General features: G+C 41.0%; 7 protein-coding genes across 21 annotated transcripts; 2 read left to right on the forward strand and 5 right to left on the reverse strand.

The window, feature by feature from the left end:
* Positions 1-683: 683 nt before the first annotated feature.
* On the forward strand, positions 684-23,671 carry LOC108148736 (ABC transporter G family member 20). 10 transcript variants are annotated; one of them, XM_017275922.2, is made up of 11 exons: positions 8,422-8,922; positions 12,213-12,436; positions 16,414-16,626; positions 18,797-19,313; positions 19,819-19,967; positions 20,160-20,301; positions 20,365-20,652; positions 21,028-21,476; positions 21,542-21,602; positions 22,313-22,644; positions 22,705-23,671. In XM_017275922.2, exons 2-11 carry the CDS (start codon positions 12,423-12,425, stop codon positions 22,877-22,879), a joined length of 2,340 nt encoding a protein of 779 aa, XP_017131411.1. In that variant the 5' UTR covers positions 8,422-8,922; positions 12,213-12,422; the 3' UTR covers positions 22,880-23,671. The 10 variants fall into 10 exon arrangements, with proteins under 10 accessions (XP_017131406.1, XP_017131407.1, XP_017131409.1 ...); XM_017275923.2 differs by having other exon boundaries at positions 20,365-20,646; XM_017275924.2 differs by having other exon boundaries at positions 20,196-20,301; positions 20,365-20,646.
* Positions 23,672-23,917: 246 nt separating this feature from the next.
* Positions 23,918-67,754, forward strand: LOC108148728. Its single transcript, XM_017275906.2, is given in 30 exon segments — positions 23,918-24,082; positions 24,344-24,601; positions 24,657-24,873; positions 24,935-25,064; positions 28,850-29,530; positions 29,981-30,580; positions 35,126-35,425; positions 35,485-36,416; positions 38,081-38,833; positions 39,851-40,471; positions 40,579-40,762; positions 43,332-43,573; positions 43,966-44,490; positions 44,964-45,121; positions 45,471-46,110; positions 48,518-49,255; positions 50,106-50,273; positions 50,366-50,626; positions 50,628-50,659; positions 51,219-51,303; positions 51,401-52,291; positions 52,376-52,569; positions 54,778-55,026; positions 56,355-56,721; positions 57,000-57,137; positions 57,771-58,033; positions 59,158-59,332; positions 60,323-60,542; positions 64,931-65,199; positions 66,602-67,754. Coding segments are annotated over 30 exon segments (10,803 nt in total). The 5' UTR covers positions 23,918-24,008; the 3' UTR covers positions 67,040-67,754.
* A 3,892-nt stretch (positions 67,755-71,646) lies between these two features.
* Positions 71,647-80,181, reverse strand: LOC108148930 (allatostatin-A receptor). Of its 2 annotated transcripts, none has more exons than XM_017276246.2 (4): positions 78,946-80,181; positions 75,983-76,261; positions 75,106-75,264; positions 71,647-72,016 (listed from the first exon to the last, which is right to left on the reverse strand). In XM_017276246.2, exons 1-4 carry the CDS (start codon positions 79,498-79,500, stop codon positions 71,921-71,923), a joined length of 1,089 nt encoding a protein of 362 aa, XP_017131735.1. In that variant the 5' UTR covers positions 79,501-80,181; the 3' UTR covers positions 71,647-71,920. The 2 variants fall into 2 exon arrangements, with proteins under 2 accessions (XP_017131735.1, XP_017131736.1); XM_017276247.2 differs by lacking the exon at positions 71,647-72,016 and adding an exon at positions 73,212-73,301.
* A 3,898-nt stretch (positions 80,182-84,079) lies between these two features.
* Positions 84,080-88,683, reverse strand: LOC108148976 (putative polypeptide N-acetylgalactosaminyltransferase 13). Of its 5 annotated transcripts, none has more exons than XM_017276318.2 (8): positions 88,445-88,682; positions 88,222-88,379; positions 87,447-87,622; positions 86,919-87,382; positions 86,686-86,840; positions 86,341-86,520; positions 84,409-85,876; positions 84,080-84,340 (listed from the first exon to the last, which is right to left on the reverse strand). In XM_017276318.2, the coding sequence occupies exons 1-7, from the start codon at positions 88,574-88,576 to the stop codon at positions 85,480-85,482; spliced, it is 1,662 nt and encodes a 553-aa protein (XP_017131807.1). In that variant the 5' UTR covers positions 88,577-88,682; the 3' UTR covers positions 84,080-84,340; positions 84,409-85,479. The 5 variants fall into 5 exon arrangements, with proteins under 5 accessions (XP_017131807.1, XP_017131804.1, XP_017131805.1 ...); XM_017276315.2 differs by having other exon boundaries at positions 84,080-84,326; positions 84,385-85,876; XM_017276316.2 differs by having other exon boundaries at positions 84,385-85,876.
* A 3,932-nt stretch (positions 88,684-92,615) lies between these two features.
* Positions 92,616-93,221, reverse strand: LOC108148457. The gene has a single exon (XM_017275490.1). It carries the CDS (start codon positions 93,219-93,221, stop codon positions 92,616-92,618), a length of 606 nt encoding a protein of 201 aa, XP_017130979.1.
* Positions 93,222-94,106: 885 nt separating this feature from the next.
* Positions 94,107-95,128, reverse strand: LOC108148555 (seminase-like). The gene has a single exon (XM_017275605.2). It carries the CDS (start codon positions 95,120-95,122, stop codon positions 94,193-94,195), a length of 930 nt encoding a protein of 309 aa, XP_017131094.1. The 5' UTR covers positions 95,123-95,128; the 3' UTR covers positions 94,107-94,192.
* A 613-nt stretch (positions 95,129-95,741) lies between these two features.
* Positions 95,742-96,896, reverse strand: LOC108148535. Its single transcript, XM_017275575.2, has one exon. The coding sequence runs from the start codon at positions 96,893-96,895 to the stop codon at positions 95,819-95,821; it is 1,077 nt and encodes a 358-aa protein (XP_017131064.1). The 5' UTR covers position 96,896; the 3' UTR covers positions 95,742-95,818.
* Positions 96,897-113,332: the final 16,436 nt, after the last annotated feature.

Raw genomic sequence — 113,332 nt, forward strand, 5'->3', positions numbered from 1 at the left:
GTGAAGATATGAATAACTGTATATTTATATATTTATTCATTATTAATTTGACTCTGTGCTGACTCTGTTATTTTTGGTAATGCAACATATTATATATAGAGTAAATATATGCTTTATTGCTCCCCCAGATAATTGAGGTGTTATGGAAAATACCATTACGCTTAATTCTCTTAGAAATAAGAAGAAAAGGTAGTCGAATATATAAACATATTTATTGCATTTTTTAACTGTCTCTCTTAATCTGTTATTTTTGGTAAGACAAACGAAATAATATATATATATTTATATATATAAATATATATACATACATACATATATTTATATATATAAATATATATACAATACACCGGTTATATATCTGATTACTCCCGCAGCTCATTTATCTCATTAACTGTCGGATGAGTTACCAGATTTACATTCCCTCAACAAGTTCGTTGGCTTGGAGTGTTCGATTTTTCGATTTTTGCTGCCCCATGTGCATGACTATAACCATGCATGTTTATCTATATGGAAGAAACTATATCAGCGCCGAATAAAATACAATCTCTCTCGCTCGATCGTACCCTCTCAGTGGCTTTTTGTTTTCAACTCTCGATAGCTCTCTCGTTTTGCAGCTTTGTGTCGCATTTCGGCAGCTCTTGCGCCTTATGCGCGCGTCTTGGGGTTTCAGTTTCGTTCACGACTTCGACGCGTTAGGCAGCAGCAAAAATAGCAGCAGCTACAAGTAAAGCTACAGCTATAGCCATAACAAAAAGAAAAAAAAAACGATATCACTTTGTGCTCTTTTATTACGTGTACCTTATAAAAAAGAGTTTAGTTATAAATCAAATTACGTGCTTGTGGCCTGTTGTTGTCATCGCGTCGTCGCATTTGTTGCTCGCGTCCACGATTTAGCCCAAAAACTCGAAAACAGATGTTTAAAAGACAAAGCTAGAAAGCAAAGCCTAATATGAAGTCTTAGTTCGTTGCCTAAGTCTTTTGTTTTGTGCGAAGGTGCACGCGAATTTTTAGTGTGAGAAAAACCGAACGGTGTGTGTGTGCAGAAACAAATTGAAATAAGCAAGACTATTTACTGGCAGCTGCGGCAGGGAAACCAGTTGTGCAACTGCTATTCGCATAATCCATTGAACCATTGACCAGTAGTGCATCCCTCTGAAGAAAAACTGAGAAACTGAGAAAATGGCGCCGAAGAAAGAGTCAACCTTGAGCCAACAGCAACCGCAGCAACCCATAATGGACCTCGAAAGGATAAAGCGTCACTTCAGCTGGTCGGACTCCGGTGCCATGTGAGTCACAGCCATTACATCTGCCTGAACAGTCCGCATTAATGGTCCATAAAGTAGTCGTTAAGACGAGAGAAGCCGAAACGGAACTTGATCCGAACTTGCCAGCAACTAAACACCTGAAGTTCGTAGCCGAAGTCTTTTTATTGTGTTCTCATACTTCAGTTTTTCCCTAGGCAATCACAAGGCCGCTGCTCAAGAACATTGTGTCTTCGATTCGATTGAATAGAGCTGCGTTTTAAAAGTCAAAAGCTTTGATTAACTTATTGCATAACACTCGCACGTGTTGTCTGTTGTTTATTTTTGGGAGAAGCCTATTTATCAATAAGATTCGCCGATCAATGAATATTTGAATAATCGCATTCATTATTGTTTTAGCTGTGAAGTATTTATTTGAAATTCAAACGTAAATGACACTTTGATAGGGAGTCTTAAACATACTATAGTACAATATATAAAGTTCAGTGCATTGGCCAAGGCTTACAAGATGGTGGTGGCTGGGTGAAATGCTAATTTAGACAACTCATTGTGGGCTCTGATCATTATCGTTAAGCCGGGAATTCGTAAGCTTGTCGCCGTGCAAATTCAAATTCAAATTCCCAATTTTGCAGCTCGTAATAGTCTGCACAAATTCCACGTCATGCTTATTAAGCGCTGGGCTTTAATTGCATTTATTCACATGCTAAGCAACTTCACAAAGTGGCGAGTGAAATTTGCAATTATATAAATACGTAGTAAGGTAACAAATTCATAACAAGTTATGACACATGCGCAGCCATTGGGCCACTGAACGCTAGTCGAAGGCTTAAAAATAGAACCCAGGGTCGACGCTGTGTGTAGGGCGATTAAAAAGAAGAGTCTACGACTGTTTAGCCTCAGTCGGCAACGGCTGGCTGGCTTTCAGCACTTGGCATTTAATTTCACTAATTGCAAATTTCAATAATTTCCCTAACCAATCCGAACAATAATAATAAATGGCAAGCAAATGAGTTTTCGTACAAATTAACGTCTATCAACCGCCGCAAACGGCGTCGATTTTTAGCGATTTTTGCAGCTAAGTGGATTGTGGCACATCCGGCAATCGGTCGATTTCGGACGATGTGTGAAAATTATTTTGCCATAATTCAATACAATTGTTGGCACAAGGGAGGCGTGTATGCTTTGCTTGTATCGGCTTTATGTAAATACAAATTGGTCATTCATTTATGCTAAGTTTCTTCTTTCGTTTGGTTTTTAAATGACATAATAAATTGGCAACACATGCGATGCTAAACAGGGGCGTAGCTTTAAAACCTGATCTTCAATAGTCCAACAACGTTATCAGAATTTTATTAACTTGAGGCAGGCCCTTTAAACTTTAGGATTATTTAATATTTAAAAACAAACAACATGCAGCTCACACGAGTTTTAAAAAAATATTTTTACTTATATTTAAGAAATAAAATGTTCTTAAGCTCACAACTTTAAACATTGTTTTCAGAATTTCATTGACTTAGGAGAGACTCCTTAATTAAAAATAACTTAATAACTGAGCTTTACATTTACTAATATTTTTATATCTTAAGGACCCCTTTTTTTTGGCGACGTCTCTGTATCATTTTATATGTCAAACATAATCATATTATTTGCATCCAAATGCGGCTTTAGGTCGGGTCTATAACCGACGTATCGATGGGCCAAATGAGTTTGTTTGTTGCTTTTAACGGTGTTTCTCTTTTGATGGCCTTCATTATACAATATCCACCACTCAATCAGCTACGTCACTTCCGCATGAACTAGTTCAGTTGTGAGTGGCATCGAAATATTGGGAAATCACGACGGCTTCGTTTTTTTTTGTCAACATGTTTTAGTCATACCTGTCGCTCCTGGCGTGCCGTTAATTGTTGTTATTGATGATTAAGGTGATGATTTGCAACCCAAGCACGCCCCCACAGAGACCATACCGTTTAAAACAGTTTAAGCACGCTCAAAACTTAAAATTCTAATTGCTAGATATAATGGGAATTCCGAAAGCCATAATCCATAATTGGGACCTGTCAGTCAAGCTGCGCAATTGTTTAATAGGATCATAAAAATGATTTTAAATGTATAGCTCCTTGAAAAAGGCTTGAGGAATATTGATTTTACTTTCCCCTAACTTAATCTTACGTAAACAATTTTTTAAATTATATTGATTTAAATTTTAACAAATATTTAAAAATTTCAAGTAAAATGTTTTAATTTTTTAAAAAATAAGCCCTAAACTTTGTTGCTTAGTGTTAAAAGCTTGTTTTTAAGCTTGCATGTATTTCATAGCTATCAGGTTGGCATTGCCTTACTATAAACTTGGCTTAGCTTTTAAAAGTCCGCTCGCTTTCAAGCTTTTATTAAATTTATCATATAGCTAGATGATTTGAAACTTAAGCTCAAGACACACAAGCTTTTAAATAGTTTTTAAAATTATCAACGCTCTTTATAAAATGACATTAGAGGAAGCTCGGCTCAATAGCCATTTGATTACCCAGACAGATGAATTTAACTACAGAGTCTGAGAATTTATAAGCTCGTTGATCTACAGTAATAGCCTGCAAAGGTCGTAAACACAATTTGTAATTATGGTTTGGCCCCAAACTATCTTTGATAGAACATTTGTAGATATTGTTGCTATGTTCTATAGAAATATTTTTTCACACTCTAAGTTGAACTTTAAGTTTGGCCATTAAGGTAGATTATGCTTAATTTCTTTTCCACTCTGTGTGGAGACAGTCGTTTGCCCTAAAAGGCCACATATTCTTAAAGGAAATCGCCAAGTCACCTTAATAAAAATAAAAAGAATAAAGCACACGCCTGTCATAAGAACTGGCAATTGAAGATTTATTTCCGCAATGTGCAAGTGTCACTGGCTTTTGCTTTCCTGAGTAACCTACCACCTTCTAAGAACTCACTCTTGAATTAAAATATGTGAGCTAAATTTTAATGAATATCTGCCGTATCACGTAGGCTTAAAGTAATTGTCCTGATTAAAGTCTGTCACATAAATATTCCACGATTCTTAGGGTTTTTGTGTTTTCTTCGAAACAATGACGTTGCCTTTGCCGTATGTGTTGTTTGAACTTTTGTTTTGCCTTTAACTTTTTTTGGGTACTTTCACCCCTGTTTTTGCCGCACTGCAAGAAGCCATATGCATTGTCTTAGAGCAACTATTTCAGCGTATTTGCCCATAGCATTAACAGCAATTTGGCTAGCCTGCTAATTGGCTCAAAATGTGGTCGAACAGACAAAAATATTGCACAATGCGGCCAATCAACTTGGCAAAAATCTCACTCAAATGCTGTGCATTGTGTGCCAAAAAGTTTTCCTCCGATAATTATAGACATATAGTATATATCTAAAACGTTGAGCCCAATATCCCACAACGCTCGACCAGCTTTCGGTTTCCATTTGATTTGGTTTTTTGTGGCTTGTTTCTTTTGCTCATTGGCCAGTTTACAAAAGACCTTGACACATTTGGGGCGTGTGTTTTTTGATGGCTTTGGCCAAAATCTTCACAAATTATTCAACTCAAAGACGATTCCGAGCTTAATATTAACCTGGTCAGCTTCATTTGCGACTGGTAGTGGACCAAACAATTACAGCAAAGGCAAAGAAAAACCAATTGTGCGTTTGCGTTTGCTATTTCGCAGATCTTTGTTTATGGGGCGGCCACAGCCTCTAATTGTAATTAATTAAACTGTTGCATTAGCAACTCTTTTGCATGTGGCGGCCGCTCGAAAATAAAGCAAAGTAGTCAAAATGCTTAACTCCGAGTTGCAGAAATTGCATAATGTTTGGCAAGTCGCGAAAGAAACCACTTTTGAGTACCAAAAAGCTTTGCAGCAGCTGGAGCTTTCCACTTCTTTGCTTCGAGTTGCAGTGAGCAAAACTAGGGGACAGTTTAACAAGTTTTAAGCCATAATTACCTCAAAAAAATTAAGTGAAGAAGGTTGCTAGAATTAATTCGAATTTTAAAAGTGTGGAATGTGGTTTGTGATTCAAATGTTGTTTGTGGATAAAATGCGGAAAAAAGGCTAAAACATATAAATAATTATAGCTCAATTTTAAATTAGATAATTGCTTGTCTGGCTTATTATACTCACCTTCAGTTGAGTTTTCTGCAGTTTTGTAACCAAACAATTCTGTTGCTTTAAAACCTCTTACTAGAACTTAATTAATCTCTATTAATTAATTATTAACAAATTTTTTTTTGAGAAAAATATTTAGTAATATTATAAAATTAAATATTTTTAACTAGCAAAAAAACTTTGATTTTAGACTTTGCTTATATTTATCTTCTAAAATTTCATAACAACTTTTTTAAAGTCTGAGTCATTGACTTGGACAAAATTAGTATAAAAGTGTCTACATATTATATGTCTAAATATTATACTATGTATTAAGGAATGTTATTTAAGAAAATATTTTTGGTGAAAATTCTTTAAGAACTTCTTTGTTTTATTTTTCCTGTGAATCCTGTGAAAAAAGGGATTAGGACACAGCGCAAATGAGACAGCAAAAAACGAGTTTTGAACGAAAGGGAAATTGTAACTTTATCGTAAAGTGCAATCCGTTTTATGAGCTTGAAATTGCCGCCGTGTCGTCTCGTGGCTGGATGCAATTAATTTAAAGCCAGGCCTGAGCTTCTGCTGTCTGTCTGAAATTCCAGACACTTTGCACCGGCAAAGCCTCTTTCCCAGCAAACTTCCTACTCATCGCAACGGCGACCTTGTGCCCATTTTCACAGCAGCATAAAAACACAGAGAGATACACTCAGCGATACACACAGAGGGAAAGAAGTCGAAACTAAGACAAAATGAAATGGTATGTCAACATGGGGAACCAAGTCTGGGAATGGAGGGCTATAAATGCGATGGAGTAAACAATACGAAAATGTAGATTTGAAATGTGCACATCGCCAGACAAAAGGCTGAAATTGTAAGTGAAGCTGTCGAGAGTAAAATTGATGCCATGGCAAAACCCCGAAAAAGTTTGTCAACCAATTTCTTTAATATTTCTATGACCATTTTCGCAGTTACCAATTGTTGTTGTTCTCGTTTTTCCAAGCCCGAAGTCAACAAACTTGTCCAAGGTGTTGTTGTTGCTGTTGCGGTTGCTGCCACAGCATGACTGTGCAGAAAAAATCAAAAAACAAAGACAAAGTTAGAAAATTGCAAGCTTAGTTTTTGGTTTTGCGTATTCGAAAGCAAACTGTGTTCGCTTGGACTTATATTTGTGTGGGCGGTAACCATTAGTTGAAACTAAAACAACAGTTACGAAATTTGCAGCTGGTAAAAGCTAAGAGATTGAAGGCTGTTTACATGGCTTCAACTGCACAAATTAGTACACCATGACCTGACTTATTGTAAATTAGCTGGAAACCAGACGATGATGATGAGCTGAGGCTGAGTGAATCATAAACGTTATAAGACCGATTGCCACATATCCAAGTTAATGATGAACGAGGAGTTTTCAGGGCTCATTAGCACGTTGCCTGTCGTCTTCCAAAAAACCATGTCAAGTGCGACAGCAACGCACTTCGTTTATTTATTTCTTGATATTCCACATATATATATATATATACTGTATGTGTACCTGCCTGAAATTGCTTGTTTTTCAACTACAATTATGCCCATTGCACCGACAACGAGGATGTTTACAGGCCCATCAGTCAGCCGCGAAATCGGTTTTATGCGATTCATTAAATCCCACTGACATGCCACGCCGGTCAATTCGGCGTATGAGTAATCTGTAATCTGTTAAGGAAAAAAAATCCACACCGCTTATTAAATAACGATTTGGAAGCTAGATAAATCTAATGTTTTAGGTCTCGGGAATGGGAATGCATGACAGGCAGATATATTATAATGTATAGCAGTCGACCTTGCCAGTTAATTGTCGTTTAATAGCAAAAGAAATAATGTATCCAACGCTGTCCATTGACCATTGACCACCTGCTTAAGATGTTCGAGCGCGATTTGTTACAACACCCGCTTTTGATGGCACTTTTGGCCAGAAACACCCACAACGCGCTAAGTTGGCTGGGCATTTTCAATGTCAGCATTGCGCAAAAACTGGACTGTTTGGTCTGTTTTCGATTTTTTTCTATCTTGTTTCGTTTTTCCCTAACTCGGCAAACGCCCTTAGTCAAGCCCTTAACGCCGGCTTGTTAATTTTTTTCGAATTTTTTCTAAGATGACATTGAAATTGTGCAATAGGCAAGCAACACAAAATTATTAATATAGACATGTTTATTGATTTTGCTAGCTGGCCTGTCCATCACTTCATCGCACCCAAAAGCATTCTTTGGCATAGTAATTATAGTAATTAAGGCATCTAATTTTGCCTTGGGCAGCTGCAAAAAAAATTAGTATCCAAAAAAAATCGACATTATCAATATGATATGCACAGAAACAAAAACATTGAAAACTACTAAATTATTAATAAATTGGTATTAATCCTTTATTATTCTTTAAAAAAACTTCAAAATTTTTGTTTCTGTAACCCAATATATAATATTAAAGTGATATTCAAATTCATAAAAACGATTATAAATTTGTATCTATTTTACTTTTTCTGTGTGTTTCTCCTTTGACCATTTAATCTATTAGCAGCGAACTTTGAACTGCCTTAGATTGGCATTTACTTATGTAAAGAAAGGCAATCTTAATTAAAAGTGTATGGGAATTTTAATCGAATTACAATGGCAATAACGGCCAAATGAAGCCATTAACCGATCTAAAAGAGAGCGGTCGGTTGGGCTTTTGCAATTCTCGGACGAGAAAGAAGTTAAAGCCAAGGTCGATGGTGGATTGCAATTGCATAAGCGTATGCCAACGTCACAACGGCTACGTAAAAAAACCCAAAAAACCGGGGCCCTTTTTTTTCGAAGAGACTTTTCCCCGTTTGCCGCGAAGGTGAACCGCCGCCAGGAGCGAAGTCGAAGCCAACAAACCTTGCCACTCGTTCACTTGTTTATTTATTTGCCAGACGCATCGCGCTCATTCGATATTGTACAGTGGTTGGTTCACTCAAAAGTGAGTGGCTTTTTGAGTGGCTGTTTTTGAGGCACAGGTGCTTCGGCGCTTTGCTGTGGCTTCGCCGCTGCTTAGCTTTTCAGTTCAGTTTCGCAGGTCCAACGTCTAGACGCGTTTAAAGTCGCGCTTAAAACGCACGTGCAAAAGTGCAGTATCAGACCGCTCGTTTACCGCCTACCGCTCACTGTACCGCTCTGTACCGCTCTCTCATTCTCTCTCTCTGCCTCCGTCTCTGTTTCTTCCGTTGACAAAGTGTAAAGTGCAAAGACAGCAGCAGCAGCAGCAGCGTTAACGCAGCGCCAGCGTCTCAGCATCAAGTCAGTTGAGTTTAGAGCTCAGGCCGCCTTTTGGCCAACGACTCGAAGTCAGTCTGTTTCGAACCTTTCAGCGCAACGCAAGTGCTCCGGTTTATACGCTCGCTCCGATCGTAGCTTTTTCGTGTGAGCCGCCGATCGCGAACGCGTTCGTGCCCTAAGTCTTTCGTTTGGCGAGAAGTGGATTATTACAAAAGCACCAGCACCAGCGAAAACGAAACGACTGAAAATTGTGTGCAAATACAAATAGATTTTGGCCCAACTAGAACGCGCATTGTAAGTGTAAATTTGCTCATCAAACACAGAAATGGGAGTTTTTGGAATTTGCCGAGCTTGAATGGCTTTGTGCCGCCGACACACACACATACGTTTCAGGAAATCGCCCAAAAGGCAGGCATACACCATGATATTTAAGCAAACAACAGCTTATTCTTGGCAAAAACAAATGGCTGCCAGTCGCTTTGTCGTCAATTACTTTGTTCGCGAACTTCCATCATCATCATCATCATCGAGATCCACATCATCAATAACAAAGTGTACCTCGCGTTTCCTTCCCCTTAACAAAAAAAAAAAAAGGTTCCAACGCGTGTGCTCCGCGCTTGGCATACAAATAATAATGGGCGTTATCGTGTACCCAAAACGTTGTTAGAATATGCTGATATATCTGATAATACCTGGGCAACTCCATCATTTTTTCCTCTGTAATGTAATGTGAATTGCATCTAAAAATGTTGTGCAAATGTGGCCATAATTTCAGTCATTAACTGCATTTTACATCATGGATACTATCGCCATAGCACTTTGCTTAATATTCGCTTTATTGATCTGTAGCCCTTGGAATAATACCTGTTTTATGGAATTTTTTGTATTCTAGGCGCTGACTTCCAGCACTTTCCTTGCGTACTTAAAAAAAAAGCTCTTTGCGACCTAAGACCCCCATGAATAATTTGTTTTTGCTGAAAGCCCAGTGTTTGTCTGAGATCAGCAAAAAAAGTACCGAGTTTTTAGAAAACGCCCACCACCCATGGGAAGAGGTCAACAACAATTGGAGAGCAGTTAGCCAGCCAGCCAGTTTTTGTGTGCTCACCTCAATTTGCACTGGACATTGCATTGCAATTCGAGCAAAGTTCAGCGCAATTAGGTGCTGTGACTTTTTGCATTTTGCAGTTTCATTGCACAAGTTGAAAATCGTCATAATAATAACAATTATATCTTACAACAAACTGCATTCATCGTCGTTTTTGTAGAGACCTTCGGCGAGGGCCCTGAAATTAGTTGTCAAGGTTTTGAGCGCCTGCATTTCCGAACTGTGCAGCATTTTAAGTTTAAGTTTAAACTTGAACTGGTATTTTCGACTTGGGGTTTTTTTCTTTGGGGTCTCTTATTCTCTGTTTATCACGTCGCGGCTATGCTTCGAGCAGAGTTCAAGGTGCCCGCCATACAAATCCACTCGGCAACAGAGACTGAGAGCTATAGGCATTATTAAGCCATAAAACGGTGCGACATTTAATTAATACCAAGGTAGCAGCCGCTATTATAGTAAGTTGAAGCCTTATATAAATAGCCGGCAGAAGTCGAGAATACTCGCTTCGATCCGATCCGATCCGATCCGATCCGACCCGATATGATTATCGGGATTGTTACACTAATTGCAAACAATTTGCATTGCTCTAATCGATTTCAAATGAACGGATGATGATTGCTCCAGGCTGCATAAGCAATGAAATTATACTTTAACTGGACTTAATGCTATGCTCTGGCGCTGGTCACTTAATACCCGATCAACAGGCCCTAATTGCTTAATAAAGTCAGGCTAACAATCTGGCTGAGATTTAATCAGACAGTTCGTCATATTGATTTTTTAATTGGCCTTCTTTTTTTAAGGGTGTATACCTTTAAGGAGCACATTTGTAATTCAAACTCGAGTGGACATTATAAATTCAGAATTTGTAAGGCATTCCAGTTGTTGCTGCTCTCATGACCCCAACTGAACTCGCCATCGATTGTGCAACTGTGAGACAACTCACAACTCACAACAATTGAGAAAATTAAATATTAATTGAGGCAATCGGACATTCTCTTTCGGGTTTTCGCAGGAATCGGACTCCAGACTGGTTTTTGTAGAGCAATAACATTAACAACAACTGCCGATCGATACACGCCACTTGTGAATTGATTAGTTTTGGTTGGCTTTTAGCTTTTGCAGACTATCTGGATTATCTAACGCTGGCTAGTGGGTGACTAGTGCTCGAGACTATTTATTTTTGGGCAGGGGCGCACAGAAAAGTCTAAAGACCTGTTGCAGAACCAGTTGCGAACTACCAGCGAACGACCAGCAAACGACCAACCGACTGGTTTGCCATTTGCAGAAATGGCCGAAGAAGTTGCAGTCACGAAACTGTGTCGCACACCGTTGCACTGAAAGTTAACTCACAGACAAACGTGCCTGAAATTATGTCATCGGAAAAGCCAGTCGAAGAAAATGAAAACTGAAATGGCCACAAGAGATGGAAAGTGTTGCTCAGTGCTCGGTGGATTTTCCTCTTTTCCCAAGGCAGTTCTAATTAGTTTAGAGGCCGTCTTTTACCCACTTGCCTAATGCCACACACGTAGCCATTAAAACGCAAATGGTTTTTCCTGTCTGCAGCTGGAGATTGCCCAATTGATATTTAAATTGTATATGCATAAATTCATCCAAGCATTGTCTGCAGCTGGTTAAATGGTTGTTAAATGCTTTCATGCTCAAGTGGCCAGCCGATTGGGCAATGACTTAAATGCCTTGCCAATACTCTACACTACAATGACTCATGTGTGGCCAGTTTTTTTTTTAGCACATTCGCTGACGCAGTTGCTAGCGCTTAGATAAAACTTTCCGCTGCACCGGAAATTCACCGATAGCCATTGCATGATAGCAACTATATTATTGACCTTGTGGCATCGCAACGCACTCGGCATGCAAACTAGGCATCATCTGTTGTTAAGAACTCGCTTGTTTGTTGTTTTTCACAAAGCTCATAGCTTCAGTGCCCAAGTGGCTCCGAAAACAACTGAATTCCAATGCCAAATGCGTACATTGCTTTCGGAGCTCAATTGTTATTATTATTATTACTACTACTTCAATTGTTAAGCGGCTTTTGGACCGTTCGCATATCGAATTGCCGCTGCGTCCAAGAAATATTCACAGTTGATCGTATATGATGCATGATTCAGCACTAAGTGATTATACTGCGATCACAACAACAGAAGCAAACACCGCAAGGTGTTGATTGATTGTGTAATACTTCAAACGGGGAATTCGATTCACCTATTAGTGGATACTTTCCTAGTGATCTAGAGGTTTTTTTCTCGCCACAAAAATTCTAAGCTTCTTATGGAGCACAAAATCATTGATAAATATCCCGCAATGACTAGCCAAAATTCCTGCCAGTGCGATGTACAACGTGACGTATGCGCAATACTGCGCGCCAGGTGAAAGAGATACAAAGCAAATATAAGCTCGGCAAACTCCAGTGCATAAATCAAACAACAATTTACGCTCAAACATGATTATTATTTATACATTTCAGCAATGTGTGCCTGAAACACATCAAACACAGCCTCAGCATTGCAAAAGATTGGTCCGGCAGCGAAGTAAAAGTAAACGCTTAACAAAGTAACTAGCATTTAGACAAAGGCAAATAAAAAACAAGAAATAGGCAAAGCAAAGCAAAGCAAACAAAACAACACCCACCAGCGGCGCAAATCCAGTAAATCCAAATCCAAATACAACAAATAAAATGCTGATATCAACGTAAGTAAATTCGTAGGTAAACGTGCAGAGATTACGGCTATAAATTGCAATCAAGGTGCGAAACAAACGCAATAGTTTCGGTTTCTTTTTTTGACCCACTGATGTTGACCCACTTGGTGGCAAGTCAATCATTGGCTGGGATTCGGTTTTTGTCTTCCAGTTTCCTGCTGTCAACGCCCGATCTCGACTTCAACACTTGTCGACCCTCTATTGTTGCATAAGCTTTGTGCTGCCTTTGATTTGACTTTTCCAGCGCTTCACCCTTTTGGCCATAGTTTGTGTTTCTTTTGCTGCTGTTTTTTTTTTTTGGTTGCTTTTGCATATTTGCCAGCCTGGCTGGGCCGAAAAATGCGACCGCATTTCTCAGCGGGGCGAACAAGTTTGGTAATTATGTCAAATACCAAAAGGCTCATTATGCAATTATCGCCAGCGATCGTCTTCTTCTGGCCATAAATCCACCTGATCCGCACTCGATCCGCACTGAAGATGAAACATGGTCTGGGTTTAGCCCACTCACTGCCCTGTAAGTCATGGAAGTTTGCTGATTTATTTGGCAAATGACAAGTCTGTCATTTCAATGGCTTCCTCGTTGGCTTCAAGAATAGAAGCACTTAATTATATGCGCGAGCGAAAAGAAAAACGAAGCGGACTGAGTACAACAAAAGGCAATTACACGACATTTGCATCTTCCGCGTGTGTGGCAGTATGACTTGACTTGTATGGAAATGGTTAAGAGGTGTTTTGCCTGTCAATAATACGCGGTCTGGAATGGAATTCCCCCCAAAGTCTGGAGGCAAGAACCGATTGGGGATCGGTGTGTTTAGCATTCAGCTCGCTGCCTTCATCGATGCGTGACAGACTCCAGCAGAACGGAGCCAGGAACAATTTGAATTGAGTCTCCCTTTGCTGATTACTGGCGATTAGGCGACTCGATCATCAATGAAATCGCAGCACGATAGGCAGCCTCTTTAGCTGTTTTATAAAGGCAATCAGTTACAAAAATAGGCTGCATATCAATTTAAACCTTTTTATTATGTCATTTGCTAACAAAAGAAATGCTTCTAGTCTCTTTTTGTGCAATGAGTTTTTTGATATATATTATTATATGACAGGAAAAAATATTGTGATATATATATTATTATATTTAACTGTTATCGATCAAAATTACATGAACGAATTACATGAAATCGATTATAAAATAATTTTCAAAATTATATTATATTGGTCATCAGCTTGTATCTCTTGTAATGAGCAAATGTTCATCTTTCGATAACCTTACTGTAGTTTCGGTGGAAGTCTCTCTGCACTTTGCCTCTCCGTACTCGCTTTTATTTTAGACTATTCGCCACGATAATTACACATTCTAAAGTTCGCATTTAACACGGTGAGCAAAGGGCGGAAAGAAAATGTGTCAGTTATGACAGAGAGTAGTTCAGTTAAGCTTATTGATGGTTTCTGGTTAAAGGGAAATGACGAGTGTTGTGAAGTGTTTTTTCCGCCCATAACTCAGTGTGTGTGTGTGTGTGTGTGTGTGTGTGTTAACAAACCCTGTCCCATTCTCACGCTATGTCATCCAACGAGGTGCGCCTCTGGAGAAACCAACCGAAAAAATGCCCCAAAAAACAAAAAAATGTGAGCCCGTGCTGGGCAAATCGCGCTGCATGAATAAATAGCGCTCTAATAGTTAATTAAATTATCAATAAGCATGCACACAAACACAATCACAAGCACCATCGACGGGCCCAAATTTCCAAGCCATAAATGTCAAGCACAAAAGAGTGGCGGAGAAGAGGGAAAATGTCGGTTTGTTGTCATTATAAAAAACTACCTGGCCTGACCTTGTCCATTGTTGACTGGCTCACACAGAGACGCACCGATTTACGCAACTAGCTGGCGTTGGTTTTGGCTTTTGGCTGTGACTAACTCCCTCCACTGTACGCAAATACGCAAATCGAAAGACTCAGGCAACGAACTTGAAACTTGATGCACATTTCGTCAACCAAGTTGGTCAGCTGAAAATTGTAAAATTGCAGCATGGCATATATATTTCTGAGTTTCGTATTCAGAATTCGTGCGGCCCAGCCCAAATTTGTGTCAGCGCGCATTATGCTAATATTCGATAGGCCGTCACATAATAAAGCCACTTAATTTTCCCTGCAAATACAAATACCCTGTTTGCTCGCCACTCGACCATTGGGCAAGCATCTTATAATAAATGCAAATATTTGCGGCCGGTCGCATATTTATCTTAACGAGAAGTAACGCAATCGATTAGCAAAAACACTGAGACGGTCAAAAAACGTAGCCAAATCGTTTTTGAAAGCGCGAGTTTGGTAAAGAAAACAACAACGATTTAGCGATCGAATGCGTTCAATCAGTGACCTTGAACTAGTTTCCCCCCGCCAGCATGTTATTTATATTTTTTTTTGGTCTGTTTGTCTCGCTTCTCTCGTTTTCTGGCTATATGACTTGCTCGTTTTAAGCCAGCGCTAATGATATGAAAACCCCGAAAATAAAAAGCTGGCAGTCAAAATATACATATAGACGTTAAAAAGGTGCGAATGTGATTAATTGCAGGCAATTATGAACTTTCTTTCGACTAACAGGGCAGCTAACCTTGACCCAAAATTGAAGAAGCTTTCGGTGGCTATTTACACGTTTGCAATGCGTGCCAAAACCGCATGGGAAATTGCATAATGGGCCCTGCCAATGCAAATGCAAATGCAAACTGCACACTGCAAATTGCTTGCATATTTGCTCAACGGCTGACCAACTTGGTTGTGGTGGATGGATGGACGGATGGATGGCTGGATGGCTGTTAAGCAATCGGTTAAAAGCTGGTCCAAAACCAGACTTGGCCAACGACTTTACTTCGCCATTCAACTCCAGCTGGACTCCAACTTCGACCAAAAAAGCGCGTTGCTCAAGCGACGAGTGCTCCAAGTGCCTAACTATAAATATTGAAATGAAAAGTGTTGCCAAGCTTGTCCATTGTGTGCCCGCTGTTTCGCTCTGTTTTATGATTTTTGTTGTTTTTCTTATTTTTTGCAATGTGTGCCGCTGACATAGTTTTTGATGCCGAGCCATTGAAGCATACCCCACAAACACACATCAAATGCAAATCCGCTAGTCGTTCGTTATGCAAATTGCTGCATGCTATATGCGACAGCAGGAAGCTGCCAATAGCGGGCAAATTAAAATACGCTAAAGTATTCTATTAAACGCGCTTATCCGAGCAAGTTTTGACCTGTAATCATAGCATATATTCATCATTTGGGTATCGTTAACGATTTTTACAATGAATGCCTTTGAATATCCGGATTTTGAGGAATTACCCCAGAAACGGGGCTTACAAAAAAGAATCAAAACAATTGCCAAGGCATTCAAAAATGTAAATATAAATAGTAGCAGCCGGCATTCATTCATCAGGATTTTTAATTGAAATGCGAGCTCATTGCTTACTTTTAGACATCTTTACTCCGGCTGGTAATTAATTCATTATAATAATTTGAATATTGCTAATTTTAGATAAGACGGTTTAGTGATCTCCATTTTTTTCGATCTCAATAACAGCCTGCATTTAAAATGTAAATTTTTATCTGTTTTATTCATTTAAATTGCTCGTTCATTGTTAACTTTTTTGATGCCTTATGTTTTTTTATGGATTAGACTCAATAAATACTCGTTATATATTTTTTAGCAATATCTGCCTATATTATTAGAGCGCTTAGATGTTTTATATAATTTTTCACAAATTTGTATGGCATATTTAGCAGAAGTGGCTTGTGTGTCGAGTTACAATTCTTTGATAAACAAATATTTTATATCAATTGACACAGAAATACATAAACAAATTGATATGTTTTGATTTTCTAAGGAGGCAGCAATATTAACTATAATGTTCAACCCTCAAATGTTCGGGGTGACAATTTGAAACAAAGCCCTAAACTAACTTATATTTCTTGATCTCCTTGCAGCATTTCCACAGACTCCGCGATGGCGGCCACAAACAACGATGGTGGCACACAGACACAGTCGAATGCCGTGGCGACTTGGGGAGCTCCGGCAAATGGACCCCGGAACACACAGGCCGCCGTATCCGTGCGGCATGCCTTCAAGGCCTACGGCAAGAAGAAGAACGCCAACCAGGTGCTGAATAACCTGAACATGACTGTGCCCAAGGGAACAATGTGAGTAGTGAATGTGGGGATCGTATCAGTCAATAAAAGTGAAATGTTGACAGCTCAATTTAGCGAGTTCATAAAATAGAAACGGCGAAAGTAATTAGCACCTAATGTTGGCTGAACTCGAAGTTGAAATCGAAATTAGCACCGAATGGGCAATGCTAAGCGATTTCCTTGTGACGGCGATTTGATTGCAACGATCTACGATCTGCGATCTCGTCTATATCAGAGGTCACTTGGTAACGCTTGCGTCTAATTGCGGCTATTATATACGGCACGGAAAACCTGTTTAGTCGTTCGACTATCTTGCAATTGAAACGGCATTTTTGCATGATAATTTGAAACGGCTAACGAGGGTCGCTATTAAAGTTCCTCGAATCTCGCGGAGATGGCCCCCCAGAAGTGATCCCAATTAGGCCGCTACCCCAACTGACGTCAAAATCCACACGTCGTGGCAATTAATCCAAAAAGAAACCATTCGTATGCCAGGCACTTACGTTATTTGTTAAATTCTCGAACGACAGACAGCCAATATGCCTAGTTATATTGATCGATTATCGTCTCGATTGGAGTCTCGAAAAATTGCAAATGGCTGGAGAACGATATTTATGTTTGCTTCCGAAGACCCCAACTCACGGCACATGTGCTTAATTGCGATGGCGAACCCCAAATAGACCCCTTATGGGGTTCACGAATTTTGGCAAACATTTAGGGGCCATAAAAATAAATGTTTTTTTCTTCGCCGTCTTTGGCATTGATATGGCACGAGCAGCGCTTTATTATTAAATTTTGTTTGTTTCTACTTTTTTTGCGGCATTCTGAGTGATTTATTAAGCTGCCGAATTAATGCTGTGTCGTAACGGAATTTTATTTTATTCTCTGCCGAGTGTGCAGCAGTCTTGACCCAGTTCAGCTTTTTGACCTAGGTTAGGTCGCTGAGTTAGTCATTTAGCGGTGGCAAGTCAACGAACTGCTTTTTCGGCGCATTTACGATTATGTCAATTAAAGTTGGAGCCAACTGCCAGACAGACACTCCTCCCCAGGGGTCTTATTATCCGATTTTGTATCGCTTACTTCGTTAAATGGCGCAGCGTGCTAATTATAATTATAGATTCAATAACAGGCCAAAACGTGCGACCTACGTGCTGCAATATTTTTTGTCAAAGGCCGAAGACCAAACGCAAAACAGACAACAAACTAACAAAGCGATAATCACAATAATCACAACCGCTACCAAGTTCATCATGATGATGGTGATAATGATAGGAGACGACGACTATCCCCTCAACAAAAAAAAAAAAAAATTAAAGAGGCGGAGTCGTTTTTGATAGCTCCGGGCATTTCTTACATTTCAAGGTAAACATTTCGAAATAATTCAACTTGAACTGCTGGAATTAACATTGACATCGCCGTCGACATGCCACACTCGAATATAGTACTATATACGGAGTCGAGTTTATCGTGGCGACAGTTTTCGTGCTGAATCGGCACAAAAGTTAGCCCCTCTTTCAGCTTACTTTTTATGAAACTTCTTTGTCTCACTGTCATGGCTGGCTTTATAACCTTTGACAACCCGTCAATAAGCTACATTTGTATTTATACAAAAGGAATGCAGAATCGTAATACCTATTTGCTTACTCAGTAAACTATCATTTTTATGCGTTTCCTGCTTGCCATTACCGTAATTTAAAAAGTAATTTAAAAATTTTTAATGGCAATACAAATATTAAGTTCTAGAACTTAAACTTTGTGATTGATGATCGAAATTTCACTGTGCCATTATTTATTAAACTTAATTAGGGTTCCTAATTCGACATTTTATTGGAAAAAGTAAATTAAGGTAAAGCTTGATTTCGGAAATGCCAAGATTACACTGGCTTACAAAAGTAAATCAAAAGAAATGACACCCTAAGTCGACTTTTTATTAGCTGTTTTCATTTCTATTTTTTTATTTATCTCTAGTTCTGCTTAACCAATTTCGGGTTTAAATAGCTTCGTTTTACTAGAAATAGAATATTCTTCAATTTTCCTATACACATTACACGAACTATTTTGTTAATTTAGATGTTAAAAATTTTTGGCATTAAAAAATCCTTACTAAGAGAGTTTATATACCGTGCGTAAAATAATTGTTTAAATTTTACATTTAATTCAATTCTATCATTTTTTTTTACAGCTATGGTCTTCTGGGAGCCTCCGGATGTGGCAAGACCACACTGCTGTCCTGCATTGTGGGTCGCCGCTACATGGACGCCGGTGAGATCTTCGTGCTGGGCGGCAAACCCGGCACTCGGGGATCGGGTGTTCCGGGAAAACGTGTGGGCTACATGCCCCAGGAGATCGCCCTGTACGGCGAGTTCTCCATCCAGGAGACCATGATGTATTTTGGCTGGATCTTCGGCATGGAGACCAAGGAGATCTTGGAGCGTCTACAGTTCCTGCTGAACTTCCTCGATCTGCCGTCGGAGAAGCGTCTGGTCAAGAATTTGAGTGGTGGTCAGCAGCGTCGTGTGAGTTTCGCCGTGGCCCTGATGCACGATCCCGAGCTCCTGATTCTGGATGAGCCCACCGTGGGCGTGGACCCACTGCTGCGACAGAGCATCTGGAATCACCTGGTGCACATCACCAAGGCGGGCCAGAAGACGGTCATCATCACAACTCATTATATTGAGGAGGCGCGACAGGCGCATACGGTAGGGAACTGGAGAGAAATAATTTACTTCTTACATTACTGGTTAAAGAAACAAAGTATTTATTACAATATATTATTTAAATATTTGCCGGTTTGATTTTAACTCATTGCTGTTTTTAGTTGTTTTAAATATTTAAATATTTAAATATTTTTAGTTATATTTTTTGATTGAGTAGTTTAAATAACTGAAAATTTAATTGAAATTAAACCATAATAGGTTTAAATTTAACACCAGATAGCAGTACTTTTGTGCAGGCCCAAATGCATATGATTATAATCCAATATGCTTTTCTTAGCATAATTACCCACAACAGCTCATAGCTTTTTCTTTTTATGTTCTCTATTAACTCAAAAATTTGAATATTTAATAGACATTGACTTTAATATTATATATTTATATATAATTAATTTAACTATGAAGTATGAAATGTTCTACAAAATAGCCAGATTTGAATTTGTACTATTCCAGTTTTTATCAGTGTATTAATATCTAATTTCGTTTATAGATCGGTCTAATGCGATCGGGTCACCTGCTGGCCGAGGAGTCGCCCAGCGTCCTGCTCTCCCTGTACAAGTGCATCAGTCTGGAGGAGGTGTTCCTCAAGCTATCCCGCATCCAGAGCCAAAAGGGCGATGTGACCCATGTGAACTTCAGGTAAGGATTCGCAGGGATTTGACATGCACTCAACGTGGCTAACCCGTCCACACCACTCAAATGTAATCTAATCACCGCTCTGAACTCTAAACGCTCCACTCTGAACTCTTTTCCATCCGACACTCGCATGCTCGCAATCTGTGTTCCACACCCCCCATCTGTTTGTGATTGGTTTGATTTTGGGGGAAGTAGTAACAACATCTCGTTGCACGCCATGGCCTTCGGCAGCAAGATGGACAAGCCGAGCTCCAGTCAGGAGGGCGGCGTGGTGGGCCTCAACTTCCACCAGAGCAAGGAGGTGCTGATCAACGACAGCAATGGATCGATTTACACGGTTTGTTTGGGGAATTCCCTTTGTGCGCGATTTCCCGGCTCATTTAGTGTGCTTTTCCAACAGCTCAACCAGGAACCATATAGTCCACCGCCGTCGAGGCGCAACAACAATCCCAATGACGAGGAGAGCTGCCAGGACTGCTATGCCAACCTGTGCAAGATCACCTCCAAGGGCAAGATCCGCGCCCTGCTCACCAAGAACATGCTGCGCATGTGGCGCAACGTGGGCGTGATGCTGTTCATCTTCGCCCTGCCCGTCATGCAGGTGATCCTCTTCTGCCTGGCCATCGGACGCGATCCCCAGGGCCTCAACCTGGCCATAGTCAACGGGGAGATGAACGACACGGTAAGGGTAAGACACACACTTATACAATACTCTCTTCAGGCACCCCTTCAAAATTATTTGGCAGAAACTTCTTTAACATTTGATTCAAAAGCAATTTCAAACAGATCTGATATTAGTGGGAACTGATTTGAATTGTTTTTTTTTTACTTTTTATTTTTTGTTTTAAAAATATATTTAAGTCATCAATAAAAGGCATTTAGAACATTATAATATTTTAATTAATTAACTTAACATTTTAATTAATTAACTAAAACCCAAAATAAGATAAACTTCAAAACAAAACAAAAGCGGACTTCACACTTAATTATTACAAATCTTAAATTAAATTCAGGCCTGATTAATCCAACAATGTCTAACTAATTAATCTGCGATTGTTCTTAGGACAACTGTTACTGGGAGGACGGCTGCCACTTTAAGAACCTGGGATGTCGCTACCTGAGTCACCTGAACACGAGTGTGGTCAAAACGTATTATGAGGACCTAGAAGATGCCAAAGAAGCCGTGCGAAAGGGGACAGCTTGGGGAGCCGTCTACATAAGCGAAAACTTCACGGACGCCTTCATTGCCCGAGCAAATCTGGGACGTGACTCCGATGACGAGACAATCGACTCCTCCGAGGTGAAGGTCTGGCTGGACATGTCCAACCAGCAGATCGGCGTCATGCTCAACCGAGACATCCAGCTGGCCTTCAGGGACTTTGCCATGGGGCTGTTGGGCCAGTGCGGCAGCAATCCGAAATTGGGCGACGTGCCCATTCAGTTCAGGGACCCCATCTACGGCACCATGAATCCATCGTTCACCGATTTCGTGGCACCTGGCGTGATCTTGACGTAGGTTTCATACAGCCATTTGTTTTATGGGTGTGTCATTAATGTTTTATTGTTATATTTAATAGCATTGTATTCTTCTTGGCTGTCGCTTTAACGTCATCGGCTCTGATCATTGAGCGCACTGAGGTAAGTCAAGGAATTCTTACTTCATTGCCACATATCAGCAGTAATGAAAAAATAATACCAAACTTTTTTTTGGTATTTTATATTTAAATATACAAACAAATTTCTAAACAAAGTCAGAGATTTAGGACCATTGCCAGAACAAAAAGGAATGCAAAATAGTAACACAAGTAAACAAAATAGCTTGAAAACAGTCCGATTCGAGCTAGAAATTTCGAGGTCGAGATTGACAAGGGTTATCAGGCCCAGATCGAGCGGGAAGTGCAGGAGGCCAAGTCGATCGCGCTGCCCGACGACGACGAAGATCTATAAACCTAATTATAGTAAACTGAGAAAGTTGTCCGCCTTTACACAAGAATTTAAGAACAGGAGCAACAACCACTACTGAATAGGAAAATCAGCAAAAACCTGCCATCCGTTATCCTCTTTGTACCATCCATCGGATTCCCAGCAAAAGCTGCAAGACCTTCTACCGTCAATCTTTGATAAGTCGGTTATACACGATACAGATACTGAAATCTCCTTATTGGTAGAGAAAGGAAAAACATACTCAAAAACCAGGTTAAATTATAAATCGAAAAAAGACCATGTCAGATATATTTTGTTATTGCTAAATAAAACAGTTGTGAAAAAATACCAAAATTATTGTAAAACACAGACAAAAAAATTTTTTTAATTAAAATTAACTTCATATGTACTTCATTCCTTTGCAGGGCCTTTTGGATCGCTCCTGGGTGGCAGGTGTCTCTCCTTTCGAGATCCTGTTTTCCCACGTGATCACCCAGTTTGTGGTGATGTGCGGACAGACTACCCTGGTGTTGATCTTCATGCTGGTGGTGTTCGGAGTTACCAATAATGGCGACCTCTTCTGGGTGATTGTGTTGACCCTGCTGCAGGGCATGTGTGGCATGTGCTTTGGTTTCCTCATCTCCTCGGTCTGCGAGCTGGAGAGGAATGCCATCCAGCTGGCGCTGGGCTCCTTCTATCCCACCCTGCTGCTGTCCGGCGTGATCTGGCCCATTGAGGGCATGCCCGTGGTGCTGAGGTGAGTTCGCGAGGCGATTTCCTGTGTTAAGTAAAAATTTAATGTTTAAATCTTCCCCAGATACATATCCTTGTGCCTGCCATTAACACTGGCCACCTCTTCGCTGCGCTCCATCCTTACACGTGGCTGGGCGATACTGGAGTCGGATGTGTACATCGGCTATGTGAGCACATTGTCCTGGATCGTGGGCTTCCTGGTGCTGACGCTCCTCGTGCTGCGGGCCAAACGCGGCTAGGAACTCCAGATGTCACCGTATTTTTAGATGCCTACTTTAGATCACGATTAGTCGTCCTCGTCGTCCTAGTTAGTTTACCCCCTATACTTCGGCTCTACTTCTTATCTGCTTACAAGTTTCACTTCCCACGTATCTGCCCAAAATGTCATAAATTATTTAAGCACATTTCTACTCGGCACCACTCGTTTCCCTAGGCTAAGTTTTGCACATTTCGTAGTTTAAAGCGTAAGGTTTAGGTACCTAAATGAATTGTTGTAAATATTTTGTGTCACGAATTCAGTAATCCGTTGCTAGATGTCCATTATTTGCAACCCTCTGTACTAGAACTTTTCTCGATTCCGAAACAACGGGCAATTTATTACACACACATAACTAATTTTATATATTTTTCAATGGACTGTGATTGTTTTTTCTACATAATTCACGCGAATACACGTAGGGCAAGCATAAAAAATAACAAAAGAAAAAGAAAACAATGAAAAGCGAACAAAAACAATGGTGGGTTTTGTCAATAACATTAAGTAGCTTAAAGCATTTTTTGTATGGGTTTAAGTTTTTTAAGGTAAAACATAATTAAATACAATAATGTGCACTACCCTAAAGAGTACGTAAAGAAATCTATTTCAGGAAATATTATGCGCTGAGCATAAGTATTTCACAACGAACAAAACATAAGACAATGAACAACGAACAAGTGAAAAAACGTTCTTATTTAAGTAAAAGTAAATCATTAACTATGTGAACGCAGTTATGTATAAATAATAATAAAAATAAAACGTCAATAAACAAAAACTACTGGTTTTGATATAGTTAATTTAAAATGCTTTTTAAAAATGTCTTTTATCGATAGCTTTGGCGCCACCATATAACTTCACTGTTATTTAACATGCCCAGAACAGAGCGATAAGACTTAAGCTTAGTCATTGTCACTCTACTGCATTGTTATCGATAGTCGTATCGCTTGTTGCCCGATAGTCCGAAACTGCATCGCCTCATATCGACTGTGTCGGTATTTTATGGTATTTTTTAAAGTCCAAATCAGCTGGTTGAAATCATAACAAAAGAGCGATGTTTTTTTGTGGTGTTATTATTTGTAAATAGCGTTTATTAATGTTATTTGGGCAGTGAAATGGACAAATCCAGGTCCAGCGTGTACGATAAGTTCGCTGGTTTCGTGGAGCAGCTGCGGAACACAGAATGCAGGTGCGTTTTCACCATTATATGTTTGTTTTTAATTGCAGCGTATTGAATGGTTTGGGAAGGGGACCGGCAACAGTTTGTTGCTCGTTATGGAACAATATGGATCAGATTGCAAATGCAACTCGATTTCTTAAGGGTTTAATGCCCACCAAATGGTCCAGTTTACTGATTACTCAGTTCACAAATTCTTTGCGAACAAGTGCATCCGCTATGACGTCATGCCACATACCTGTGTACAAAACTAATTACCTGAAATTCCCACAGTCAAAAGCAGAAGATAGCCTGCTTCCAGCAGATTGCCGAGTGCATCATGTCACCATTGCTGGCGGGGCACATCAATTATGCAGCACACTGCGGCACGGCCATGAATGTCCTGCTGCTCTTCTGCGAGGATGTGGACTCCGTGGTGCGGATGAGTGCCGAGGAGAACCTGAACAAGATCCTGCGGGCACTGGAGAAAACTAGGGTCAGTCGCATTCTCATGGATCTGTATGGCGAGATCAAGAGGAATGGTAATCAGAGGTAAGTTATGGCAACCGCCAAGAAATCACATACACTAATGAGGTGTCTTTTTCAGATCTTTAAGGATTTGCCTCAACCTGTTCTCCTACTATGCCCCCCAAATAAAGGAGAAGCACATCAAGTGGTATGCCATGCGATTGCTCCAATGCATGACCACCATTTCGCAGCGCAAGGAGACACTGCTCCAGGAGACACTCTGCGATTTCATCAAGCACTTTGGCCGCTATATACAGCAGGGTCTCAGCGATAGCGAAATTTGCAAGCTATTGGAGGTGATACAACTGTTCAGCGGTTTTTGTATCTATTTACTTAACTCCTTGCTGGAATTTACAGACTTTTCTGGACAATATTGGCTCCGATTGTGCCGTGAAGCGTCGCTGCTCTGCCCAAAATTGCATCAGTCTGATTGAGCATGCACGCAATAGAAGCCTTATGGCCAAACATGCAGTCAACAAAGTGATGGGTAAGTGCTGACACGAAACGGAAATTAAGATCCTGATGGGAATGCATTAAATAGTCTTCTTATTGCTAGTATTTCTGGCATTTTTAATTGCTAAACCTTCTGAGGGATATTAAGAAATAGACAGGAGCCGTACGTGATCAGTAACCTTAACAAATAGTATCATTGCTTGATGACTACATACATATTGTTTCATTAACTAAGTGGCTTTATTGTTGACATTGTTAATCCGCTGAACTCTTTATTTGAGTTTTTTATAATTAGTTCAATCAAAATAAAAAGTATACTTAAAATAAAACAGTAAAAAAACAGTGTTTATGAAAAAAATGTATGTTGTTTAACACGATGCATATTTTGAATACTAATCCACAACAATAAAGCTTCTAAGGGGTATCAAGTAGCAGATAGGATTAGTACCTAGTCAGTACCCTTAACATATGTTATTTTTAGTTAGTTTTTATTTAATATTAAGATTTACATTTTACATGCCATATTTTATAGTTTTGGTGGTTTTATTATTCTTGTTTATAAACGACATTTCTTCATTTCTTCATTTTAATTGGTGTAAAATAAATCTTTAAATTGGAAATGCCCAAAGACACAGTTATTATAAAAACAATGGTATTATTGAAAAGCCCAGCCTAAGACCGTTTAATTTGAAAACAAAACAGCTCTCACAAAAGCCCCTATTGTACCTTTAGATTTGGATGAACTAATCCACAATTCGGTGTTATTGCTGTTAGTTATTTAACGCATTTACGCTTTGAACACGCCCAACAAAACGCTCTTTATATTTTCATCAATAATGAAAGTGGTGTTTAAAAAGCGTGTAACGGCCAAATGCTAAGCCCCACATAGATCTGCATATATATTGTTGGGCATACTCGTGCTATTGGTAAAAAAAAGTTTTAATATTCTAAAAAGCCGCAAAATCCATGAAAAATACCTTACCAAAAATATAAAGCCATCGAATGTGGAAAAACGTGGGCGGGAAAAAAAAAAGGGTATTGGATTTTATTCAAACTCGCATTGCGAATGCAATCACAGCCATGGGTTTGTTTGTGGTCTGTGTGCAGCACAATAAAAGTAACTAGACAGTTGATATAAATTATATTTCTACATTGCAGTTGGTTACCGTTCGCAATCGATGGACGAGCCATCGAATATATACTTTTTTTTTGTAGATTTGTTTTGATTTTAGACAACGATAGCGGGAAGTTTTTATTTAAGCATTTGCTGACTGGCAGACTGCAGCAATAACTACTGCAGCGGCAAAAACAAAAGTCATGGCAACGAGAGCCACGTGAAAATGCTTAAAAATTGCAAACACAAATCATTTTTTATTGAATTTTCATGAAAATATTATTGGCAAACGAATCGACGAAGAGGTAAATGCACCTTAGTTACCGTTTCCAATGCTTTTTTATGAGCCAAATTGCAAATGCATAAAATTGACGTCCAAAAAAGTTATAAATAAGCTTTAGAGCAGATCTCTTTGTATTGCTTTTCCAACCTTTAAAGTGAGAGGTCTGGCTGGATAAAACTAATTAATTTACTTGGATTACTTTTCATTTTAAATTCTAATCTCACCTAAGTTCATATAAATTATGCTTTAACTTTGCTTAACCTTTGCTCTTTTAGCTTATTACCCTTTAAATTATCCTTTTAGCTAAGTTTGATTTTGTATGAAAATGCATAAAATTGACGTCCAAAAAACTATAAACACACAAATATTGACGTACAAAAAAGGTATAAATAAACTTTAGAGCAGATCTCTTTGTATTGCATTTGCAAACAAATAAAGTGAGAGGTCTGGCTGGCAAAACTAATTCATTTACAGGGATTACTTTTCATATATGGCAGTCTAAAAGCTAACCACACCTAAATTCATATAAATTAAGCTTCGACTTGGCTTTACCTTTGCTCTTTTCTTGTCCAAATGTTTACCTTCAAATCAACTCCTTCAGCTCCTGTTCCTGGCCATGCTGCTCCTTCCCCAGCTCCCGAATGGTCTTCCAGTCTTCTAGTCCTGTGTCAACGTTATGCCACTTCTCGGCAAAGGCACAATGCCAGGCCACTCTTCAGCGCATCCTTATACAGTCTGGCGCCTCTTTTTATGGGCACCCATCATAGTGGCAGTACTTGGACTGCCTGGCATCCCCTGGCATCCTGGCATGCCCCAACAAACAGACACAAAGTACAGAGAACCGGGTTCCTAGACCTCCTAGTCCTAGTCCGCCCCCGCCGTCTCCGTTTGTTTGTCTCCGCCCGTAGACGAAATGAAATTTATGCACTTGGACACTTCCATGCAATAATTCATGCGAAATTGAATCAGATATTCATTCCTGTGCAGCTTTAAAGCGGATAATCAACGTTGTAAACAAAATGCCAGCCGAACGAACGAGGGCAGCAAAGCCAACAGCTGCAAAAGGGGAGTATGCTAAATTTATGTTGCCTGCCCACCAGTCGGTGATGCCAAGCTAAGCAAAAAGTGCAAATTATTTTTCATGTCAACTATGGCAGCAGCATAAATAGCCAAATGACCAATTCATTCTCTGAAATCGCTGCACAGCAGCCCTTTATAAAAATGTACTTTATGTTTGCATATTGTCCAACTGGTTGAGGATGTCAAAGTAATCAGAGTTGCATCACCTTCCTATTTACCATAAATCATTTGCATTTTGAAAATCGTTGATTGCGGTTTTAAAAAACTGAAAATATAGTTAACAAAAAGGCAAGCTTCAGGGGAATAACTAAGGAGCTTTTTTAATGAAAACTTAAAGCCAGTCTTAGGATAGTTTCGTAGCCTATTTTAAACTATAATTAATCCCATATTTACTGCTCTCCTGTTTTAATTATTTTCATTTAAATATTTAATAACTGCTTTTTAAACATTAAAAATTTAATTCTTATAAAATGCCCAAATTAAAGGCAGTCAACTAATGAAAACTTAAAGCCAGTCGAAGGCTACAAAACTATATTTTGATCTCTTAAAAGTTAAGATCTGGGTTTTTCTTTGGGACACTATCTCCAATAAGTAGACCCCATACTAAACACCTTTCGGAAGGCCTATTAATTGCAGTCTTTAAACGTGCTCAGCATGTCGCCCTCACGACCATTTCGGGCTCGCCAATTTTGCAGAAAGTTTGTGCGGCTTCTGCCGCAATTAATTGATACACATGGAAACAGGCCGCAAGTTGTGCTCGGCAAAGTCACTTGGCTGCCATGAGGGCCATGTAAAAAGTTTCTCCGGCGAGAAGTGTTTTCAATTTTGCGCCCCAAAGGAAGAAAATGAAAACTAATTGAGTAACAAACTTCCAACATGGCGTTTTGTGATTGGTGGCGTATACGTAATGAAACGACAAATAAGCGGAGACAACAAGAGCAAGAACTGCGGGAGGTCTCAGTGGGTGGTCGGTGGTGGGTGGATATGAGTGAGCAGGAGTCTATAAATATCAGATGGAAAGTTTTCAACGAGATAAATTTAATTGGAGGCAATTTGTTGCAAAACATATGAGGGAAAAGTTGCCAAGAACACGAAAAGAAGTAAGAACTGCAATTGGCCGGCCAAACGCAGAAGTGGTTAAAGGTATTTTGCTATATTATATAAGTATCGGTATCTGTATCTGTAGCCTTGCTTATTGAGCAAATTGGAATTGCCAGCGCACCCTGCGCAAAAAGTTTTGAAGAGCGTTTTTAATTTGTATCAACAGGAGCAGCAGCAGCAGCAGCAGCCATAAGTTTCTCTCCATTAACTAACTTATCCCCTTATCCACTTTCCTTTGCAGAACTCCTGCTGGCGGATCAGCAAACCAGCAGCGTGCTGGGTGCCCTGGGGCTACTGCGTCTCCTGTTGCCGCAACTCATACGCGGCTGCTACTCCGGAGATGGCCACGAGGATTCCGATTCCCTGGCCGGGCAGCACCAGCACCACAAGAAGCAGCAGCAGAAGCAGAAACAGACAACGACCTCCGACTGTCGGCAAATTATTGAAATTTATGATTATTGTTTGCACCTGCTGAGCACGCAGCACACCACGAATCACGCCATCATAAATGCCACCCTGGAGGTCATCAACGGCATACTCCAGTCGCTGGATGCCCATGCCAATGCCCATGGCCATGCTTATGGCCCAACCGCAACCGATGGCCAATGTCTGAGTCTGGGCCAAAGTTTGCGCCAACTGTTGTGCAATCAACAACTGCAACACAATGAGTATTTGCGGCGAAGGAAATCATTAAAGAATCAAATATTCCAATTGAAAAATTACGAAGTGGCGACAAGTCAACAGCAACTGGATGCGGACGAGTACGAGGATGAGGATGAGCTGCCGGATGGGGCCGCTGCAATGCAAATGAAAAAGAATTCAAATGCAAAACTGCAGCAGGCGAAGTGTCAACAGCAACTGGGAATTAATGCCGGGGAAGATGCCACTGCGACCGAGGCAGCAAGTTCCGTCGCTGATGAAGGTATGGCAAATAAGGCAGAAATGCAAGTCGAAGAGATGACTTGTGTGTTTGTGTGTGTGTGTGTCGGCGGGCAGTCATGTGGAAATGTGGCATGCTGACAGAGAATCAGGGGATCACAAGAGGAGCAACAACCAGCAGACAGACCAGACCAAACCAGACCAACCAACCAGCCGAAATCAAGAAAATTGAGCAATTGCACAGGCTGATGGAGATGGAGATGAAGATGAAGACACCCATGCCAACGCCCATCCTCACGCTCACGCCCACACACAATGCACATATGAAAATTATTAGTGCATGCTTTTAGGCGGCACATGCAGCAACGAGGTCAGGCCAAATTTGCATTTGCATTTGCATTTGCCGCCAGCGGAATCCTGCACAAATATTTACACAAATTGTAAGGCTAACCCACACACCACTCACCACACACAACCTTTTTGTATTTTCCAGGGGGAGAGACGGTGAAGCACATTAGGAATGCCGCACGCAGCATCAGCGAATGCGTTGCCTCGGATGAGGACAGAGGGCAAGGACAACCCGATGACATAGAGATGGAGGTGGAGGTGGAGGTGGAGGACGAGGATGACGACATGGAGCTGCTCAGTGCCGAGTGTGATGACTTCACAACCCTGTCACAACTAAATGAACAACAACAGGCGCTGTCAGCGGCATTGCAATTGCCCGCAACAACAGTGGCAGCAACAACAACAGCAGCAGCAACCACATCATCGCAGGACGATAAACTGATTGATGTTGATGCCAATGCTGGTGCTGATGTCGGGGGGCTGGAGCTGCCTAAACCGCAGCATCAGTCATCTCTGCAGAATCTGCTCGCCGGCAGCGATGACAAATCCCAGCATTTGAGTGACATCGACAATGAATCTTTCAACAGCATCGATTTCGAAGCCGAAATCACAATTGCCGGCAGCAAAGAGCAACAGCAGCAGCATCAACAGCAACAACATCCTCTGGCAAATGATTCGACGGAATCCGGTGATGCAACAGCAATTGGCACATTCTTTAACAATCTGCTGTCGCATTCCAATGCAGGTGAGCCAGCCATAACTATACATATAAGCCAAACAAATATTTCATTAGCAAAGTTCAAAGTCAGCGAAGCAAGTTCAAAACTATTTCCATTCGCTGTTATTGCATTTCACGGTCTACCGCAGTCGCCACCAAATTCTATCTTCCCGCCCTTTTGATTTTTGTTTTTTGATGCTTTTTTGTTTTTGCTTGTGCGCCAAACAATTCCGCATTTATTTGCAATATTCGGGTGGTATTCGATGGCATTATTTGCATAATTGCGGCAGAACTGCAGACGTGACTTGCTGGCAAGTGCAATTCTCTATTGCCAATTGCACTTGCGATTTAATGAAGCGTAATTGTTGCCACTGCAACTCTCTACGGTCGTCAATTGGAATTAGGCAATTCGTGCACAAGGTTCGCCATCTCAGTAGAAAGGATATTATTAGTCTGCGAACATGGAACTGCACAAGAGAAACATTTAGTGTTAGATGTTCATCAACTTGCATTTGTTACTTTAAAAAGTTCTTAAGATGTGCCTTTGTAAATAATTGAATAACAAATATATACAGTTCCAGTAAAAATAAGGCATTGAACCAGTCTTATTTTAATTTACTATAATGGCTTCCTTACCTATAAACATAAATCAATCTATTTTCTACTTATTTTATAATCGGATTTTTATATTTCTTTCGTACATTTTTAGTACTAGCTTCTCTTTCTAAAAGCTAAGAAACAACCTTTATTTTAACTGCAGCATGGTTATCATGTGAGATTGGTTGGCTATATTTTGAATGAGATAAGATTTTCTTTTCGATTTTTTTCTCTGTGTATCTTTGATTTATCACGTTGTTAGCTTTTGGTTTGTGAGTCGAAATGGTTGCGAAAGCTTGAGCAAACAATGCACTCCCTTCGATTTTAATGCTGTTTACTGCCGTTTCATTTCACATTGATTGCATTGTCCTTGATATAATTTATTTTAATATTTAAATCGCTTGCTGCTCGACTTGCTGAAGTTACGGGTAAAAGCCAAGTGCATATATGGTTGCATAGTAGTGTGCCACACACTTTTCCTTTTCCCCTGACCTATAAACGAGAAAGAAGGAAGAGTGGCAGACTTGATGCCACAGACAGACCCATGTCCTGTCGTTAGTTAGTGCGCGAGGGTGGGGGCTAGTAATAAACAAAGGAAATGTACTGCACTGAGCCGGAACTACTAATTAAGCGAATGAGTTGTGGGCGGGGCTCGGGTGCAGGGAGTAGAGTATGGCACAAAGACAAGTGCTAGAGGAGTTTGTGAGGGGAGGGGGCTATATAAAAAAAACCCACATCTACTTGACGTAAATGTTGGGCTTAAATCCGGCATTTCTTGTGTGCGAGGGATGCGGATTAAGCTTGAAACATGGCAATGCATTTGCTGTGCAATGGCGATGGCGATGGCGATGGGTAGGGAACCCAAAAGTCCGCCCACCACCGCGGCAACCTCATTGCTGGTTTTCTTGTGCCGCCACTGCCACTTGGCCAAAGCATCACACTGCAAGTTGGCAACAAAGTGGTTAAGACAAATGGGTTACGTGATAAAATGCGGTTACTCAAATTGCATGTATGCAAGCTTACATGTTGTGTCACAGTATACATACGTGTCTGTGTGTGTGTTGTTGGCGGGGGTGTGTGTGTGTGTGTGTTGTGTGTTCTGTGTGTACGGGTTTATTTAGCATTGCCAGGAACAGTCAGCCAAAACGAGAGGAGCCAGCCATCAGTTGCTGCACTTTGCCTGGCCCGCGTTTAGCTCTTTTTTTTCGTCCTTTTCCCTGCTCCTGTTGTTGTTGTTATCCTTTCTGGGCCGTGTTAGTTGTTTTTGCCATTGTGCACTTATGCGCTATCAGCCTTTTTGCGCTGCTTTGCTCGTCCGTCCGCGGCAGTTATTGCCGCTTGTTTGTTTCTTTATTTTTTTTGAATATATGTACATATATGTTGGGCTATATATGTGCCTCAACCACTGCCGCAGCCGCCCGACTTTATCTGCATTAAAGCCCGACGATTAGTGTACTCTAGCAAGGACTCTCGGGACATAGCCTTGAGATACGATCATTCCGAAGAAATAACTCTCTTTCAGGTTAAAATATTAAACAAAAAAACTGTTTAGATTTCCATTGGGTATCGCAAAATAAACAATAACAAATAAAGTAATTTTAACAGAATATATATTTTTATTAAACATATAAAAATTCTTAATTTATGCATTTCTTTGGTTTTGATTATGCATATAAAAAACCTTATTTAAATACAATAGTTTTTCTTTAAAATTTATATATTTATTAAATCATTTATTTTTATTGCCCATTTATATTTCAATTTTGGAAATATAGAATAGAGTTTTTAAGATATCAAAATAATCTACTATAATAATCGATATACTTAAGATCTGATCACTTCCAAGAAATCTCTCACTTTCAGTTTAAAACATCAATTGCTTCGCAAAATATACAGAACAAAGTATTTTCGGCTCTCATTATATTTATAAAATTTTACTTAACATATTTATCATATTTAACAGTATAAAACAGTAAATTTACAGAATATATATTTTTTAATTCATTAATAACAATTTAGTCATTTATTGTTATTGCACGTTGTATAATTTTTTAAGAAATCAAATTAATCTCAATCGCTACAACCTAAGATAGTGAATCCATACTTTCATTTTGTTTAGGTCAAGCATCTTACCATATTTTCATAAACAAATTTTTTGCGACTTTCCTTTATTTATTTTTTTTTCCCCCTTCGCAACATCCACATATGCAAGTTGAGCCGTAAAAAACATTTGCATGGGTGCTGGTAAGCGGAGAGGTTTTCCCGTCTGTGTTTCTGGCATAAAGTAGCAGCCATAAGACTTTTCCCCTTCCCGAATCGGTTTTCCCGACCAGACCGCGTATCCTACGCGGGTTTCATTGTCGTCTAGTTTGGGGTTTTGTTCCTTTCTTTGCTTATGCGCTTCAAAGTTTTATTTGCCCATTTTTGTGTGCTGCATTTTTTGCTGTTTTTACTTGCAACGTGATTTTACAATAAAAAAGAAAACACTCGACAGAAGTTGCGGAGCTGCTGCTGTTGCTGCCGTTTTCACTTTTATGGAGGCGAAACTATTAATGCATAAAATGGCAGGCAAACCCCCGGCAAAAAACCCCAAACATAATTACTGGCGAGTGTATGAGCATGAAAGTTGCATAAAACTGCATGTGCAGCGCTCTCTGATTTCAGGGTACTTTTATGAGCGTTGAGTTTTCCCTAATTTGATGAAATGCAAATGTAATTCAAATTATAAATTTGGTAAATCTGTATCTGACATATGGGATTACCACAGGTTAATTACAAGATGAGCTGATGAAAATCGACTCCCTCAAAAAGTTTTTGATTGTAAACTTCATTTTGCCAAAAACTGAGAGCAGAGCTGATTAGTAAATCGAATCTAAATAAAATGTGTTAAATTACTAAAAGTGAAAGCGAAGATCACTAAATTCTGTTCTATATGCATTAGTTAAAAATGCATTAATTAAAGCATGGCATAAATTGTGAAAATATCATAAATAAGTTTAGGAAAGAAATAATTAGTAAATCGAAGTATTTCATACTTAATTTAAATATTTTTCGCATTGATTTTATATGGCTATAATCATTTTTTTTAAAGATTCATTAGTCTATTTTTGAAATTGATTTCAATATATTTTTTATATATATTTAAAAATCTAATGTTTTCCATATTAATTTAAATATTTTATTATTAAAACGTGCCTTTAATATGCATGAAATTTCATATTATAATTATATATTAACGTAATTTGTAAGTAATTTTTTCCTATAAATTTATGTTGCAACCATATATTAGGTAATTGTTCCCGAAATTGAGGAATCATTTTTTCTGGATGTAGTTGAAGGATGCTCTACTAAAAACACTGATCAGACTTCCTCCACAGTTTATCTCCCTCGAACAATACATGCGAGCACTTTGAGCATAAAGTGCTCTACTCCTTCCGTTGGCCGCAGTCGCAATCGTGGTTGTTCTAATTTTTACAGCGCTTGCATGCGGCCGGAACATCCATTAGGACAATAACAAAAAAACAACAAGAAACAACATAAAGCAACAACAGGAAAGCCACAACAAGTGCATCTAAAAGATGCAGCCATTTTTAACCCACTTAAGTGGTCAGTGGGGGTACTCGAACACTATACTCGTACTTTCCATGAAATTGAAGTTTTCAATTAATTTTCAATACAAGATGGAGAGCCGGAAAGTTTTCCCCGCGGCGGCAAGCTAATAGAACAGCTAAGGAAAATAGTTTCAGCGGTTTTACTAGCACACATGCCGCCCATTTGCCATTTCCCATTTGCCATTTCCCACATCCTTAGCTTACAAAGTTTTGCCAAAGATAGACGAATGTGCCCGGTAATTGGCCGTCTGGAGTGGCCGCAAATTAGCCAACGCCATCGCTGGCATTAGTGTCAAAGCAAGTTATCTCTGCTAGACCTAACTCCTGGCCTTACTTTTACTTGATCTTGTACTTCTACTTCCAGCCTCGGAGTCGGTCAGTAAGCTCTTTCGTCAATCAAGCGGCTCTAAGTCGGCAACGGCTCCTCCCTCTGCGGACAAATCGGATGCCATTTCGACGGCCTCGCTCACACTCTCGCTGAGCTCCTTGGCCAGCAGCAGCAACCTGGAGCGCCAGCCCTCGATTGCGGAGACGCCCACGCCCGTGGAGGATTCCTTATCGATGAGCGCCTCGCACACCGCCTCCACTGCTCTCATGGTGGATACTCCAGCAGTGGCAGCTTCTAAGCTGCCCGAAACACCGCAACTGCGAGGCACGCCCAATGGTAAGTCTGCTGGCCATCGCACCTAGGACTAGCACTAATTAGAAGCTTTGTCTCCGCAGCTAATCCCTTTCTAGTGGAGAACTCGCCGCTTCGGCAGACAGTCGTCGGTCGTGCCCTGATCACCGTGAAAATTGGCAGCATCCTGGAGCAATCGCTGGTGTACTATACGGCCCGAGTGGTGGCAGCCCGTTTCCTGCTCAGTGGCCAGGCGGCGGGATTACAGCCGGATAGCTACAGTAGGGTCTCCATCAAGAGTCTTTCGTTGGCCGTGATTGCTCAGTGTGTGCGATTGGCGCCCAGGGTTCTCCAACTCAGCCTGGAGATCACCGATCAGGAGCTGCGGCTGCTGGAGGAGGCCAGCTCACAGGCTGTGAGTAATGACAGCACTCAGGTGTCGAGTCCGCAGAGCAGTGATAACTCACAAGTGGGTGGGGAGAAGCCCTCGCTCGCGGATAGTGCCCTGATTCAGACCGAACTGGAGGACAACCTGCTGCTGCTGGACATCAAGGACGATCACTTTGGCCCTAGTACTTGCCCGGCTTACCTGCAGCAGGCCACGCCCACGTTGAGTCGCAGTGCAGATGCTTCGGTTTTGCTACTGGAAGGAGGTGCCTCATCGCAGTCCACCAAGAAATCAGCAAATGAAGAAAAGCTCTCCAAGTCCGAGATTATTGGCAGCTCATTCCGACCCACAGTGGCACCTGAGGATGTGCCGCCTTTGAGTTTGCCGCCACGTCCACCTAAGCGCACAAAATCCACGCGTAGTCGTGCGGGCTTCACTGGATTATCTTCCTTCTCGGAAAATCCTCCTTCGAACCAAGCATGCCAGGCCCTTTCCGATGTCCTGCTTTTCCATGATCATTGTGATCCTATCCTAAGAGGTGGCGTCCAGCAGGTTGTGGGTTACTATCTGCAATCTAGCGGAGCTGGACTGTTTCTGGAACTGCAACGTAATCTTGGCCTGCAACACTTGCTGGCCATTTTGCTGAAGGTAAGCTAGGTCGATAAGCTCGAACACGATATTTGCACAAAGCGTTTTGATAGCCAAAGGCACTCCGTAGTAGAATGTTTCTTTAATGGGTACCACCCATCTGCCGGAGTTCGGTTAATGGTAAGCCACATTACATGTATGCTAACCCGCTTTGTATATCTGGCGCTATATCTTTGTCATAGAACGCCCACTTGCTCTGTCCCCCACTTTAGCCCTGTTACTCCATTTTCTTCCCTGCGTTTGCATAACGCATACGCCACGTAGTACGAAAGAATATTTGCTTTACCCTTTGAGGGGTATGGACACTTACCCTGGGGGTTTGGTTTCGGTTTGGAATTATAAATAAGAAAGTCTCTGTTAAGAGAGCAGTAAATTAGGTTTAAATACTTATTTAACAAATTTATTTTTATTTCAAACTTACAAGTGGGGGTCAAGAACTAAAAAATTCTAAGAGCATTCCAAGTTCGCTTTCTAGATTATCATATGCCAGTAGCGTAGTTTATCCTCGTTTTTACCCTCAGCGCAAACATTCTATATCTATAAATATGTGCCCCCACCTTTTCGCTGTACTTTTTTCTATGTTAAACCATCAAGCTAACATATTTTAACACATGCGGGCAAACACACACACGGACATGGACACGTGTCCATATCAATGGTGCTGCTGCCTTTTGAATATTTTCCCAGCTCCAGCTCCACTTGCAGTTGCAGTTGCAGTCGAAGCTTAGCCGGCGGCATTTTCTGTGTGGTTGGTTGGCTGGTTGGTTGTTTTTCATTTGAAAATAAGAAAGAAAGAGGGAGGGCGAAATTCTTATCGCCTTTGCAATGTGCAAGTGCAAATGCCCCTAAAGGGAGCATCTTACTTTCTTCTTTCTCCATCCGCCATGTCCTGCGATGCCTTCCTGTATGCAGAATGTGCACATAAGTTGCACATTGATTTCTGTCTGGGGATTGGCCGTGGCAGTAAGTTGGGCCACCGAAACCAGCGGGCTGGCTTCTTATTGAATTCAATAATTTAGTGGCTAGCACCGAACATTTAAATTGCTGCTGGCTCTAACTCTGGCTGCCCTCCCCAAAAGTGCAATTTGATTATGCAATGTTGTTGCAGCGAGATGCAAAAGAAGGGGGTCAAAGGGATGGGAAATGGGACGCAGGACGTGCTAGCTGAAAATCACATTAGATGCCTGCTACATAATGGCTGCAAATCCGTCTCAATGGCACTTGCCAGCATACCAAAATTGGAGTCAAAACGAGATAGGGAATGGGAATGGGAACGGGAACGGGAAGATCTTCCCGCTGGAGCCAAAGGCAAAGCAACTTTGATAACAATAGCCCTTTGGCCGGGTCTTCAGATGTAGGAAAAGCTTGTTAGAGATTCGTTAAAAATGCACACACTCTCAGATGGATGCCAGGATGGACAGATAGATGGAGTGAAGTGGAGTAGGGGGACGAGAGCTGGCCACTGTGTGTGATTGTGGAAAAGTTTTTGCTTGTGCAAACAATAAAACACAAATTCGCTTAGCCAACGTCTCGTTTTGGCCATCTTATGCCTGTTCTTGAGACCCAGATCCCCAGATCCCCAGACCGTCCCTGTTCTGTATAAAGTATAAAGTATAAAGAAATTTAGCCGAAAAACTTTTTCTACTCTTCTCCACTTATTGCAGGGCTTTGAGGATGAGATCCACACAGTGGTTATACAAGCGTTGAATGCATTCGATAAGATATTTCCGCATGTGGTGTCCAAATATTTGACAGAGCCGCCATGTCATTATCATGCTCATCAGCAGCAGGAGCGGCAGCAGGGAAAGCAGGAAAAGCTGGAAAAGGAGCAACAGCAGGACGAAGACCAAAACCAGGACCTGCAACGACATTCAAGTGGACAACAAAAGCGTTCGGATCAGGCGCAAACATTTGGCCAACAAACTTTTGCAAAGGACCAGGATAATGCCTTTAGCAGTCGACGGCAGCAACAAAGAGCTCCTAACGATGATGCCGGGACATGTGCCAACTCCTTACTGGTCACCACTGATAATGATGAGCTACTGGCTGCTCTTTTGAATGATTTCCAATGCCAATCGACTGGGTTGCAGCAGCAGCAGCAACAGAAGCAACAGCGGCAAAAGAATAATGGCCAGTTGGGCAGTAATGAGACCGATTTCGAACCCTTCTGCGTATTTGCCATCTCACCCAAATTGCTCTTGAGCAAACTCCGGCTCTGCCATCACAATAAATATTGGCTGGTCCAGAATAAATACGCCGAAGTTATTTCGAATTTAAATTACGTGCTGCTGCGGTCGTACTACGCAAATTTTCCTTGCCGCTTGGACAACAAAAACAGTGGCGAAAGGGCGCAGGATGCTTGCGGTTCTGGACGGGATGCGGATGGGGAGAACGAGGACATTGTCTGCACTTATGAGGTAAGCAGCTAAATCGTCTTATTACAGCCGGGCCCGCTGGCAGTCCAGCTTGTTTATTGTACAGATTATTTTACGAGTGTGTTTTCGCCCAAGTTGCCGAGCGCAGCCATTCGCAATTCGAGCTCCTCTGACAACTCTTATTGAACATTTGTGCACTCAAGTGTGTGGCTGGCTGCTGGCTTCTGGCTGATGGCTGCTGGGCTGGGCTGAGCTCTTTGTGCATTCTGCAGGAGACTGTCGAGCGCATCCTGCCGAATGTTGGATGCCCCATGCCCCATGCCCCATGCCACTGACAACAAGACGAACTGAATGACAGGCAGCTCGCTCGCTGAGCTTCGGGATGCTTTCCCGTGGCCCTCGCACATACATTTGTTTATTTATTATTTTGACAAAGCTTAGCAATTTACTAAATGGCACAGCGAGAGGCAGGCAAAACGTACATCAGCTCGAGAGTCTGCAAACAATTGAGGCAAAATACGATTGACGGATCAAACCGAATACGAAGAAAATGTAATAGCATGAAAAGAGCTAAACTGCTACGCCTTCTACCATTTCTCTCAAAAATTTAGTATTCCAATCGCAGTTGCAATTATGGTTGACTGTGTTTTCACAAAGTTCAAAACTTAAGATTCTGCGTTTTTGATGGTTTGTTCACTTAGAAAAATGTGGATTTAAATTGTTGTTTTGATATAATTAACATTTGAAATACATTCCTTTTTTAAGAATAAGAATATTTAGAACCGCTTGACTTGGTTTACTTTTAAACTAAAGATACAAATAGATGAGGCTAATTAATTTTACAAATATGTAAATTTAAAGATCGTTGCTAGGCACTTTTTTCTGTGTTCCACCTGGCAGGTCAAATCGGCTGAGCAAAACCGCATCTGCACGGGCATTCGCATTCGAATTCGAAACTGCCAAACTGCATAATGAAAACTTGGCTCACTTTTTGATTTACAACGTGCCGTCTTGCCATCGTCAACTGACTCAAAAACACTTTGCTCCCCCTTCTTGCAGGCGCAATTTCTGGCCGAACTTTTACATTTGCTGGGCGATGATGATGCGCGGGTGCGGGAACATGCCGCCTGCTGTCTTTGCCGCTTTATAATGCAAACGGCGCGACGGGATGGGAATGCGGATGCGGATGCGGATGAGGGCCAGCAGGGAGCTGGGAGCCAGATCGAAGGCAACCTCAATGTGGAAACTCAACAAACTAATTTCAATTTGCTGTGGGATTTTTTCGACTATCGCATATTTGGCAGCATGTCCGTGACGTTGCGTAATTTATTCCGGGCCAGTTCGACGATTGTGCCGCCGCTGGCTGAGTTGGATGCAATGGCCACCTTCTCCTCTTCCTCCTCCTACTCGTCCTACTCGTCCACCTCCACCTCCACGGATGCTGGCAGCACGTCCATGCTGGGCAGCTCCTCGGGATCGGCATCTGCCACATCGGCATCCGTAGCGGCAGTCTCCGCGGCGTCGGCCTACTTTGAGGCAAGTTACGGCATCGCCAACGCCGAGGGGCATGTTTTTGCCTTGGCTTCCCGACGTCAAATCGCGCTGGAGGAAAAAGTTTTGGCCAAAGTTTTGTATCGCTTGACAAATAAATTGATGACGCTGAATGATAAAAATGTGCAGGTAAATATTTGTGTGCCCAGTCCGCCCAATCGAAGCGAATTGAACAGAATTGAACCGAATCGAATGGTATAGTATAGTATCTCATTGTGACCCCTCCCTCTTTACAGCTTGGCATAATTTACGCGCTGCGCCTCCTGCTGAGGCACTTCAATTTCGTGGACTATCAACAGGCCTGGATGGAATTCAATTTCGTTGAAATTTGCATTAGCTATGCCTACTACAACAATGCAACAGCTGCGGACCTCAGCTGCCAGAACGATTTGATTGATGTGATGGGCAAATTAATGGCAGGTGAGTGTAGTAAAGGGGTTTCTGGGGGAGTAACTCGGTTACTTCCTTGCCATCCATATGTACATACACAATTCAGCAGTAATGGCAGACATTCACATTCACATTTGAAGCCGAATTAATTCATAGCTGGCATTGGCGTGCTTGATGATTTCGATTTCGATTTCTCTTGCGCGTCTGAATGCCCTGCTGATATTTGCGTTATGTATTGGATTTATTCGACGGTCGGCGCTTTGTGGCTCGTTTGGCTAATTTAATTTAAATGGAATTACAAAAACTGTAATTTTTAGTCTCAGGCTGCATATTTAATTGCATTATGCTGTAATGAATGCTGTGGAAACGTTTGCATAAATCATTTTAATTAATTGTTTGTCATTAAATAGATTTGCATAAATATTTTCGTGCTGCGGTGTAAGTGACTGGGCGCAGTCTATTTTTTCTAGCTGTTATTATTTTTAAATTTAATCAAGAGAAACGGGAAATTAGCATAAATGGTTAGCTACTAAAAAAAATCGGAAATAGTGTTGCACATTGTAAATTGGTCGAACACAAAATACACTTTAACGAAATTAATTATTCAATTGATGCGGTAAGCATGTTGCCACAAGTTGCATGTGACAGGCAGACAAAGCATTTTTGATTCCAGCTTTAGTTGAAATTTAATTTGGTTATTATTTATATTTTAAAAGAGATTTCACTAGCATAATTAATAGTCATAGTTTTGCATTTAGTTTTGTTGCACAGCATCATTCACAAAGTGCGTCTAAAAAATATCCACTATGTATAACAAGATTGCCAACAACGGCAGCAGTAATGTAGATAGTGCGCTAATAAACATTTCAATTCAATTTACGAAATGTTTATAGCACGCAGCAAAAAAAAGGAAGCATAAAACCAAACTTCAACTCAATTTCATTAGTGCATTTCACAATTGCCAACCATCGAACTCCACCTCCACCTTTCCCAAAATCGGTCGACGTGCATTAGGATGCTATAAATTTTAGGGGGGAGAACAACGAATGGCTCTTTATTATTTATCATGCCAGCCGCGTACTTGCTACGCGCTAATGTAATCCACCATAATCAAAAAGTAATTAAATTATTAATAAACCATTAAATGTTAAACAATTTTTGTGTCAGTGGCGCCGGCCGGCTGCTCCCACACACACACACACACACACACCTAACTTAACCCACTATCGCTATGCTATTGCAATTTGCATTTGCATTTGTGCCGCCTGCATGCATTGCACATTCAACAATTCAATATTAAAGCCGGAGTGTGGACTTATGTGGCTGTGTTCGTATCTGGACATCGATGTGAAAACAGCACCACCAAATGTTTTCCGACACTCTGGCAGCGTCCGCTTCATGATAAGTTTTGACAGTTGCCAAAATGTATGCAAATAGTTTCCAATTCATGCCCGCGACCAAAACAAACAGCCAACGAAAATCCCTTAATTGTTGCCTATGTAAATTCACAGTTCACCGATGGCTTAAAGCCACTGAACCACCTGCATTACCATGGTTTTGAGGTAGTAATGGAAATTAAGTGTGTTTCTATACCTACATTTATGACTATGACCTTATTTTCGACTAATAAATTGAAGTTTAAATTTCTCTTTTCCTTAATTTTAAATGAGCTTTCGAAATGACTGAGTTAGATGAACGAATGGCATACTGCAATAAACTGAGTTGTGTAGCAGATTTGTAGTATTCACTAATAATAAATGAATTTTAAATGGCTTGGGGAGTAATTTATCACAATTGTCCGTATACGACTGGCTCTGTGTTGTATCCTGTGGTTTAATTCATCTACTTACATATCGTGAGCAGTGCAAATGCACTCCACCTTTCCGTGAAATAATAATCGAACGTTGCCCTGGCGCCAAAAAGGGAAAAAATAACTGAAATGTGCGATAAATAAATATAAATTGGTAACGGAAGAATGGCGGCGTCTCTCATTGCGATTGTGTGCAGTTTTCAATTAATTAGTAAATGTAATGCAAACGGCGATCCAGAGCCGCAGGCATATCCTCATTTTGCCCATTGTTGGCCCCCAAAGGGGTTCTTTAAATGGCTCCCTTAACACTTAATTTTTATAAATATTTATGTGCATACAATTTAATTTATTTGTAAATAATGTTTTTTTTTTTTACATTGGCATTTCCTTTGCAATTACAAAATGCAACTTTATATTGCTTATTCGCTGCATTGTTGACACATAAATTGAAATGTTGCGTGGATACACACCACGCACACATTAATTAATGAATGCAGATAAATCATAGCGTACTTTGAAGCGTTTTCCGCTTGTTACCTATGCAATTTTTGTTTTAATTCCACATTATATATAGTTCAAACGTTGGATATTGCCATGGCAATCCCATTCCCATTGACTCGTGCATTTTTCAATTGCAAATCCATTAATGCGTTTTTCATATTGTGAGCCGCAATTACGTCGCATTTGTATAATTTTAAGAGCTCGTTTGCATTTTAACACAATTAGCCCAGGCGGGATCACTTAATTTGCCATTATAAAGCGAGGATAACCCATTATTCCACATAACAGGTGCCATGTTGAGCCATGGAGAGCCATGTGCCGCACATCTGGACTTTCTGCTGCGTCACAGCGTCAAGATGCTGAACATCTACCACCATTTGGTCACCAATCAGCGTCCCTCGCATCCTGGCAGCACCAAGCTGAGGGAACAGGGCGCAGCGGCTTCCCTTCTGGCTGTGGGTTACTTTGCCGGCGATTACGTTTACATGAAACTTTACAACATTTTAAGAGGTGCTAATGACAGCTACAAGGTAAGTCAAGCCACACGGACTCGCAGATTCGCGGATTCAGAGCGAGCAACCGCCATTAAGTCGCTGGCGGCGCTGGTGGCGCCCAAAATGGCAAAAGTTGCACAGCACGTGCACTGAGATTTCCCCCCAGCATCCATCTGGAGATGGCGATGGAGTTGGAGACGAAGAAGCCCATCCGTGAGTTGCACGTACAGCGCAATGCGCCGTTTTATATGCAACACTTTCTACCAATGAGTTGTAAAAATTCAACCCGCAACGACGGAATGCAGCCAACGTAGCATCCTCACTTGACTTTTGTGCCACTCGCAGACGCAGCTCAAACAGAAAACTTTCAACTTAATGTGCGGATTGCATTAGGCCACATCTTCTATTTCCACTTTTCTACTCCCCAGATAACCATAAATCACGAGGCCGGCAGCTTATTAATTTGTCTTCTGAAAACTTGCCTCAACGCATTGAGCCTCTGTTTGGAGGCCATGGCTGCCAGCTCGCCCCCGGAGCTCAAATTAATCGAAGAAATTCTCCACTATTTGACCAAGCTCATAAATTATGCGCCCGCCGAGTGCGTTGCATGTCTGCGGCAACTGTTGAAATATTTATTCGCCCAAAATTATGCCAGCCAACTGCGGCTGCAGCCAGCGGTGGCCAACGATGGTGGCCACCACCACTACCATGCCGCCTTCATACGTCCCTACTTTGCGGCCAAGGGCAGGGGTCATGGCGCCGGCTCCATATTGTTGCCCACAATAAATTCAAAACCAGTGGCCGGTGGTGCAGGAGCAGCAATTGATGCCACTGCCCCACTCCAACAGATGGGCATGCTCTTTGTGCAGGGCCTGCAGCAGAACACTCCGCCGACGGGCGACTGCGTCCGGCTTATAAAGCTATTCGAGCCGCTGGTCATATACTGTCTGACGGTGAGTACACTCTACGAAACCAGCTAACCATAAAAGACTTAACTAAAAAATATGAATGGTTTAATGGGTATTACACATTGCTCACAAAAAATGTACACAATTAGTTAGCAAATGACTATTTAAATAATCTTGAGGGATATCAACGAAATAACTAAATTTGTATCTATATAAATAAGAAAATCAGCGTTTAATACCTTTATTAAGTATTTGTCCGAGTGTAACAACGAAACGGTGGCCAGCGAATGCTAATTAATTTTAGTTGTAGCCAATTTGTTAAAAATGCACAGACACGGAATACCAACCATCCTCGGGAGCAGTCCTTAATCTATTACGTGTGTGTATGTGTGCTAGTCAGTGTGGGATGGTGGGCTCAGAGTGCAACCATTGATCTTTTATTAATGGCAAAATTTTGCCGACTACTTGTATTCCTGTATGTAACATATACCACCTTCCATTCTCTTACCCTCATTCAGCTCTTTATGAAATCCAATGCGCTGATTCAGGCGCCCATACTGCGATTACTCTCACAATTGCTGGATCTAAATGTAACCTACAGTATACTGGACTCCAAGAATGTGATATTCGAGCAAATTCTAAGCAACATGGACCTCATCGAAAGTGGCATAGATAGGTGAGTAATTTCTTGCACATTAATCTATCCTGAGCTGTAGTAAAATGATGTGAAATGTAGTAAAATTATATATTTGCCTTTGCATGTTACTATGATGTACGAAATAAAAGCACAATAACATTTAAATTTAAATAAAATAATATAAATGTATATCCAATATAATAGAAAGTAAATTACCGTTTAAACATGTCTAACGTGACTTTTATTTTAAAACATATATTCCCAATTTTTTTTTTAAGGCATGTTAAGCACATTATAATATTTATTTATTTAATGCAAATAGTTTAAATATAAAACCCTTATGTTTTACTGCCTTACTTTGCTTTATTATAATTTTATCTCCTTTTAGGAACGCCTTCATCATCGTGCCCCCCATGCTGAGATTCCTGGTGCAGTTGACGCACAAGAGCGACCGGCAGCTGATCACCATACCCAAGATCATCAGCGTCACCAACAATCTGCTGGCCAACGGCTCGATTCGCGAGGTGGCCCTGCTGGCTCTGAAAACCCTCAGCTACGAGCTGTTCTTCATGCACAGCCAGCTGGAGGAGGCGCTGGACAACAGCGAGGTTGTCCATGGCTCAGGCTCAGGCTCAGGTCGCACTGCTTGCCAGAGTCCCTTGAGTGCGGCCCCTACTCCGGAAACCAGAGAGGCATTGCTGGCCCAGCGACGGGAACTCGACACCCAGCGGGAAGTGGTGCTGGGCATGCTGGAGAAGTTCATTGAGGCACGGCCGAGCCAACAGGTTTTGGCCCTGCTGCTGCTCTTCGAGCGCAGTGTCCAGCAGCTGGAGACTCCTCCATTTCGCAGTGCTCAGGATGTGGACGTGGTCTACGAAACGATGTGTCGCAGTCTTTGTGCCCGCCAATGGCGACTCCATTCGGCAGGAGATCTGCGGCTGCTGGAAAGTTGCTTCCGCAACAATGGCAACCATGTGCTGGCCGATAGTAAGGGATTTTTGCAGCTGCTGCAACTCTTCATCGAGCAGGTGAGTTAAATATGCAGTGGCCTAAAACTTGACAGGGCACTCAGCCAATTCACAGCAGCTGCCCATCAGTTGCTCAATTACGGCGACTGGCGACTGCCGCCTGCCTCGATTGAACTCATAAATATGCGAAATGCCTGCTTAAATATACATATGCTCACACACACACACACACACACGCACACGCACACACTTCGAGGCGTCAAGCAATTTGTAATATTTATGAATGCAGACAGAAACTTAAAATCCCGAACGACCGACATGCAAATGAACACATACAGTTTGGCAAACTGCCAATGGCAAGTGGCAAATGATATATGAATGTCCTGAGTAGGTGTCATCGGGCGTGCCTGGCATCCACTTAATAATATAATTGAAGTAATGCCACAAATTACAACACTCTCAGTTTGGCAACGAGCGATGGCCGAACGATGTGTGCGACTTAACTGGTACTTAGGGCCAACATCAACGCCTGCAATTGCATGAATTGAAGTCGACTTGATTCGATGGGGCATTTAACTGGCAGCTGTTTGGGCTCAAAGATGACAAGCGATTGCTGCGATGGCACATCATTTCTGACTGCCATCAAAGAGTCAATGCCTAAAGAGTTTTATGAAAAGTTTCAGTACAAAAGGTTCTCCAAAACACCTTTAGGCCCTCGTCAACGATTTGTCATGGCCGTGGTCCTTCCCATTTACATACACACGAATGCACTTAGTTGCAGTTACGGGGCAATTTTTTATTTCGTCCTGCCCCTGCTGTTGCCACTGCTGTTGCTGATCCATGTGGCGCTGTAGTTAATGTGGCACATGTCGTATACGTGACATTTTTAATACCTACGCTTCAACGCCGCACATTTTCAACTATTAATGCGCATTTAAGCTACACATGCATTAACTGTCGGCACTGCTGCCTTGCCTGTCTGCCTGCCCTGCAACTCGTGTTGCGAGAGCGTGCCTTTAGGGCCAGCCACGCCCCCTTTGGCCACCCATTCCCCGCCCCCCACATAGACCAGTCAACCGTTATGCTACAGTTAAAAGCAACTTAATTACACAGTCTCACTAGCACAACTGGGCGTATGTGTGTTGCTACTCGGGGTTTTCGTGGTACTTGTCGTAGGCAGTCGATGGCATATGAAGATGCATCCACCTGTCTAACGCCCTTGGCCGCTGGTCGCACAAACTCTCGCCCACACGCAGAAAAAAAATCTAATTCACAATTAGAATAAAAAAATATTTTTTCTGTTATTTTTATTGTTGAAATACTTTTCAAAGGCCAAAACATAAAATAACAAAACAATTTTAAAAAATATACTTTTTCTACTATTTGAATTGGCTTAATGCTATTCAATTGACTAACAAATAAATCAATGAAACACAAGAAATTTGTATAAACAAAGAAATCATTTTTCTGTGTTGGCATTTTTTTTCTATGTGCAACATGCCCTCCCAATTGCCCATATTAATGGCGACCTGACACTTTACTGCCCAAGGCAATTCAACTTCATTTAACTTGTAAGCTATGCGCATAGCTTAAAAACTTTAACCAATTATCGTTTATTTAATTAAGACATATAAAAAAGATGAGATGGTTAGAGAAACTAACAGGGCTTATGCATTCTTTGTCGCTCAGGTGGCATGAGTAATTAAGTTTCCCCTTTTTGTGTGGTGACTAGTTTATGGCAGCAACATTTTAATTGAAATTGAAATTGCACCGCAACTTAAATAACATTCTGCGTGTAAACATTGACTCGAGGAGGTACAAACGGAGCGTTCAGAAAAATGCTTATTTAAAATGTATACCACAGGCGCAAATGGAATTGCATTCGACACATGTGCAGGATGGGGCTGGGTACTGGGCTCTGGGCTTCGGTTCCTTTCTAATTACTGCCGGAAAATATGTTGATGTTGGCACTGGCAACTTTGTCACACAAATTTATGCAAAGTTTCACACTTTACTGCACTGGCGGTCAACAACGAAAGGAGTAATCAGCCGGCGAACTAACATCCAGAAAAAAATGTCCTAAAAAGGGGAAAAAATTACGTAAAATTTTTGAAAACATTACCAAAAAAAGGGCGCTAGGAACATTTATGACCTAAAGATTAGGAATAAGATAAGGGGTACAAAAAGGGGTACCTAAAAAGTGAAAAATATATCTAAAAGTTCTTGAATTGGAGTAAAAAATCTTGCCTCACATGTTTTAATTTAATTCTTATAAATAAAATAAAAACATTAAGTATTTTATATATATCTCTAAAAAAACACGTACAGTTTTTCTTGTCCACTGCTGAGAATGGAACCGTGACCTTCTGCGCTATGTAAAGTAAAAAATATTTCCCAAATCTCAAATCTTATTCCACTAATTTTTCTGAGTGTACATCCTGTTCCCTTTTCGCTTTTTTGTTTCCAGGGCGTCGGCAACTTTGGTGATTTAGCTCTGGCCATGGTGATGCTGGAGAACGTAATCCTGAAAACCGAGGAAATTTATTTGGTGAATCACATAAAACTTTATTTGAAAAATAATCGAACAGCCGAGCGGCGTCTGCAGGAGCTGATGCCACCGACATCATCGGCGGCAGCTTCTCGCTGGCAGGAGGACGATGCGCCATCGACGTCTTCGGCGGCGGCAGCTGCTAGAGCGGCTGCCTCATCCGCTTCCTCCGCCAGCCGCTCGGTCATCAGCGAAATAAACTATTTCGCCAAAGTTCTCAGCGAGAAGCTTCTGGCCTGTTTGGATACCCTGCTGGGCTGGGACTCCGCCTCCGCCTCCGCCTCCAACTCCAACCCGAACTCCTCCGCTCCTGCAGCGGGCCACGCCTACTGCCAGCTGGCCGGGCGCTTCGTTGACTCCGTGAACAACGTCTGCTGCCGCTCGCGGCACAAGGATGCACTTCAATCGGTTTTCCGTTTGGTTTTGGCCGAGTCTGAATTTCTCTGCAAATACTATAGCCTGCTGCTGCTGATGAGTGCCGCCGGCCAAGGAGGATCCGGACTCGGATCGCTGGATGCCGTACTACTGGCCTGCCTGAGGCTCGTTTTGGCCATGCGGCTGGAGGAACCGGTGGCCCTCATGGAGCACGTCGCCCAACTGCCGCTCAAACGGAACCTGCAGCGGGAGGTGCTACGCGAAGTTTGTCGTGCAAATGTGGTAAGTAAACTGAGAGAAAATGTACTTAAAAATTCTACAGCACTCACTAGTAAGGTAATTATTAATTGAACAGGCAATTTGGGGGTGCTAAGTACTTTACATAAACAACGAAATATCCAAAATATTTAAAAAGAGTCCTTAAAAGTTCATTTAACAAGAGCTTAACTAAAAATGTTATGTGATAAAAGCTGAACATAAAATCATAATTTAAACTGTAAATCAAAAATTACAAAACTTCAAAATTTAAGTTCTGAAATTTTTTAACATCCAAGAAAAGGGTTTTTTTTCCAATGGTCATTTCCCAAAGCTAAATTAAATTTTTCAAAGTATTTCAAGTTCTCCTCAAATGGCCTTGTGACAAAACATTAACTCCATATTTGGTTGATGGTACAGACTGTACAAATTGTTCCCAGTGTAGCTGAATAAAGAGCGGGCTGCGGAGTAATGGTGAATCAGACACATTAGTTTAATTTGAATTTGGCATACGGCAGACAGCAGACAGCGTTGCTGGGCCGTCAATCCCCCGGTTTGCCCAGACCATATACTATACGACAATGCGAATTTTTCCAGCTGACAGTTGTCGCACTCGCAATTTTGCGGTTCACCGCATCGGGTTTTTGGTTTCGGCTTTCGGTTTCCAGTGTTCAGTTTTCGGTTCACTGTACCGCCGGCAACTAAGTGAGCGCTTAAACGGTTGGCTTACTTTAAGCACAGTTCATTGGCGGGCATAATTTTAAACGATTGCCACTCGAACATGCGCCACTTGTTGGCTAATGTCCCAACCCCTCACCCCCCTCGACCGATAAATCACCGTGAATGCGAACAAATCACAATTGTCCACTAATTGCAGGGCTGCGATTGGAGTGCGCAACAAGTGCGCCGCTTGTTCGACGGCCGGTATCTGAATTTCCTAATTGCTGACCACTTGGAATTCCTCAGCGAGCTATGCCAAGAGCGTCCCGAGTGCGGCTCATTACTGCAGGTGGCCTTGCTCCGGAACGCGCACCAATTGAGTAGGGTAAGTGTGCGCAGGACTTTTGCATAACAAAGCCCTTTCATCCGCCCTGTTGTCCCCCTCTTGTTCTTTCCCCCTTATACTTTCCCCCACAGCAATCCATTCGCATCGTACTGCGGCTATTGGGACGTCTTTGTGAGGCCGGCGAACAGGAGTCGGCCTCTGGGGACGCCGGCAGGGATGCGGATGCCACACTGCAGGCCCTCCAGCTCCTGAGTCGCCTGCACCAGCTGCACGAGGGCCAGCGCTCGGTGCAGCTGCCCGTGGAGCGGCTGGCCCGGCGACTGAGCGCCCAGAGCGGACCGTCCGCCAGGAACGTCATCTACGAGCGGCTGGTGGAAGGGGACCTGGCCGGCGGGGGAGGACCAGGACGCACTGCGAACCCTGCTGTAAGTAATACCCCTGCAATTACTCACTGCAAGCCAGGGCAATTTATATTCAGTTGATTGCATGGCCGGTTTCAAGGGTGGGTCGGTTTTCAGGTTTCATGTTTTTATTGTATTATTTATTTATTTAAAAGTTTTAAGAAAGTTTACAAAACTGAAGTAGGTTTAATGGTATAAATATCAGGGATGGAAACTAAACATTAATAATAAATAATTCAGTTATAAAAGCCCAATAATTAATACAACTTTACAAATTGGTTGCTATTTAAATATTATTTTCAATTTGTTTTAATTTTGAATAGGTTTAGCATGTCAGGCCCCAAACTCTTGGGCTGCTGTGATTATAATCAAAAGTATTTAAAGAATCCATCAGACCACTCCTGTAAATATTTTCTAAAATCCAAATCGACCCACCCTTCTGTGAGGGCTTTCCCCTGCTTGACAACCGAATGTACCCCCACTAAAAGAAAACCGAAGAGTACGTACTCCAGGTTCGGATCAGCAGACTCTCATTATGCTTGATGCTTTTATTTATGTTTCATTGCGCTGCTTGGCCTCGCAGACTGAAGGACTTTGAGTACCGCCGCCAGGACAATGAGACTGCAGCGCCGTCGCGCATAATTGATGAGGGCTGGCTCTTTGCCCAGGTAAATGGGATAAAAAAAAAAACACTCGGCCATTATGGCAGTGCCACAGCTAATTTGTTGTTCTTGCTTTGACGACATTTTGTACCGCCCACCACAGCTAATCAAATTCGCCACCCAGCATGCGGATGCTCCGCAGCAGCAGAGGCAACTGATGCAGCTGCTCCTGGAGATCCAATCGGAGCCAAAGTTGCAGCGACTGCTCCGAAGTTTGGGTGCCGAACAGGAGGCCAGGTTGTTGCGCCACTCCATTGCGGGATCACTGGCTGCCATGCTGTCCGCCTTCCGGCAGAAGTGCATCCAGCATGCACCGCACATAAACTACATGCAACTGCCGCCGCTGGCGCGTGTTTCCTGCTCCCTGCTCCTGGCCAAAGTGGAGGCCACACCACAGCAGCAACAGCAGAAGGCGCCGCCCACTGAAGAGCAACTGGACATTGCCCGAGCGGTGGCCACCCTAATGCAATGCATTCGGAATGCGGAGCAAACAGCACTCATCTACATCGATGCCCGGCTGATGGAGAAGTTCGTGGGCGAGCACCTGCTGCGTCCCGAGCATCTGGCGCCTTTGCTGGCCTACCTCGGTTGGCTGGTCGGGGCGGCCAAACAGATTTTGGCCAGGCCAATGCGACAGGAGTCGGAGCAGGGCGCCCTGGGCGTGCTGCTGGCCACCATGGATGCACTTCTGCAGCAGCCACGCGTCTGGCGGGTGCTTAATGTCGGTGAGGATGCGGCTCTGCGATGCCAACTGCTGGACATGCTGAACTCGATAGCCCGATGCACTCTGCAGCACACCATTTTCTATCGAAGACACAGGGGCAGGGATGGCAGGGAAAAGGGTGCCGCACCGCAGGCCATTTTCCTGGCCAAATTGATTGAAACTCAAATTGAAATCGAGTCCCTGGACAGCGGCAGGGTCTTGGCAGGCGACGAGCAGGATGCCCGGCAGCAGTTCGCAGGGCAGGAGCTGGCGCAGCTCCAAGTGCCACTGGTAAGTGACATTCCTTGGCTGGTCATTTGTCAGTCTGAGCCAGCAGCACTTTCCATTTTCCTTCCTCGCTTTATCCCTACCCAGTCACTGGTGGCCTCCATTGGCATCTCGCTGCTGCGTACACACCAGTTTTATGCCTACGCCGTGACCCCGCACGAGCTCATCCAGCGGCCGGAGGAGCAGCTGCAGCAGCAGAAGCAACAGGCCGATGGCAAGCTGCCCTCCATTCCTGTGGACAGTCTGAGCGATGTGGATATCCTGCGTCAATTTGTCAAGAGGTGAGTGAGGGGAGTGGGTTACAGATGCAAAACAACGTTGAAATTAAAGGTTGCTCGCCACTGAGGAATATTACAAGCCAAGTCAATTGATTTAACTTAGGCACAGGTTGGCAGTATTAATTGGCCTCTGTGAAAATATTTTAAATCTAATATGTGTTTTAAACGATACAATTTAAATTTTGTTCAAATTAATACTGTTGCAAGTGGAGCTCAAAACATCCAACTTCTTCTCTTACCACCAATTTTTACTTAAATACATAGCTATTAAAAGTAATTTGTAATTGCATTTTATATGTTTTTATTATTCATGATTACCACACATTTTTTTTCGTTAGTGACCCATAATTTTGCATTTCACGGAATAGAAACATTTTCAAAAAATTGTTTGTTAATAGTCGAGGTTCATTAAACTATCATTAAATGTAAATACGACTCCACAAACACTTTTTGAATATTGTATTGTAATTAAGGTTATCCGATTTTGTGTAAATTCATTTTCTCAGAAGTAGTTTATTTTTAAGTCAACTGAAAAGTTTTTATTGATTAAAACCTACTTCCTAAGTGGGCCAAATATTATGGGGAATCATGGTACTTCACACTTCAAATGCTGCTAATTAAATCTGCTTATTTTTGGGGACTCACCTTAAACCAGTCAATTTGGGAGGCTCCATTGTCCGCCTGGTCAACTGTCGTTTCCCTTATCAACTGGCCGGGCTCTGTTGCATTGTCCTTGCTGTTGCTGTTGGTGTTGGTGTCGCTGGTGTCCTGCCTTTGTCACTGAGTCCTGCTACACAGCAACAACAACAACAACAACAAGCAGCAGTCGAGCTGAGTCGAGCAGAGCGGTAGCGTCAGCATAGTTGCTGACAATGGTGTGACAGCGTTGACGAGCGCATGCCAGCTACATGGAGCGATGATGAGCATGGAAACGACGACGGCTAAACCGCAACTGGAAACATCAACATCCTGTTGTTCCATTACAAACACAAGCACCAATCCAAACAACTAAACATTCAAACATTGACATTCACACATATGGCCGTAAGACTTCATTGTCATCGTCATTGTCCTTGGCTTGTTTGCCTCGTCCTTGTCACTTGACAGGCTCCCCAAGCCCAAGCCCAAGCCCAAGTCATTGCTATTGCTATTGCTAAAGCTCCATTGTTTCGATGGCAGTCGTCATCATTACGCTGAAAGCGGAATCGTCATCAGCCAGGAATTGGGCGGAATAATTGTATACGGCTAGATGTCTGTGGCACTGGTTGGTTAGCATGTCCGGAGCCTAAAACTTGACTTCACCGCCACCTACTGCATACTTGCACTCGCACACTCGCACTTGTTGGCCGCACAAACATCAAAACCACATCAGCAGGGGATCTATAGTGGCGGAGGAGCAACAGCAAGACGGCGAGGCAACGCGGAAAGCTGCGAGGATGATAACGACAAAATCCCCCAAAGGGCTGACGGAGCGGAACATCAACAACTCTATTAGACGAAACTGTGCGCAGGATCAGCATCAGCAGCAGCATCAGCATTGGACATGCTTTTTGGGGGCAGGGAAATGGGAAATGGGAAACGGGCTAAAAGCTAAAAGACAGCGCAGCGGAGGAGGAAGAGCCGCCGACGTGGCAGCCAGCGATATAAACAAATTATGAGCAGCAAAGTGAGATAAATGTATGTGTGCCGGCTGCAGATGGTTGGCAGCAAAAGGCACGTCATGCCAGGATACCAGGATTCCAGGATGCCAGAATGCGGATGCTGCTCCAGAAACATTGTTGCTAATTGCACAGAAACCATCGTGGTGGTGGCACAACAGAAACAGCAGCAGCACCAGTACCTCGGGCTCCATTCGATGGATGGTGATATCAATGGCAATGGCAATGGCAATCCGGCCATGGCAGCCTAAAGTAATCAAAGACTAATTGACATTTTAGGCTACAAACTACCATACACACTTTATACGCATGCATATTGCATATTTTAAATATTTGAAGAGGTCGGGTACTAATTGAATTAAAATTTCAAGCATTTGGCTGGAAACATTTTATGCAGAAATTTCAATTTTCAATTAATTACTTACACATGTATACAGTATATATAGTATATACGTAAATACGTAAATACGTATATACGTACATACGCACAGCAGCCGACTGGCTGTCCGTAATTAAATTGACACTCATAGCCACTCTGAATTCTCGTTTTTAGGCTCTCCATCTTCGGCTTCACCACACGGCAGCAGTTCGAGGAGTACTTTATGACCTGCCTGCTGCTGATCAATAAGCTGTACGACGAGCACATGGTCGATCAGCAGGAACAGTTCCAGATCAAGCAGGTCTGCCTGCAGGCCATCCTCGAACTTTTAATGACGTACAAAACTTTTCCCATTGTGGGCCAGACCAATGGACAGTTCCATCACACGACTCGCTGGCAGCGCATCACTTGTGACAGCGTTAGGTGAGTTTTCCTCCAGTTCGGTATTATATGTAGTATGGCGGGGAAAGTCCTCTCCGATGGGCAGGAATTTATGAAAATTAAAATTCACACAGAGAGCAGTGGTAGTGGTAGGAAAAGTTTTTAATGTGTAAATGGCAAAAAGTACAAATTAAATGCGAACGCCAAAAGTTGGTGAGTGAGTCTGTGAATGAGCGTGTATATCCTGAGCCCCATATATACATATATTATATAGTCCCTTCGGTTACGAAAAAATCCTTCAACTTTAAATGCGCAACTAATTTGTTAACATGGGAGAGCGAGCAAAAACAATTTGGTAAACAAGTTTTCGGGTGCTTTTACAATGTCTGCGTTTTTAATTAAAAGCGACAAAAAGTCTTTGTCGATGGGACCACGGATATTGCATATACCATAGTGTACTTGTATGGATATGGCGTGACGTGAGTGGAGCACACATGAATTATGAAAATAATTTTAAAAGTTAACGAGTGCCAAAAACTCTCTTTTTTCATGTCCCCGTGGTTGCCGGGATTCAATTGCCTGGAACGGAACGGCAGAAGCATCTGAAAAAAGCGATGCAAAGTCACTAGCTAAAGCTGAAATATCAAAAACTCTGTTTGGCAGACCCCTAGGAAATTTTGCGTAACAAACATACTTTTCTTATTAGCCAATGGCTTTTATATATGATATAGTGTACTGTGCTCTGGCTTCTGGGTAACACGAAACTCTGACAAATCCTTGTCGTCCGTTGTTGACTTTATAAATTAGTTTTTAATTACAAGCAAATAGTTTTAACTTGCCATTTCTGCTGCTCTGTCAACAGTGCGTATGTGTTATTTAATCGATAGCAGCTGGGCAGCAATTAGGAAAGGACGAAACCTCCTTTACACTCACGACAAATAGGCAATTTGTATGTTTTTATTTTGTGATTAACTGATAAGTTTACATAAATTTTTGCCGAACAAAAGAAGCACTTTATAAAGTGTTTTCATTGTGTATACTGCAACGTCCTTAATTGTGGTCTTAGGAAAACAAACCTATTTTTTTTTAACTTTATGATAGTAAAGACTTAAATACAAAAAAAATAAAAAATAAAAATTGTTTGCAAAATTCAAACAAAAAATTAAATAATTTTTCAAAAAACTATTGTTGTTAAATGTAAGATAATTTATGTATCTAACAAATGAGGCGTAAGAAAATCGCACAGCTTGATAAATAGTGCAGTCTGCCATTGAATAACCATATTTCCAAATGGTTTCGACCCGATATGACCCCCATATGACAAACCGACCTATTAAACTTTGATTAAATACTTTTAAATGCCGTTGCAGCCTGAAGAAACTGCACAAGGTGCAGCTGCTGGTGGATGCGTGCAATGTCTTCTATCAGCCCAATCTGGAGCGACAGCTGGCCCACGACAATGTGATTGGCACACGCACCTTTGCGGCCAATCAATACGATCTCAATTTCAGCTGGGCCCAAATGGAGGGCGTGGGCTTGGGCATGGGCATGGGCATGGGCATATCCGGCGGAGGGCAGCAGGAGACCACGGCCAACATGACGGACATTAAGCAGTCCGGCGATGCGGATGTGCCCGACATGGCAATGCGCAACTATCGCCATTTTACGCAGCTGTCGGGAATTGACTTTCGCAGCAGCACGCAGCTGGTCTTTGACGTACTGCAGCAGATGATCGAGGTGGGTTCTGGATCTGGTTCTGGTTCTGGTCTGTCCTGTCCTGTCCTGTCCTGTCAAACTTTCGTGGCAGTCACGTCCTGTGCATTCGTTCATGCCGCACATTCGATGGGTTTTAATTTGATTATGCAAGCTGCTCGACGGACATTACAGTTTGGGCTTGAACAATCCTTGGGGCATCTCTCTGTCGCGACTCGTGATTTGGCAGTGATTTAATTAGCAGCTGCACAACTTGCCATAACTCTTTCGACATTTCTCTCTATCTCCATACCGTCTGACAGCTGAATCACATCCTGGTGCTGCCCAATTTGGTAAAGTTTTGCGAGATCTGCGAGAGCCGCGACCACATCAAATGGATTAAGGAGCGCTGCCTCAAACTGCAGGAGCAAGTGGCCATGGACGATACTATTTCGCATCAGGTGAGTGAAGCCACAAAGTGAGAGAAAGAAAACGTATGCTTATATTTATCAGAAAATCGATTATATAAAATGTACAAGCTCTGATAAATGTGGTAAATACAAGGGTTTATTTAAAATCTTTATTATTATTTGTATATAACATTCTTTACTATAATATAATAGTATAACAATTATTTAATCTTGTAACTTAATTAGTTTTGATATGTAAAGGTAATTCCTATGAAGCATTCAGGCATTTCATTGTAGTTGATGCTAATGCTTCACTTTGCAGCATATACTATCTATTAACTGCGTAAATCCAAGTTGGTTGAATTCTTTGTATAACTATATTATTTATTATAAGAATTATTTTTTGCCAATAAACTAATTATAGAAGTTAATTAGTTTTAATGGCAATCATGCCTATATATTCACTGTCCATAATTTTTCATGGAGAATCCAATTTGTTGAATTGTAAATCATTTCATGTCATTATTTCTTATTTATTATAAAGATGATTTAGTATAAATTTAATCCAGGAATTGAACTAGTTTTGTCATACTTTTAAAAAGCCATTAAGTTTATATATCCTGTGCAGCATACTGCCTTTCCATTGTTTTCGCTGCTAATGTTCTCCGCCCTCGCACTCTGCAGCACATAATCTACTTACTGTGCCGCAGCCAGGCCCTCCTCATCCCCAGTCTGGGCGAGCTGCAGGTCCTGTGCTCCTTGATTGGCAACATCTACTTGAAGAGCACGCACAGCTTCATTCGCATCGCCACGCTGCAGGGGCTGCTCAGTCTGCTGGAGTGCTGCAGCAAGACCAACACGACAATGGGTCGGCTCAGCGAGGAGCTGGCATTGTTGCGAGCCCTAATTGTGGGCTACATCAATCGTCATGGCATCATTGATGAGAGGTGAGTCGGGATACGGGATACGGGATACCTGATGGCTGGGTATGGAAATTGAGAAGCTGGACTCTGTATCTGAATCTGCTGTCCATAATTTGGCTCTCTACGCAATTAACAACCCCTCATCCAGTCGGTATTATCGGCCTGTTTGCAGTGCCCTCGGATTAAATCGAAAACGGAACTTACTTAGAAAGCCAAAAGTCGTACCTGCAACCTGCTGCCTGCAACCGTCTTAAATTGAAACTCATCAACTCCTGCGGCTCCCCTGGCATGTCTACTATATATCTGTTCCACAGATCCACTCACTAATGGCAAAAGTTCTCATTTCGCATTAGTTACCTCGGCTCATCGGAATCTGGGCGCTGTGGTTTTGAAGCTGCTGCTGCTTCTGCTGCTGATTTCACCTGATTCCATCAGCCCTTCTTGTTTAGGGTGTTATCCAAAACTTTTCAAGGACTGCGCCGGAAGCAGGCAAACCCAAACCCCAGTCTCGGTAAAGGATATGTCGGCAGAGGAAGTTGCCATAACTCGACAACAACGTGCAGAACATCGATGAACCATGGCCATTGAAACTTTGCCATCGCTTTCTATAGATTTTCCAAAGTCAATGGATCCATGGTGTTGTTCATGCTTGTGTTGCATTTGCTTGTTTATGCTCGCCAGTAAATTCTAATTATTGGCTGAGCAGCAGCTGCCTTCTCGTTCGCGGCTTTTGAATGCAATTTTGCATATACTGCTCAAGAAGTTTGTTGCCCTGTTCTTTGACAAAACTTACGCTTTAACTGGCCGCCTTGAAATAAATTACTTAAATTACTTTCCCGTTTGGCTGGCTCTTCAAAGCACACAACTTTTATTGCGCATACGCAGCGTAGGCGAAACCAATATGCCAGCACCAAAACCTCAGCAGCAACACACTGCCCATAAAATCAATAGATGGCCCTACATTTTTGGGAACTAATCAGCGAGCGGCGAACTAATTATTTTGCAATTTTAAGCGCGAAAAGCAATGAGAGGGGGTTTTTTTGGCCATGGCCAGCGGTGGATGCAATTCTGCGGTCGTCAGACTTCTAATTAATTTGGCAGCAACTCTCCTATATCGTTTTATAATCATTTCTGGTTTATCTTTGCAGTCCGCTGCCCTTTAGCGTGGAGCACACGAAGCTGGTGTGGACGCTCAATTTCAGCCTGATCGAGTGGACTTCGAAATTTGTGCCGCAATGTCATCTGCTATCGAACTCAATCATTGTGGCCAGCAACGTGCTGAAGAAGACCGCCGACGAGGAGCTGTATCTGTGCGTTCTGCATGTGAGTACTGCAACTTAAGGCAAACGACTTAGCATGCCACTTAAATGCTTGTCAGGCCTGTCTAGCCACTTACTAACTGTCAGCCAAACTGACTGAACTGACTGCCATTGACCGGGGTAAACGTAAACGTAAACGTAAACGTACCGCTATCCCTTGACTGCTGTGGCTTAGCTACGTTGCGCTTAATTGGTTTTTTGATTGACAACTTTTCGAAACGAACGGCGGACCCCGATTTCCCGAAAAAAGCAGCGCGAAAAGACCGCAACGGGTGCTGTCATAACTGACGCAGGGAGCAGCAGCCAACAAAACGAATGGCCAGAAGCAACAGAGCCAAATGTTTATTGGCCTGACTGCCAAATTGAGTTTAATACAACAAAGAGTAGGTAGTGTATTTGGTTTTAAGCGCTGCACCGTCGCCATACTCGTGGTATAGTATAAAGAAATTCCTCAGTTGGCGAACGTAATTTGCCAGCATTTAATATAGAGTTGAGATTTTAATTGCAGTTTACGAGAGTATGGCGAGCAGCGGCAAGTAATTAAAAACTGTTTTTGCCCTGCATACTTCCGTTCGTTGGGACGAAAATTAAATTCGACTTTTTAAGCAATTTATGAAATTTGCACGCAATTCAATTGTCCCATTTTGTTGCTTTCGCTGTGGCTCTTTCTGATGATGATGTCCTTGTTGCTGTTGGCTTTGCCTTTTGCTTTGATGATGGTACTCGGCCCTCGGTATCCGAATCAGCATCATCATTGGCAGCAGCAGTAGCAGCAGCAGCGGAGAAAGCGCAATGGCGCGCAGCGACAACAGCGGCCATAACAATAACAATTTGCCACTCAATTAGCGTGGCCATTACTGAAAAACCCACTTAAGTATGCAATGATAAAAACTCAAAAGCCCAGTCGCATTGCTATTTCTATGAGCGGTTGTCCGTCCCGTATATATATGGCTTATTGTATGTATTTATAGAAGATCTCTTTGTATTTTCCCAGGGTCTAGAGCGCATGGTGGTCAATAGCGGAAGCCAGCCTATGGGAAAGGGCTCTGGAGCAGTTGAATCCGAGGCTGGTGGCGTTGGAGTCGGAGTTGGAGTCGTGGTCACACCGCAGATGCGACATAAAATTGAAAAACTTGCACTCGAATTGCTGAAAATGGAAAATGAGAAATTTTCGATTCCGGCATTGAAATTGCTTTTGTCCTGCATGTATGTGGGTGAGTATATATATTCGAGAATTCGAGGACTTGCGCCAAAGAAAATAACAAAAATAATACCAAGATCAAATAGGGAACAAAAAGGGGGAAATCGATTGGGTAAGGGCGACGGGCTCAGAAATATTTTGTAAATTCATTTAATGCCGCATGGCCCGCGAACGGGTTCTGTTCTGTCTGTTGTTATAAGAAAATTGCACAAAGCGAAAACGGGGGGCGAAACAGAGACAATTGAGTGCGTTGAGTGGTTGCAAATGGCGGGCCGAAATTCCCAATTTCAAATAAGAGAGGAGCACACAATTTAAAAAGGGACACCCTCCTGATAGAAGGACACTGGGGACAAGCGAACTTTATTATCTTTACAGTTCCAATATTCCAATTACAGAAACCACTAGAGTTTTAAAATTGCCTCAAAAGCTGTCTACAAGTATGCAACAAACACTTTTGAGCTCGAAAGTTCTTGAGGTTTATTTTTAAAGACAAAGTTTGTTTTTCATTGCATATTTTTAGACACCTTTTTAAATCATAACAAGACACCCTTCAAAAGTGATTACTCTATTTCTTTTATTTCATTATTTGGAATTTTATTGTATTGAAATATAAAGTAAAACAAATGTTTTGGAAAACGTTATACACAAGACATTTGATGTGGTTGGGGAATGAAAATGAAAATTTAAAATACGAGAGGAGCGCACAATTTGAAAAGGGACACCCCTGACAGAAGGGCAACATTAATCGGCAGAACCCTCTGACCAAGTGAATTTTATTCTCTTTGCGCTCGCAATATCCTTTATTTGGCTGCGGCCACGTCCGATTTCAGGTTCTGCGTCCAGTGTCCCATTTTAAACGCGCTCGCTAGCTGGACATGGCGCACTTTGTGTGTTTGCGGGTCAACAATTTGGCGCTGATCATTATGGCCATGAATGCATTGGGTGTGCGAGTGTGCTAGTCCCAGTGAGTGTGTGCGAGTGTGTGCCCTTGCCAGCGAAAGGCTAATTGCTGTCGCCGGCCAACACACCACCACACCGACTGTTGCTGTTGCTGCTGCGTATCTCTGCTGGCGCTGGCCAACAATTATCCCTGTTGCTGTTATTAGCGCAATTCCAGGACAATTATTATCGTTTCCACTGTCACACACACACACACACACGCTCGATGCTCTTATGCTTAAATGTTAGTTGACTGCTTTTCGGGGGCAAAAATTCAGTCTAGTGCGCTTTAATAGGTTTAAGCCCAAAATGCAAGAATAATTTGCATAAGATAGTCGTAAACTCAATGTATATCTGGAAAATATATTCGTGGATATGCTGAATATCTCTAGACAACATTTATGCTATTTAAAAGTGGTGACATTTCTGTCACCTCAATTACTGTTCTTAAGTTTTTAAAGTTTTTGAGGGCAAATATCCATTGCAATGCGTTTAAATGCAAGAATAATTGCATAAAACATTCGTAGTCTTAATGATTGTCTAGAAATTGTTCGTGGCTATCCTGGAAATTCTTAGACACCATTTTTGGTTGTTTAGAAGTGGTGACACTTATGTCTCCTTAGATATTTTTCTTAAATGTGCTCCAAGTTCCCAAATACACAGACAATTTACATAATATATATGTTAGCTCAATGTGTATCTGCAAATTATAATAATATATGTTCTGATAATCTCTTTAAAAAGGTAAAGGTCGTTAAACACAGACATAAGACAATGATGTTTCTGATAACTCACATTGGTTTTAAATTTTAAAAAATTATAAGAGTACGAGCGAGTTTTCACCGGGAGAAGTAAATATCTCCAGAAAACCCCAGATCAGAGTGCAGCAATCTGCCAGCTTATTCAACCTGAGTTTTCATTCTGGTTAGGTTCATTAGCTGGTACTCTTACTTAAAGCTACGTGGGTGCCTATGGAAATCGCCTAGATACGGGTCAATCGTAATCCGCTCAGTCTCGTTTCATTTAACATCCTAAGCCAATCGATTCCTTAACTCCACAACCTTCTCTTTTCTCATTCACTAACGAGAAAAAATAACAGACGTCAACCATTTATAAGAAGAACAAAACGCAAAAGAAACAAAATAGAATAGAAAATTTGCTCTTAGGTTTTTGCCTTTTGCCCAGTAGAGAGTGGGATGTGCTGCTAACTGATTCAGCACATTCAACCTGCTGTGCGTGGAAACTTAGCACAGCTTTCGACTGGGCCACTCCTGGCCAGAAATTATGCAAGTTGCTCCACAAATATGTCGAAGAATGCGAATGTGTGGCCAAAATTGGGAGTGGAGCGCAGAGCGTTGCGTATTTGCCTTGCACTTTGTCGGTGCACAGGATTGCCGACTGCTGAGTCCGTTTTGCCATGGCCACAGCACGCAAATCCTTTGAGAAACGTCAATGTTTGTGTAGCAGGCCATTCGCGATGCTTACTTCAGCCACTAAATGGCGGCGACTGCCTCGATTTTCGGGCCCTGCCAACACACAAATCTCGAATATGGCAACCAGGCAGGATCCCGAACCACCGAGCCCAACCCAGCGGAAGTTGGCCATTTCTGGGCACGCTTTTTTCCTCTTTTTATCCGCGTGCTCGTTTTTTTCTTTTTCAAAGCTGCGCTATGGGCTCCACGCGAAAATAAACAAAAGACCGCGTCGCCGAAGACAATGCAGATTGCCCTGAACTGCTCGAAAAAAATATGGTGGAGAGCGAAAGCTTAAAAAAAAGGAGCGCAGAACAGCAAAACAGGGAAAGTCGCAAAAAGCGTATATACATGTGCCCTCAAAGTTGCAAAACGCAATAATAAATATTTGCGGCAATATTGGTCAACCAGTTGTTGGAAAATGCTCGCAAGCCAAAGGATAGAAAACCCTTTACAAGGCACACACCCTTTATTAGGTAGGTTTAGCATTCTGTTTTGTTGGTTATAAAAAATATTTGAAATGGAGAAAACAAACAAAAAGTAAAGAAAAGCAGGAAAAATTGATATTGGTTTGTAAAATATTATTTTTTTTACCGAATTTATTAGTTTTTGTTTCAAAAAGAAAAAAACTATATATAAAAATTAAACAATTATTTGATACTGCAATAGGCAAGTAAATAATTACCTCAAAATAAAATATATAACAAATTAATTATTAAAATATTAAAATAGGTACAAATTAATATAATATTAAAATGGGTATAAGTTATTCGTATGGTTTAACTGTTGTTTTTATGAAAAATATTTATTCTTTCTAAAACAAAGCTTGTTGGGTTTTCCTTTATATTTAACTTTGTTCTCTTTATGCTTCCAATACATTTATTTGTTCCAGTCTAAATAGTATTTAAGTAGCTATAAAATATTTATGTAATTGGCGGAATCCATTATGGATTAACCCACTGTTTTACTTTTGTTTTTATAAAAGATAAAGATAAGCTCTTGTATAATGAGTTATTACGGTTTTATTGGTTACAAAAAATATTAAAAATGAACATTGATGTACTTACCAGAATTATCAACATAATATTCAACTGGGTATAAATTATTTGTATTATTGAATCAGTCCATTATGTTATATATTATACATATTTTTTCTTGGTTAAACGAATTTTAGAGATTTTTTTTTTTTAGTTGGGTTTCGTTTATTTTTTTCTGCTCTTGCATTGCCAGCGGCTTTCGTGCCGCGCATAATTGTGGCCAGGCGTCAAGCCCTCCCCCACTTGGTCACTTGGCCATGCCTCATCCGCCGTCCAAAGCAAAGCCAGCAGCAGCTACAACAATGCCAAAATTGGCAACAGCCAACCAAACAAGCTGCCCGCAGGCCAACAGCCAGCCACGGCCAACAATGTTAAGCTGCAAAACAAAGGCCAAAGCCAAAGTTGGCGCGGCCGAGTTGGAGTTGGGTTTGGTTAGCCAGGTGGATCCAGATCCTCCCCCATTGTAAATAATTCGATGCCCGCTAAACCACACTAAGCAGCACACACACCCACACACACTTACACACAGGTTGTATGGCTTTCAGCGGTCGCTGCTACACCGCCATCATTTTTCACCTGGCTGAAGGGAACGCACATTTATTTGGTGACCTTTCCCGGTTGCGGGCTTAATCGAACAACTCTAATCTATGGCCAGCCTTTTGCTTTTGCTTCTGCTTCTGGTTTCGTTTTTTGTTTAGTTTTCAATTTGATGGTCATGGGAGAAAGTTTGGACAAAAAGCGGCGTCGTCAGGCTTCAAAAAAATCCATAAAATTTAAATGCAAATTTATGTACGTGTGTGTTTCCTGGGGAGAAGGACGAAAATAAATGGGAAGACTGACTGCCGTGTGAAGGACCCGTAGCATGTGAATAATGGCCATTGGCATGTGCCTTGAAGCCAGAGTGTCTGCCTTGGTTAATTAGAAAGTTTCACTTTCTTGCCTTCTGCTTTCAGGCTCTGCTGCCCAGCTGGAGAACACGGAGCTATCGAATGGCATTGTGCAAGACGATCCGGAGATTATCGCCCAGCAAAACGATAAAGTCGACATACTTTTGCATTGTATTAAATCATCGACTCGAGATGCCGCCTGGATTTATGGACAAGTGCTGTGCCAAATTATTCGTGATTTAGTGCCACCGAATGAAATATTGACGAAGGTCATAAAGGAGTTTCTGGCCATAAATCAACCGCACGGCGATGTTATTGCCATGATTGTATATCAGGTGAGTAGTGGTGGGCCTAAGATCTAGCAAAGGTAAAGACGTTGGCCATTCGTGCGTGGCTTGGTTCCTTCAAACACACACACACACACACACATGGCTTCACGTGTGTAGGGTTCATTTTACGGGGACGAGATCGAGGACCTCGTCCTCATCCTCATCCCCTGTCTGTGTCCTGGAGACCGGAACGGAATGGGGCCAATGCAGCGCTAATGTTCGTCCTTGCCACAAGTCGAAAGGGTAAAATACTCGCTGCCAGCTTCCAGCTGCCATCTGACCAATGCCCACTCTATGCCCATTAGGGTGAACCAAATTTGTATAGCACACCAGATTTTATTGAAAAGCCGGCGACTTGGCGTCTGCCCCAAGTATAAAGTATATCACTTAAAGTATATCACTTATACGTACTTTTGCCTGTGATCAACTTATTTATTTTAACTGACATAACTTTTTAGACAAATTTTTAGAACATTGAGAAACATTTTAAAATTCAAGATTTATTGATTATAAATACATTTATTGCAAAGCAAAATTGAGCACGTTTTGGGGTTTGTGAGTTGAATTTAGAGTTTATCACTTATACGTACTGTTGGTATGAGACTTTTGAGACCATTGCAGAACCTTTTAAAATAAAATGTTTTGTTTTTCAACATTTTAGTTATTTTTTTATAACAAAATATTAAAAACTTATGTGAAGAAATTATATAAATTAATGTTAATTAAGTTAATTTTTGACTTTCAATGTTTATATCTTTGTCAAATTATTTCTAATCTACTTGAAATTCTAGGCTCGTGTAACTAAAAATTAAAAAAAAAACAAATCTGAAATCAAGTAAGAGTAAACCCTTTTTTTTGTGCCACCCTAATGCCCATATGTGAGTGCGTGTGCGTGTGCGTCTGTGGAATTTTTGGCAGCTTGAAAATTAATGGAATTCATGGCTTCAACTTGGCCCCTGTCCAGCAGGTGCGACTCCGTGTATGCGAGTGTGCGAGCGGGTATTGGGCATGTGGTATGTGGGTCAATGCGAGGAGCCGCCGACGGCGACCACTGTGGTGCCATAAAATTTTTTCATTAGGTTCAAGGTTAGCCAGAGTGGGTGCTGCGTGCATGGAAATTAATAAAAGTAAGGGATCTCGGGATCCCGGGACGGCGGCACAATTTGCACTGTCATTTGCAGGGCCGGATTCCCAGGCTGCGGAATTTCATTAGCCCAACTTTCTGCCACAAAGTGCGCGTACACGAGTACGACCTTTGGCTGGCCCCCCGAGTAGAAAAGGCACCTCTTTGGAGCAGCACAATAAAATTTAATTTCCGTATTGTCGGCTTGGCTTGGCTTGGCTTGGCTTTTATTTAAGCATTTCGTAGCCAGCTCTTAACTCAATCCTTTTCCTCTTTCTCTTTCAGGTTTTTCGTTCCGCCATCGACTCGTCTTACCTGCAGATGCTGCAGGACTGGCTGATCTGCACCCTGCCAACGTTTCTCGAGCAGCCGGAGCAGCAGGGTGTCTGGGGTCTCAGCGTCATCTTTTTATCCGCCTCCATAAATCTGCATTTGATTAAACTATTTCCGCTGGTGCTCGGCATCGGAGCAGCCAACTCAGCCACTGCGATAGCGAATGCGACAGCGGCGGCGGCAACAACTGAGGCAGCAGCAGCAGCATCGGCGGCAGCAGCAGCTCCGGCGACAGTCCAAAAATTGGGTCAACACGAAATTGCATTGTTCGTGACAGCTGCACAGGATTTCCATGCGAAATTGAGTGGCGAGCAGCGGCAGCGTTTCCGCGAGGCCTTCAGCAGCTTCGAGCGGAGTCAGGTCTACGGCCGGATGTTGCAGTGCCTCTGAAGCGAGTATAATCATGGGTTTGGCTATTTAGCTTGCGTTTAATTCTAAGAAAAATGCAACGCATTCGGCATGGGCTAAACTTTTGGGGCTCCAAAGACAAGCGCAAGCGTGAATAACTAATTGCCCCAAGCTGCAGATAAAGTTTAAGCGGATGTCCCTTTACTTAGCGCTCCTTAGCCTCCTCGTACTTCTTTCATTTCCTTTCCTTACCCTTCCTTTCCTTTTCCTTCCTTTCCTTTCCTTTCCTATCCTTTCCCCAACTTGCGAACGAAAAAGTTTTTTAATAGTTGCCGAATACAAAATTAATTTATGCTTTACATTATGTGTAACTAATATTTAAATTATTGCAAACGAATGTTCGCCGCACCGCACCGCCCTGCACTTTCTAATGCTTAGGCAAAAGTTTAACGAGGCCACAAGCGAGCGACCCGCAATTAATTCCTGCGGCTTTCGACACGGAAATTATGTTCTTGTCAGCTTTTGGGGAAAAGTTTATCATTTATTTACATTATGACGATGACGCTGCTTGCTGGGCAAGAAACAAGGAAAAACGTGGTCAGAGGACGCTAGTTTTCATTAGTATGCGCCTTAACCAATTGCTGGCTAATTCCTAATCAAAATTAATTAAAAATTCCATTATCCCCTCTGTGTACTTCAATTGTAATCGAACTAATAACCATATTGCCTAACGAAATAAAATCACAAATTAAAACGAGTTTGAAAGTGTGTCGTCATTTTTGGGTTGGGGCAATGCAAAATGGAATGTTTGATTTTATAAATGCATAAAAGCTGAGCCAAGCACTTTGCCAACTAACCGAGGAATGCGTTTTTTTGGATTACTGAACTATATGCAAATCGGTTCGAACTTTTGCGCTTTTACCTGCTGCGCTGGCACATGTAACGTGGCTCCTGAACGTTTTTTTCGTTTTACCGTCTTAACAACAAAGCGCATTAAAGTTGACAAAATGTTTCTTCCTCAAACTATCGTCGAAGTGCCGGACTGAAAATAAAAGTTTAACCAACCGGCTTTTACTTGAATAACAGATGCCCTGAAAAGTAGGCTATTCAGATATTGGTTAGCTGTTTAGTTTTTATTAGATTAAAGTATTTTGTTTATTTTTGTATATGCTAGAGCAAATACTAAATTTAAGAAACTAGATATATATAGTTTCGTTCAAAATAAGGGTAGTAGAATATTAATTTATGACAATGTTTACTTGTAAATTAAGAAATTGGGAATAAGAAGATTTTTAAGGAAATTATAGTAAATATAAAGCTTAAATAGTAATTTATTTTATTCTGCCAATTGAATTAGTAAAACGAAACATACCTGCGATTACAAATAGTTTTTTTTTTTTGCAACAGCTAATGAGTTCTTTGTGGATTTATCTTATCAATCAGGTACAATGATCAACGATGTTTTTTTATTTTCCAGGATAGATCTTAGGAGCATTATACCCTATAAAGGGTATTGAAAGCGGTTCAGTGCGTTACCGTTAGCCGCCTGCGTGAGCTTGTGCACCGAAATTGACAGATAAACTTTCGTTTGGAGTGTGGGTGTGAGTGTGCGTGCAACAAGGAAGGAAGATGGCTTTTGTGTGCATGCAAAGCTTGCCGGAAATTTGCCAGTTCAACGCGAAACGACAAAAAGCCGGTAAAAAAAAGGAAAATATACATAAAGGGAAGTTGCACTACACACCGAAATGAACTGCAAAGCTGTTCAAAGTTGTTTTTCTGTTTTGGCGCGACCGCATTATGCAATCGAGCTCCCCCTCCTTTTATATATATATTCCCATCCCCTTCTAGCACACTGATTCAGTGTGAAGACAATACGCGCCTATCGTCGCCATTATGGCACACGCCAAGTGGCAATTTGGCCAATGCCTTGGCCATAAACTGCAACATTTGGGCTATCAGCATTTGGTTACGCTTCATTTGGCCAGGAAACTTAGCCCAAACCATGCCCCCTTTTGGATTAGCAGCGTGTGACTGACCGAAAAAGCAGGTGGGCGCAGATTGCGTAGCCGACACGTTGCCATGACCTACGCTCAAAATTCGAGAGACTCGAATGAATGAAACAAAAAAAAGAGCAGACTTAACGTGGGCGGTGTTCTAATTCCAGTTTGTTCCTCCCATTTGTGCTCTCTGCCACTGTTAACTTGCAAACTCACCACTATTCGGAGTCGTTCTCTTCAAGCCTGCGCTCTCTTAAATCCTTAGAGCCGCTCTCTCACTCTCTCTCTCTACTTCTCTCTTTATCATTTTGAAGACTAGGTCAGTAGTGTAACGGTTCCAGTTCCATTACGTTCCACGCGTAACGGTAACTGTTTTGGTAGGAAGAGCCGCAATATCTTATTTCTTAATACTTCGATGGCTTTAAGCGGGAAAAGGACGGAGCATGCAGGACGACAACTGTTACACTCACAGTTATGATTATTGTTATTATGATAATGTCAGCAGCATAAGCACTCGTTGTTGTTGTTCTACTCGGCTTTGGCGTTATTGTTTGGCTATTTGCTCGGTGGATAAATGACTTATCCTTTGGGCCAACAGAAAGAACTTGGATTAATAAAAAGTAAAGAGGGTGGTAGTATTTACTACTATCGGTTCTTACGTTCATTAAAAATGGTATTCTCGAGAAGAGAGAAAAAATTCTTGTTTTGAGATAAAATTGACGAAAATAAATTGAGAAAAAACACTTTTACTTGTATAACTTTTTCCAGTCCCTTTTCTGTATTAGATTATATAAAATGGTCTTTTTACTTTATATTTTACTATTTGCACATTTTTTTTTTTTTTTTTTTTTTTGGTCAAAAAAATATGTTTTTTTAAATTTATGATTCACAGGTAAATCTTTTTTTTCTAAATTTAGTCGACAACGATTTAAAATATTGATCATAACTATTTGTATCTCCTCACAAATGTTTCATAGCGTAAGATAAGTTATTTCAGATACATAACAACAGTCGTGGGCTGAGCTTTATTTTCCGAGTGCAAGAAAGGAAGGGAAAACAATAGTATGCCCTTTTATGGCGCCAATACATAGTTGCCCGACTTTATTTCGCTGACTTCCTGGGCTCGAATCGATCCATTGATTTTCCCGCCTCATTTGCAAAGACACTTGGATGCCGGTCGCCATCTGGGCACTCTCCACCGAGCACTCCTCGTAGCTCATTTGAAATTTTGATTACATCGGTAACTCAGGGCAAGGCAAGGCAAGGCGGTGAAGGGGAGCCTGTCAGCGACTGATACGCATTAATTACGTTACCTGGTGTAAAAAGCAACGCCTCAACGCTAGACGGGGCCGCTTATTAAAATTGAATAAATTATGCAAAAGTGCCGGTGGCCTCCTGACAGCCCAGAAACCCGAGTCAATACTCCTACTCGTACTCGAACTCGAACTCGTACGCCCCTGCACACTATACACACACACACTATATATATACGCCTGGATCCGCAAGATGGACACAGCATAATTAATTCCGGTCAGTTGCCAGCGCAGAGCGAAATGCAATCAGCATCTTGAGCCTGCTGCCAAGTCAAGAGCTCGGTGACAGAACTTCCACGGGGCGTGCTACCCATGGCTTTTATTTTTGAGATGGAAACGCAGGCGGTAAGCGTTTTTTGTGGTTCGAATTATCGTATTTACTCAGCACTCAGAAGTAGGAATCTTGGTGTCTTGTTGAAATATTACACCTCAAAATGTTACTGTATTACTATTTCTATGACTGTTTTGTGCACTTGAGGACCTAAGTAATCATTCTAGGATTGATTTTTAAAGTGTAGTTTTTGAACAATTTTGGCATTTTTTATAAGTGGTACCCTCATTATTTTTTACACAAGTTAACGAAAAATTAGAAACTGGGAATGGAAAGCGTAAAAAATATTATCAGGAATTTAACGGGGCTTGACATGCAAACTTATGGTATTTATATTATAATCGAACATAAAGATCATGGCATTACTGGTTGGCGAAGCATTAATTTCACTTCATAAGTCGAAATTCAGTACATCAAGTGGTTGACTTGGGACTCCCCTTAGTTTCTGGGTGCCTTTTGTGGGACGAGGGGCCTTAGAATTAGTGAATGCCTGAGTGGCTGCGCAAATGAATGCCACTACGAGTGATTGCACAAATGCAACGGGCACATATATAGCCGATATCGATGGCAGCGCGAATATTCGACAAATATTTCAATTTCATGTTTCACGCACCACTAAATGCCAATTTAAATGCCGGCAGCCGAATTTGCATACCTATATCCAGATCCTACCTGCAATAGTTTGGGTAATTTCCTCATGAGCCGCAGGCTGACAACTGATTGTGTTGTTAACTCATTTCAGTACAAATCAAATACGCATAACACCGTGTTGTTGTGTTCGTTAACTCTTTAATGGTTTACACAAATAACAAACTGCGGTAACATGTTCAACAATATGGCTTTCAGCAAGGGAGCTTGTAACACATTACATTTCGATAAGCATTATCTTAATAACAATTGTTATGGTACCCATTAACATTGAAAAAATGTGGCTTAAAACCAGAGAGTTTTGCAGTGATTTATACTTTGATACTATAACCTTTGAAATCAGCGTACATTTATTAAAACACTTTCGAAGTGGCAAAGAAGCTTGCTGCACTAATATTATAAATAACTATTTAGACACTCACTTATTGCTAGACTATAATTGTAAAAAGAGATAATTTGTATTTACAAAGTAAAGTTCCTATATTTAAATCGAGCCATTTGAAGAGCATCACTTTGCAGTCCTTTGGTCATTTGGTCCTCTTGTATTTTGATTCCCTGTAAAGGACATATGCATCCATCCACGTCTGCCCGTCGGAGATTCACTTGTTAGGCCTCCTCCTTTAGGAAATTACACTTAGAGTCCTGTGGTGGAGGTCCTGGCACAGGATGTCTTGCGCGGCGGCGGCAAATCAGATGTGTAGTTCTGATATCGAGACGAGCAGTTAATGGCCTGCAGGAACAAAAGCAGAGGGACTGAGAAAACAGGGGAAGTGATGGAAAATTGGCAGAATTAAACGCTAAAAATACATAAAGTGCTGATGGCCCAGTGTATTCACAGTTTGGCCACAATATTTGATTAATGATGTGCCTTGATGCAGAGTCACTTCTGGGTAAAATGCGGCATGGGAAGTGGGGCGAAAGCTATTCCCTTGTCAAAGCCTCTGGCTGCGATTGCTGCGATTGCTGCCGTCGCTTTGCATTTGAATGATTAGATTTGATTCAATATTCAATTATTAAAGTGGTTTGAGGTGTTGAAATGCCGGCAGACAAGCAGCGAATAGTCGACCCAGCTGGCAACTGGGAACTGGGAAATTGGGACCACTGGGTTCTGGATCCCGGCTCGCTGGTCGATTGAGGAGTGAGAGCTTGCATATAAATGATTTATGAATTTGCGCTTTGATTGAACTGGCTGAAATTGTTGATTAGTGCCTCGTCACATCAGAGGCGGCAACAACAACAGAGCCACTGGCTCTGGGGAAATGAATTACGGCTATTCAACCGTCGGCAGCTACGGTCTTTGGCTTCCTAGGTGAGCTATGCATTCACATTGTCTATGCTTAAACTCATTATTCGATTATGGCATAATGGACAATGGGGGAGATTTTAAAGGCAGGCATTTACCCACAGATTTATACCACATTTGTTTAAGCAAAGTTATGCAATTCTATATTATTATGTGGTACAAAAAAAAAAAACAAATCTATATTAATGTGCATTAAGGTCTTGGCAAAAAACATGCATTCATCATTCAGCATAACACATTTTTCAAGCCATATTAACTTTTATTTAAATGGCATTAACCGAAAAAATTGTTAATGAGCAAAATTAGGAAAATTTTTAAAGCTTAAATATAAAATAAATTGGAAGTGAACTAAATTTTAGATGAGGTAACCTATGGAAAACTGTTTATATTTCAAATTAAGATGATAGTAAATATTGTAAATAATAATTTTAATTGAAGCAAAATAAGGTTCCAATGTAAATTTAATATGCCTAAAAAAGAGTCTGAAAGCTTAAAGGAAATTTCTCTTTTTTACAAATTATAGTAAATAGTTAAGTCATAGCCAAATTATTTTTATTTTAAAAAAATATACAAAATATTATAAATAAGAATATTGATTGAAAAAAATAAAATTGAGAATATACTCCGCCTTACAATTTTAATAGGTAGTTTTCTCTGAACTCACATCCTGATGTGTTGTTGTCCTCATGCCAAGCCTCTTGGATTGCAAACTCTTTAGGCATTTGTATTGGGTTAAGCCGTGAAAAAGGGAAAGAGTAATGGAGAAGTGGTCACATTCGACACATGAATATAAATGCTTGACTAATCGAAGGGCCAGTCAAATGGCCAATTAATCAGATTGACATATTCCCGACCACGTGGTATCCGGAAAATATAAACAGAAAAGGCATTCCAAACACGCCGCTGGCGTGGACAAGGAAACAATAGCGAAAAAATAATACAATACATACAACATCGGCACGGAAATTTAATTAACGTAATTAATCTAATTTAATGACTTGACAAACACATCAATTAGCGAAAGGCAAACCAAGACAGCAGCAGGAACACAATTTATATGCAAAGTGCCAAAAGCTTTGCGCAAAAACAAGGACGACTCACGCACCGCAGCGGCAAAACAAATTAAAATATTAAAATTAAGCCACAAAATGATTGAAAGGAAATGTTGAACGCGAAGTAGCACAAGCAAAAGCTCTCCGATCGATGAGTACAATGTCGCTTTCTTCTCCCGCTGGTTTTCCTGAGCCGTTTGTGTCTGTTTTTCCCTAAAGTAATTAAAAGTAAGTAAAGCGAAATCCCCCCCGCAGAGGGGGCGGCAGTGGGCGGTGGGCGTGGCACGTCCAGTGATTTGCCACCCGCAACGTTGTTTTTTTTTTTGTTGTCTGTGCTTATGCAAATGACCGCTGACCAAAGAAATTAATGCGTCCCGAAAGTGAGTTGAATTGGAATGAGCCTGTGTCAGCCGTCTGTTTTCACTTCGTGTCAATGAATTTATACAAGGGAATGCTATAAAAAGACCGAGCCGAAAAAGAAAACTAAAGCTTGTAATTTCCCATTGTCTCAATGCGTTGCTAATTTGGGCATATCTTTAAATAGCCAACTCTGACTGGGAATCATTTGGAATTTAAAGCCCAATCAAATTGTGCGATTTCATGGAACATTGTGGAATGCCATTTGTATTTGTACTTGCGTAATTCCTGTAATGCCCCGCAGAAATACTTCGATGCACTTCATTAAATGGACAATACAAAAGATTTTTACACACATCCAATAATGGAAAATATCTCTTTCATAACAAGGGCATTGCGAAGTGAAGGGAAGAGAAGGGGGGGGGCTCTTTGTTTAAATGCCCGGCAGCTGCGAATCGTCGGCTATATAAATAGAGAAATCGAGATGGACGATGATGATCCAGTTTGATGGGCCAGCCTAGGCTGAAATTGTTCTGTAAACTCTACCTATTTATATCGTAAATATAAATTTTTGATGATGATGCTGATGCCGATGCTGATGCCGATGCTGCAGCCCACACGGCGTATGCGCGTTTTTCACACTTAACTCATTAAAACGGTCGTCGAAATATAATGGGAAAACACGCGCAACTTTTTTTTCCCTTTTAGCCCCCTCCGATTGATTTTTGTTTCTTCTGTCTATTATGATCATTAATTATTCAATTGCATCTAAGATTTTTAATTTGATGTGGAAACATTTACCCGTTTAAAATCTAATTAGGAATGAGAATGGAAATGTTGCTGAGCGGATGCGAATGTTTATAGATCGTATACAATATGAAAAGGGTTTGTTTTTTTTTCTCAGTCTACAAATCAATATGATGCCCCACATAAAATGTATGACAAAAATGAGTTGCATCAAATGAAATGCAAGCGAAAACAATGCTGTGACAATATTTCATCCGACATCGCCGCCAGTCGAATTGTCGATATATTGACCCAGCACTCAGATGCCGGCCCTTCAAGGACCCTCCCACTCAACCCACTCACTCGATGGCACCCACTCACCTTGTAGAAGGCCTTCCGGAAATTCTCGGAGAGGAAGGCGTAGAGCAGCGGGTTGATGCAGGAACTGCTGTAGGCCAGTGTCTGTGCGGTGACCTGGATGACGAGTTTAGTGAGGCTGTTCATCTCGACGACACCCAGTGCCTTGAACAGGAGGATAAGCTGCCCAATTAAATGGAAAAAAACTTAATGTACGCTCAAGATGAATTTATAAATAAACCTAGTATTTAGAAAGCATAGAAACTAGTTTTTAAATGGATTAAAATATGAACAAGAAAAAAAACTATTTGACTACTTTAAAATTGGGTAAGCATAACTTGCTCCATTTAATTTGTATTTTTAACAGTGCTGTATTGCGTATATAAAAATGTTCTAGAATACTTTAGTGATGTCAAAGAATTTATTCATTTCGACGTTACTCGCAACTTAACTTTGAAATATCAACACAACAAATATTTGTGTCCGAAACGACATTTTAAGTTTTAAATTTAATTCGTTTAGGAAAATTCTATACATATATATATTAAAATTTTCTTGTAAGAACAATTTTAAGCCTTTTAGTCTCAGCCTCTGACATCACTTTAAAATCTGTTCAAATGTATGTACTTAATAAATAAACAACGTCTTTATAAATAAATCCAAGTGCCTTCTAGATTACAGATATATATTTTAAACATATAGTTAAATATGTGTCTATAACTTTAAGAGTTCTAAGTAAATATTCATTTGATTAAGAAAAAACCATACAAATATAAATAGTCTTGAGCTGTTGTGTTGTTTATTTGCGAGGAACATATTTTTAAAATTTATTTTCAAGGTGTTCAAAAGCATGCATTACAAAATTAGGTTTAGGTTAGGTTTCTATGGTTTCAAGAGTTACCTGAACGGGCAGCCAAAGTGAGGCGAAGGCGATGACCACGACGATGACCAGTCGGGTAACCCGCTTGCGACCCCGCTGCGACTCCTTGGACATCCGGACTCCGGTTCCCTGGCGCCACAGCCGCATGATCATGCGCATGTAGAGCCCGCTGATGATCATCAGGGGCAGCATGTAGGAGCTGATGAAGAAGGTCACGTGGTAGGTCCTCGAGTCCATAATATCGTTCGTTATGAACATGCACATGCCGTATGTGATGTTCTTCTTGGCATCGGACTCCACCTGCGGAAATCGATGATTGGAAGGGGGGGTGAGTGAATCGAATATTGCGCATACGTCATGTTGTCGGTGACAGTTGCATGGAAGGCAAGCAGCAAGGCAGCCAGACATCGTAAATAAAACTAAACTGTCATACGAATAGTTCGGACGTCGACAACTAACTCGCAATCTCACTTTTGTTTCTCTGTCGCTGACATTTGGCTGACAAATTGTTCTGCTGGAGTTTTTGGATTTGGAGCAGGGTGGTCGATAGGACGGGGGGGAATTTGGGGTTTTTCGGTTCACAGAATTGCTTTATTGGCTGAACGGACTAGACGAGACTGATGCGCTGACGCTTAGGAGGGTCATAAACTGCCTGGCCTATCGTAAAAAAAATATTTGCAGCCTTTTGTTTACAATTTTGTTTACAATCCCCGCCACCCGCTGAAAAATTGTATTTAAAAAATCTTGCCGTTAATGCCCCGAAAATGCTTACAAAAATGTTTGTTTATTAGCCGCCCTTGTTGTTGCTGCTGTTGTTGATATTGTTATTACACTGAACGCGAAATGTTGGCCTACAAATTGAGTTCAAATCTGAGCAGCGTCAAGTGGCCAAGGCCACTGCTGAAGTACCCAATCACGGCCAGACCCTCCGCTGATTTATGGGTTAATTTTGTTCCACACAAAAAGCAAAACCAAACCCAGAGACTTAATAGAATTGACAAGCCATTAAGGCTTTTCTCTCGTTCGAGAGAAAAACCAGCCAGCAGCTGTCAATCAATGCCATGACCTGGAGATCGCATATCTAGTTACGCAGTCAGACATATGTGCCTTTATGATTATTACTTATCGATTTCTAATAAAAAGATAATGGCGCAATCGCGCCCTCATTGCTTGCATATATAATACAATATACTCGTATGCGTGTGTGCTCTGTGCGCCTGGCAATGTAATATGGAAATAATTAATGGCAAACTGTTAATTAACATGTTGATCAAACATGACTTAATTATGCCTTTTTATCGCCTGTTTCTTTGTATTTGCACACGCAGGGATCCAGATAGCGAAAGCAAAGCACACATATGAGCATTCAATTTGGCGGCCTCTATTTTTCCAGCTTAATCCTTAGACAAAGCAAAGCAAACATATAAGCAAACAATAATGCGACCCACTGGAGTTCTCCTCCGCCCTCAGCGTAAACAAACTGAACGGGAAAAAATAACGAAGCGTGAAATGCCATTTAATAAAATATTAGGTTACAATAATAACAAAACACGAAGAGCAGACATCTCATAGATAAAATAGCTCATTGTTCGGGTGACGATGGCACGATTCGTTTAATTAACTGCGACTCTTTCGCTTTTGGCCAGAAAAAAACGGAGAAAACTCGACCGCACAAATAAAAAGTTGGTCGTTTGTGATGTGGGATTCGCTTTATTGGCACTGGGAAATCAATGGGGAAAAAGCCTCTCGGCTATTTAATGACGTCAACAGAAAAATAGCCCTATGCACTGAATGCTCGTGATTGTGAAATCCAACAGTCAGAAAGGTGGTACAACAAACAGCAAACAACAAACAACAACAGTTAGATTAATTCGGGTAATCGAATCGAAAGTCTTTATTATAAAAAACTAAGGAATTTCGTCAGTTTTAATTACTTTGATCAATTTATAAGCAGGAAGAAAATGTCGTAAAATTTTAAAATAAATTGTATAACAAGGACACAAAAAACATAGGAAATCCAAATATATTATACTCCATTTAAATATTATTTGCTTTGGTTTTCATCCTTTTTGATTTAGTTTTAAATGTAACCATATTAAACATTAATAGAATGCATTTTAATCAAATAGAAACTATTTTAATGTTTTCTATTATATAAACATTTATTAAAATCATGCAATTTAATATGCATTGTAATTAATATTATTTCTTAATATTTTATATTCCAATTGAATACAAAATTTGGAATTTAATCGCCAGATTTAGTACAATTAGAATAAAATTTTATAAGAATCCCTAGAACTCAAACGCACACTATCATTCCAGTATATTTTTTATATCGCCCGCTGATCCTATGATTTTGGCCGATTATTCCGCAATTAAATTGTTTCTCGCACTTTGCGCATCGATCATAAAAGCTGAAAGGCCATAAGGCCAAAAGGAGAGCTTCAAGGTCGCCACCCGCCAAGACATTTATCATACGCAGTGTGCGCCCGAAGTTCGCACAAAGCGCAAAGTTTCCATTCCATAATGACCACTTGTTACGACTTACGACTGGCCATGATTTACGTGCTTTCAGATCAACAGTTGAAACTGAAATTGTGCAAGGCACAGAGAGTCTGGCCAGTTGGAAAGTGTTTCTCGCTGGCTATCTGGCTCTATAATTAAAAATTTATGAATTCAAAATAGCAATTTAGTAACAAAAACAAATCGGGCGTCTAGCTGAATTTTCAATATAAACACGAAACAGAAAGCAAGATTAAAAGGGGAAAATCTTTAATAGGGGTATATAGTATAGCAGAGGCAAATGATTTGTATCAGGAGGGTTCACCTTCTGGATTACGATCTCCGCGAAGGCGGAATATGCCATTGACGTGCAGCGAGAGGAATCTCGAATCTAACGAGGTGACGATGATGGAAAGCAATAAATTTGCCTGCTCCGTGTTCTTCGCAGCAGATTTAGGCACAGCAGCAGGCCCACTTACCACCACGTCGTGGGTGAAGGCAACTGGCACGGAAACGACCAGCACCACGATCCACAGCGTTACGATGGCAATCAGGGTGATGTTCTCCGTGCGCATCATCCGCGACCGAATGGGATGAACGACGGCCAGGAAGCGATCGATGGACATCAGCACCAGGGTGTAGATGGAGGCGAAGGCCGTCACCACAATCAGATACTGCACACTGCGGCACCAGAATCTGCCGAATGGCCAGTAGTAGACCATGTAGTCGGTGGCCGTGAACGGAATGCACAGGATCACGAACATCAGATCAGCAGCAGCCAGGTTGACAATCATCAGGTTGGTTGTAGATCGCATGTTCTTATTGAAAACCACCACAAGGATGACCAGCAGGTTGCCGAAGAATCCCGTGATGGCAATTGCTCCAAAGAAGAAGCCCACTATCCAGGGCAGAGTGCCGCTGATGGCCAGCCACTCCTCGTCCGTGAAGAACGAGGTCAAGTTCTCATCGTTTCGGCTGGCATTCAGGCTTATGTTGGCCAGCATCTCAGCTGCTGACTCTGTAATGTTATCCATGTTTTTTGGTGACCTTATTTCACAACTATTTGGGTAGTTTCACTTGATTGTCTGGGGACATTTTCATTTTTATCATTCAGTTCATCGAACTTCGTATAACAAATTTCCAATTAGGATATTCCCGCAAAGCAGCCGCCACAAAAATTCAATTATCAACGCGCAATACTCCGAACAGAACCGAACCGGACCGGAATTGTTCACTCGTAACGGGTGGCAAAAGCAATTTCGATAAGGGTAATTGTTCCAAAGGTAAGACAACAATAAAAGGACGCACAAGGCGAGGAACAAGGACGAGAGTTCAAAGGTGAGGCAACCAAAACTGGGCCGAGTCACACCCTTGACGACGGGTGTATATCTGGGTATGGCCCCAAAAAATATCCTCGAGAACCACGTCGCTGCACCTACACCATAAATTCAATATGATGTCTTTCCTTTCTCGCTTCCTACGCTTTCACGCACTTTTTTTTTATTGACAAGCGAATGGCATAAAAGTTTGGGAGGGGGGGAGGTGGGTTCTAACCAAAAACAGACGTTTCTAACGTTTCAATATTTTTTATTTTCTTCTAGTCTTCTACCCGGTGCTTATTTGTGTTTCGATTTTTAGCTCGGTTTTTGTCCAATTTGAGAGTCCACACTGCACGCGTTCGTTTCCAGCGCCCAACTGATTGCTGGCTGTAGAGCTTGTTGCGGAATACTATACTCTTTGAGGCATCGACGGCAGCAGTGCCAGTGGCAGCGGCAAAACGCCGACAGCGACGCCAGCCATCCCAGCAATAACCCAGAGTAATGGCAACAATAGCAACAACCAGCAGTGCCGCCGCCGGTTGTTGTGCGTGTGAGTATGGTGTATGGAGGTTTGGGTGGCCGCCGGTGCCAGATACCCCGCCTCAATCCCCCTCACCTGGATGGAATGTTTGCTCTTGTTGCTCCAACTGCTGTTGGCCCAGCAATTGTCGAGGCAATCACTACTACTACTACTGGGTCCTGCCATTGTCCTGCCCAGCGGGATGTCGTCCTGGCTGATGTCGTCAGCTTTGGGCCGCACAGCTGGCGTCGCCACTCTTCCTTTGTCCCCTTCAAAAGCATTGCTTAATTTCTCTGATTAACTGCTGGCAGAGAGAAAATAACAAGTAATCCCCTTTCTCACAGTGCTCAAAAAAAATGTAACAGTATCAATTGGATAATTCAAAAAATTTGTTTTATATTACCATTACAAAATGGTAGCTTTTGGCTATCTTTCTTGTTAAAAAAAAAAACAAACAAAGTTGGAAATATAAATTGGTTAGCTCATGTTTTAACCACCCTATTTTTGTAAATACATATGTAACATTATTTTAATAAAATTTAAAAATTTACACAATTTAAATCCCCTAACTACAGCTAAATAACAATCAACTTGAACCACCGTATAATTTCCTAAACATATTTTTGCTCTGTGTGCTTTGAGATCAGATCCACGCTGGGTTAGCACCTTGTCACAACATTATGTAACCGCAGCTGGGAGATTTCGCTATGTAAGCCCAGTGTTCTGGGCCTCATTTACATGCTTTTTATTGCCGCTGCCAGCGCAATACTCACCTGTGAGCTGTCACCTGCAGACGTCGACGTCGACTGAGCAGTCAGCCACGCCTTCTTTACCATTAACCAACCACCGCCCATCACCCACCCATCAAAATCTGCGGCGGCCTGTCGGCATTTGCCGCTGATGTGGGTGTAATGATTCACTGCACACCTGACGAGGACGTCGCCAACCTGATGAGATTAAATGCGAATTAAGCGCTACGAACAACAACAGCAACAGCAGCAGAAAGCGGCTAAAAAAAATAAACCAAGAAATCGCCAACGACAATGGACCAAGGCAAACAGCAAAAGGCAAAAGGCACACTGACCAGGTAGAAAATTATGTTTATTTAATGGGCAGCAGTACTGCTGATTTAATGAAGTCTTTAATTCTTAATGCAGCTTCATTGCCAATTTAAATGACCAACAAAGGCGGTGGTAAGCTGTGAGAATTTTGGCTGAAAAGCGGGGCATCATCATGCCCATTTTCATTTGATTGCATACTTTGCGGGTGGCAAACAAAATTTACCGGAAGCGCCAAGGAAAATTAATTGAAAAGTGTTTGCCAGGTATATTTTAAAGTGTTGACGATTATTACCATAACTAAAGTTAAGCCAATATGTTATAACATATTAGTTTAAAAAATTTCATAGCTTTGCTTTGCAAACGGAAATGGCAAAAAAAATTCATGTAATTCAACAAATTTGCTTACTATCCTTGCAAACGGAAATAACAAACGCAACTACCAGAAAAAAGCTTAAATATGGTATTTTCACTTTGAAAAAGTTGTTGATCTCTAATGGTATTACTAAAAAATATTATTTTAAATTGTGGAGTGTTGTTTGATTTTTCATTTCTATATTTCAACAATTTATTTTATTTTTAAAATGCATTCAAAACTTGGCATAGCATAACGCAGCAACCAAAAATGGCAAACGCAAAACTACTACAAAAATATGATATTTTAACTTTGAAATAGTTTTATTTTTGGCATATCATAACGCAGCAACCAAAGACCTCAAGCGCAACTACCACAAAAAAGCTTGATATTTGAACTTTAAAATAGTTTTATTTTTGTTATTACTATTGCACATTTTAATAAGTTGAAAATTTTAATTGATGGCGTATACCATTTCATATTTTACCAATTTCATTCTGTAAATATGCTAAACTACCTAGCTAAAACTTAAAGTTAACATAATTTAAATCCTCCAACCACCCACATGAGTGTATCTGCAGCGTTTTAACAAAAATTGAAAGCATTATTCCAGGCGCACACTTAAATTAGCATCTAAATAAATGACTGCCAGACATGAGAGTTGGGTGGCATACTTCGCAACCTTCACAACCACACGTCCTTTAAAAATACCACTCCGTACCACTCGCCCCTGCTTTTTCACTTTTTCCCCAACACAAGCAACAATTTTTGTGATGTCAGAAAACTTTCGAAGTGATTGAAATGCTTTTTAATTTTTCATCAAAATCATTTCATTGCGTCAAAATTGTTTGGGTGCTGCTCCACCTGAGCGACATGATAGTCCCACTCACCCACTCGTGGCGGATCGAAAAGCCCCATCTTGCAGGGACACTGAGCTTAACCTTTTTCGGCTGCTGCGATGGATTGGTTCATTTTTGGCATAATCATGCGATGGGGATTACAAGTCTCTGCCAGGGACAGAGGGTCGTTAAACACACTACAATGGGTGGTAGAACTCTGAAAAAATATATTGAGCAGCTTGAACAAATATTGGGATATGGAACTCGAAGTATTTTATTTTACTTTAGAAAATATATATAAAAATAATATATATAATTCAATCCGTATTAAACTGCATAATTTAATATTATGATACTTGAGCTAATATGGAAAATATATGGTTTAAAATGGTTTTTATTTTTTGTTAATACAATTTCTGTATGAAATTGCTTAACTTTATATTGAGATAATTGAGCAAATGTGGGTAATATAAGGTTTAAATGGCTTATGTTTGTTTTAAATGCAGTTGATTGGTTTATATTCGTTTTAAATGATTTTTTTTTTAAATTAAAACGATTCAAATTCAAACAGCATTTTCAGATTTTAAATTTAATCCGCAAATATATTTCATATTTAAAATAACTAAAAGCAAAAAGTTAAAGCAAACCATATTTGAATTGAGTATGGAATACTTGAACTACTACTTTTTTACCCGTACCTCAACCTGTTAAAATGGGAATGGATTTGAACTTTGAGTAATTCTTCGCTAATCAATCATATAGTTTAAGTACTCTAGCTCATTTAAGAAAAGATATTATGTTAAGTACATCAATTTTCTTAGGCGGGCTAAAAGATCGGGCCACTGTTCGTGGGCTGCATTCAACCTGTGACGAAAATGATGGATTATCGCCTTTTGCGCAAACTTTCACATGTTTTTATTTACTTGTATATATCCCGGAGTGAAGTCTGTGACCCTTTTTTCGGTAGCTTCCAGGGGAATTAATAAATGTAAATCCGCATGGGAGTGCTCAACAAAGGAGGCAATGCCACACAAAAGACCACACTAATCGCTTTTTTCTCTGTTTTCGGGTTCTGGATTGAAAATGGTGGAGTTTGGGATTTTTTGCGGGGTCGAACACGGTCCGGCGACACAACTTTTACACAGCTTTCGCTATTTAATCATTCAAATTGACTTTTTCCCGCTCGATGGACGTTAATTTTGAAATCCCTTTTTAAACGCTGCTGCCGCAACTTCGCTCTACGCTCGCGGCTTATAAGTTTTTTAGCCTTCACCGATTTGGTTTTTTTTTTCGCGATTTTCGTATCCTTTTTGTTTTTCCGCCGTCGCACTTAGAATGCGCTGAGTTTGCATTTGGTTTTCATTTCACCATTTCTCCCCGCGCCCAGTCCCTTTTTTCGTTTTTTAATCAAGATCTTTTAAATGCGGCCACGCCATTGAATGATGGATTCCATTTAGTCTTTTTTTCCTTTCTTTTCGGCCTGGCCCCCACCAAACCCCAAACAAAGTAAACAGAAAGTTGGTTGGTCTCGTTCGGCAAAGATTTATGCAGATAATAAAACGAGTCTTCAAATGAATAATCAAGTTTTGCATGGATGGCTGATGGTAGCGCTCATAATTAAGGTTCGTCCTTGGGCTCAGTTTCCAGTTCGCTGGGGTCCACGATGATAAAGCAGCTTTTTAGAAAACCATCCAGCCTTTCAGAGGCAATACAAATTGGGGCAAATCCACCTCAAGAAGTGACCCCTTTAAGTGGTCCAGCTATTTTACCTGGACAGGACAAACTTTATAGAAAATTAAATTTTCTAGTGCTTCGCCGTTTTATTACCGAGACACGTTTTATTGTTGTTACCTGCATTCCAGGTGCAGGACAATAAGTTTGCGGAAACCAGAAGAGGCAAACCCAACCACTGCAACTTGTTAGACTTTCCCAAACGGCCACCGAAGGCTTTTTGTTTTTATTAAGTTCCGTGAAAAATGCGATTTTTACGCGCAGCTGGCGCAGCTGCTGCTATTGTGAGCAAAATATTGCACTGGCTGAGTTGTCAGTGCCCTGTGGACACACTTGTTGCCATTGTTGAGATACGAAATTAACTTTTACGCTTTATTACCGCAAGAATGGTGAAACAAAACAAATCTTAAGTTGCCACTGCACTTTGCAACTTGGTTGTGGATGGGGGGGGGCTTCCACATCCACATCCAGATTCAGATCCAGATCCAGACACACCATGAACTTCTGTTTTGTGTTGGCATTGTTGGTACTGCCACTGCCACTGCTACTGTTTCTGTTTTATTTGCTCTTGTTTCCGGAGTCGCCGCTTTTTGTCGACCGGCATCCGGAGGCCATCAAATTGCCGGAAGCGCGAGCCGGGCAGTCAGTGGCATTGTCATCAACTCAATTACATTTGCGACTCCTTGCAGCTCGCAGCTCGCAGCTTTTGTTCGCTGACTGATGACAGTGACTCCTAAACAAGGCGGCGTCGTTGGCTTTTATACTTGCCACGCCCCCCCTTATTGTGTCCCTTCCCGTGTGACGGATGCGACAGGAAGCGCTGCGAGTCTTGATAGTCATCCAAGTCCGCAACAAAGGCTGCAAAACAGCAAAAACCGGGAAACATTGGAGTTGGGCGCGGCGCACCTTTCCGTATATGTCTATGGCGCCATAATTTACTGCTTCCCCTGTAATCTACGGCCCGGCTGCTCCGGCAGCGGAAATGTTTCACAGAGATTAGCACAACATGTCAGCATTTTGATTTACCTGCATGCCCAGGGATTTACCTTTACCACACAGCCACAGCCAAAACCAAAGTTAAAGCCAAAACCAAAACCAGAACTCCAGAAACTAAGAGGCTCAGTTTCGATATCAATTCGGGTATCTGGTATCAGATATCAAGTATCAACTATGTGGTATCATTAGCCAAGTTTATGTGTGTGTCTCCATTTCCAATGCAAATTGAAACGACTGCGAGGGGGCATGTGGACGGCAAACGCTCAGCTCCAGTCGGTCCGTGAGCGGGTTATCCAGGCACAGGAGTGTTCCGGCATGGAGAAGATGGGTGCTGAGGCGTAACCATCGCTGGGTCGTCCTCGTGGTCTCATTCCTGCCACACGGCTCCAGGGTTATCCGCTTCGTGGATGCCACGCCCAGGCAGAGTTCCCGCTGGGTGCTCAGTTGTCCACTGCTGCGCAACATGCTCCACTGGGTCACATCGCCGAGGTGGCAGCTGGCCAGGATCAACTGGGCGTCCTTTTGTCTGGCATGCAGACAGCGATCCCCATTCCGCAGCGATCCCGTGGCAGCCAACTCCTCAAACTGCATCCTGTGGATCATTTCAGGGTTAGTTATTTTTTTTTTTTAATTAATCAGGACTCAGATAACTACACAAAAAGAAAAATGTAACCATAAATCCCAAAAAATATTTATAATCAAATGAGTTCCTTAATAATTTTTCTGAACATAATAGCATAACATTAAATCTTCAAACGTTTAGGGTATTATGATGATTTTATGACTATTGTGATGCATATTAATTTTGTAGAATAATAACTATCTGTTAATGGTTTTGTTTTAATGTTTAAGTCGTATTGACATAATATTTAAACAAAAATTTTACTAGTAGCTAGATAGTTTAGTAACCGAAATTTGGAATATTGATGTAACTTAAATAATTATTTGTACGCAGCCAACATTTTTCAGGAATAAAATATTCAACAACGTCCTTACATTTAATGCCAGAAACCTTTATTGACAACCAGGGTCAATCTTTTTTTGCAGTGCACTGACCTTAGTTCGGGACTGACATGCCTCAGATACCATTCGAACGGTTGGCACTGGAGCTGCCTGCTCAACTGCTGCATTTCGTCGGCGGTGTGATCCAATGGAATTCGTCTGGCCGCCGGCCTCAGTGCATAGAACATATTTTTATATTTGTCCAGCCAGGACTCGGCTATGATTTTGGAGTTGCTATAGTGGGTGGAAGAAAAGGGGGGAATGGAGAATCCAATCAGCATGCGGCTGGAATGTTTATATTAAACGGACGCTGTGCTGAAATAAATTAAAAAATACCAGAGGCGGTGCGTCCTTTTCACACCTAATCCCCGACCTATGGACTTTGTACTTTGGACTCACTGCAGATAGGTTTCCTGGGCGTCGGATTGCGGGGGAAAGTCGAAGGCATGCCGTCGGCGAAAGATGTGTCCGATTCGACTGCAGGGCACGATCTCAATTTGTCCGCCGCAAAGCCACAATTTAGTGGCCAGCTCGATGGACTCACCGCCCCAGATCTGCAGAGGGATAAGGAAGTGTCCGATTGACACTAGCAATTAGTGCTCACTTGACACCGGCTAATTGGGTTTGCTCACCTTCAGATAGGAGTTGAAGCCACCGAGCTTAAGGAACCATTCGCGTGACATCATCAGGATGCCGCCGGCAAAGGCAGGACTCTTGAACGGCATCTCGGGCAGCTCCTTTTCGGCCAGCTGTCGCCTCAGCCAGTGGAAGTGCAGGGACCAATCGAAGCCCCCTTTTAGCAGCTCATTGCCCTTCCGGTAAGCCAAAGTTAGGGGGTCAATGGGGTCCAGAACTGGACTTACAGCCAGTTGGGGATTCAGCGCGAGTCTTTCCAGCAGGGGCTCCAGCCAGCCCTCGTTCACCTCGCAGTGGCTGTCCAGAAAGAGCACATAGTGTCCGCTGGCCAGCGAAGCGCCCCTGTTGCGCGACCAAATCAGACCCATCCGCTCCCGGTTTGCGAGGAACTGCAGCCCCAGGCGATGCCTCGCCCCGAAAACGCCGCCCATCCAACGCCTAAGGTCATTAAGCAGGGTCACTGATAATTAAGCCATAAGTGGGTAGCATTAATGGCTGGAAACGGAGTGGGTTCGATGGCCTACCATCCTGACTGCCGTCGTCCACCAGGATTAGCTCGTGCAGATGGTCCTCGGGGGTGCGAGCCAGCAGGGACACAATCGTCCTCAGCAGCATGGAACGCGCCTCGTTGTGAAAACTGATCACCACACTCACATTGGCTTTCGAAGGCGGCGGAAGCTTACGGGGGCGGTAGCCACAGCTAAGGAGAAATTCAAAAAGAAATACTATAAGATTAAATCGAAAAAATACCTTAAACATTTGCATTTACCATTGCAGATCAAAATAACTACTTTTTAATTTTGAAACATTTTTAAAATTAAAAGAAATGCTAAGAAAATATCGATTAATGCAGAAATCTCCGCAAGGGATTAAATCAACTGAATTGTGCGTTTACCTAAGCAAGTGAAAAAAATATTATTCATATTTTCTTAAACAATTAAAATTTTTTTAAATAAAAGAAAATTGCCATATTTCTTGATTAATATTAATAAATGGAGCGTTCCTTATAAGATTTAAGCTTAGATCTCAGAAACGGATTATAGAAAAATAAATTATTAAAGAGTAATTCTATAGCATTCTCATTAGATAAGATTCAAAATTAAAAATAAATGTTTTGTTTTAAATTGAAAGAAAATGGCTTAATTTCTTAAATAAATATCAATAAATGCATTGTCATTTATAAGACTTTATAGGCAAAAATTGTATTTCTCAAAAAATATATAACTCTTGGAGTTGATAATATTATTATAATCCAAAGTAGTGATCAGAAGCTCTAAAAAACTTAACTCATTTTCTTACCTGTAATGCCTTGTTGAGGGCAATTTACGTATTACTCCCAAAGTGTTACTCAGGTTAAGATTGTATAAGTAAAACTTCGCAGACCTTTCTGATGTATAAGAAATAAACTCACGCCAGTCCAGATAGTGATCCCAACTGTCGTTATCATGTTTTATTTGCTAAGAAAACGACTCGATTGAGATGATTGGTATTAATAATTATATTCTTTCTATATCAGACTCACTTGGCGGAATGGCACATTATCGAAGCTTTCACTGCGAAGAAATATGAGAATGAATAGAAATTGCGAGAACAGAAAGGCTAAGATATAGAAAATGCAACGGCGCGGCCGACCATTATTTCTACCGGCGAACATGGCAAATTTAGGGAGCAACTGAAGCGATTCCGCATGGTGTTTCTTTCCAAGTGGTCACAAGTCGGGGCAGAAAGCGAAACTAAGTCGCTGAGATTGAGACTTCACGCCTTCAGCGTTTTGGCTTCTGTTCGGCCGCCTTTCATATTATCACTTTCAGCCAAAAAGGTGGGTTTCTATATTTAATTTCTGTCAGCTTTTTTACTTACCCCGCTTTGATTGTGTCGTCACATGCAGAATGAATGAGCGATATTGTGTCGAATGCCCCATTCGTGACTCGCCCGCCAACACCATATCATCGCTTTCTGTCACACTTGTCATTGATAAATGTTTGATAAGTTCAGCAAATATTTGTGAGCAGCTCGCAAGGTGTTAATTGCACCGAACGAAACTATCTATTACCCATGAGCTGTCAGTTTCTGCGGGGGCTTTATGGGGTTAAGAGAGGAGTGTGTTCACTACACAAGCATGCTATCGATGTTGTTTCATTCATGGCCCTTGGCGCAATTCGCTATCAAACATTCCCAGGTTTTATATCCATCCAATTGTGATTGAATGTTATTGATATACCAGCAACTATTTTGTAAAGAGCTCAACAAAACCAAAAATCGTTTACAAGTAATTAATAAATCGACTTTTGCCACGGGAAGAGCAGAGCAGCTCATTTGTTTACATTATTTTTGCATTATAATTGCATTATTTATCTTGTCTATGCAGGCGTGGAAATATATTGCAATTCATATTTTGCCTGAGCAATTAATTGAGTGTAATGATTTGCACAATTTTCCACCCACTCATTATAAACTGATTTGTTTTATTTTCCCAAACCCCCTCAAAACAGCAAACATAATTTGGTTGGGTGGAAAACATAATACTGTGATGAGATGGACTTGCAAATATAGACTATATTTCCTATGGCAAATAAATCGACGCTGGCGAATTAAATTGGCTAGCAAATGGCCAGAGCTCTCATCGAGTCGAGATTCAGTGGCTCACTCGCATATTGACTTTGCCTTTTTATGGCCTTCTGTTGCTGCCATAAATATTTCAAAGACCATGCACATTCACGCTCACACTCACATCTGGAATACTGGCAGAAAGAAAAGGATAAAGCAACTGCTATACACAGACACCATTGTCCATATCGGTTAGAGTCCGAGTTTGCTGCCTCTGCCCTTCTCTCGGATGATGTGATTTTATTTAAAATTGTTAGGCAAAGCGGAAGTAACTCATTCAGTTAGCAACAAAATCAGGCGCCATTCCCGGGCCAAATTGGAGTGTGACTTCCGCATTGCATTAGGGTTGTACTTAGTTGTTAGGATGCTCTTGGTCCTTGGTCCTTGGTCCTTGGAGCTGTGGTCCTGCTGCCCAGTTGCTGATTGACTTACGTGCCTCTCGTTTTCCTCTTCGCTCTCAGTTTGCCGTGCTTCTTTTTTTTTTTTTTGGTGGCTCCTCGCAGTTTTTACGTGCAGCGGAAATGCATTTTTCCAGTCACGTCGCCAACGACCAGACAAGTGTGCAGACAGAACTCCAATTTCAGCTGGTGCCAGGTAAGACATACGCCCCCACTGAGTGGCAGCGACTGGCCAAGGATTCTATTGTTTTTCGGTTGCCATTGCCGTTGCCACTGCCGCTGCCGTTGGCAATGGCGTGGGAATTTATTAAGCCGGGCGTGATCTATGCGTTCCAGCTCGAACGAATTAAAGTGCTTTGTAATGAATGCATAGGGCAGGACACCTAATTGTATCCCGGGCCGCGTGTGCAGCTTAGCAATTGAGTGGCCGGGGCAATTCAAGGGCGGCCAGGATATACGATATACGACATACGATATTCAATATGTTTTCAATTTGCCGCTTTTCTCTCTCACATCTTTGCTTTGGCGTTCGCCTATCAAGGGGCAATCGCAAAATGCCGTAAAACAAATAAAAATAAAACGAAATTATGCCAATAAATGAATTATAAGGCGCACGCACAACGCGGCGTATACGCAACGCTAGTCAAAGGAATGGGCGACAATGCCTAAGTGGCATGTAAATGTGTGTGTGTGATAGCGTCGCGTTCTCGTCTATGTGGCATGTCAATGTGTGTGTGTCGGCCATGATTATTATACGGCCACTCACACACAAACACAGATGGGTGTTTGGTGCTGTTGTGTGTGCGTTATGATAATGCTAACAGCCCGGCACAAGGCTTCTAAAATTTTATTAGCAAGCGTCTCATGGAACTTTGAAAATAATAACAAAAAAACCAGTAAGGACTGCCACTGTCCCTCTCTCTCCTTCTCTCACTCACTCCCTCTCTCTTTTGCTTCCTCTCTCTTTCTCTCGCTTTCGCCGTGTCCTGTTTGCCATAAAGAATATTGAGGAAATTGCTTTCTTTGCACTCGAAATGCTCAGCAGACCCAGCCGCTTAGCAGGGTGCACTCATTTCGAAATTGTTGCGTATTATCGTTAAATTTTACGCACACCCACAGACACACACACACACACATATGCACAGTCGACGGCCAAGGACGTGCGCACACATACAAATGCGTTTTAACGCAGAGAGAGAAAAATCCTAGGGAATTTGTTTATGATGAATGGCTATTAACGATTTAATAGATTTTAATAATTAATTTTAATTAAAAGAAAGCCATTTATACAAATTTCTGGGTATATAATTAACCTTTTTGTTATTTTATTTTATAACTAAAATTCATAGTCAAAAGGAAAGCAAGTAATTTTATTGCTGCCTACTCCCAGCGATCTGTGTCTAACTTATTTTCTTTTAAGTGCATGGTAATATTTTTTCGCTACGCATAGTTCGAGTTCTCCCTCGAGCAGACGACCGCGTTTTTCTTGTCAAACATTTACATATCCAGCTGCAGCCACATATTCGGGAGTATGTCTGAGTGCGTGTGTCAGTTTGAAAATGTTTGCAAAAAACAAAACAAAAGATTGCGAGGCGCAAATTTTATTTGTTTATTTGAGCCTCATTCTAGTAACTGCGGTCGCGCCCTTGAATTATTTAGTTTAATTTCACAAAGTGCTTTTAGCATAAAGTGATATGTGGCTAATTTGCAAAGACCTCGTTCCTAGGGGGTGAATGCAGAAGATCAAAAAGAAAATCAAAAAAGCAAACAGAACACATGGGTGGAAATATAATTTCAATGATTTTCCATTTCGATTTGTGGAGGAGTTCATGGAGGAAAAACCATTTTAATGATGTTTACACAGTTTGAATGCGCCTGTCAACATCTCCAATGTAGCTCCATATTCGCAGAACCCCCAGACCCCCAATCCCTCAGTCACATTATGTCCTCTATGGCGATTGACTAGAACTTTTCACTATGCCCGACGGAGTACTTTACTTGATGACATTATCGCTGCAATACAAAACGTTTTTTTGCCACTGCCACTTCATCTCAGTGTTTGTTTGTACTTCTGTAGTACAGTTTGCTCTCATTCATTCGACTGAGATTTTTTTTTTTTTTTTTTGTCAATGACACTGAGCCGAAGGACTTTGCCGGAAAATATTGCTAAGCGTCTGCGCGTTTAATGGCTCTTGTTGGGGAACTTTGATTTCGATGGCGGCAGAGGCAGCAATTTTTCATTAATTTGATTGAACCTCAGCCAACCGAAAGGAAATGAGGCAGAACAATTTAATGTCATATTTGAAACACATAAAAAATTGTTTTTATTTGATCTTCGCCAGTCTAAACTTGGCTTGGGCACCGTTTCATTTAAAAGAAATGAGCTCAATAAATAAGGCGATAATGATATTATCATTACTAAAATTGTAATGTAATAGGAAAGAAATAACCTTTGGTAAGTGTATTATTGACATGAACGCTGTAATTTTGTTATTTTGTAACATTATGTCACTAGTGCCCTAATTATAAGTTAATCTTGTAGCACTAGCATTCTTAAAGTACAAATAAATTCAAATTAAATGACTTGCAAATAGTCTTTTATTTAAATAAATATTTTTATTCGTTGAAAAAAAAACTGTTTGTTTTAAGCACAGTCATTTAATGCTGAGAATAAACAGCTTGATCAAATCAATCAACGTTAAGCAGGCGAACAAAGATATCCGTTTTTCCGTGAATTTGACAATTATGTCCAAGGATATTAACGCCGCAGAACGTGTTGCGCCACACGAAAGGTATACCAAAATTTTTCAAACATCGCTCGGATAAATCACTGTTTTTCAGGCATACGGTGTCATTGCCGATGACCACTCCGTCGGGATCGTGGATAAGACGCCTGCAGTCCGAGTTTGAGGTTTGGGGAGTGATCCTCTTACGCAGTATCGTCCCTTTTTTATTCAAACTCCAATACTCCACATCCTCATGTGGTGGAGGTCGATCCCGACAGATGGGTGGCTTTTGGGAGAACCTTTCGTTCAGTTCGGTTCCCAAATGCAGCAGAATCAGCAGATCACTGGCATCTTTGGCTGTGTAATGCTTGGACACAGTGCTGTGCGTTATAGTGTTTGTAGTGTTGTCGAAAAGTACTATTTTAACTCTGGGTTCTTGATTATGAGCCGGCTTGCAAACACCGGCTGTAAGCACTTGATGCCGATTCACAATGAGGCCGCTGCAGATGACCGTGTCATGGAGCATCAGACGCACCAGGTAATCCTCTAGAGGCAGTCTAGTGCGCATTCTACCCATCAGAAGTTTGACGTGGCTTAAAAAACACAGCAAAACTAGGTAAGATATGCGCCTTCTCAACATGGCCACCTTTGAAACTAAATTCAGGGGACTGAAATATATTCATTTGCATGCCTCCCATTTGATTCGCTTTTTATGAAATGGAACCAATTTGGGCATTCATAATCGGTTTATTTCGCAATAATTATTTACGGCTCAGCAGTTTTGTAAGTTCGGTGGCGAATATTAAAGTCATTAGAACAAATACTCCTGTTTTTAAATAAAACTTTTTTATGTTTGGAAATATTTTATTATGATAAACTTTTTATATTTTACTATTGATAATGCATTTTTGGAATATACGATCCACTTTTTGGGGTCCTTCATTTGTTTAGCAGTGTTAAGAGATCATTAAATTTTTTTTTTAGAAAATTACAATTTGTTAAAATAATCCATTTTTAAGATATGCATGGCCGGTCTAGTACAATACGTCTATCACCGCAATAACTTTATTAAATATTTAATATTTTAATTGAAATAAGTAGTCACCAGATCCTGAAGGCATCGATCAAGTCAGCCATGACTTCTTGCGTAGTGACTGGGCTTATAGCCAAAGTGTGGACGCCATTCCCCCAATATATACCTCAACCGGTGATGTTTCATTGAACCAGTAGCTATCATATCACTCTGAGAACTATGGGTTAAGCACAGAAAAGTCAATAGAAATAGTATTCCTGTTCTCAACATGACCACGTTTGAAACTGATTTTTCAAGACTAAAATACTCCCTGTACTTTACTTGCATTTTACTAAAGAAATTGGAACCAATTTGTAAATTGTTACTGCGTTTTCTCGTAATCAATTATTTATGCATTTATTAACTACAGGTTTAAGTGTATTCTTAAGCTTGAAATTCATTATTCAAGAGGAGCCAGCCAATTTATTATTATTTATTTTGCAGCGAAACAGGGTGTTTATAATCCACTAAAGTATTGTATCTTCTATGCGGGAGTTTTTAATGATTTCCATGCCTCGTATGGAGAAATCCAGGGCATCGTAGATTCTAATGTACAGATCGACACCCGTGAAAGTGGGGCAGTTGTGGCCGGCCACGTTGATTCCACAGATCATTTCGGCGTGGATCAGGGGATTCCCGATGGCCAGCTGGCAATGGGACGTATACTTCATGTTCTTGGCGCAGATCATGGTGCTGATGGTCACATGGGCGTTGGGATCCTTCATGCGGTGCCGGCACTCCTGGATCGGCAGGACATAGGATATTTGCGAGTGAATGCTGTGGCGACTTCTTATCCAAAGTGGCAGCTCAACGGATTCGTAATTTTCCAGCTCGGCGCTGCAAAGCTTCACAGTGTCACCAAATAGTTTGGAATTTTTCGGGGGACTGGTAAGTTCGATGGTGGTCAGCAAGGGATCCGCACCCTTTAGATAGGTGCTGTTGATTGGGATTCGGTGCCCATCAAGCACTGAATTGTCGAACATCTTCATGGTCACCACATCGTTGGCCGCAGATTCAAAGCAGGTGTCTGCCGTGACCACCAGCTTCTCAGAAATCACCGTTCCCATGCAGGCATACTTGTTTTTTTGATAGATGCGAACCATCAACTCATGCAGCGGCACTTTCCTCAGAGATTTGGTTAGCATTACCACGGGTTCCTTGGAGGTGCCATAGCGTGCCTTACGTTCATCCTGCTCTTCCTGGACTGCTCTTCCTCTTCCCATCTGCTCTTCCTGGACTTCCGATGTCCGACGTCGTCTGTAGTCCATCTGGGTCTTTGGACTGTGCTGCGCTCTATAGTTGGCCAGCATATAGCGATGGTAATGCGTCTGGGACGATTCCAACTCATTTATCAGGGCAAAAAGTAAAAGTTGAAAAATCCAGAGAGCACGCAGCATTGTGACTCAAGAAATTTTCTGGTACTGACCCCATAACAGCAGTCATCGAGCTAATTACTCTTTAAATCAATTTAAAACGCTTAATCTGTTTTTAAATGCCACAAACGAATGACAATGAATATATATGTATAACAAACCACGATATTTTTTTTATTTGGTTCGGCTTAAGCTGGGCCTAAAGATTTCATGACCCATTTTGAAGTCCCTTGGATTGCATCCGGAGTTTGGATCTGCGCATCGCCCTTTTTACGGCCCGTACATATTTAGGATTGGCCAACTCCGAATTGATGTTGACCAGAACACCGAGTAACAGGAGTTGAAAAATCCAGAATGAGGGCAGCATCATCACTCAATGAAGTTATTGTTACTGGCCCGATAATAGTTTTCGATGAACTAATCGCTCAGTAAAATTAATTCGATACGCCTCAGCCGGATTTTTGATGACCAAATGAAGCGGTTTTCATCTTCATTATTAAGTTTAAGTTGTACATTTTAAAAACATACAAACCTTATCAACCCCCAAAATTGGGTATTGGTATTTTCTTAAAAACCTAACAATTTTTTGGCGAACCATTTAAGAAATAAGCCTTTATTCTTCAATACCAAAAGCTAGGGCACATCATTTCAGTATTTTTATTAGGGTTTATTCCTTACGAAGCTTGAATTTTGATCCATCTTTTCGTTGGGCCTTACTCACTAATAATTATCATCATACTCAACATCAAATATTAGCTCCCCGCCATTTCGCGGATCGTCGAAGGGAATTTGGGGCACTTTGTTGCCCACGTAAATGTTGGGCCTCTTGTTGGCCAGCGACTCGAGCAGCGGTGAGAGGTTGCCCATTATCGATTCATTGAACGGACCGGTGCCCGTGAAGGCCCTCAGGGCATCCGTGGCCGTCTGGATGAATGGTATGACGCCCCTAATGGGTAGATATATGTCCATGTTGACGGAGTCATTGTCCTCGTCGCAGTGCTCTCCGTATATGTTAATCCCCGCCAGCTTGTTATCCACAATTAAGGGATCGCCGGGTCGGGTAAAACAGGTGGTCTTCAGCGAGTGCCGCTTGTTGCGCACACAAAAGAATCCCGTCTCGAAGGTGGACACGTGGAAGAACTCCTTCAGGCCGTAGTACACCCGGCAGCGATCGTAGTTGAGAACTCGCGTAATGTAGTGGCTGATGTGGTAGTCCGGTGAGTCAACGAAAACCATCATGACCTGATCCCCCTCCCTGGGAATCTTCCTGTTAAGCGGTATGTAGCGGTAAGTATTCCGATCGAGTTTTTGGGCCAGGGCCAGCAGGGCCACATAGTTGACGATCCCTTCGCGTCGGTTCACGGGCATAAAGAAGGCCAGTACCTGGTGCGGTGTTGGATTTGGGGGGGCGTCCACGCCAGTCAAAATGGTCATACGCTTGGCTGCGAACTCGTACGTGGCATCGCTGCCCGGCGTTAGGAAGCAGTGCGTCGACGTGATGACCATCCTGCGCGAGATCAGGGCCCCCGAGCAGATCACCGAACCCTCGTTCAGCACACTCACATAGTAGCTTTGGTCCGTGTCGACATTGAAGGGCTGTCGGTTGACTGTGGGTTTGGGTACGGGTATGCTCCGGGACTCGAGCGCCTCTCGATCGTAGTTCACGTGTTTTCTGGCCGGGTGGTGACGGTTGTAGTAAGTGGGTCGATGGTAGTTCTCCTCGTACTTTTTCATCCACATGGAGGCAGTGTATTGAAGTCCTATAACGAGCCAAATGCATGTGATTAAGTGTCGCATGATGATACAAAACTGGCACTAAGCTGAACTACTCATCTGGTTTCTCCGTGGCAAAAGGGATTTTGATAGCTAAGCTAATTAGTTTCACTGCACGCGAGGAAACAGAAATGCATCTAAAAAAAAAAACATAATTTCTTAGAAAAAAATGCTTTACTCGAAGAAAAAAATTTAAGAAATACTTTCAGTTTCTAATGCTTACTTTATTGCTTTAAAAAGCTGTTTCTGAAATTTCATTATTATTATTCACCAAAATATTAAATAAATCACTGAATTAGTGATAGGCAGCAAAGGGCTAAATACTATATGTAAACCCATATCATGTTATATATTTTTGGGTAGTTACAATTTTTTAGTTGGATGCAATAATAGTAAAAAAAATAAATCTTATTTTTAATTTCTGTTGGCTTCCTTTTTATCACACTTTAATAATTAAAACCAACCTTAGGAAAAAAGTTTTTGCTTTGACAGAAATAGTCATTAAAACCTTAGATAAATGCCAATCGACTCATTTCGACATTTCGACAGCAATTGCCTAAAGATTTACAAAGATTGCCAAAAAGCTAGTCTTTAAGTACTAACAAATTTTTTAATATATTTGTTGGCTAATTACACTTTTTCCTTAACAGTTGCATGCAAACAATTTAAATAATTAATAAATATAAATTTCTTGATATATTTATTGGCTAATTAATTTTTTTTTACAGTTGCATGCAAAATAAATTTTAATAATAAATAACTTTAAAGCGGAAACAAAAAATTTTTTAATGTACTGTTGATTTACAGCTTTTTCAACTCTTCTAACAAAATTTGGTTTTGTTTTCTGTTATTTAGTGTTTTCCCCAGTGCGTCTGCAGCAATATTAATTAAAAATTTTTTGATGAAAGCCAATCGACGGACTCATCTCTAATTCTCGGAATGTCCTTTATTTGCCGTGTCTTTCATTGTTTTGGCATTTGCATTTTTTGCAGACTAAGAAAGTGTGTGAAAGAAGGGAAGTCATCGCATTGTGATGTATGCTGTAGTGCTGGATTGCTGGATGGCCAGAATGTGGCTGCACATTGAATTATAAACCAGGCATCAATGGCCGTCATTTAACTCTTGCCTTTTGCGAGCCAGACAGCTGAGTGGAATTGGAGGTGGGAGTGGACCTCGGCTGACAACGCCAGACGACATTGTGCCGGACATGAAAGGCGCAATGCGAAAGGCTTGAAAGGTACCAGTCTACTATACAAGCTAGATGGCTGCATAAAAAGCGCCGCACATCGAAGGACATAGATAATTAATTTGCTTTGATTACAGTTGTCTGGTGGCGCAACGAAGGAGATCGTTTGGTCGGAGAAAAAACTGATTCCGAATCCTTCTCTGAAGTGGACTCTGACTGGCAGACGGAAATTGAAGTGTTTGTAATGTATGCACCGCCTGTGGCAAAGAAAACGGCTGGGGATGAGCCGGAGCCAGAGTCACGGCCAGTGCCACGACCAGTGCCACAGCCAGAGCCAGAGCCAAAGGCATCCTTCTCTGCCGACGACAGCAAAAAGTGACAGCCATGTCGACAGGCTCGACGACGACGAGTGCGTCTAATTGATGGGCGGACAAAGGCTTTTCCATGCAAATATGGCGCTGGAACAGCTGCCGGGTCGGGTTTGCTCATCAATTATTTAAAATATGTTACACTTGGCACATAACTTCTCCGGCAAACATGTGTAAGCCGAGCCAACCGGCCATAATAGCTGGTCATTATGTTTATGGGCCGACTCAAGGGGACAGGACGCACTACGCACTACGCACGACGCACGACGCACACCTGACTGGGGAACAGCAACAAAAAAAAAGGATATTCAACGGCCTTGTCGAAATTTATGCGAACGTGCCCGGCTGAAAAACATGGCCCAAAGTCAAGCAACCTCGGGTCATTTATTATTAGCTGTAAAATGCGTGCTGGATCCGGTTTACTCCCGGATTTCAGTGCTTCTACGGGCTGTCGGCTATCTAACATTAATTGGATGCGCGCCAATCTGAAACAAAAGACGAGTCGCGTTTTGTTAATGGAAGGTGTGAAACATAAGAAATCCCTGAAGACACTTTTGGCATTAAGGATGTGATAATACATTTAAATTCTTTCATATTCATAACAAAACTTTCCTTAAATTTAGTCACTATTATATTCTAAATCATAACTTATTCAAGTGTAATGTTTCTTAGATTGCATTGCAAATTTTGCTGATATAGTAAAAGCTATACAAATAAATAACCCCTGTTGAATAAACCGTTTGACATTTTTGGCATAAAGAATATAACTAGTAAATTTGTATTTATTCATAATCATTAAAAACATATATAACACAGGAATATTTTACAGTAAACTATAATAAAGAAAACATTTGATTTTATTAGCTTACATTTTTGTATTGCTTACATTTTATTTTGAATTCACATTCTTTTGGATTATTAAATTTTGTCCAATTAAGATTAACAATATTATTGCATAAATGCATCGCTTGAACAAAAGCCCATATATTTACCTAGTTTAAGGGTAAATTTACGCAAGGGCGCCGCTTAAAATTTTATACGAACGCCGTTGACGGCAAATTAAATGTCACTCACACGCCATGTAAGCCGAGCAAGGATTTTGCAGCTCATTATGCAGCATGACGCAATGAAAAACACAGAAGGGGGTGCTGCTGGCTTAGCTTATTTGTATTTACAAGTGGCCCACGAACGACTAATGGCAAATTGAATTTTGAACAGAACAGAGTAAAACGCTTTAAAGGCAATCAAAGCAAAGGCTGTTGCCGACTCGATGGTTTGGATCTCCAGATGGATCTCTGGCTGGGATGTGGCTGCAGGGTCAGCTGTGCGAGTACATTTATCTTGTGCCATTTTGCAGATGGACACGGCAAAAGGGTGGATGTGGATGTGCATGTGGGTTTGGATGCAATGGACACGAAATGCCGAAGGCCACGAAAAAAGTGGAGCATCAAAAGGAGCTGGGAAAAGGAGCTAGCTGAAGCAGCGATCTCGGCGATGGCGGCTTCGTCTTTGATTGCACTGGCTCTCGCCTGTCTTCTACTCAAGCACAGTTCGTTGCACATTTGAACATACCCTTAGAAAATAAATGCAAATTTAGCCATGGCAAACACCATAGACACACAAACACACACTCTGGATCTGAAGCACATGGGCCATAGACAAGAGGACTGCTTCTTTTTTGCTCCTTTTGTTGCTCCTTTTGCCGCTGCACATTTCCCGAACGCCAAAGCGCCGCTTCTGCTATATTTTCCGATTCCGATTCCGCTCTTTTCCCTCGCTCTTTCAACATATTTGTATAAATTTTCGATTTTCTGCTTCACTAGTCTGCCGGAGTTCTATAGCTCCTCTTCACTTTGTTTATGTCTCAAGAATTCAATATTTTTTCAAACTATTTCTGCTGTTTTTCTCGCACTTGCTTTGTTGTTGGACTCTGTTCTCCGTTCTGTTCTGGTTCAATATATAAGCATTACCAACTGGCAAAGGATTAAGCCCTGGGGCATCTTTAAGCTGTGTATATCTGTTCGAATTTACTTTTCACTCTCTCATTTTATATATGCTCATTAAATTTTATTGTTCCTACATAGTTCTATAAGTCCTTCACAGCACGCAGAACTCGTTTTGTTTTGGCATGTACGTGCTTAAACGCTGCCTGCTGCCGTTTGCTACTTAATGGCTAATTAGTGGTATAATTTACACCTTAATGACTCTACAACAATGCCGGAGAAGGAGCAGGAGCAGAAGCAGGAGCAGGAGCTGCTCCAGCCAAGAAGCCACAGCCCTGAGCCCAGGGAGCTGCTACTAAGCAGAGCTATCTAGTTTAATCCCAGCACCTCAGCCAGGCAGCCAGCCATCCCCCTCCAGACCAATTTTATCGCTCGGCTCATATGTATGTGCTTTGCTTTATGTGCAAATCAGCGTCCATTAATAAAGACAGCTAGCGAAACGTTACGCATACGTCGCGTTGCATTAATCACAGCCAACGATACGTAGACCTAGACCGCAGCGTGTTAATTTCATCGCAAATGCCTTTTCCAGTATGAAAATTTATGTATGCCATTTTAGACAGTTTGATTTATGACCTCAGCACGGAAGTGAATTGGGTTTGGGCTTTAATCGTAAAGCGGAAGTTCCTGAAAATAATATGCCTAGTAAATAAATTTATTAGTTCATTGCTGGGAGAACATCTAAAGTATATTTGCAAAGTTTTGTGCCATTTTAACATTGAATATTTCGGTTACCGATAAGCAAAATTACTTTTCAATATGTCGCGCCACCAGATTGATTGACTTGCATGCGAGGCGAGGTGAAAAAAGTTGTCACGCACTCGGGAATTATTCAAAATGACACAGCACACACAAAGCCAACCCGCCAAAGCTTCGAACTCCGCAGGTGGCAATGCAATTTGCAAATTGCCATAAAGCTGCAATTGTGTCAAATATTTTAATGCAATAAGGGTCGCAACACGATAGCTGCATGTATAGCGCATTCACCGCCCGACTCGTTCAGAGACCGCACTAATGGCGGCGACACGCTGCGTATACGCAATGCGTCAGCCATGACATCAGCAATCGCTGGGTTAGATAGATGCGCACTAAAGTCGTCTTGCTATCGAGTAGCTTATCGCCCTGGCAATTTCGACCAATAGATCTATTACGAACAGACATAAATCCGTTTAGAACCACAAAATCTAAGCGGCATCCCCTAATAAAAGCTAAGCCAACCAGTCGAGCTATTCAATTTTTATTCTCTATTTTTATTTATTGCTCTGTCGGCGGTCCTTAAACCAAAACTAAAAATTTATTTTTCGGCCAGTGAGTGACGGCAATGCCAAGCGACAAGGACAATCGGTAACGCGTTAAAAAACAAGCGAAAATATTACAACATTTTAATAGCGAAAATGAAGATTTATTGCCCACGACGACGACAGCGACGGATGACGACGCCAAAAATGCCTCGAAAAAAATGGAGCTCAACTAAAAAGCGCGTTTAAAACAAAAGCAATACAAAGAGCCACTGACCAGCGAAATCAGAAGCAGTAAATGCTGGAAATCATTTAAGGAATCGACTAGGAAATGCTATATAGACTTGTGCTAGATTAAGTAATAAAATATAACAAATTGTTAAAATGTGCTTATTTTCCCGAACGACATTATGGCATATTTTAGCGTGCATATTCTGTGTTGGAACATTCGACATATGTATAAATTATTGTCCATTATTCTTACGTAGGCAATGTCACAGAATATCGCTGATAAGAATTTTAAGGTTCTAAGAAAAGTACTAGAGGGTTTTACCGACGTGATCAATATTCAAGTTTAAATAAAAATCAGTCCTTAATAAGTTAAATAAATAGATGAGTAATAGAATATAGTTCTTATTGGATATAAAAAATAATTGAACTTAAAAAAGTGGTTCCTAAATATTGTTTTTTTTATCTCAATAAATAAAATAAAAAAATGTTGAATATAAAACAATTTTCAATGCATGACAAACTGGCTTGGACTTTGCCTTCCTTATTAGAAAATGTAATTCATAAAACTTCTTATTAAAGGCAGCTCTCCAAACGGAAACAACCTTTAAATTTTTTAAAATGCCCTGGGTATCGGTTTGTGGAAAAAAGTGCAAAGTGTAAAAATCGCTGCCGCGTCACGTCACGTCAGCCGCATGATAGACCAGTCAGGGAGTTGACCGCTCCGCCCCGGTCAGTGGGCGTGTCCAGCTCCCGACTCCCGACTCCCGACTCCTGATTCCCGACTCCTGATGCCCTACGCCTGATTCCGTTATCGCAGCCATAGTTGCCGCCATTGTGTTGCTGCTGCCACTGATGTTGTTGTTGCTACTGCCACTGTTGTTGCTGCGGGCCTCCTGTGTTTTTGCCGCCGGGGTTGTCTGAGCCTACACCTAGAGAAAAGTTGTTCCTCATATATAAGAAATTTACTTTTTCTTACCAAAAATTAGTTGTTTAGGTGCAGTAGGTTTAGACATATTATTTGAAAATGTCTCATATTACCTAAAAAAACAATATTTAAACATCATATTTTTTTTAATGTTATATTCCTAAAATTATAAATTATTTTTATTTAGATTTCGACACAAAAAAATGTTAGTATAATTACAAAAGAAATATAATATTTAATTGTTCATATTCACTTACAAGCACCAAATCATGTAAGCGGAAGCAGAATTTCATAAATGTCTATAAATATATAGAAAAAAAATCTTCTATATAATAGGCAATTTTTAAGCTTCTAGGCAATATGTTTTTCTGATTGTAGGGCACGTCGCAGTTTGTTAGCTGCATTCCAAACCGTCCCAAAAGCGTTGTCCTTCCTTCTCAACATCATCCTCCCCCCATTGTTTGCTCGCTCACTGTGCACACACAACTGGGCGTGTCCAATCAAAATATGCAAATGTTTTATTCGTAAAACGTCGCTTTGATGGAATTTCGGCACATTTCGCTTCTCGCACACTCAGTTGCTCCAGCTGCTGCTGTTGTTGTTGTTTGCTTTGGTTTGGCTTGGCCGCGTTTGCCTTGTTTTGGCTGTTTTGGCTGTTTCTTTTTTTTTTTTTTTTAGATTTTGTAAGGGCGATTTTGGGGGTTCGTAGACCCCCGTCCAACAAATTAGCAGTAGTTTGCCGGGCTTGGCTTGACGGGCACACGTCAATCAGCAAGCGCGGCAACGGCGGCGTCCACGTTGCCTGATTTATATGCATAAATTTTCGCGTGCGGTTTGCGAGCTAGTTTACTGGCGCTTTAATTTAATGTGTTGCCAACAACATTTGCGCGTCATTTTCGGTCAACCGTTTTTCAATAGTCATTGCCGGTAATGAGGGCGTGGCAACTGGCAGGCTGATGATGAGCTGACTGCCGCCTGGTTACTCGTTGAAATGTGAAATGTGAAAGCTCATTACTGCGGTGGCTACTGGGCTTGTGGTTTTCGGGGGCGTGGCCGGTTGCCTCGTGGGTAATGAATTTATGATATTACTCACCAGGCCAATAGTTCGGCAATAATACAAGCACACTTTTGAGGGCCACGGCAAGATTGTCAAGCATGCGAATTGATAGTTACATTTGCGGTTTTCGTGTTGACTGCCCTGCATTTGAACTCAGCATACCACTGATTTCGCATTGCAGCAGTGCTGGCACTTATTTAATAAATAATAATATTTAAAAATTTGACAAAACAATTTTTGAATTTTTGAAAAATAATTAAATAGTTTTAGGTTTTGTCTTCTTTCAGAAAGATAGAAATTCTTTCGTCCTTTCGTCTTGTGGAAATTATACTATTTAATAGCATAATTTTAGGAAAACTTATACATATTTTCCGAATATATATTAAAAATAGTATGATTTCAATTTTTGAAATGTAAAGCTGTAAGAATTATAGCATTTATTTACCTATAAGTTTCAACTTTACTATAAAATTTGTTTTTTTTTAGAAAAAACACATTTTTTTGTAATAAAGTAAATACTAGAGTCCTGCATGAGTGTACTTAAATGAGAAAACTAGTAAATAAATAGAGTAAGAGTTCAAGTCACCTCACTTATATATATACCTACATTCCAAAATATGCAAAAAGATGTCAAATTTAAAGAACAGGTATAAGGCAAATAATTTGTTTAATTAAATTCCAAATAAGCTGGCTGCACCGTCCTGCAGTCTCAGATTCCAAGTCCCGACCAAAACCAGAGCCAGAACCAAAAACTATAACAATGTCGGTGTGCCCTGGCAACGGCCATTGTAATTAAGAAGTAACTCAATAAACAAGTGAATTACTGTTCGGAGCAACTGTATGCAAATTGCAATTAGTTTCTGTTTTGCGTTTGCCATTATTATTGAATTTGGACTAATGTGCAAATAGCAATGGCGCAGTCACAGTTCTCGTCGTCCAGCAACCTGTAACTCAATCAATGGTCATGTGGTTAAATTACGGCTCACAAAGGGGACTCTGAATACTCGATACTCGATATTTGTACTCATTATTGATTCACAATGCACACTTTTTGTTTTGCCAATTAGAGTGACTTCTCCAACCACTGCAACCTGCGATATCGCCTCATTAAATTTAGTAAACCCTCTTCCGTTCTGGTTAAAACGAAATTTATAATGACAGCTACAGCTACAGCAAACAAACAAACAAATCATGCCCCTTCCAATTATGTGATAAAGTTGAACGATACAACTAAAATGTAATCAGCCAGGACCTTCTATATATATATATATATTATGTTTGTAAGCATCGATCCGTGTGTTTGTCCGTTTGTTTGTTTTAATTAAAATTACAGAACCATGTCTGTGGCCCTGTTTGAGTCTTTGTTCCCGCCTTGTTGGGCACTCTCTCACTTGTACTGCTTTTAATGCTTTTTTTGGTAAATAATTTATATTCAATTCTCAAATAAATTACAAACAAAAATAGTTGGCAAACAAAGTTAGCTGCTACCATGGGATGCATCAACTTCATTGTTATCATGGATAACAAATTAAACTGAAGTTGCTATGCATTATTTAATTCCATTAATCCCGGATAGTTGGTTATGAAAAACTCAACAAGGTAGATTTACCGATAAAATTAAATTGTTTAATTTGACAATTGATTTTTGCTCGTTCCATTGTGCAGTGTGTTTCAGTGTGTTTTCCATGGACATTGTCTGCATTTAGTGGCAGTGAGGATTATTATAATTGTGTAAGCTATTTAAGCATGATAAACACACGGTGTCACACTCATCTGCATGTGAGTGTGGGTTGGTGCTGGTGCTGGTGCTGGTGTGGGTTAGAAAAACACACTTACACCTGCAAAAACCACATGCGTGTGATTGTGACGTGTGTGGTCGAGCTTTGATATGGAATTTTCGTGTATTCGACCTTTGGCCAAAACTGAATCTCCAACTATCACAAAACTTTCAAATTCAAGTGTCAAATTAGCAGTGCAGGCAGAAGCTAAAAACCCTTTAAATATTAACTCTTACTTAAAAATGTACACAGCTCCACGTCTGGTTACCAATTAAACTAAAGTGTTGCGTTTTAGCCAACCATCCAATCTGAAATCTGCAGCCAACCATCTAGAATCCCCGCTCGGCCGCAGCATGCACACAAACTCCAAACTGCAGCTAGATAAACAGTCCGCCCTCACAGGCGCAAATATTGATAGTCTAACACAAAAGTTTTATGCACTAAAAGAACGCCTAGGAGCCCGGCAAAGTCAATTTTCACCCAAGTCGACGTTAGTTGAAAAGTTAGCAACACAAAGTAACGAAAAAAAAAAAAACGAAAACTCAAAAACTCAAAAAAAGGAACACACAAAAAGAAAATGAAAGCCGAAACGTAAATTTTTATCTCTGCGCGGTGCAGTGCAAAAAGGTTTCGAGTGCAAAATAAAGTTACTTTGGCAATGCGATGCATCAAACCGCAAAACAAGATAATTTCAACGGTAAATAAATCACAGCCACGAGTGTTGGTGCAGTGGGTGGCGCCTGAGTGGGTGGCAGATTGTGGGTGGGTGGTGCTGAGGGCACCCACCTACACGGTTCACTGCCTTGCCGCTTTCAAGTGAAATTCGGCTCCCCAAAGTGAAACAACTGAAAAGTTTCAGGTACACACAAAAAATAATAAGGACTAAAACAATCAAAAGTTGTCGTAAATATATTCTATGAACTGAAAGCCTACACTCATTAAAAAGTTCGAACTCCTAAAGTCATCGAACGGTAACGGTAAAGAATCAGCACTTATTTAAAATTTAATTTAATATCTAAATTAAAAGAAAGCTTTAAAATTGCATATTCTGAAGTTAGGAAATGCAGTCCCTATGCAGAATGCAAATTAGCTTTTATTAGTGTTGTCCCAACAGTTTTATTTTGAAAACCAGTTCCCTTATGTGTATTCATTATTGGCATACTTTTTGCTTTTAATCTGTTTTTTTTTTTTTTTATAGTGCAGTCTGGCAGGCAAATCCGGAGCCAAATCATTCTATTACCACCTCGTGCAACACTCGCGCGTGTTGCACAAAAAGCTGATTAGTTGCCATTGTGGCTCACACTGCCATAGTTGCAATTTGTGTCAGTTGGGAGGAGAAGTGCTAGGTGTTGCTAATACTTTCCCACTGAAACCCCGAGGATTATCCCCATTCAAGCGGTTCCCAGCTCACTCACGATTACTCCTTTTTTTTATATTGCGAAATTATAGAATTGCTTCATCATTAGCATTCGAAGGCACTCGATGAACTTCCAATTTGTTTAGTTCAACTAAGCTGAAATTTATTATTAAACAAAGCTAATAAAAAGGATTAATACCTAAGTACTTTTAGTGACTTCGTGGGAGCAATGGAGGCCATAAAAAGGGCTGATTCAGGACTAAGCACTAGAGTGGAAGCCAGGCCCAAAAGAAACTGGGCAGAGGGTAATAAATAAAATGGCCTTGTTACCGGGCAAAAAGGTGTCACACCATGCCACCTGGAAATGCAGCCTGCAGCGAGTGCTTAAGCCAAAGTTGAACTTTAAGTAGTTGCCACCTTAAGTCGGTGCCAGCTGCAGGCAAGAAAAAAATACGAAAAAAAAGGCGTGGTAGCATATTGCTCTATATGGACTGCCAGTCCCAACCATCCACATCCACCAGCTCTCACAAAAAGTGAGCAAAACTTTTCCATTATTTTTATCTGCTTCACATTTTCAAGTAGCAAAAACTTTGATGCTGTATGCAAAAATAAAAACACAATCCGCACAAGGCAAAACAAAACCAAAAATTAAATACGATTTTTTTTTTGTTTGGTTTTCTTTCTGCTCACACTTAAAAGGCAAAGCAGATTTTCATATATACCCTGGCTAAGACCTTCCCCAAAAACAGTTATTGTGCTGCTGGTCCGGCCAATTCAAGGCCCCCTCGGGCTGGTGTCTCTGACATTTTATTTAGTTTCTTATTTGTTCATACTTAAGTGTGTCGCCCAGCGTCTTGTATTGGTTTTATTCCAAAAACTTGTCGTGTGTCGTATGTCGTCCTCGAATCGAAGAAGCCAGTCAGCGCAGCGATGCCCAAGACAATAACCCAGAACCAAGAACCAAGAACCCAGAGCCACACCCTCAGCCACAAACACTGATTTCAGATCCCCACCCCCATTCTTATATAAGCAAAGTATAGTAAGTTGTTGAGCAGATTACGTTTTTGTTACGTCCGCCTGCCATTGTCTTTAAGTTTTTGCCATTGCCTTTGCCTTCCTTTATGGGCAACGAGGTCCTCAGGTCCCCGGTGACCCTGTAAACTTCAAATTGCTACAAGTGACACAGTCCCATCCCTTCGATCTCCTTCGAACATCCACATTCACATCTACATCTACATCTTGGCCAGGACAATGGTCAGGTGAGTGAGTATGTGATTGTGATTGTGATTGTGCTTGTCCCTGTCTCGGTGCCAAAGCGCCTTCAATGACACAAAGCTGGCGAAAAAATCCAAAGATAAACAAATTCGAACCATGTCGTATTTAATTTAAACACTTGTCTCTAGATGTTGCTGCTTGTCTTTGGCAAGGTTACAGCCATTTTAGCTGTGTCCATTTTAAATGGTCATAATTTTTACGTTTTATGCAAATAGAGGTTTGTATTATCGTAGATGTGAGTCATTTTAGACTTGTAAAAAAAAGACTTTTTCCAATGAAAAAATTCTCAGATAAATAATTAATATAATTGCTATTCTTTAATATTTTTTAGTTTAACCATAGTCTACTTCTGTTATCAGGTATATAAAACACATCGAAGTTTGAGAACATTTTGCGGTATAATATGAGAATTTTCAACTTTTCAACTTCATTTTGTTTCAGGGCAAAATATATATTTCTGCGATGCTTTTTTAAAATATTTTAATAATAATATTTATATTATATAATGATTAGGTAAATAATATTTATATAAATAGATATTAATAATTTCCAAACTTTTTGTTTATAAGAGCACAGCATGTGCATTCAAAAGTTTAATTATTTTATTGAGTTTAAATGCTTTTAAATTCAGCTGTAAATTAAGTCCCAAGCCTTTAACTATGACCACTAATTCCCCTATTCTTTCGGCTTAGCCTACTTTTATAGGGGTTTTCTGGACTGCTGCACACATCCCAAATAAATATAATTCATACTCGGAGGCAATTCAATACGGGTGAAATTGCAAAGGGTGGGGGCAACAGGAAAAGATGTAAATCCCTTGGGCCATACACATGACATGCTATGCCATGCCTAAACCATATTTTGTGCCACAGTCATGTAAGTACATAATTCAACAAAATGTTAATTTAATTAAATTATGAATATGAAATTTTCGGTGGCTGCCTGCCGTGTCAGGTGCAGAGGAAGAGCAAAAAAGGAGGGGGCCCATTTTGAATATCACCAAAAACTCGTCGACGCGCTTCGACTGAACAAATTCATTTATATTTCGCACACGGAAAGGACTCTCTTTGCTCCAGCTTTTTGTGTGGCAGCTCGGAATACGCAAACATATACTGTGGGGTAACTGCAAAACTGAAACTGAAAACGGAACACTGGGAACCAACTCAATAACGATACGGCCAGCCGTACAGAATGTGGCCCAAAGCCGCATATATAGTATAGTGTATGAGCCAAAAGGCAGCATGACCAGCAGCAGCCATTGCCACATGTTGATTTTGCAAACTGAAATTATATAATGCAATGCCTGGTAACTGGTAAACAAGCCGCGGCACACATGACTGCATAAATAAACTGAAATTCGAAGAAAACAACATCATTAAAGTAGTCTTTGGGCACCAACATGGAGCAAATGTGTTCTGCTCTCGCCATACACCGTACATACATCACCAAAACCCCAAAAACATATATATTATTCGGGTAAAAATACACAAATACACGTGCGGACCGCCACAGCCCGGCTAATAGCAGCCAAATCCAGAATTACTAAAAACCAAATGTGCAGCCGCATTATAAACATGCAGCGAGCCAGTTACTAAAAATAATGAGCCCGCTGACTGAGTGTTTGGTCAGCAGCAGTGAAGGAGTGGAATTGAATGAGGCACATACAAAAAATAGTTATAAAACAAATATTAATGGCATAAAATACAAATTTTTTTTACTGAACCATCAATATTCCTAACTAACGTTTCCAATTTATTAGTTGGGAAATATATTATGTACTTAAAAAATTAACTTTTATAGTTGCAAACATGTAATAAGCCATAAAAGAAATAAAAATTTGAAGTGTAAGTATGTACGTCGCTCGAACTAATAACATTTTTGAATGGAAAAGTGCGAAATTCACTTGAAATTCGTAGTTCACCAGCTCGGGCAATTTGATTTCTGGGAGGGAGCTGGAACTGAAATAAAATCCGTTGGCAGATGAACAGATGAAAAGCAGCGGCGAGCAGCATTACGACCGAATTGAGTTGCTGAGCCAGGCCAAAAGCTATCGGTGTAAAATCTGCGTGGCCAGCACAATGCGAAAACACCCAAAGTCGCATCGCAAGTCGCATCATAAATTCAATTTTTTTTTGTGTGGCTGCTAAGACAAAACGCCAAGAGTTGACATTAAGCAGCCGGATGACGGGGCAGGACAACTCGGAGGACTTCAAGGACTCCAAGGACTCCGGCTGCAGTGACAGCGATGACGACAAGTGGGAGCGAACATCAAGTGAAATGCAACCGAGGCTTCGGCTTCAGCTCCCAGCTTCAGAGATTCAATGCGCGTGACAGAAACCACAGGGCTGTCAGCAGAGCAACCGCCTTGGATGGCCATTACCAAAGCATCCAGCATCTAGCATCCTTCGTTTGACATGGAGCTCTGGCCAGGATGGTCCCCACATCCAATGGGGTTGTCAACTGTAACTGCAACTGTAACTATATACGGCAGTCGCTCTTATTGTGGGCTCACTGCTCCTCGCTCTGCATTTGTAACAGAGCTTTTCGTAAATTGATCCAATTTATGCTTATTTTATGGCAAATTACGAGCGAGAGAAGCCGGTCGTCCAGAGACCTCCGCCACTGACACCACCACCAGAGAGTGCTGTAGGTCCGAGGATCTGTTTAAAGGGTCCTTAAATATTCATATCGTCAGCTAAATGATGTACATCAGCAACCGGAAAGTTCTTGAATCGAAATTCTTTGGCAAAATATTAAATCAAATTACTTTTTAACTCTAAAGTATTAAAAACTTATACAAAACAAAATAGGCTAAGTAATATAATAGTATACATCTGCCATTTAATTACAAAGCCTTAGCCAAATGTTTAAAATTCTTTTCATTTTCAATAAGTAATAAAGACTATAAGAATTTATAATTTGTGTTTTTTTTTTTGTGAGCGTTTACTTTGGCAATCATTAAACATTTTTGACTTTTAAACTGTAGTTAATTCTGTTGGCAATCCTTAAACAAAAATTCTTCTACGTAATTTTAAAGCTGAAATATTATTGTACTAAATCGAGAAATTAAATTAAATTACTTTTAAATGTCTAAGGTATTTAAAATATCTAAGAAACAAAAATGTGAGTGTAATAATAAGGTTTCCAGTGGTAATTTAAATGTGCCTTAAACGTACAAATTTCTCTTCGATTTCAATTAAATAAACAATGCGAATTTAAATGTAATATTTCTTTTCATTGGTGAGAGTTTCATTTTGCAATCACGTTCATTGAAAATGAACAAAACCGTTTTTTTGACTTTTCAGCTTGACCAGATATTGTTTTTGATAAAAAAAATATAAGCTAGTAAATAAATGCAATGTTCAATAACTGTCAAATCGAAAAGTTTTTTTGAAATTCGTGAATTGCAGACGAATTTATGAAAACCTGCCTGAGCTCCCCAGTTGAATTTAGCGATTTTCTGTTAGAGCCACATGTATGCAAATATACATATATATATATTCGATCCTACATCCACTTGAGTCGTCGGGCGCCAAACTGCTGATTGTTCGCTATTCTCACCCACACAATTTGACTGCTAACTTGCCTTTATTGGCTTCTAAATGCAGCTCTAAATCCTTTGTACAAATTGCCATATTGCTGCCAGCTGCCTTTTGTGCGGAATGTCCTAGCTTGTTGCATTGTTTTCGTATAATAAAATTAAACTTATGCACTCTCTGGGTTTCTGGAACATGAGGCACGGGGCATGGGGCAGGGGGCAACTTTCCGCCCCGGGGCGCTTGGGTGAGCATTTGTTAAGTGGCAAAAGATTGAAATGAAGGCAAACACACAATTGCATGCTAGCAGGGACTGACGTGCAGATTATTGGCATGTAAGCGTAAGTGTGCGTATATGCACTGAGAAGAAATTTTAAGAAAATAATTCATCAAAATGGGCCTCATACTTCTTTGATTGACTTTTGTATGTGATACTTTAACGTCATAATATTCAAAGGAAGGATTATAAATATTTAATCCATTTTTTGAAGTAAATTGATTACCAAAATTGGGTCTCATATTTCTTGGATTGACTTTTGTATGTAATACCTGAACATCATTTATCAAAATTAAGGAACTTTAATATTTGAACTACTTGTTTTGGATTCATGTGCATTGTTATACGTTTAATTTTAGAACACAGAATTATAATCTTTGATGTAATCTGACGTGCAGATAAATATTGGCACATTTGAGGTATTAAAATTCCCATTATTAAAAGGATTACTATTATTTTAGCTACTTTTTGTGTTTCTGTGCCTAAAATTATCACTTTTTATAACTTGAGTTATATTTATACATCAACTATGGTTTTTAACGTTATATCAAAAAAAAATGACTTAAGAGCATCTACCTTCGATTTTCATGAACCATTATTTGTTAATTAATTGTAATACAGCATATTGACAGTAGTTTTTTTTTAATTTCTTGCAAAAACCTAGAGACAATCATCCATTTAATTCCTCAAAAAAACACTTTTCCAGGCATTTAAGGTTGAATAACCAATCTCACCGCACCTATTTTGCAGTGTGCGAGTAAGGGTGTGTAAGTGAAATGAAATGGAACGAATTGGTTGCAACAAAAAGAGGGTTCTGGTTCTGCATGGGGCTTACCGAATGGCAGATAAAGTTAAAAGGGGCGCCAACGCAATTTGCTCGGGGTCAGTTCTGCAGCAATTTCGTTGATAACTTATGTCATTCAACAAATGAAGTTGACATGGACTTCTCCCCTTTTTGGGGTTGCATTTAATATTCGAACTTAACTCTGGCCCTGTCAAATGGCCCACTTCTAGTGCACATGATGCACACCTGGACGAGTTGAAAACCTTAAACATGCTGCAGCCACCGCCTCTCAATTACCTAATTGGAAGCCAAGCCAAACGAGCGGGGCACAAAGTCACAAAGCTTGAATCTGATTCAGCTTTTGAGCAGGAGGAGGACTCCTAGCCTCTCAAGGCTGTGTGCTGCATATGATTATAAGTTCCAGACTTCCATGCCATTTCGATTTG

The sequence above is a fragment of the Drosophila elegans genome, unplaced genomic scaffold (genome assembly GCF_018152505.1).
Source record: "Drosophila elegans isolate 14027-0461.03 unplaced genomic scaffold, ASM1815250v1 contig_476, whole genome shotgun sequence".
NCBI classification, from domain to species: Eukaryota; Metazoa; Arthropoda; class Insecta; order Diptera; family Drosophilidae; genus Drosophila; species Drosophila elegans.

Excerpts from the sequence above, each read along its gene's own strand:
- LOC108148736 (XM_017275915.2), top strand. The coding sequence starts at position 1,180 with ATGGCGCCGAAGAAAGAGTCAACCTTGAGCCAACAGCAACCGCAGCAA. Across the intron at positions 16,627-18,796 it reads ACTGTGCCCAAGGGAACAAT|CTATGGTCTTCTGGGAGCCT; the intron begins GTGAGTAGTGAA and ends TTTTTTTTACAG. Across the intron at positions 19,968-20,159 it reads GTGACCCATGTGAACTTCAG|TAACAACATCTCGTTGCACG; the intron begins GTAAGGATTCGC and ends TGGGGGAAGTAG.
- LOC108148930 (XM_017276246.2), bottom strand. The coding sequence starts at position 79,500 with ATGGATAACATTACAGAGTCAGCAGCTGAGATGCTGGCCAACATAAGC. Across the intron at positions 76,262-78,945 it reads CCTTCACCCACGACGTGGTG|GTGGAGTCCGATGCCAAGAA; the intron begins GTAAGTGGGCCT and ends CGATTTCCGCAG. Across the intron at positions 75,265-75,982 it reads CACTTTGGCTGCCCGTTCAG|CTTATCCTCCTGTTCAAGGC; the intron begins GTAACTCTTGAA and ends TTAATTGGGCAG.
- LOC108148976 (XM_017276318.2), bottom strand. The coding sequence starts at position 88,576 with ATGTTCGCCGGTAGAAATAATGGTCGGCCGCGCCGTTGCATTTTCTAT. Across the intron at positions 87,383-87,446 it reads GGACGACGGCAGTCAGGATG|TGACCCTGCTTAATGACCTT; the intron begins GTAGGCCATCGA and ends CTTAATTATCAG. Across the intron at positions 86,521-86,685 it reads GCCCAGGAAACCTATCTGCA|CAACTCCAAAATCATAGCCG; the intron begins GTGAGTCCAAAG and ends CACCCACTATAG.
- LOC108148457 (XM_017275490.1), bottom strand. The coding sequence starts at position 93,221 with ATGCGCACTAGACTGCCTCTAGAGGATTACCTGGTGCGTCTGATGCTC.
- LOC108148555 (XM_017275605.2), bottom strand. The coding sequence starts at position 95,122 with ATGCTGCGTGCTCTCTGGATTTTTCAACTTTTACTTTTTGCCCTGATA.
- LOC108148535 (XM_017275575.2), bottom strand. The coding sequence starts at position 96,895 with ATGCGACACTTAATCACATGCATTTGGCTCGTTATAGGACTTCAATAC.